Source organism: Vanessa cardui, chromosome 23, assembly GCF_905220365.1.
Source record: "Vanessa cardui chromosome 23, ilVanCard2.1, whole genome shotgun sequence".
NCBI lineage: Eukaryota > Metazoa > Arthropoda > Insecta > Lepidoptera > Nymphalidae > Vanessa > Vanessa cardui.
In genome coordinates this window covers 6902794-7036015 of record NC_061145.1, presented here as the reverse complement: position 1 = coordinate 7036015, position 133222 = coordinate 6902794, and the positions used below count along the sequence as shown (strand labels likewise).

The following is a 133222-nucleotide window of genomic DNA, read 5'->3' as shown; positions in this document are numbered from 1 at the left end:
TTATTATTTTTAGATTTAAACTTAATTTAATTTGTTTACTATAGTAATAGCTGTCAGCACTCGGCAGTCTGACAGTTGCCAGACGGCTCTAAAGATTGTATTATTGTCTATTTTATAATTGTCTCGATTGAAATTTACATTTTATAATATGGTCTTAATTAATGTATTTTTGATATATTAGATATTGACCTAACGTAAATTTTATTCTGAAAGGCTTAAAAAATAGTGTTAGAAGTTAGTTCCATCTAGCGTCGAATAGCATGTATTACAGATATATATGTATATGGTAGACGGTAGATGGCAATCTAGGCTAATGTTAAGGTATTACAAATTGTTTACATCAAAAGTAAAAAATAATTTTAAACCCAAAAAATATAAATTGCAAATTAACGCTGTTAATTTGTTTGTTGTATAATGAAAATCTGGGTATTTAAAAACTATTCTTTGGTATCTAAGATATTACATATAAATAATAAATTTGTAAAATATTTTAGTAATTTTTATTTTTTATATTTTAATTTTTTATTTTATTATTTTTAGTTTTAGTAATTTAGTTTTGCTTCCAGTCGTAACTAAATGGTTCGTTAGGAAGTTCAATTACATTGTTCTATTTAAATTTTACAATAAAACCGAAAAAAAATGATCATTTATTTCGAACATAACGGTAAGGATTAAGTAATCTGATCCATACAAAATTATGCTTTATTTTTAGTATTCCGATATTTTATATATTAATTGGAGCTAATCCGTATTTCTTGTTTGCTACAAGAAATACGGATTTATATAACGGGAGGCTGTTATTTATAATAGTAATTTATTACTAGGGCTTGCAAGTTAGCCTTCAGATTAGTTCCTTCCATGCATGACAACAACTAAGGCCTCCTCTCCCTTTGAGGAGAAGGAACATATTCCACCTCGCTGTTCCAATGCGGGTTGGTGGAATACACGTGTTGCAGAATTTCTATGAAATTAGACACATGCAGGTTTCCTCACGATGTTTTCCTTCACCAAGCACGAGATGAATTATAAACACAAATTAAGCACATATATATATATATAGTGGTGCTCGCTTGGTTTTGAACCCGCAATCATCGGTTATGATGAACGCGTTCTAACCACTGGGCCATCTCAGCTTGTAGATATGTAAATAGGAAGGGGTTTATTTATTTATTTATTTATTTGTTTGTTTATTTATTTATTTATTTATTTATGAGTCCCCAACAAAGGATACACACTAATTACACATTCAAAATAAAACGGTATAAAGGTTACACAAGTTATGTGCTCCTTCAATTATAGGAGACCACAGCATGCACAGGAAAAAAATATTTTAAACATAAAGAAAATAAAAGTGAAAAAGTAATAAATGGAATTTATTTGTCTTAACTTAATTTTATATGTTAGGTTATTATTGTAATTAAGAACTTAAATAGTTTAGTAAATAAAATCGTGGTTTGTTTCGAGTTGAATTCAACCATCTAATATATCATAACGACCTAGAGTTATGTTTTATTTTCATTGAATAATAAAATAACGTGCACTTTGCCACTAATGTTTATTAGCTTTCCCAAACATTATAAATCACGAATAGGCCATAAAACATTTCATAAACGCCTACTAATGTTACAAATTCTATTAATATTTATCGAGACTTTCTAGAATCGTGTTTGTATATAATTTTAATAGTCTGTTTTATTGGAGCACTGATAAAGCAACGCATTAAAATAATTAATATAAATTTGCAGTGTTACAGTGTCGAGGTAAGTATCGTTACATCTTAATTCGTACGGTAATTTTTGAATCGTGTTTCGAAAGCTGCATTTGTGGGGCCTTTTAATAAATTACTTTCGGGACCTCACATAGAGACCTCTAAATACGTGGGCAACTCCGCGTAGAGCCCCGCCCGAGTACGAGAGGGATGACAGACCATCTCTCTCATACGTAAGACCAGTACAAAATAGTAACAGTATTTAACAATGTATATGGATTGCAAGCTTACAGCTTTGTATGTAAATGTTTGTTTGGTCGAGAGTGGTTTTTGTTGTTATTTTAAACAAATAATCATTTTATGTATTTAATGTTGTCGGTAAATATAAGACGTGTTATTGTTAGTTTAAGACTTTTTTAACTGTAGGTATTTAAATAAATTGTAAATATGATATACAAGTACGTTATATCCTCTAGCATATTTCGTAATTCAAAAAAAAAAAATTTTTTAACTAGCAACATTTTTAAGCAACTCCTAATCTTTATCCTTAAATATAACATTGTATATTTTGATTTAAAATTATTTTAGATATCTAATAAGATATCATATGGGTAAATACTTTTTGATGACGAGTTAAAAAAATGTGACCAGCACCTGCTACTTAACAAACAGCCGTTTGAAATAAAATGAAATCCTTATCAACGCCACTCAACGGACAAACTAACAATAGTATGTTACAAGATCGAACACTTTACTATGTAGATACCTATCTATACTTTAGCAGAATGTTTTTTTCTTCATAGCAGCTTTTGAATTTTAGAGCACTGATGTAATAATTCTGGAAAAAACAAAAAAAAAATTTAAAAAAAAGTAAACCTACATTGTAAAAGGTATGTCTTAAGTCTAATGGTAGTAGTTAGTGTTTAGGTAAGGTACCTATTATATTATTTTACTTAGGTAACTGTCTATTAACAAACACACATTGTATAAGGTATCTGTGATTACAGATAGCGGACTTGCTTAAATTATTATTATATGTATAATGTTAATTTTATACAGGTAACGTAAAAATGGATGCACCTTAACCACTTCTAAGCTAAATCATGATTCATTCGAAGATAATGTTATGATCTGACTCCATAACGCTACTAAAGTGTAACTTGCTGGATGCACGTGTGGCAGATTTTATTCAGTAGAAATCTGTATGTCACTAACGTACAGATTTCTTCAGGCCTTATACGCTGAATTATAATAAAAATATAAACATTATAATAAGTATTATAATAAGTACGTGAAGATACTTTAATGGATTTGAATTTGCAATTACCGACTAAGATTCACTTATCAGGCTTCACAAACTAGGCTGCTCCATTATTAAGTAATCGTTGCATTATACATGTTTCAAAATGACAGTGTATGTAATATAGGGATACTAGCAATCCCTGCGACTACGTGCGTGTTTGATCTTAACAAAAAAAAATTGTTGTAGCTTATGTTACTCCTTATTACAAAGGGACTTTCCTTCAAAATCGGTCCAGTCGTTCCAAAGATTATCCGGAGCAAACAGACAGACAAACAAAAAACGTGTAAAAATACGTTATTATGGTATATGTACCGTGTGTACGTACATATGCTTTTGGTTTATATTCTTGTTGTAAGATATGACACGGGAGTATTTATCATATCTTACTCTTTTCTCTTTGTCTCTTTTGTTTGAAAAATATGTTATTATTAAGTATATATCACTTTTTTATTTTCACTGGGAATACTTATAAGTCTGATCATTTACCCTGTCCATTTCCATCGTCCACTTTTTACTGACCAGACCAGCATAAAATAATATTAAATAAAATCAACATATACTACTCGACTATTTTTGCTATAATTGCAATGATTAACTAGTTTTGGACTTAATTAGTGCCATTTCAGTTATGTCAGACTTTAATACGAGCTGTCATTAGTGAGAGCGTATTACAAAACGTCGTGTCTGATGGCATTTAAAGAGCACCTTGTCAGAAGTCAACCCTGATTACAGTAGCAATGTTAAGCCAAGTTACCGCGTAGAACGGGTAACAACAGTTAAATGTGTAAAGTAAAGTAACAGCCTGTACATTTCCCACTGCTGAGATAAGGCCTCCTCTTGTATTAGAGGGTTCTGCGATCAGTATTAAAAACCACTACCTAATTTTTAATGAATGTTCGTACTCTATGTACATAATATACAGTTGCACACAAATAAACCCTACGATACGAATAAAACACACAATTTATTTTTACTATTAACTTACAAATCCAAAAAAATAGTACTTAAATATTTTACAGATTTCTTTTTGTTTACTTTTTCGTGACTTTATCTTAATAATAACTATTTGTAGCCCTAAGGTTTCACTTCCGTTTTAGGGGGTTGGTTGTCAGGCAATAAAAGTGGCGTATATCCTTTCTAAGGATAGGCTCTTTTATAAGAACCGAGATGGCCCAGTGGTAAGAACGCGTGCATCTTAACCGATTATTGCGGGATCAAACCATTCCACCGACCCGCATTGGAACAGGGTGGTGGAATATGTTCCAAACCCTCTCCTTAATGGAAGAGGAGGCCTTATCTCAGCAGTGGGAAATGTACAGGCTGTTACTTTACTTTACTTTACTTTCATATCCTTTCTTTCTTGAGTTCAAGTATTTTTCACACCAAATCATATTCGATTTGGTTGTGAAAGAGCGACAGACAGACAAAGTTACTTTAACATTTATAATATAGTATATAGTATAGAAATATAGATATGGATTATTCACAACAAGAACTCATAATTATATTCATGTAAGTAATTTATATTCGTTAAAAGAAAATAAATACGAGTACACTTTTAGCAGGTCGCTACTCGTCAATAAGTGGATAGATTGTTATCTATAATGTAAGAAGAAATTAAAAGTTGAGATTTCTCAGGACTAGACAGACTCAAGTTTACTTTTGTCGACGTCGACGTCGAAATTGTGATATTAGTCAAAATACAAGTGATCCGATTTTTCTTTAATTAGACTGCTTTTTTGGATTAGCCAATCAAAACTAATAATAGCCAAATGATAGATGTTGGGTAATAAGAAATATTTACAATTTCTTACATCACCAGTGGGCCAATCTTGTGAACCAAAGTGTTATGTGTTGTTTGACGGTTGAATATGTGTCGGCCCTCTTATTACTGAGTCTTTGCGTAAACGCAAACTGAAACTGATACTAAAATAAAATGTCTTTTAAAACGAACATAATTTACTAACAATTATCATAAATATAAAATCAGATAGGTAAATAAGTTAATTTAATACTTTAGTTCATATTTCAAATAGCACTAACATTATTTCAAAGATGTAAAATTGAAGTGTCTAGAAAATTCCATCCGTATTACAAAGTCACTCATCTCCGTATTAACCCCAGTAACTCAGGGCTAAAGTATGACTGATCTCAGCGAACCTTTTTCCCATTTTCCCATTGTACGGAACAACAGTACTCTGTCCACGAACACCATAAAATCTTATTGATACACGTCGGAATGATTGATTGTACGTCTTCGCATCACAAAACTGCCATTACACGCCGTGCCCTCAATGACGGGTGACGGGGAAAACGTGCGAACGTGTCCCAATATGTCCCGACTTGACGTGACGGCTAATGGCCAAAGGTCAACGCATAATTATATAATAGGATGATTTTTTATTTAATAACATGTTGCGCTGCGACCAAGTTTCGGCAACTATTTAGCATTATCCTTATCTTATTTTAGATGACTGTTATTCTTTATTAAAAAGGTTTCATGTGGTTCGTTCTATTTTATTTAAAAGTTCAGTGTAAAATTAAATTTTTCAATGACTTTAAAATGTTATTAAATATAAATCTATAATAATGTATTTTACTTTTAAAACCAAGCCCAATAATGTAGTATTTCAAAAAAATATGTAAAATAACTATTATTAGTAAAAATGTGTTTTATAATTATATCTATACGTATTTTATTTTTATTATACAATATGCAAGTATTATTTATAAAAAAAATTACAAAAGATCAGATAAACCAATAAATTAAAAAAAATGTTATGTATCGAATTTCATTTCATATGTAAATGGTAAATAAAAAAACATTAAATTTTCAACCATGCATCATTTTACGCGCCTGAAAATTTACGATGAATAAAATCGATTCAAGTTTCATCGAGTGATTAATCGTCCACGCATCGATATCGGATAAGATCGAATTAATGCAATTTTGATACTGTCTCATCGATTATAAGCAGTACAGTGAAGAGCAAAATATTCTTATTAGTATTAGCACATATGTCTTTATAATAAGGTTTTTTATTGAGTTAAATTGTAAATAACTTTCGTGGTCAACTGTATTGAGGATTGAGTTTATTCATGCAATAATGATATCTATAACTTATGTTATTGTGGTCACAATGCCATAAACTTAATTACGTTTCGTCGTAAGACAATTTATTATGAACAGACTTGAGGTAATCGTGTAAAAAATGGATACTCATATTCGGTTCCCTGTTAGCTCTCGTTATGGACCACCAAGAGTGCGAGTGGGATAGCAAGACTCTTGGGTGGCCGTAATAATAACGGCAAACAATGATCTATTACGCTTGCGCAAGATGGTAATTCGCTATCTATATCGCGGATAAACGCTAATTGTGATTCGATTTTGATTTTTTTTGTTGGTATCCCTATATCATTACAGTTGCAACATTATTATTTAATTTTTTTAAGAACAATTTATTTAATCGATTTCAAAATGATGATAAAATACGTCCTATTAGACTTGACTTATAAGAAATCATATAAAGGTATATATCTATTTGAGTTATGTAACTAATGGGTTTAAAAATTGAAAATTTAAATTTATTATTTTATAACAAATGTAAATTTATTTCTTATTTAGATGATGATATTTAGAATGCACATAAAAATTAACTTTTAGAAAGAATACTATGTAAGCATAAGCTACCTAGTAAGTTAAGGAAGAAAGCAAACTTTATATAAGCTGCACCACCCTATCTTTAATATTGGCACTAATTTTTTTATACAATGCTATGTTATTCTGTATTCCAGTTTGAGAATTATAAATTACAAGGGACTAAAAATCTTAAATTTGTTACTTGGCACCTTTTGCCTATTTGTCCTCTACATCGTATGTTTATACTTATTTATAAATATAAGTAAAACCTATTTCATGATATTGTAAGTGTTATTTTAGAATATTATTAAAAAAAATCTAACATTTTTTTCAAATTGAGTAAAAAGTTATTATACTCAATTTACATTTGCTTTATTTAAATTAATTTATTACCATATTGAAATAAAAGTCGGTATTATACAATAACTAAAGTACTTAATAAAAAAACAGTGATACCGTTTAAGGTTATATATTAAGTAGGTACTTATAAGTACATATTCAATTAAAAATCGGAAATTAATAATTTTAATGATAGACATCGATTAGGTTTTTATTCCGTTTAAAATAAAAATATGTTTATTTTAAGATAAATCCATTATATATGCAAATGTATTAATATTTGACAATTCATTTCAAAGCTTGGCGCCTTGTACGCTTGTACGTGATGATGGTATTACCTACTGGGCCGATTTCCGTCAATACGGCTTCTCAACACATCTCTATATCAACGATTACTCAAGTACGTAGTTTTTTAGTGCTAAAGTGTGTTTACACGAATGCACTCTCGTATACGATGGGATGATAATTCGATGTAGATATTAAATACAGTCGAATTAAAGAGCTTTCTTCATATTTTGCTTGCTTTATATTTTAAATTTAAAAACAGCCGACATCCTATTCTGATATTACTGAAATATTTTCGAAAAATATTCTCGCTTTATTGGCTTAACGCATAGTTTAAAGGTATGACATCGGTATTTGCTTCCTTATACACTAATTCTAGATATTTAATACCGGTTACCTATATACTCAGGAGCAGTATTTTTTTAATCGTTATCTTCATTACTGAAGAACGATTGAAACTGTAAATCCTGCGTGAAATTGTTAAATTCTCTAGGACAGGACATAATTACATACATACAGAGTATAAAACAATGTCCCTAACCGCTGTCTGTCCCCATGTATGCTTAGATCTTTAAAATTACGCACCGGATTTTGATGCGATTTTTTTCAAAAGGTAGAGGGATTCGAAAAGAAGGTTTTTGTATATATAATACATAGACAATACAGTAAAGAATAACTGATAATTTTAGAAGTCTAATGTGATTTCGTAATTAAACAAATTCGGTAGTAGGTAGGTGCGAAGCCGGGTCGGGTGATAAGTATTTAATAAGACATACTTACATTTATTCTTCCCAGACAGCAAATATAGCAATAACTTGTTTTTATCCATCTACCAAACGTTACGTATAAAAAAACCAGTAGGTATTACCATTATTACGTTACAGTCAATTAAACGCCGCCACCTAAGAAGAACTACATATTAATTCCGTTTCATGCAAAGGAGGCTAAAATTAACTTGTCAGCTAAGTTTAAAAGAATCTTTTACTGATGTACGTGCGTACGTCTGTTAATAATTCCATCTGCGTAATCGGCAAGTTAAGATAAAACGTTTAATAATCGGTCTTGTCCCTTGTCCACGATATAAATGTATAAAATACTCTTTGGTAATAGTCGCTTAATATTTTTTTTATGTTTAACTTTCTTATTTTTTTCTTTTTTACAGATATCACTATTCTTTTTTTAATTTGCTGTTAATATGTGAGAGCCTACTTTGTTTTCACTTGTGTATCCTTTATTGTCATAATTATTATTCTAGTCAATGTCGCATATTGTTTTTGATTTTGTATGACGATAATGTATGCTTTCGAGTTTGTTTAAATGAATTGTTAAATGAAATGTAGTAGGTACTTACAAATTTTAAACTCGAAATTCGCTCAAAATAAAAAAAAAAACTATTTAATATATTTTTAATTGTAACATAAATTAATAGTAATAACTATAACATATAAAAAAAGTCTAGTAGCATATGGTAGGTAGGTATACGCATATTTATTGTCGCTGCACTAAGCGTCTAAGCTGCTGAATCGATATTTATTAATTTTTTGGCCCACATTTTAGTGGGTTAGTGGATATCTTAGGTAGTTAGGAACCGCTAGATGGCGTTGTGATTGTGTATAAGTTTTTTTTAACAAAAGTGCTACAGTATTCTTATTAGATTCACGTACGCTACATATAATTAAAAGAGCCTGTAAATTCCCACTGCTGGGCTAAAGGCCTCATCTCCCTTTGAGGAGAGGGTTTGGAACACATTCCACCACGCTGTTCCAATGCGGGTTGGTGGAATACACATGTGGTAGAATTTCTATGAAATTTGTCACATGCAGGTTTCCTCGCAATGTTTTTCTTCACCGCTAAGCACGAGATGAATTATAAAGACAAATTAAGAATTGAATCAGCGGTGCTTGCCTGGGTCTGAACCCGCAATCATCGGTTAAGATGCACCACGTTCTAACCACTGGGCATCTCGACTTATATACCTAGTACAATATTTTATATTGATACTTGGAAAAGATTTCGGTTCGATTATAATCTTTGAACTAACTATTATATTATTTTCAGGTCATTAGGTACTAATAATACTAGAACACTTTGATATCACTACACTATTACTCAAAATTTAAAAACAAAATTTTACTGTGAGTTATTTTATCTATCATACTTATTTCGAGTATTTTAACAGAAATAGGAAACAAGCTCTGTACAAGCTCAAGAAGTAAAGATAAACATACAAGATTACAACTTCGTAAAATCATTGGTTTAGTTAAGTTAACGTTGCACAGAAACTTTAGTTTTGTCAATCTATACATAATCAAAATAATCGCTTATCTGTCTGTTTGTACCGGCTAATCTCACATGCTTACAGCTAGTTATTAAATAAAAATGTAACAAAACGTTAATAAATGCATTTTCCTCGTTACAAAATACAAATGTGATAAAAAACAGTGTATTTAATAATCGCTAATTTCAATGCAGGATATATAGATATAATTATATATAATTAATCAACATTCACAGCCAGTGGCAGTTTTACATTTAATAAATGCTTGCATTAAATAAGCTTTTAAAATGACACCTTAAATGTGCTCGTAAAAGTATATTTGAATATACTGTTATTATTTTATAATATGCAGAATGAAATTAGTAATCAGTATAATAACATAAAAACTAAATTATGAAATATAATAATAATAATAATAAATTTTAGCAGAAAACTATAATCATTTACTTCTTAGGTATAAGTATAATACATTAAGATAGCGTAACTAGGTATAGTAATATGCCATATATAGGTCTTATTTTTTTTATTATTCTATGATAATTAATGAATTTATTATCTGTACTCTAAAATATTTTCAATTTAAAAATATCTTTAGGTTTTTCCATCAAATTTGAGCACAATCGTCTGTGAAATTCAAGACTTATTTCAAAGACGCGTGGGGTAAAAACCTTAAATGGCCCGTAATCAGCGCTGTGTGAGGTATCGTAATATTCTTAGTAAATCGATGGTTTTGTGTAAAGGTTTTTAAAAGTAAAATAAACACGTGGAACGTAATACGCCATATTTACGATGATGGGACACGCGATTCGGTTTAATGAGCAGTTTGTTTTATTAAAACAAATAATGTTCTGTGATGTTTGAAGGGGGCCGTGTAGGATTAATTGTTTTCGAAGAATACTTTCAATTGAATATGATAATTTATAAGGTACATATTGCAACTCTTTACAAATATTGTAAAGAGTTGCATATAACATACATAGTTGTAGAGTGTGATATTTTTTGTGTCTCATGCACATTATAAATACATAGGATTGGTGTTCATACCTTACCTACTATATTAATTTCCTGAATAATTATAGTTGTTTTATGGAGTGGTTAGTTAGATCTCTACTGTCTTACTCGTAACATCTACATAGTTAATATTTTATAGATTTTACAGTAATTTAATATTAATGTCTATAAAGATTTAATAGAGCTCATTCTATTTCGAAATAAGACGTATTTGGAGGAAAAATATATGTATATTATATTTACGAAATAACGAACGATTACACTTGAGAATATTCTTACCTTAATATTTCACTAATAACATAATATACTTTTTAAAGGTGTAAGAAAATGACATTCTGTTTAGAGATTATGCAGGGCCGACTTTAACATATTGGAGGCCTTGGGCGTATTAGGGTAATGGGACCCCTTTGACATTGACAGTACACTACACACTTGTGAGAATAGACAAAGAAACTTCATTGGTCTTCAATTTGCGAATAAATAATGATTTGTTGTGGTACCTAATAGTATAAATGTGAAAGTAGCTATGACTGTTGTTCTTTCAAGGAAGGTCATAGGCTACTTTTTTTGCCGAATGACTAACAACTAAGACCCCAAAAGCGAGCGAAGCTGCGGGCAACTAGTAGGGTACTAATAATTTTATTAAAAATTACCTTCGTAAAAATGGGAATCTTTGTTTTGAAAACATGCAGATTTTTTAATTGATCCGGATAGGGCCTATCGAATGCGAGGCCATAGTGCCCACTGGGAAAGGGGTCTGAGATTATAATTGCAATTACAATATAGTATTATAAGGTTTCCAATCAAGAACACTACAACAGAAACTCCCGAATGACCTAATTCCTAACTCCCCGTGCGGTCTCATTTAGGGACCTAATAAAACCTCTTTTGACACATCCGTGGCAAAATGCCTAACCGATATGACTCTTTACTCTGCTAAGGTGTTAAGGAAACCGTTCGTATTTATACGAAAACGAACTTTAATAGTGTAGCTTAAGTTATAGTTTAGTATGCAGTGGTTAGTTCATTTATTAGTTCACAAAGGCGCCGATCGCCTCGGCGGTCCCTTTGAACCGACCGACTGTAATTACGTAAGAGTGTGTTCAGAATGCTCCGGTGTATCAACTAAAGGATTTCTGGAGTTTAACTTCGATACGTACCTACTTCATATTGCTTTAAATTATGATTGGTAATACTTTTGTTTTAAATGTAATATTGATATTTGATTGGCTGCTTTGATATTTATTGTGAATGATAATTGGTTAAAAATAGTCAATATACTATGTATATATAGATAATGAATTAAATTTTTAATAAATCATGATAATATCAACGATAATTTGCTATTTGTAAATACTAAGGTATTTTCTAGAAAAAAAAAAAAATTATTCCATTTTAATTACAATTGTATCACCAATGTTAAATTCGACATAAATAATAATGTTGTTTATATTCAGATATTTTTATTGCAACCGTGTAAATTCAATTAAAAAAAAATAACCAAATATGCGTTCGAAAGAAGTGAGAATAGACACAAGTGTAACTGTATTATTTGATTTAAAAAAAATACATTCAATGAAATATTAAATAACTAATCTTATCCATACAATACAAGCAATATTTAGCGAAAATGCAATAACATATTTCCCACGGCATCACCTTAAACAACACTAACGGTCCGTTAATTACTTCATTAAGTATTATATTAAAGCGCGAAATTATATCTAATCAAAAACGTAGCTGGAACCTCATTGGTAAGCATCTTTACCGTGTCACTTCCACAGATAATATTTTCTCTGTACGTTTCCGTTTGTAATTAAAGCATTGTCATTACTGTGTGACGAATTAACTATAGGGCGGCGGGCGGGCGCGGAGCGAGGCGTGGCTTACACTTCAAAGAAACCGCCGTCACATCACACAGGGACCACTTATTGACGTGCGAAAGGAATGCCATATATGGATTTTGGTGCGTGCGAGAGAGATGGAAATGTGTGTTTCTGTAGTAGTGAAGTACTAACGGGTTGATTCAAGATCGCCGGAATGGCGGATAGTGGTGCCTGTGATTTGCGTTGTCGATAAAATTAATTGTTACAGGGATTGTGGAATATTCGTAGAAAGTTTATCGTAGCGGATTTATTTTGTTTTATAGCTTTACTTAATTCCGAAATGAAATAATGAAATTTATTACAGGCATACCTCTACATAAGAGTTAGATTAGACCGTAAAGAAAAAAAAATAAAACTTACACGTACATGGGATTTCATTTGATGTTTTGGATTACGTCGTGTGAGATGAACTATTAATTGGAAATCTTCTTTTTTTACTTTAGGGTAAACTTTTATACAGAATTTCAGTATTTGCAAAAACATAGGGAAAAAAGATAAAAGGAGATGAAAAAATTACCTTAACAGGTAAGATAAAGATAGGAACAAACTTAAATTTATGTAATGTATGTAAATATTATATATTGTAGGTACACACATTAAACCTGTCACAGCATACGTAATATAATAATAATAAGAAATATGTCTATTTAGCATAGAATTTTTGATATTTTAATCTAAGTATCAAATATTTTCCTTTGAACTTGTTAATTATATATAATATGAAGCTAATACTGAGCATCGATAAGTCGATATCGGCAACTCTAAAGCATGCGCAAGCGCATCTCTAGCGATAAATCTGTGCCTCTAAAGAAGCTTACGTCATTGACGTATTGTTTATAAATCAAGTGCTGGGTTAAGATATTAAGCACATTATACTCTAACCATTCGAACTAAGTATTTTCGTTATAGGTATTTAAATTAATTGTTTTCGTATTTAATTTAGATTAATACTAAATTAAACATATCAAATTACAGTCTCTTTCTACAAATTACCGATAAATTTTAAAGAGAATAGTTAATCTGAGTGAAATTGCTTTAATGGTTGGCATATTTCATTAAAAACTCCTATCTATAGATAGGTACCTATAATTAAAAGTGCTACAAACATAACTATATATATATTATGTGTTCCACAAATGATATAATTTATCAAAATATCGTAAAAACTTTAAAATACTTTTAACGATGATATTAACAAATGATGCTTTTAAAATAATAGTCAAACGACGTCCTTAATTCGATAATTACAGGGATGCAAGCATTAAATCGAATTATCTATGACACGTTCACTCAGAGAAAAGCTAACTACTCATTAGGTAATACGACCAAGGGAATTGGATCTGTGAAAACAGGAGCCAGCTCAAACGTTACTACTGAAACGGAGAGACATAAAAGCTCATATAATAATGGATGCAGGTTAATAGAAAGATTGCTGACTCATTCAAGTAGACATCTCGATGTTATGAAGTGCTACGGGTCAAATTAATGTTCCCACGATCGCCAATACGATAAAGAAATGATTTTTCAAAGATAAGCAATTCTCATAAGCTTATAATGTATACTTAGGCCGAATTAAATGCAAGATTAGTTTGCAGAATTCAACTCGAATGATTAATTATCGCATACAATTACGAAATTAATATTCCATTTTTGTAGTTTAGGGCGTGACATGAGCAGTCATCATCTGAACCACACCTAACATTATTATATTAAATAAACAATGTAACATTACATTATTCACACGTTTATTTTATAAAACGTTTCGCTGGAATTATATAAGCCATTATTGAAATATTCCCACCATAATCATGTTTATTAAATGGGTAATAAAATTTGCTAAGAGGGTAATTAGAATATGATTAAGAAGTCTAGAGATTTTTTAGCTGTTTCAGATTTGGGTTTCCTCTTTTTGTTACATGCTGCATATAGTTTATGAAAACGCAAAAACGGTTGTTTAGAAATAAGTTTTGTTAGTAACTTGATTATGTATTAAATTACTCCAACTTACAACAAAATTAGTTTTATTATTAATTTTTCTCCTTATTATTAGTCAAATGATATAGGTAAGTACCTACATATAAATATAATAACAACGTTTATTTATTGGTACGTATTTATTTGACAGATGCAGGTTTCTTCTTAGTGTAGGAATTTTACCACCGAGTGTGATATTGTATTCATGAATAAATCTAGTCAAACTCGAAATTGCAATTCATGGATTTGGCTATTCCTTGACTATAAATGTTGCTTTGGCAATATTGAATAGTAGTCAATGTTATAATAACAGTTTTTTGGATATGTACTTATTAAATCCATATGGCCAAGCTATGTATATCAAACTAAAACTATATCTTCCTTAAATAGTTTATAAATGAATCTATCAAATAACTCGTTTATCTGATGATGATAATTTTTATTTTTAGACCAATTTCGGCCACAGCACGTATAACGTACAAGTTACACGTTCTCTATTCTCTTATTCTTATAATTCAATGAAATTACTCTAAAGAAATTCTCATTAGTAGCCTGAGTTTGGGAAGTTTAAACTAACTTCCCTGGAAAAGCGTGCAGTCTTGAACAAAGTGCCCCGCAGTTACAAATAATCATCCAAATTATATATTTTTATTGTTATACTTGTAGCTTGACACATACCTACTTGTATTTTTTTTATTTTAGTATGCCTGAATGTTTATACCAGACTGCATATAAGGATATTGAAACATTTTCCCAAAAGAACTTACCCACTTATGTATACTATACATATATGCAGAGCGATTACATAATAGTTAATTAGTAACTTTTGCAAATGACCGAAAATTTATCACTATTTTTGAATTATCACAAACAATTTTTAGTACAGTATAATAATCTAGAAATTTCCATCTGGTGGGCTGTTTTGATATGAAAGTTTGGAGGTTGTTCCACTAGACTGTTACAATGTAGTGGATATTCATGTGTCAGAAGTTCAGCCGATAGATAAAGGTTTACTCATGATGAAGGAAATTCACCACCAAGTGTGATATATGATGAATGTGTGTATTTTTGTTATCCATTTAATTAACTTATCAAAAAAAACATTATGAGATATGGATGAATGAGTTTTGTTAATAAATTACAGTTGAATAGGAAATAGTCCGTAATATTATATCGAGACGATTGATAATATCCGTGCAATTGTAATGTAACTAGAGAAAATATAATTTCACGGCCTTTACTGGCGACTTATATAATATCGTTAGCTTTATCAAAAAGCGTTGTTTTGACGAAATAGAAGCAATATTGCCTTCATTTATTTTATTCGTTATATTCATCTGATACCTACATGCAGCATAAGGGTGCCATTGGATTGAAATTATAAAAGTGTGTTTCTTAATAGAGTAAAGTTTCAGTTTAAGTAATCAAATTGCCAACAGTTGCAATATAGAACCCATTAGATACAACGTATCGGACCACGCCCGCTGGCAGCCGTTGGGCAATTAACGATCATTTATCTTTACGCCTCTGTCAAAACTGTGTCGCTCTGTCCGAAAACATTCTAAAATACGCCATAATTAGGGACCACTTGATTAATTTGACCAGTCGAAAACTTTTGTATGTCAAAATTGGGTTCTTTAAGGTGTGAATTAGACGATTTTTCTCGTTGATAAAGGTTGACGCGGGAACTGTGGCTTTGTTGCTAATTATGCACGGTTATCTGTTAAATTTATTTAATTATATGATTAGCCGATGTCAGTGTCAGATGTTTCGAACGTTTCGTGTGTGATTGATGAGACGGATGCCTTTTTATCATTCGATATAATGTCTGTATCATTCGCACTTCTGATTCCTCGACCTTGCGGAATCCGTCTTCTTAATCACCTTGACCGTCACTTATTAGTGTTTCATCGTTGAGGTCAAAAAACTCAGTCCTTATATTTATCTCGATAATATCCTAAAATTCTTATTAGTATAGAACAGTAATGTCAGAAAGTAACATGCTAACAAATTAATGGTTGACAGCTGGTCCATTGCCTGTAAAAACTTAGTGTATCTATCTATCACTAAGTTTTTATATGTGAATTTAAATCATTTTATATAGTTAATATTTTATAATACAAAAGTACCTACACATTTTAAAATACAACAGGAACAGTCAAAAATTTAACAATGCGTATTGACCGGATGCCTCTGAAAATTATTTCTAATCAAACAATAAAATCTAAATTTCCAGTCATTAAGAACAGTACCTGAAATTAACCGAACTTAAGTATTCACACACAAAGGTAAAGGGGTTGTCCAAATTATCCCAACAATGCCCTTGTGGTACTAACCTGTAATTTACTTTTTCTGCTTACACAATCGGCTAAGCCTATTGTTATTGAGATGCACATTGGAAATGCCATAAGTGGTAATGCTCAAAACTTTTGTTATTAACAGGAAACAATCGAATTACTCCTTCTTTTGTAGTTGTGAGCGTATAATTTGTAATCAAAGTGCATAAAAATACCATGTGTAGTTTGCTTAATTAAAAAAAGTGCTGCAAATGCCGTTAAAATATCAGCTTCGAAGGAGGTTTTATTAGTCAGTTAATAAATATTCCATACTTATATAAACTGAGTAAATAATATTGCGAATATAATGAAATAAATAAGAAAATCTTTTAGTTAAAATTATAGGATTGCAATCAGTATGACTTGCGCTCAAATATATATTTAATTTATAATAGCCATTGGGTAAAATGATGATAATGAATTCCCCTGTCTGATTTTAGTCACGAAATCCATTGTCAAGAGAGATTAACTAACTGCATAGTCAATATTAATCGCACACAAGCGTTTGCGCAATACAGGTGCACTCTCATAATCCGATAAGATTGCAATCTTACACGTCCGGAGGGCAATACCAAATTCGACAGATTCCCAGATTTGATTTGGTGTAATGACAGTCACCAATAAAGTTACTAAAGCTAAATCATAGCGGCTATAATCATAAGTTCAGTTTAGTTCGGTCAAGACATGCAGATTATCTTACGATGTTTGCTGATACGGAATACGAAATGAATTATAAAATATTATTAGAAAGAAACTTATCGCCCAAATTAAAACCTGCATGATCTATCCAATGGTTCTTAAATATTCCATTACAAAATATATTATTAAAAGTTATTAGTTATAGGTGTGGTCATTTTATTAATAATTCTGTTTCCTGTAAATTAAAAATATACCCTTTTATTAATATTGTCTAATTGAAATCTTACTATAGCCGACCCTCGTTGTATCACTAAGCTCATTCGACCAAAATGACACTTGAATCATGTTCAAGCAAGTAATCGCTATTAAACCGCCTTGTCAATTTATATTGTCTCTTAAGTAATTTCACATTCCCGACTCGATTGTGAGGCGTTATAATGACAGGAGGATGACGTATGGATTTGTCGCTTACGGCATTTGGAGGCGCGCGCCGCCGGCCACATCAAAGAGGTGGGCTCCTTTGATGTTGCCGCGGTACCGCGGTCAGTGTTGCGAGTGTATGGGAGTTAATTTTATCGATGAATAGCCCAATTAAATCGAGATACTAATATCATATTAAATTAGTAGGTAGAAAAGATAGACTATCTAACTTTAAAAAACATAATTAATCTGGGTCAAAAAATTATTTCAAGTATAGTTATGTATATACATTCACAATATTTACTTACATTAGAAATATTCTTATAAAGTAAATTAAATGAAAAAAATGATGGAAATCTCTTTATTTAAATAATCTGTAAAGGAAAAAAGACAGTTAATATTTTTATAAGAAATTTACATTATTCTCAATAGTAAAAAAAAAACAATTATATAATTTACCATATCATATGCAAAAAGATCATTTGTTTAGTGAAGAATTAATTTCAATTAAATTCATCGATATCGACAATCGCTTAATCTCACTTTACCCATCACCGCGCGGCAATAAAACGAATGGAGCACGTATTTTGACGTGGAGCGGCGCTTCTGGTCTTGCGTCTCGCTCACGCAAATCGCTTCGTCCCTGTCGCACCACCGAAGGTGTCTGGAAGGCTATTATAACGTTATAGCTCGCTCGGGCTTTGCTATAAATTATGGTGCATTGGTACCTATTCTTTTTGAACCTTGGTTAGGTTAAAGCGAATCGAACGGACAGATTCATTTTCTTAAGTTCTAGCTCGATTGTACATGATGCTTTATCAGTTGTAATGAAATTTCAGCTGAGATTGAATATTACGTACTGAATTGATAGCGCTCCAGCGCTAAAGCGGTTTCCAAAGTTATATCGTAATGATAAAGTTGAGTGGTCTTGAGACTTCAAAATACTTATTGGTTTTGTGATGGTTAAATTAAATTTTACTGCTATTTCTGGCTTGGCTTGGCTATGCTGATACAGGTACTTGCTTGGTAGATATTTTTTTATTATATTAAAGCAGTAGTGTTTTAATTTTAAACATGTGTAATTTTCATAATATATAATTAAAAAAGAATAGGAATGTTTTTAATCAATGTATTAATATCAATTGGTTGAAAGACAATAATGAATACAAATTGAAAACACATAACAGGTCCTTTTGTAGGTTATATAAATTACAAAGTAGGAAAAGCTCTTTAAAATTTAGCTATCCCGTCATTTTAAGCCGAAGATTGTGAATTTGGATGCTTAATATAAGTTAATAAGAATTAATCTGAGCCTTGTCTCTGAAGGAAACCATCTTGTACCAAAAAAAGTCTTCGGTTAGAGATTTTAATTAAGTATCTAATCTAACTGGTAAATGTTCTACCTGAAGGTAAATGGTCGTCAGACTTATGCTTAAAATTACATGTTCTATCGCTAAAGCGCTACTAACCTGGCTAATTCCTTAATACTATAATATAAAGTATTGTTGTTCGAGCGAATAAATGATCATTGGATGGTACCTTCGTACTCAGATTGGCTTGCAACAAGTCCTACTATCAAGATAAAACGAGGTTTTTGGTCAATAGTAGAGTAATTATATACAAGCTTTTACTTTACTTGTATACCTAGTATATAAAAATATTATAGATTTGACCAACGTTTGATCCAGGTCGTCGTACATGAAAAAACTTTATGCAGTGACATAAAAATGGGCAAACATTACAAACAGTCGAAGGCTCAAATTGACCTATCGAAATATCCGATTCGACTTGTTTACTCAAAAACTTAGGAAAAAAGGGGTCAATAAAAACAACGGAAGGCTCTTTGTCGGCGCTCTGGGGTCATAAAAATGGCCATTAGGTGTCCTATTAACGCCTATTTCGACATAATTAGGAGCAATTCACTACTATGCCGGCTCAGTTATATTATTGTTTATGTTCTGCCTGTGGGTAACGTCTGCTGCAGATTGGGATGATCCTATAGGATTAATTGTTTATAGATTTTTAATTTTTAAAACTTTAATTAACTGTAGGCCCTACAAAAGCATCAACTAAAATTCGATTAGTAACAATGTTTTAATTTTGTGCACTAACACCTTGAAACACTCTGTTATAACACTAGACTATACTACACTATCCACACATAATAAGAAAATAATATATTTAATTAGGTAATGTAGAACACTCGTTAGGACAATAAATGAAGCAAAGCGTTCGCTACTCAGCTTGATAAGCGTTAAATTCTAGTATGTACCTACTTACTATACGTGAAGCATTACTCAATAAATAATCTGACTTTTAATTAAAATATAAAAAATCATATCTTTCTAAAGTATTACTTTAAATATGTTATTATATGTAACTATAATTAATATGTTTATCTAATTAAAGTGTCTACATTTTTTTCTTGTTGCGTTTATTAAGAGAAATCTGCTGAATTATAAAAATTTTAACAAAAAGAAAAACCGACTTCAAACAAAACACTACTTTAGAACAAATGAATATGCACTAAAAAGTGTTAAAAATAATTGCGTATTCAATATATTTTTTAGAGTCCTCCTAAGTAAAATGAAATGAAAAATATTAGACTACTTAAAAGTCGATTTACGGTTATATAACGTAGTTATAGTTATTGGTATATTTGTAGCCGGTGTCAGCCACGGTGCCCTTGCCCCAACAATTAAAAGAAAGAAGCGATACGAGCCCCTTGATTGATCCAGTATATTATTGTATAAAAAGTAATTTGTAAAAAACATATTTGTTAAAGTATTCTCGTATTGTTTTTTGATAGATATACTATAGGGTTTTCTTGGCTGACACCGACTCCAAATATAGCAATAATTATAACTACATTGTATAACCGTAAATCGACTTTTAAGTAGTCTAATATTTTTCATTTCATTTTACTTAGGAGGACTCTAAAAAATATATTGAATACGCAATTATTTTTAACACTTTTTAGTGCATATTCATTTGTTCTAAAGTAGTGTTTTGTTTGAAGTCGATTTTTCTTTTTGTTAAAATTTTTATTTATTTTTTGATTTTAAGTGAAGCTTGTGAATTTGACTATTTTTTCTTAATATGGATAGATTAAGCGTTCCGTTTATATGAGTCATAAACTACTTCGAGGACAATTTAAGGGAAACTTGCGAATAAAGCAGAAATAGACTTTCGAAAATGCGACTTTAATACGTCATGCGGCATAAACTACAAGGATCCCTCGAAAGAGCTGTAATCGACCTCAGCAAAAAAACTTTGAAAAAGAGCTAATATATGTCGTACATCATATTACATTACATCACATACACAAAATTTGATTAAAGATAGTAAGAAATTCTGCCCCATATCGCACCCTAACTGTGAGCCGTTTAGGAGTTCCATCACTACATAGTATAAAACAAAGTCGGTTTCTCTGTCCCTATATCTTTAAATCTACGCAACGGATTTTGATGCGGTTTTTTTTAATAGATAGGGTGATTCCAGAGGAAGGTTAGTATATATAATACATGACCAATATAGTAAAGAAACACTGATAATTTTAGAAGTTTGCGATGTGATGTCGTAAATAAACAAATTCTGTAGTATATTTAGTATCAGTATTGCACCCGTGCGAAGCCGGGCTGGGTAGCTAGTTGATTATAATATTCGACTATGATAATTACATTAACATTACCGCATTACGGAAGGTGACTCAAATATCCAAATAACATAAAAATAAAAGATTCGACCGAGTATCGCTAACGTGCTCCTCAGAATTGTTCCGTTCCCTTCCGTTCCGTTACTTTGCCATGTATCCTGTGCTCAAAACCTTACCAAACTTTCACCAAATTATCCTTGAAGTATATATTTTATAATAAAAAAAGAATTATCAAAATTGGTTAACGTGATTTTCAGTTATTCACCTATTTGTCGCGCATATACATAATGCAAATTTAAGACTTATGTCGTTTTCATACGGATACCATAATCGGAAAAAAATTTAAAAAAAATGGGACCCCACGGGAAGCACTACCTTTCAAACAAAAAAAAAAAATTATCATAATCGGTCCACCCAGTGAAAAGTTATGAGGTAACAAAAAAAAAAAAAAAAAAAAATACAGACGAATTGATAACCTCCTCCTTTTTGAAGTCGGTTGAAAATAAGTGGTTACCTATTCGAATTCAGCCATTCGTAGCCATTCGGATTATATTTTAATTGTAAATAAAAAAATATATAAAAAGTGTTATATTAAAAAAAGTATGTCGCTAGTTAATGATGTTTTATTCGGCATAATCTACACTACATTTAAATAATCCTGTTCCGGTTAAAGAATCTTACATAAACTATAAAGCTTACAGTGAGAAATACATATAACTTATATACAAAGTTTGTCTTAGTGGTAGAGTCTGTGACAGCTCATATCCGCATTAACCCAAAAAAAGATAAATTATACTGTTTATTCCTTATTCTTCAAGCATCTTGAGTAAAGTTAATAATTATGTTTGGGAATGAATTCCATATTTCCGTCAATTGAGTAGTTAAGAGCTACCTACCTATATTTATAATCAAACAATAGACAAAAGTTAAAGAGATATCTATTGAACTAAAACCTATTTAAAAAAAAAAAGTAGTGTCACTGTCTCTAATTAACAGTTATTGACAAATGATTCTGTATATATGTATAAGTAGATGAAGGTACTATTGTATATAAAATGATAAAAAGCAAATGATAAGACAACTCCGGCGCCACCATGAAACTGATCTGTAATTTATTATGTAGCGCCATCAACGAGATTGCCAATGCTGTAAGTGAAATTATTAAAAAAACTCGCTCCTTGTTTCCAAGAAAAAGTTTGCTTTATGTAGTGAGTAATAACGTCATTTCTTTTAACGGAAAGATGTAAAAGTAATTAATCGTTTTATTAATACTCATGTTAAATTGCTAATACTAATAGGCTATTTGACAATACGAAAAATAAATTGTGAATTATAGTAATCAGTGTATATTATGAGTTTAAAAATGGTTATTTATCAAAGAAAGTTGAAAAACATACTTAATTTATTCAAAAAAAAAACCATAAAAAAGCACTTTTTCAAACGTTTGTCACGTGACACAAAACGATCCTGATTGGCCGGACTTATGATGAAGTCATTTTCTTGTAAACTTTGCGTTTCTACTATATGTACGACAGATTAAAATACAGGAAAGTGACGTCATCGATCCATTGCAGCGCCATATTGTCCAAGTAGCGTTTTTGCGCGCTATTTAAATATAGAATTATTATTAATATGATATTTTTCGGCAAATCTGTACTAGAAATAAAAAAATCAACTTTTACTGGGTTCCTTAACTTCTACTAAATAATATAAAATGGATTTTAGAAACCAGTCAAATAGCCTATTGTTAATAATCTATATCGCCAATAGAACAAATTAATCTACTAATTGGTTAGTTTACAGTCACACACTCAAAATAATGTCTTTTCTTTGACAGTCAAATAATCCTCTGTCAATGTAAATAAAAGTTATTTCAAAGAGTGCCCTCAATATAGGTTATTTAGATTCCTATATACATAAAGAGATTTGAAATTCACTATTCATAGTTTCAAACTCGGTTAAGTACCTAATGATTCGTTGGTCAAAATTGAAATCAAAATTCAAAATATTATGTATTCAAGTAGGCTCATAAAAGCACTTTCGAATCGTTTTGGTCATGATTGGTAATGCTTTGCAAAATGGATTTGTTGTTTGGCCGTGTTATTAAGTAGATACATTAAAAGAGCTACTTTAAACTTTGCCAAATATTTTGAGAAGAACATTATACAATCTAAAAACAAATTTAGTTAACTAATATTAAGTTACTAGCTGTATAATATCCGCATTTATGATTCAATAATCAATGTGAGTGACAGATTGCAACACTGCTGCAAGTTTTTATTCACGCTCTGTAACAATGTGATGTTTAAATAAAGACTTCCATAAGCAATTCGTACGCTTGTGATATTTGTTAATGTTTCAGTTCTAAGTTACCGAATGCTTGACATAGAATCTATTAGTAACAGCCCGTAAATTTCCCGCTACTGGGCTAAGGCCTCCTCTTCCATTAAGAAGAGGGTATGGAACATATTCCACCACGCTGTTCCAATGCGGGTTGGTGGAATGCACATGTGGTAGAATTTCTATAAAATTAGACACATACAAGTTTCCTCACCATGTTTTCCTTCACCGCCGAGCACGAGATGAATTATAAACACAAATTTTAATAGCATATATATTAATAGCGATAAGCTATTTTGTCCCAGTGGTTATAGGACAAAAGCTGCAATTAAAAAACGGTTATGGTCTCATTGAAGTGCTCCACGCGTAGATGTGCAGAAAATTTAAATGTATTTTTGATAATCAATTATTACAATATGACAAAGACTTAATTTTAAAGAGTGAGGAAAAGAGTTCCTTAAAATTATTTTGAAAAAACGCGAAGTTTCACGGGAGATCCTTTTAGTATCTTAATAAGGTCTTGTTGTTTTTATATTTTTTATTTTATTATATGAGTTTTGACACCTGTCAACACGTAGGTTTGATACCTAACGAACCTGCGGCCGTGAGCTTAGATATCGTTAATAATACTTGTTTATTTTTAATATGACATCGTCATTCGACAACAATTAGACGATGACTGAGAATTTTATATTACTCGAAGTTATTTAATATCCAGCTGTAACTTGAGGATACCACGTTTAACATTTTTTACTAATTCTTGACTTGGAACAGTTTGACAGAATTTGCTACATCTTATTTTATACAGGAGAGAAGGCCTTTAACGGGCTAAGGAACATTTACAGTATATGTTTCTACTTATCTAATATCCATCATAATCCTCTTGCCTTTATCCCAATTCTACTTGGGATCAGCGCAGCATGTCTTCTCCTTCCATACTTCTCTGTCAGACGTCATCTCTCAAGTAACATTCTTTCTAACCATATCGTCTTTCACACAATCCATCCATCGTTTCTTTGGACGTCCTCTGCCTCTATATCCATCCACATCTATGCTCAAAACCCTCCTTACAACATTGTCCTCATTCCTTTCCATAATATGTCCATACCATGACAGGAGGTTTCCACATAGCTTCTCGATTACCGGTGTCACTTTCAAACTTCGACTTATCTAATATACATATGTAATTATTATTCATCATACTCATATACGAGAAAATTTTCCACACGTATCTTCCAACGAGCATTGGAGTAACGTGGTAGAGCTCAGGGTCGGTGAGACATTAACAAGATCTTAATTATATCTGACATAATTGTAACCGATGCGCAGATTACGGAAGAATAGAGAGCTAAGACACCTAACTACTGTCTGTCTATACTTGTAAATCATTAGTCCTGACAGTTTAACAATATACAGCCAAAACTACTGAGCTCATAAGGTTGAAAATCGTGTACAGATTTGTTTAATTATGTAAAAGTTTCTTTGGGGATCCTAAAAACAGATTTTGGGAAATTCGGTTTTACATCGATAAGATGGATTGCATAATAAATATAAAACCTTTATAATGCTAGAAAAGTACCATTGATAGTGGCCGGCTAGCCAGGAAATTATTATACGATAAAATAATTATTTATCTTTGAAATAATAAACTGAGGTACCAGGAGACTATAAACGCGTAGTGATTTATCAAAGGCGAGAGGCCGTCGGTCGTATCTGTTTATCTGTAATTAATTTCAAACGAAATATCATAATCGTAATTTTATGTCCCACCTTTGATGTGAACGCTTGTTTGCTAGTCAAATATTATAGTGTCGGTAAGAAACTACGATCGTAGGCTAAGAGTTTGTAGATTTATCCTCTTTGTCTTATACTAAGGAAGCTAAATTCGTATTTATCAATTAATTTTTAAAACGTTATTATCTCGTCAATATTCGAAGTTTAGGTAATTCGCACCTAGATGTCCGAAAATCCACATCTTGACTTTTAAGACATTTTCGCGCACAAACACTCTATGGAACCAGATTTCGCCGGTGGTTTTTCCGAATCGAAACGACTTCGAGGAAAGAGCGTACTCTTTCCTTAAGGGCCGGCAATATACGTGCAAGCCCCCCGGTGTTGCAGATGTCCATGGGCGGTGGTAATCATTTTTCATCAGACGAGCCTCTGAAATCTAGAATTAGTTACAACAGAAAAAACAGTTCTGTCTTTTCTATATTACAAATGTTTTTTTCTTTAATGTCTGGCTAAAGCTTATCTGATCATTAAAATTAATTACAATGATACCATAAAATCGACAAATAAGCGAAACGGGTAAGATAATATTAAATATTACCTTTACAATATTTAGTGTACATCGTTAATAATAATTAAACAAAACATTCAAAAATAAAATTTTATTTTATTCGAGGCAGTAAAAGAGTATTATTTTCAGCATTAAAAAAAAATTGAATAACTGTCAAAAATTTAAATCAAAAACAAAGGTTTAATACGATGCTGGTCTATATATGCTGCTCCTGGACTATAATATACTTGATTACTTCAGTAGATGTGAAATAATGCAGATTTACTTGTATCTAGAACGTTTGAGCTTTAATCTCTTTGAAATGCATTCATCACTAAACATCCTCTCTAGACATATAAGTACCTACATAAAGTGTATCTCAGATACCAGTCAGTGGCGGATTACAAATTGGCTAGTAGGCTATTCAATTTTCGCCACCCAACTGCCTTCTAAAATTCAATACTTTAGTTTAGTTTACAATGGTATTCATTGTATTTATTCTAAAATTGCAACTTTATGATTTGTGTTCTCTCGTCCTCATTACATCGGACGTAATGTAAATATAATAATGTTTATTTCTGTAAGATTAATAAAAATTGGGCTAATTTTGCCGCCCCTCTGAATCGGCCGGCCTAGGCTCCAGCCTACTTAGCCTATTGGTAAATCCGCCACTGATATCAGTAACTATGTTAAAACTAGGCTAGCTATATGTCTAATACTATAACAGTATTAATATACGTATCGTTTTAATATCACATGCGATAATGATACTCAAAAACAAATGATATTATTTATGAAATTGGAAAAATAGTGCGATATGACGTTACCTAATTGTCAATTGTTTAAATTTTAAATTCCCACATTAACTACACTAAAACTAATATATTATGAAATTAAAAATCTATAATACTAAACACATTGACATCTCCGAAAAATATACAAGATATAAATGAATCTAGATATACATTCATGTGTGTGTGAACATGTGTGTGTAGGTTCGCTTATTTTAGGACAAAACATGTTAAAGTTTTTATATTAGCCAAAGTGGCCCTTCTTGCAGAACTGCAACTTTAATTCAAAACACTTAACGGTTGTAAGTTCAAACGTCGCGTCGGCACTGAAATTTTTGAACTCGATTTGTGTTTATAGATCTACTTGAATAGGAGTGACAGGTGGGAAGGTACTGATGTACTTGGATTTTATGTGATGCACGATCTGGATCGAACGAAAGATCAGATGAGAAAGAGCTTTAAGAAAGTATTGTCTAATATACAGTTAGGCTTTTATATTACTCAGAGGTATAATTTCATTTGTTTTTATTTTCTCTTAACCAATATTAGATACATCCACAGACATTTTTAACATTGCCTTTTCATAAATTTAAATAATTTGTAAAAAATACATTGGTAAAGAAGGCATATGATTCAGTGCAAAATTACGCAGACGATAAAAAATTGTGGAATTAATACTTGTAGACTTCTTAGGTAGAATAAATTACATGCATATAATTGTAATTAACTAACATGACTATATGTATTTTAAAATGTTGAAAATGTTGAACTACTGATTTTATTACCGGTTCTTCTCGGTAGAATCTACTTTCCGAACCTTCAGCTTCACTTAAAATAGTTGTTAAACGACGATACAAAAGAGCTTGTAAAAGCCTATTTGAAATAAGTGTATTTTGATTTGATTTGAATTTGTTTTTGACTCTTTTACAAGTATGTTCGAAAATATAAGTGCACTCACAATTACCTTAATCATATAAGAATAAAGGAAAGCAAATACAGGACAAAAAGTTTAGGATCAACGTCTTAGCGAGTGTTTACTACGCCAACTCCCTGACATCAGAATCCTATTAAGAAGTTCTTGAAAAAATAAAAAGTAACTGACCGATACTGTCATGCATAAATATTTTACGTCATCAGCGAAAGACAAGATCTTATCTTTACTCCGATAGTCGTTTGTTCAATAGATTTGGATAGTAGTCGAAAGTCGAAATTAAAAACCTTTAATATTAATAACTAAATAAGCCTAGGCTAACGAATCATCTGAGATCTGGAAAGAACTGGGCAAAGAAACTCAGTGGGACTTTTCGGATTTTACACCTCTTTTTTTACAAAGTATATTATTATTTTCCTAAGGCTTGGAGGTATTCTATTCCCCAGCCACGTTATCATCAAATAAATCATTAGTTTTAAAATATAATTTAACAGAGAATCGTTCTTTAATCAAATAAAGGTGGTTAACGACATATTTTTAGCATGTGACTGTAAATATTCAACTCCTCCGATCGACTTAGCGCTATTACTACGACAGGTAATCATGAGACTAGTTATTAGAATGTAGTCAACGAACTTACCAGTTGGAAATAATTTACAGAAAACTTCATTGGTTATTGCACAATAAATTGCTCTATCAGAAAACGAGACGAAGTTTGGGAAACATGATTATAAGTATTGAATACATTTTGATTTTACAATTTTTATGTTTAAAATATATATAATAACGTTGGGAAAAACGCCTGAGAAATGAAAATGAACCGTGAAAGCCAAATTTTGGGTATTATGTGGAGGGGCTAGAAAAGCCTAACTTTCGTTCATTCGGTTCATTGGCATTTGTGAAAAGACTGGACTACACAGGTCTGACAAGAAATTACAATAACTCTAACTTAATATTTTGAATGTTTTTTCAGCTAAAAAACAAAACTTGCTGGAAAATGTAATAAACTAGTAATTGTAATTTATTAGTACTAAATAGGTATTTCGAGTCTTATAAAGAGGCTCCCGTTTAGTCACTTACATTTGGTCTTTGAGTTTTTTGTCTAAGCTAAAATACCTTTTAAACATTTATTTGACGCACTTATTTCTTTCAGAATTTAAATATTTTACTTTAGGGTAAAATTAATAGGCTGTAAATATATCTTTAAAGAGTACATCGTCTCCATACCCTGTCCTCCTTGCACAAAGTGCTTTGACATTAACATACTTCTATATGAAAAAATTTAAGATTACAATATACGTATTTTATGTAAGTAATACATAACACAATTTAGTATATCATGGTATAGGACAATAACGAATTTTTAAATCTACCCTATATTTCACAAATAATAAGAGTTAAACATAATTATAATTACATGCGAAACCGTAAAATTACAAAAAAAATAAATAACTTCAAAAAATACGTTTGGAGTTGTTTAAAATTATACTTTTTTGATATTAGCTATAAAATAATTTTCATATTCAAAAACACAATTAGTCACTTTTTCTACGTTTTTTATAACATTGTTTTTCTCAATTAGAATACTCGTATCGGAACACGTGTGTATTTAATTTGTTTTCAAATAATATCGTGCCGACTAAGCCTCTACTTAAGGTCCACTTGTCTAATATCAATTTCACGTCATGATATGAATAGACGCCATCACAGCCGCTAAGCTAACGAGAACCTCACACTAATCAAAGAAGCCGATGCATTGTTGACCCATCTAGTTTGCCACGATCCTTGACAACTATTTAATCTTTTAGTATCCTACAACCCTGTCGTATTAAATATACGTCGGTGTATCAATTGATTTTTACGAGAAATTAATGAGACACTGTTCCTTTTGATTCGAGTGTAATCGCTTGTCAAGCGACAGATTTGCTTTGATATATACGTTCAAACGAAAATGTGTTTTGTTGTTTTGATAATAAGGTGGTATTTTTTATTGATTGAATATCAACGGGAATTAGTACGGAGTAAGCTGATAATAAAATTATTCGTATCTGTTTAACACTAAGCCCTGTCAAGTGAGCGTCAACCGCATACCTAAACTTATTATTTTTCATTAAATACAAATTCACAAACTCAATGGAACTTTAATCTATGGCTTCTTGTAACTGTATAATTTATGGGAATCTTATATTATATACAAATGTTTTGATTTTCATGCTTTTATAAATAAATAAATATGGGATAACATCACATACATTACTCTGATTCCAATGTAAGTAGCTAAAGCACTTGTGTTATGGAAAATCAGAAGTAACGACGGCACCACAAACACTCAGACCCAAGACAACATAGAAAACTAATGATAATCTACATTGACTCGGCCGCGAATTGAACCCGGGACCTCGAAGCGGCGTACCCATGAAAGCCGGTGTACACACCACTCGACCACGGAGTTCGTCATTTTGTTATGCCATTAAATTAAAAGTCTAAAGTGACTTCAACTCCACGATCCCGCTTATGTATATGTAACCCACATATCACAAAGCGATTAGGATGATTTTGGATTTACCTTGATTGCATCTACGTCGGGGATGCTCGCGACCTCACAAGTCGATTCGTGCGTAGGGTAAGCTTAAGGGTCAATACTAACAGTATCCTAACCATGATCGATACATGTTGTGCAAAGAGTAATTCAGAAGACAATACTGGCTTGATTTTAGAATATTAGATATTTACGAAGATATAATATGTATATGTAAATATATATACGTCTAGTGTTTCTTTATTTAACCAAACGCCAATTAGACAATTCTACCATGTGTAAGGAATTAAACTAATCAACAAACACAAACAATGTTCGTACTAAAAATATATGTTTAATTGTTATAACTAATAGGAGGAGGATTTAATGTTAATAATTCTATAAGAATCCTTAGATTTACAAATAGGAATTTAAAATGGTAACTGTATAAATCATGACCGCGTGGAATGGTGACAAGAATGCTTGCAGCATTTCCCCGTTAAATCGCAATTCCGATCTCCTGGGCAAAAAACTCACCAGCCCTCCTCTTACCAGTGAAGGCAATAAGGTGAGATGTTCTACTTTTAATGAAACTTGTATGTGATACTAATATGTGCTGTATTAATTTAATACTGTAAATTTGAAAACAACCAGTATGTTTGCTTTAACTTTTATATCCTAGTAATACTTACGGTATTCAGCTTACATTTCATTTTCACAAGGTTATGTTTTTTACAATTACATCAGAGTGAAGGTTAAATATAGCGACAAAATGTTTAAATCTTTTCCGTTATCGTCACACAAACGATTTATCTGAAATATTTTAAAAGTTTTGTATTTCTAAACAATGTAATAAAATCAGGATGTCGGAAAAATGGGCTGAGATCAATGTTTTTCCCGTCAGCGCCAACATCAAATCAAATCAAAATACTCTTTATTGTACACCAGTAAATAAATCACATATACACGGTTAGATGAAAGATGTACAAGAGGCGGCCTTATCGCTAACACAGCGATCTCTTCCAGGCAACCTTAAGGTAGAGGAAAACAGTTATAGAAAAAGGGAAGGGGTGTACAGAGCAGATATAAACATAATAAATAAATACATAACATCTATGAGCGGTGACCCATAGATGTTGACGTTGTGAGAAAATATCAACTATTTCTTATGTGACTTACATAGGTAAGTTATTACATAGTATGTTACGTGATATAGATCACCAAGGCGCTAACAAACCTTGGGAGCTAATGTCCCTTGTCTGTCGTTACACTGGCCTACTCACCCGTCAAACCGGAATACAACAATACTTAGTATTGCTGTTTAGCGGTAGATATGTATAAACTATAACAGCTGCCTGTTTCGATTTCGTGCGTGTAATATTCATATGAAATTATCCTCTTTAAATTTGAGATTTTTAATAGTGATTCCTTAGTGGAAGCTTGTGTTAAAAAATATCAGCTTTCCAGACAGTCAGAATAAAAGATTTTTTAAATAAAGGATAAAAATTCTTGTAAAAGGTAAAGGTATTACATCATACAGTCTCGACGTCATATACAACACAACAACAACAGCCTGTAAATTCCCACTGCTGGGCTAAAGGCCTCCTCTCCCTTTGAGGAGAAGGTTTGGAACATATTCCACCACGCTTTTACAATGCGGGTTGTGGGAATACACATGTGGCAGAATTTGTATGAAATTTGTCACATGCAGGTTTCCTCACGATGTTTTCCTTCACCGCTGAGCACGAGATGAATTATAAATACAAATTAAGCACATATATATATAAACATATAGTGGTGCTTGCCTGGATTTGAACCCGCAATCATCGGTTAAGATGCACGCGTTCTAACCACTGGGCCATCTCAGCTCATAATAATCTACTGATCTGTTTCTTAATATCACCTGTAGAGTATCCATAGCTGAGATGAGGTCGTTACTGGATATCAGTTCTTACTATTGGTGAGGTTATATTTCAAACGTGGGCATAATATTACCTTCCATTGTATCTGGTGTATCAAATGAAATAATATAAAATGTGTTCCAGTAAATGTATAGCATATATTTACTAACTAATTTTTTTGTGTAGGTTGGCGGCCGAGCACATGTGCCACCTGATGGTAAGTGGTCACCATCACCCATAGACAATGACGCTCTAAGAAATATTAACTATTCCTTACATCGTCAATGCGCCACCAACCTTGGGAACTAAGATGCTATGTCCGGTGCCTGTAGTTACACTGGCTCTCTCACCCTTCAAACCGAAACACAACAATACTGCGTACTGTTGTTTAGCGGTAGAATATCTGATGATTGGGTGGTACCTATCTAGGCGGGCTTGCACAAAGCCCTACCACCAAGAGATTTCCGATTTTAAATTCCACAAGTAAGTTTCATAGTACATTTTTAATCGCGATTCTAATTTTTTTTAACTATTACGTGTATACTCTATTGTATTCATAAATGGCGCTTTGCGGTTGCCGCACGCATGAATACATCTTCAAGTACCTGAGTTAAATGTAATAATATTGTACAATATCGTGTCTTTACGCATTATAGTTACATCACGCGCAATATCTATGTAATTTATGAGGACGTTTTGATGTTCCTTTCACAAATTTTATTACGGCATCATTATCTATATAAGCACTTAATTGTGATCGAAAGTGCGACGAAAAAGTTAATATGGCATTTTTAAAAATAGAATGTGTTCGATTGGACGATTGGAAAAAACTTAATTGTCTAATGGAAAAACATGCACGTACAACTCATTTATTAAAATTACTTATTGAGTTATTCATATACTTGAACCTTAGTGGGAAGAAATCATAATATGAGTTTTTTTTTTCCAATTTACTATAATGTTAATGCGTACATCTAAATTAAGGAATCAGCCATGCCAATTACAGAGTGTCTGGTGTTGGCCTTTTTTATTCATAATATATAAGAACTCTATCACTAAAAGGCTGTAATTAGTATTGTTCTGTATTTGAATGCGGATTGACCCCGCAAGTATAGGGACATAACATTTTTGTCCCCAAGATTGCATTGACCATGTAATATTTACTTAATATTGTTTAACATTGCCAATATTTATGCTTATTGCTGATAATTATGTCTTACTATCAAGTATTAGAAGTACATTTTTGTGATGACACTGAGATTTAAACAAACATTTATTAAACGATGTCCAAAATATTTTTATTATATTTCAATTAGTGTGTCATACGTTGTGCAATATTTGTTTGGTCAATGCCGCGTTAGCCATAGTTAGAACAAATTATAAAATATACAAATCACCATAAAACAATAATTATCAGGCATTGTGTGGGCGATTGTACATTTCGAAAGGCCAGTTTCAAAACATGCGATACGTCCACGCTAATCGCTCAATAAACGCCCATTTATATCATAATTGTACTTTAATATACCCACACGAGAATAGCGAGTGACAAAACCACTTCATTATGAACTATTGTTGTATTCACTTCCAAAGGCTTTTGTGGAACCCGGGTGTGCTTTACTTTATATAGAAGATACCCGGGTGCTGCGTGCCTGTTTATTTTTTGCACTTCTGTCAGCTAAGGGCGACTGTAATCGGAGCGTTTTAAAAACGATTTAAACTTGCAATATTTATTGCTAATATGTTTTTTTTTGCAAGCGAAGGTGATTATTAATGTCATGAACACATATCCTTTTATAGAAGCTATTATATCGATCTTTGTTTATTTTTTTTGTTTTAAAATAAGTCTAGTATCAAATAGACATATGTATATACTATATAGCTAAAACGTCAATATAAAATTATCGTAAATTAAATGAAAGTGGATTTTGCGAAGGTTTTCATGTATCCTTAACATATTTATTGAATGACAGTTAATAACTATGAAATTGCTGTCTGTAAAAAAAAGCCTAAAAATAAGGTCAAACAAAACAATAGACAATCGACAACATGTCTGTGATTTGTTCATGTATGAATAGAAACATAATCATTAATATTTTTTGTGAAAATATCATTAAACGAATAACTAAGCGTGGCAAGGAATCGATATTTTATTTAATAATTTTATTTGAAAGAAATTTATTGTGTTTAAAGCTTTTCTCAGCGTTGTGTTCGATCTGCCTTATTTCAGTTCAGGATGTCAGTTTCACCGCTATAGGGAAGCGAATCTTTGGAACTATTCATCATATTGCCGACTTTTCTCGTTAATTCGTCACACGGGGGCTTGTAGTCCATTCCTCGGTCCCGGGGGATGGGAAAAAACTTAATGTTCATTGGATTTCGATAGCTATTAAATAACCGTTGCGATATGCTTAATAGCGAATTTCAATTTTTTTTATTAAGTGTAGATTTATAATAGTGTTTGATATTATAAAGTACTGAAGTGCTTTTCGATTAGATATCACTTCGCTTCTCATTTGAGAAATGTCAAACTCAAACTCAAATTATTTTATTCAACATAGAAGCATTACTCTCTCTCTTATTGAAGGTCAAATTAAACACTACCTCCGTTTCGGAAAAAGGAACACCCTGACCTGAGAATAATCGGCGAAAGAAACTCAGCGGGTCTTTTTTTTTGTCATATTTTATCGACAACTAATACAGTCATATTAGTCAAAATTAGGTAGTTATCTCGGAATTCGAGATAACCTGATATTAACTATTTAATATGTCAAAAAAAATTCGGTGTTCGCCATTTTGATACATGTTATGCATATAAGTCAATACATATATTCTAAAAAAATTATAATAATCATTGCCAATGTTGCACATAGCATTTTGATATTTCACGCTCCTGTTCTGTGACGAGTTTCGAGTTTTTCCTAATTCATCTACTGTGTAGAAAAGAATACGTTAGTGTGCAAAGTTCCAATCACTTATTTCAGTACTTTTCTTAATCAAAGAATATAAAATCACCTGTTCAATTAATTAATTAGTAACTATTGAAGTAGCATATGATTCAACAGTTGATTTTATATCTAAGTAATTAAGTTGTCTAATTGATGGCAAGTGATAACTAACTTAACACATATATTTAATGTTGTGTCCAAGAGACTTCTACAATATTTTTATAGTCCTTTATAACAAGGACTTCAAAATATTCATAACTCTAGTTCTTCCCAAACTGGAATACAATAGTATTATATGGAATCCACACTATTGTGTCCGCATTAATGAATTAGAAATTATCTAAAACGGTGGTGCCATTTCTTTTTCATCGATCCACAGGCTAAAATATCACAATTTATAACCACAGATTTAAATACTATCTACTATATAAGACCTCTTTTGTAAATCGTAATATTTTCGATCTATTTAAGCACAAAGTACGAGTAATACATAGAGTGATAGATTGTAGTCATTTGTTACAAAAGCTTCGAGTTAATGCTCCTTCTCGCATGCTCTGTAGGAATATGTTAGATTTATTTATGGTGACTTAATACATTAGAATTTTTAAAGTAGAATATCTATTTCTTTATAATATTATATTATTGATATTCATCGTTACAGTTTGTTCATATTCAGAGTGCTTTACTAAACGTTCTAACCCACAATTTTAAAGATTGTGGAAAAAAATTTAGGTTTTTAAATTTAAGTTACATTGTTGACTGTTATGTGTATCATTATTTTACGTTTTCCTATCTCTTATAATTGAGGAAACATCTTGTACACCTTATATTAATTAATATTAGGAATAATAAGAATATTCGTGATATTTCGGCAACGCAATTATTTTTTAAATTTAATGTAGAACATTTGGTACAAAATTCATTACTGTAAGAAATTATCAATGCTAGAATCTATAACAGTATTATCTTAAAAAATTAAATACAAATAAACTCATACAAAAGCAGCAGCTATTAGTTATTTGTCACATTAGAGTACTAGATAGGTACAAAATAATTGCTAATTTAAAGAAAAGTTCTGTCTTTATACTTTACTCGTATCTATATATTTAAATATTTTTCTATAGCGGGACCATGTGGTGAAATGATAGAAAAAATTAGCACAAAAAAAGATGGCTGCCCGGATAGGCAACTGGTATGCTCGCGGCGACGCGTGCCGTCTAATTAATCATAATTGCAGTTTAATTATAAATTATAATTAAGTTTTCATTCTATGTTCATTTTGTCGCCATGCTTTGTGTGATTTTTTTAATGCATACATAGGATTAATTTGACAGTACTTAAAACTTAAAAGTACTATCACACCTACTATTAGTAGTAAATACCATTTTGTAACTTTTTTTATAAACCAGTTTTTTTTGTATTTATGAAATTATTTTAAACACTGTTATAATAATTTATTATGCATTAACGACACATTATTCATAACAATTAGCAAAATTCTATTGAATATATTAATAGAAAGATAACTTAATAATTATTAAGCCTTGCAACACTTTTTCACAAACCACCATTCATTATGGTTTTAAAAACAAATGGAACGTAATAACATCCTATGATTGTACTTCGTAATTATTTTGAATTTCGAATTGCTACATTCGAAATCAACAACTGTTTTATAATACCACTGTATTAAGGCCCACTGTCTTTCTCTGTCTTGCTAAAAGATGAGTCTAGAGTCAGTACACTTATCTACAAAGTTATATTCGAATTTTTGAAAGTGTTACAGAAAATTAAACTCAATGTCTGATTATTAGAGGCTAAAATATTGTAATAAGTTTCTCATGTGAATCGTCATTTTTGCTTATTGACGTACATCGCCGCGGGGCGTAGTTAAATTGGTCACATTTTACAAAGCAACGTTACACCCTACCATCACGCGTGCCGACCTCAAAATTATAGTATTAAATTTCGAACAAAAACACCGAAAGCTGTACTTTTGAATTTTAAATTTCGAAAATTGAACCTGCGAAATCAATATAGCCAGCACTAATTACTCTATAGAACATAAATTAACAGCTCATGTCCGTGTTTTATTTGTTTTCTTTGAGTAATACATAGTTATACGATTCACTTAATTTCTTTGCGGTTTTCTTTGCTTACAAACGTAATTATAGTGCTGCAATGTTTGTATAGAGGCATTTCTTTCAAAACCTCTTATGGGCCTCACAAGGGAGTTTTCAACGTAACATATAAAACGTTACTGGTCGTGTTTAATTGGTCGTTTAAATCGTAATTTTTTAAATATATGTATAGTTTAGTACATGTGATTTCTGTATTAAAATCTAAAAACAATTAAAATTTACAAGGAAATGGATTGTTCATAAATAAATATCTCTTGAATATCACGTACCTAAAGATCGATCGAATAGTCTTTCATAACCTCGTCTGAATCAAGAATTCGAAGCATACATTTATTTATAGCAATCATTTTGAATATATTTTGTAAATAAATACGATGACATAGGTACATATATGTTACAATTATTATAGTTAGCAGGATACATTACATACATAATTATATATGTATGTAATGTATCCTGCTAATTAATTAACATGATTGTATTTTTTAAATGTTGAAAAAGAGTAACTACTGTGTTTCTTACCGGTTCTTCTCGGTAGAATCTACTTTCCGAAACGGTGATAGCTTCACGTAATTCTATATGAAGATTCAAAAGTGCTTGTAAGTTTGTTATTTTGATTTTGATCAAGTGTGAGAGAAATAATTTTCTTAGTCAAATTATAATAACAGATTAAATATTTTAAAGATAAAGTTATTCTTTCCGTTTAATATTAAGGGTTAAAGGGTTAAAGGGTTCTGTAATGACACTGTCATTACAGAAGGTATGGTTAATATTTCTTAATAATCTTCTAAATACACACAAGCAGAAGAATTTACCCGTCAGCCTCCTCATATTTTTCAAATCAATGTAATTTATTTTTCTCTATATTTTTGCTTTTTATACGTATGGAATTACTATACATTCATTTTGACAAAATTATTTTAGTATGATTTCATTATATTTTTATTTGTTTAGTGAAAGTAGTTTCTCACTAAAGAAATTAATTTCACGTACTTGTAATCTTGTACGGCAAACGAACTAGCAATACCCCACTAGTTTCACTTTTACCTCGGAAATGAAGTTAAACCAGTGATTTTAGAAACAATTTATAACGTTATTGATAAATACAAAATTGACGACCTCCGTGGTCGAGTGGTGTGTACACAGGTGTTCATGGGTACGCCACTCCGAGGTCCCGGGTTCGATTCGAGGCTGAGTCGATGTAGATTATCATTAGTTTTCTATGTTGTCTTGGGTCTGGGTATTTGTGGTACCGTCGTTACTTCTGATTTTTCATATCACAAGTGCTTAAGCTACTTAGTAACATTGGGATCAGAGTAATGTATGTGATGTTGTCTCATATTTATTTATATGTAAAATTATCCAAAACATTAATAAAATAAATCAGGCTTATCTTCTTACTGAATATTGAAGTGTCGTCAGTCGTCAAAAAAAACTAGTTATTTCACCAGACAGCTATTCAAACAAAAAGCTTTTCGTCGAATTTATATGTTTCTCCGATACTAAGACCGTCCCGATTTTTCAGCTGAAAATGAGTAATTACAGCTACTATTGTAAAATCGTTTTATGATTTGAAAACTGAGAATTCGAAATTTTTATTCAATTCTTTTTTTTATGTTATAGGTTGGCGGGCGAGCATTTTTCGAACCCAGCTTAATTTATTAAACACTTTTTGTTCTATTTATTTCTTGTTTCGATTAATATCATATCCCAAATAGTTTCTATCATGTATCTACTTCTAATTGCCTATTCGAATAAACTCTAGTTTGATTTCTAAATAATTTTATACAAATCCGTGCTATAATTGGACGCAAAACAATGGAAAGCATTTGTTTTCAGTCGTTACCAGTAATTATTTATTGTTCACGGTTCATCGCGTCCGTGTAAAGATACTGACCATAGTTAACGAATTAACAACTTCCAATAAATATTTAAATGTGACCAAAGAGTATTCGTGTCTTGTTCGTAACCAATGGAATCTGACCTCTACCTATTATAATATTATTTGTAATTAAGTTTCAATGTATAACGGTTTTTAACGCTATCTGGTGACCAATTAACGAATAACAAACTTTGGCCGTAACAAATTCTCGTACAGTTTTAACAATTTAGATTTTTAATGTTCATGTAATTTGTATATCGAAATGTTAGGATGTAACTACACTTTATATAATACTAAATGTACGTCATTTTGGTTGCAATAGTTCTGATATTTTGTGTCAGCTAAAACAAATAGGTAGCTTTTTTTCCTCAACATTTCATAAAAACGAAAATGATAATTATCTGTAGATATGTAAATATAATATTTTGTTTCATCACTCAATTTTCGTAATGTACACGGTTAGGTATCACATACTGGAAATCATTTTATTGAGATGACTTTTTTTTTAAGATGTTGAGGCGTAAACTTCTGTTGTTAGTCTTTAAGCAAGCAAAACGAAATGTGAAATTTTTACTGTTAATAATTCTGCCAATACTACTAATTATTTATTTCATTTTAGACAATTTAAGCAAGTATGTACAGTAATATACACGTTGTTAGGTGAGTTTTTTTTTCTGAAAATGAATTAAACGAAAATAAGTAGGACATACGAGCTAAAACTTTACGGAAAACATTTCAGTTGGTTTAATATTCTTTTATGCCATCAACCCATTTTATATCAATCAACCAGGCTAGTGTGCCACACCCCTAACACCGCGATGCTCACAGGCACGCGACGCGAACATCAAACACTGCTAAACCAAACATATTTGGCTTCGTGTGTCGAATGGATTTCATACAATAATATGAAAATACCGCTATTCGCTTCATAGCTCCATAATTTCAAATGGAATATTTTTTTATTGAATAATTTTGCTAGTATTTATTTAAATATCTTAAGGAGTCATTGTCATTTATAGATAAGTTATCGGTATTTCTAGACGCTATTGATCTTTTTTTTTTGTGGCTTTTATTTGTGCCAAAAAGGCTCAGATTATTTCGCCAATGTCATGTGCGATGGAGAAGACACGATGGAGATTGGCTATTGATCTTAACCTTTTAGTAAAATTTTATGCCAAAACCACCTAGCAATTTTCAGCGCTGGCAATACTGGCTTGAGTTTTGAATTAATTTGTTGTAAGGAAAAACACTTAACATTGCATGCACCTTATAACTAAAAAAAGTTTTTTTTTGAAATTTATAAATGGAAAATGTAGTAAAAATAAAAATGATTTAAAAAACAATCAGTTCGATTCTGAGTAATAATAATTAAGACAGATACCTGGAACTATAAATTATAAGTATTCATTTTATTTACACATCTTCTAAATAAAGCAGTATCGATTTTAGTTTGTTCTGATAAGAACTAAATATATTACAAATTATTCGCAAGAGATCCGAACGTCTATAATGTCAAGTTATTACTCGTTTTTTTAGGTTTTATTATAACAGTAGTTGCATCACATTTATACAATAAAAATATAGGAGTATATCTGTCAATATCTTCATGTTATCGAACTCAGATTAGCAATTGGAGTTGAATGATTAAGATACGCAAATTTACTAGGGACTCCATTTGGTCCGATTTAAGGGCCAAATGGAGTTCCCTAGTCCGATTTTTTTCGAATTTATTTTAAAATTATTATATTATATATTGATTAAGATAAGTAAATAGCTAAGTATTTTAAATAAATCGAGTCTTACACTAAAATAATAAAAAGGATTTTATGTTATGTTTTATCAAATGCCTAACCAAATGCCTAACCAAATATATAAATAAAAACAAATACTATAACGCTTTCAGCATACATTTTCAAATGCATTATTATGTTCATTGTTGTTTCATGAAATTATTGCTTAAATAATTATAAAATTGAATTGCTAAGATTGTACAACAATACAACAAAAACGCTATTTTTAATCGTCTTCAAAAGTGAGAACATAAGGATCAAACTAATCGATGATTTCTCAGAACTCGTATTACTTGCTATTTAATTATTTATTGATGATGGTTTATTGTATTTAATGCCATATATAAGTACATATAATATATGTAATTGAAATTGTCATTAGCGTAGATTATTCGATAAAACTATTCAATTTACTCAAATCAGTTGATCATTATTCTGTTTTCCTGACTAGATGATGGTTGTTAATATAATAAATATGACCATTTGAATGATTGTTTAGTTTCTAATGTATTTAATTTCTAATGTGATATGAAAGTGAATATTACACTCGTCTCCGTAAATATAATAAACGCAAATTGTATTCGTCAACAAGAAGCTAGGCCTGAGATGTTCCCAGATGTAAAACACTAAAGATGTTTGATGATGATGGATCATACCTATCATCGTTCATCACCTACTACTTACGCTTTTGTACAAGATCCAAGATAGTCCAGAAGGTACCATGTGGTAGGGCTTTGTGCAAGCCCGTCTAGGTAGGTACAACCCACTCATCAGTAATTCTACCGCCAAATAACAGTACTCAGTATTGTTGTGTTCCGGTCTGAAGGGTGAGTGAGCCAGTGTAACTACGGGCACAAGGGACATAACATCTTAGTTCCCAAGGTTGTTGGCACATTGACGATGTAAGGAATAGTTAATATTTCTTACTGCGTCATTGTCTATGGGTGATGGTGACCACTTACCATCAGGTGGCCCATATGCTCGTCCGCCAAACTATAACATAAAAAAAGTAAACCACAGGCAAGCAACACTGAGTTCTAATGTGCTCAATTTGTCTTTACAATTCACCTCGTGCTTGGCTGTGAAGCATAACATCGCGAGGAGAAACGGCGTCTGTCTAATTTCAATAAAATTCTGATACATGTGTATCCAACCCACATTGGAGCAATTTAGTGGAATATGCTTCAAAACCATCTCCTCAAAGGGAGAGGAGGTCTTTTAGTCTAGTTTTAGGACATATGTATAGGCTTCTTATATTTCTGTGCCAATGCAGTGATAACAGTGGTGTATATCATTGGTGGCAGTGTCTATGACAAAGGTGGCTGTTGCCATGAGGAAGCTGATTGGCTTGGGTTAAAGGATAAGAAGGCAACTTATATTGTGATTACAGTTTTTAAGGGAGTCTTCTTTCGTACGAACTAATGAACATTTTTCTTATGTACTTAGATGTTAATATCGCCTACATCTAATTTGAATCAGATCTTAATTTAAGTATGTATGAACATATCCTAAAAATGTATGCTACTTGAAGCGTTACGTTTAAATTAGTGATGTATGATATTGATAATGACATGTACCTAGTTGCGCAAAATAGGATCATATTTTTCAACTTAATTGTGATGACAATATATACAGACAACCAATAAGCAAATGTAACGCTTCTTTAGTGAATTACATTTTTTAAATTGACTTGACTTGATGGTTCGATAAAAGTAGTTGCATCTTAATTCTTAATATATTTAGAATGTAGTTCTTTTGCGCGGCTTACATTTGAGTGAAATGTGAGAAATCGTCACGTAAGGAAGATGCGTTAACACCTTCATGCGATCTCTCTCTCTCTCTCTTTCTCTTTGTATTATATATGATTTATATTTTAATTCATTGGCATTTGATTATTCTCAAACATTGTTTTACATCATTGTCTCTGTTACTTCATAATAATCTATGTATGTATATAGTAAAAGCAATCGTTCGTAAGGAGTGTGACAATTATTTTTTTAATTGATATGCCATACTAAGGGGTAAAAACAAACCAGTATTTTAGAACACATAAGTTTATTATATATTTACATAAAGTAATATTCACATTGCAAAAGCACACATAAGGTGCTGCTATTGTAGGTTACTTTAAATTAAGTAACTATAATAGGAACAAGATAATAATAGGCCATTTTACCATTTGAAATTATTATAAACACCTTTATCTTTTTTTTAAATAGTAAAATAGTCCACAGATAATAAATATTTACATGTTAGCCTGTGATTAAAAGTAAGTTAATAAAAATATTAAATAATCTTGTTGTTATTCATGGTAATCAGTAAACATTTAAGTAACATTACATTAATCAGTTTTATACACAATTTTAATCTACCACCCTTTACTGACATTTTTTTACGTTAGTTAAGATATAGAACATGTATTCATTTGTTTAGTAAACACAACGTTGAATGAAATGTTTTGATTCTTCATAGATAAATATAGCTTGAAATATTTCATAGTTTTATGTAACTAGTTGAACCTGTTTACCCCCTCGAAGGGTGAATTAAAAAAAGGAGCTTTTATAGACGCAGAATTCGTCTATTCTATACTTCGCCTAAAGTCAGTCCAACGATTTAATCGGGAAGGTGTAACAGACAGAGTTACTTTCGCATTTATAGGTTAATATATGTTACGTGATATAAAAAGATATATTTTTGAAGTTTTTATGACAACTTGGAGCAGATAAACATGACTGTTTTTATTTTAAATGCCTTAGAACTTCTCAAATATTTTATTTTGCTAACATTGTTATAGTTATAAATGATTTATTTTAATTACAGTTAGTAATCATACATACATTTCATTTTTGTATTGACATTGCATGTCATATAAGATAAACATAAAATTAATTTAACGTAACAATTAAACTGAACGCATCTGATTAGAAATTATATTGATTACATCTCATGTGATCCTTTCTATGGTTTTCTTTTTCTTTTGTTTTAATATAACAATACATTATCGCGTGTTGATGTATGGACGATTATTTAAATTTTGATAATAAAAATAACAATTCTGCGGTATGTCGTGACTGGTTATTTTGTTATTTGTTTAGCTTTTGCGTGACTGAATTAATCATTATGTAATGTGTATTAAAAGTGTACTTTAATTTTAACACGTGGTTATGGGAATAGATAAATATTAATTGGATATTATTTTACTAACTAATACTTTTGACGTAGTAATCCGAGTAAAGTGAACTGGAAAAATGTGAGTTCAATTACGGGTAAGCAATTTTTTTTGGTTAATGTTTGTTTAAATAAATTAATGAATGTAGTGAAAAGCAATATCGCGAGGAAATCTGTAGGTTTTGACGGAAAATATTGAACATGGATGAAATCATGTCAAATCAAGTCTCTGTCTTTTCATCTTTTTATTTTTCATCCATGGTATAAAATAGGAGAGTGATATTGTTGTCATTCTTTTAAGCGTCAAACTAAAACGCAAGCGTTTAATGTCAAGTTAAATTTTACTTACAAATTTGTAATACACTGCTTATAAATTTGTATTATAACGGTTATTTAAACTATTTGAATAACAGCTGTACCAATTATTACCAATACTTTTTATACTAGTGACATGTGAATCAGGATATCTTGAAAGATAAAACCGCAGATTATAATTGAACAATTATGAATATACTTAAGAAAGCCATATTTAAATTAATTAATAATATTGCCATAAAATTGGTGGTAGATTTTGTGTACCCAATGCGATGTGATTTGATATACCAGCTCATTAATTAAAATTATACTATCAGCTATACGCTTCAATAACTCTGTTTACACGTTTACTAATAACTACGTAATACAATTACTATTTTTTTAATAACTATACATCGAGAATAATATTTACACCAAGGTATTATCACTGGCAATTGAAAAAGTTAACAATCTATTTCTGTATATTGCACATTATCATATATTTTTTCATAATATTTACTGAATAAAAAAAAACCTTCATATATTATATTTACTAACAGACATTGCGATTCACTAAATGCCAGTCGATACAACCTACAATAAATAATTTAGGAATATAATATCTATAAAACATTAAGTACTTAAATATAAACTATCACATTTATTCGAACGAAGCATATCATTTTGTACAATCACATTGATTTATTTACATTATTAAATAGTGAAGTACATTTAACTAGATTAGTGAAGATAAAATCTAACGTCACTATGTCCTTTAAGAAACACATATACGAATATCGATTATATAGTCCGTATCGATTCAGTAATCGAGTACTCGTCGATCGTAGGCGTCCGGCGCGATAGCACGCGCCACCTCGTTTCATTTGGACGCATTCACTACGAGGTTCGTAGCAGCCTCCTCGCTGGCGCCTATGCTCATCGCTTTCTTCTTAAGAATCCCCAAGTCCGTGACGTTTTCTAGGAAACTTTTGTGGGCGGAAAGTACCTTTGCACTTTCGACGTCTTTCTTCAGCTCCTCCATGTCGCGTTTTAGCTTCGCTCGTCTGTTTTGGAACCAGGTGATGACTTGGGCGTTGGACAGGCCTAGGGAGCTGGCTATTTCGTCCCTATCCGCCGGCGATAGATACTTCTGATAGAGGAATCGCTTTTCCAGCTCAAATATCTGGTGATTTGTAAATGCTGTTCGTGATTTTCGCTTCTTCTTCGGCTGTGGCCTTGAGTTGAAGAGGTTCAAGTGATTTGACTGACCATCTGGAACAAGAAAAGATATATTAAATATTTCGTTCAATACAGACAAACTGATACAGGTGGTTTATTACTAAGATAATTTAAAAAAAAAATCACATTGTTGTTGAGATAGATTAATTAAAAGGATAATAAAATGTAGGTAGTGTCGAAGTAGGTTTTATGTCTATATCACACCGTATGAAAGTGGGTATGTGTCATATAGAAGAAACCAACGTTTCAACTCGTTATCAGGTACTAAAACATTATTCGAGTCTATGGCACTGCAATAAAGTGCCCGCAGCGCTAAAATGTAACTCTTCCGTCGTAAAATGTATAATAAAAAAACACCAGGACTTGCATTTTAACGAGCACAGAATAATATACGGGCTCTTCGTAAAATCTTTTTAAAAATGAAAGCAATCAGTTACATTGTTGAATAATGCCATTCGGATAATTGTACCGGTATTAGCAAAATCTCATTTTAGAAAAACAACGTTTTAACGAAACGGAAATGAAAAATATAAAAACAATAGCGTTATCTTAGCATCCTTTTACGTTGTGTTATTTGTAACGTTATCTACATAATTTCGTTATGTTCTGAAACCGTGTTTTAGGTATAATTGTTTTTTTTTGTAATTAACTTGTTAATGATAATGTTTATGGTGTAATTTCAGACTGTTTCTTTATCTGTTATTTGAAATAGTAGAATAAAATACAAAAAATAAAATTAGTCTTAGTAAAGAATATAATTTTTATTATTCATTTCATAATATTGATAAACTAAATATTTTATTAGAGATAATTTTCATTGTAAAATGAAAATGGGTACATATCGCGACCTCCAAGGAGTTCTTATATTGTGAGATCACTCATCTGTTAAGGCGCGGTGAACCACGGATATTAATAAAATAATAAAATAACTCTTACAATGCAAGATGGTCGCCGTTAACACTAATTGCCTATGCACAGTCAGACAATCGGAATTCACTCTCAAAGTTAAGTACCACATAGTTAAAATATGTCTCATTCTGTTGATATGATTTTTAAAATAATAAAAATATATATTTATTTTGAGATTATGAAAACAAATTATTGTTAAATGGCAACACAGGCTATATATTATCACGCCGGCCTCGAATCAGACCTAATCGTTAATTACAAGCAATTCCATTCATCGGACGTCACATCCAATTCTACAAATGTCGAAATAAAAGGAACAATTTATTTATAATCTAACTCAGCAGTCGGCAGAGCCAAATCGCGTTTATTAATCACGACCTGATCGCATCCTTAGCGAATCTGAACCTCAATTAGGACTGAATAAAACACCCAAAGTACTAAAAAAGCGCTAAGTCAAAAGGCATCGTTAGGATTGTCCTCCAGACACGAGCGTTACGGCGTGTAGAGTTAAAAAAACAAGTCATTTTTATTTCAGAACTAGCAGTTTTTAAACGGCAATTTTTTCTAACTTTATATGTATTTTCAATTCTATTTTCTTATAGGCAATAATCAATTCTAAATTTTGTGCTGGATATATTACTAGTATTTAAGTTTTTTCGTTTATATGTATCATAAATATCCGTTAAGAACATTTATAAATAAATTCGTGAAAGCTTTAAGAGTAAAAACAAGATTATTTTATTATTTGTCATTGAAGGATTTAGTGGACGGTTGACTTACCGGCCGGACGCAAAAAAATAGCCAATCAGTCATGGCACATTGCTAACATTTGATCGCACCTGATGCGATTTTTGTATTTGAAATAATCTAATGCTGTATTAATTGAAGGAAATAACGTTTTTTTATATAAAATTTAATAGCAAGCCAAGAAAAACAATTATTTGCAAAGGTCATAATAAATTAATGTCTAATGTTAAAGTATTTTTTTATAATACAACCTCTTTGCTTATTATCGTAATAAAAAACAATCGAACAGTTATTTAAGTACTGTTTTAAGGATAATAATGTTGTTAACTATAGAACTACATAAAATATAAAAGGTCCCTGTTACTGTAGCCGACATCTTAAATACCACGCATTCTCAATTTCGCTCGGCCGTCATGATTACGTTATTGATTTCCCTTCAGCATCTTTTTTTTAACTTGTCACGATCGTCGTACTTAATTAATTCCACAATAACATCACGTAGCACTGTGTTTGTGCGGGGCAGTCTCCTGACCCTACTACACGTGCACAAATGTATAAACAAGGATGCAATTTTAACTCTTAATAGCATTAGACTAATGTGCATTGTCGCTCAAATTGTCTAGAATTTGATTTGTGTGTGGGAAATTGTAAATCCCGATCGTCTCCGTAATTTAATATACATTGACAAGTTAAATTGAATGTGATGCAGGCGATATAGGAAAGTAGAAGCAATCGATACTGATTTGTAATCTCGTTACTGGGTAATGTTTTGTCGATGACTCAATGGCCTTGCTGGGTTCGATCGATACGCACGGCTTGTAGGCATTTGTGAAGGTACATTTTGTTTTGAGATGCCTGTATGTGAATGAATGTGATGGCATTTTTTAATGACAGGCGACCTCACGATAAGTGGTACAACAATTGATTGGCGTTTTTAACGTTCAAAGTGAAATGTACAAGTGATACTTTTGTTATAGTAACGACTTTATTGTACTAATTGTATTAATTAATGAGCGGTTATATTAAATAATACAGGCAATCATTAAAGTTAATCATTGCTCATTAGATTAGCTCTTAGAAAGGCGGTTTGCTGTTTATATATGTAGTAGTTTATACTAGTATACAGTAATAGTGAATGCAGACATAAACGTACATTTAATATGAAGAAATTTTGATTCGAAATTATAATGAATGTTAATATAATCTATTGCCGTGTACATGATTGATGAGGTTGCAAAATAATTAAATAAAACCTCTTTCGTTAACATATTATTAAAAAAAAAAAAAGTTTCGATTAATAATTGCAAACACGTTGGACTTACATTACCGGTAACATCTATATCGAATTCAAAAGGTTTTTAATTAACATCGCTAAATGGCTACTGATTAAATTCATCGATAAAAAGTTTATTTAAAATTCGACATTCGACCACAGCGTCTTAATCACGCGTGTTAGTTACGATTGATAACGAACAATAACATTTAAAACCTTTACGAGACCAAATTGAATATCCCGCTATCGTGAATAAAAAGCCATTTTGAGGGATTTTAAGATACGTTCTGAGTATAGCGAAAAAAGCGTGGCGAAACGGACCTTACGTGTGAATCATTGGGTTTTTTTTTATTATGAGTAAAAAGGACGCGGGCGTCGATTTAAGGCAGTAACGCTTTTTATAGATTTCGGATTAGGTTAAAACGTAAATTCACTTATAAGATAATTAAATTAAATAGTAATTTGATAAACGAACCGAGATGGCCTAGCGGTTAGAACGAGTGCATCTTAATCCATGATTGCGGGTTCAAACCCAGGCAAACGCCAATGAATATTCAAGTGCTTAATTTGTGTTTATAATTCATCTCGTGCTCGGCGGTGAAGGAAAACATCGTGAGGAAACCTGCATGTATCTAATTTCATAGAAATTCTGCCACACGTATATTCTACTAATCCTCATTGGAACAGCGTAGTGGAATATGTTCCAAACCCTATCCTCGAAAGGAGCCTTAGTCCAGTAGTGGGAAATTAACAGGCTGCCGTTGTTGTTGTTATTTAAAAACATCTTCGTATAATTGTGGCTATTCAATAGACTCTTCTAAATGTCAATATTATTTGTGTGATTGTGAATGTGATTAAAATTAGAGGCCTCGTTTCTCTATTAATTATAATACAGACGATTTCGATTTCTACATTGTTTCAGTAACTTAAGAAGGATTTCGTCTACTATTAATGTTCATTACGGGAAGGTTACGAAATTTAATACGAAAATAACTTCTACAAGTAATTCGATATTAAAAGTTTTGCTTAAATATTCCACATATCTACATTGGTAAAGTGAAATTATTAATCTTTATTATTTTAAAAGTTGATTATATTATATAAAAGTAATTTGCAAAGGACAGTTTCGTTCAAATTCCTTGCAACAATAAAGTCAACTTATCAATAAATTGGAACGATTGTGATACATCAATCATTTCAATATAATCTTTGTATTAAGTCATACGTGTAAATTACTATTACATTTAGAATAAGATCAGATCGGTTCTACAAATATAGGACTTAAAAAGTAACAAATAGCGAAACTTACATGTTACATGTGAAATATATTATTATCTTTAAGTTGTAGTTAATAAACCAAACAACAATATAACATGTATAATTGTTTATAAAGACAGTGTAATACACACTACAAAGTAAAGTAAATAATTATTAATAAATACACCAGGAATTTATAATAGAATCTTTATCTTACGTGTTGTTAATCATGCAAACTGACCAACAAAATGCTAGTTTTAAAAACAAAAACAATATTTGATGGATCATGTATAATTACGAGTGTAAAATATCAGTTGTGTAATCGTAATATTGTAAGTAGTCATAATAACAGAGTTGAGATCGGTATAAAAAGCTCACAACTGCATATGAATGACTGCGGTGATATTAATGACTGTAATTCTTTACTTGTTATTCATAACTGGGTTTTTTTTTTCTTTTTTTTTTTTAATTTGGCATCGCGTTGTTCGGAAGCCATGACGTTTGAACTTCTTCTAATAATATGTTAAGGATAATCTGTAGGTATAAATATATTTAGATAATTTGATGTGTGTTTAATATTATTCATAATCAATTTGAATTTAAAATAAATTGAAGTCATCGTTGTTACATAATAAAGAAAATGTTTCATGTTAAAACTTTTATGTATCTGAAGAGGTTTTTTTTAAATTTTGAGACAAATCTAAATTTCCATACAAAGTTACCTAATTGTTTTATTGATTGATATATATATACTTCCCATAAGTGGCTGGAGTCAGGTATATTTTTTATATTAAATTCAATAAATTGTAATGCCAGAAAAACAATTCTTACATAATATTCAAATGAATAGGAAAATAAGTGTACCTATGAATAATATAACCTCAAATGGTACAGTTTAATCCAGATTAACTGTACAATTATTGCATCAATCATTTTATTAATGATTTGCTGAAAAACTTGGTCTACACTTGGTGGACAGAAACAAAACGATATTCCTAGGAATATCTCATACAATTTTGTAACCATAAATATCGATATAATTTGTCAATCGTTGTTCAGTGAAAGTATCACAAGTGAATCAATTTCCCGCCATCACTATCTGTCAAAGTTCATGTTGCCAGATTAAAAAACTAGAGTTTCATGTTTATTATACGTAGTGAAGGATTCTTCATCAATATATAATAATAATTCATATAATGTCTCATATTTAATATTAGTTATTATATTCTAATTGAGTCTTAGAATCTTCTTCTCAGTACTGAGTAGGTTCTAAGCATATGAGAAAACACGGTTTTTTATAGCATATGTACCGCTAAATATCAAAATTTTAATGACATCTTAACTACTGTAGCCGCCACAAGCGTAACAAGCCCGGGGCATACATTTAGCTTCTTTTACGTTTCACATTATACTTTCCAGTGACAAAAGTTTATCGAGCGGCATTATCAAAACATTCACAAACGGCGTCGCAGATGAACGGCTGGTTTAGCGCCACGGCCGATTTCGTCCGTCTCGACTCCCGACAGACAACCGAACGTGCTGTAATGGCCCGTGACTATGTTTCTGTTTTTGCTTCTTAATTAGGGATAAGTATCCGGTTAAATAGGTTTTTTTTAAAGTAATTTGGTGATCATATTTAGATCGCACTGGTAGTCGCCCGCGGTTTCTGTATGTCTATGTGTCAGGCAAAAAAGTAGCCAATGTCCTTTGTTGGAGTTCAAATTTGCTTCATACTTAATTTGATCAAATTCGGTTCAGCGGTTAGGTCTTGAAAGAGCGACTGACAGACATACAGACAGAGTTACTTTCACATTTATAATATTAATATTATTATAGATTGTAATTATTATAGATTGTATAGCATCATAACTGTAAACTATGTCTAGAAATATATACCTACCTACATATTTGTGGAATATATAATATTCAAAATTTAAGTAAATTTCTCTCGTCTACATAATGAATAATTAAAGACATATACGGATTTATAATGATAATAAAGTTTACAGTAGAAAGTCCAATTAGCACGTTAAGTATTTCTCATTAATTACGATCGTTTTCGTTGGTTTACTCAGATTATTTACATAAATTACAATCAGATAAAGTCGCAATAAAATCATATAATTTATTTATGTTTAAATAAAATTTCCGCAAACTAAGCGTTCTTGTCTTTACTAGTATTAAAAAAAAAGTACAATTTGCTCATTGCAAGTATTAATTCTAATTGCTTATGTCAAATACCGTAAAATAAGTTCTAGGCTTCAATAACCTCCGTGGTCGAGTGGTGTGTACACCGGTTTTCATGGGTACGCCACTCCGAGGTCCTGGGTTCGATTCCCGGCCGAGTCAATGTAGATTATCATTAGTTTTCTATGTTGTCTTGGGTCTGGGTGTTTGTCGTACCGTCGTTGCTTCTGATTTTCCATAACACAAGTGCTATAGCTACTTACATTAGGATCAGTTTTTTTTTAAATGTATAATCACCGTCCGCGTCCATTGAATAAAGATACTACTGCGCTTAACATAAGTAATCAATAGCGCAAGCACAACAGGACAAAAGTCAAATAAACAACATTAGACGCGATATGATTGGCCGAGATCTTGAATTATTAGTCTGTCACATTATGGATATGTAAAAAAAAAATCGATTTTTAAAAGCGTTTTTGATATCGATGAAGATATTATCGGAAAATTAGAAGTGAAATGAAACTTGATGTAAGTTGAATAGTATTGGAATTAATGATTGATTAATCAAGAAGTGTTATTGGTACAAGTTGAAACATAGTTAGCAATAAAGAAGGAATACGTCAATGTAAGGTTTGTTTTGATTCCTTCTTCGATTGGAATAGACTATACTTTGGAACATTATGGCAGCCCAAACTGCCGAAATAATAGATCAAAATCACAGGTAACCGCATTCTCACGGGAGTATAATTCACACGGGTGTTTCTAGCTCCCAAGTGACTTCTGGTTTTACGCCCCGTTGACCACCGCCCAAGATTGTTTTTATAACGTTATCGATTCGTGAATTACTTCAGTGCGGTTTATTTTTTTAATTCCGGTAACCGCTACAAACGTTTGAGAATTCGATTTACCGGCCAGTTACACTTTGAATGTTTTTCCTTTTTTTTAGTTTGCAACTAATTTTCAAATTGGAAAAAATTTGGTATTATTGAGTCACACTCTATTTCTATTATTATAAAAAACCTAATTAATTTTAGATCCGCAAAGACCTTTTAATATTATTAGAATAATTGCTTATAGAATTATGACGGTGCGATAATTAAATTTATGTAAGTAGATTATAATGTTTTTATCAGTTATACTATATTATAATCTATGAAAGTGGGCGCCAAAATTCTGGAGCGAATATTATCATAAATTAAAGGCGCTTGCTAATGGAACATAACGCATTCCAGAATCCACTCGAAATTCGAAACTGAACGAACCATTCGCGGCATATTTTAAATAAAGAACACCGTTTGTACAAAAAGGTTGCACGCGTGAAGTACCGCGGCAGTTAGTGCAAAGGCCGTGACAGTATAACTATCGATGTTTATCGTTAGTGAAGCTCGCATTTAGTGATGTCGACTCGACTGTCTAGTTCTAGTCATGCTAATGAATAGTTCTCATCCAACCGTTTATGCTTGTTTTAGATGTAAATTGTAATGATGGGTTGCGTGCCGATACTTTGCTTGTAAGGCAAATTATTTACTCTTATATTATTAAAGAAAACTATCTTCTATGATTAGTGAACTAACTTGTCTTCTTCGTGTAACATATATAACCAGTACATATATATAACGATGATAGTTTATTAAAAATATCGGTAACTAATTGAGATTTATCTAAATTATAATATTATAAATGTGCAAGGAAATCTGTATGTCTGTCTATCGCCCTTTCAGGATAAAACCGCTGAACCGAATTTGATCAAATTTGGTATGAAGCAAACTTGAACTCCAAGAATGGACATAGGCTACTTTTTCTGCCTAACACATGACAACCTAAAACGCAAGCAAAGTCGGGGGCGACTACTAGTTTACATACATAGTCAGCATATATTTATAAAATAGATTAATATAAGTAAAAGTATGACTTTATACTTGAAGCATTCTTTAGTCAATCGAGTGTTCACGTTCGGGTACTTTGAAGTTTCATTGCAAGAGATAATTTTTTTACCACCTCTTCAGACCTAAGTAGTCAAAACAAACCATTTGAGCCCCTTTTAAGTCCCCACTTGAGTTGTCTTTTATTTTTATGCTTTATTTATTGTTTAACGTCTCATACGTCTAAACGAGGGCAAACAAGACACGTGAAGTGTTTTCTTTTATATTATTTTTTATAATATTATAAATATTTAATGTTACAAATTAAAGTTACCTTTTTATCCCTTTTAATATTTTTTAATTTGTATGTAACTATGTACAAATTACAAAATAGTTTTTAAAGTTCAATTGTATTTGTTGTGCTAGTGTGTGAGTATTAATAATTCTTATTTCGAACCGGTGATATTCCAAATTTGAAATTTTTGTTTTTTTTTCACGGATGTTAATAATAATACCATGTGTAAAAGTACAAATTATTTGAAACTACAAATATTTGTATAAAATGAGCTTACATATTGGTCAAGCTTATATTAGAAGCCGTTTAAAAGACGCAATTCCTAGCTTATGTACATTTACTTTAAAGATGAAAATGTGAAATAAAAATCATTAAGTACAAGAACGGATTTCATATAAAAATCGCGTACAAAATCGTATTATCTAGTAATGCAATAAGATTGGTAGCGGTCCTAAATCACTAAGGGGCAATAATGTGGGCTGTCTCCCAGGGGAGTCTACGAGAAATGTGCCGAAAACACTTCCTTTTGTCGGTTTGTCACATAATAGCTTAAATTGTTATTAGTCGGAATAAAGACATATGAGGCGGAGGGTGAATGCTGGTCGGATATTTATAGGAGGAATGAGATATGTGTTTTAAATGGTGTCGTTTTGGTGCTGTGAAGTAATTAAGGGCTATCTATGTTTGGAAAAAGATTCATTGTGTCTTTCATTGCGTTGGGTAATATTAATGCAGTTTTGTAAGTGATGATAGTTCGTCAAAATTGAGTTTATAATGTGACCTTTTTGGTACTTCGATATAAGATTTTTTTTTATAATAAGAAGAAAAAATTAGAAAAATAATAAATGTCAGAAAACTATACTGCCTATTACGGCCCTATTTTGTTTAAATACCGAATGCTCTCTTTCTCATCACTGATTGGACATTCGAAAGTAGAAGTTATAGTACTGCTTCACTAATGAAACCTTAAACAATACTCATAGGTAAAGCTGTAAATTATCATAGTTCAGAGAAGAAATTATACAGCTCAGTTCCATAATAATAAAACATTAAAACAGTTCAGAAAATTATGTCTAAAAAAATGAATTATGTATAAAATGCAGTAAGCATTATTTAATCACTAGAATATACTTCAGATTAATTTGAATTTCTAAATTTAAACTAAAAAAATACTTAGAACCGTTATATCCCTTAATACGTTTACGAGGCAATTACGTAAACGTTTAAAACTATAACAAATACATCGTCGCCTAATAACAATGTCGGGTTTGTGTGGTCCCGTCTTAATGCCACGTGTTGTCAAAACCGAAAAACAAAACGCCTCCATGACAGATATATTAGCAACACCGCTTTCAAATGAAATAAAAAAAAAAACAAATTGTACATTAAAATAAATGTGTGGAATATTCACCTCTATATCATTGAGATACAGTCTAAGAATATTTCTTCATGAGAATATTTTAAATTGGTATCATGACGACAGCTCAGTCGATACCAAATTGACAATTGTCAGAAATATACTTAATTGTAGATCAGAGCAACTGATAAAAACATTTTTTTTCACATAATATCGATTGAAGGCTCTGTTTATTTTTTTTTATTTGTTACATTTATTATGTTTTCTAACTCTTCAACGACAAACATATGTATTTTTCTTTAAGATATTTATCTTTCTCATAGCCTTTTTTTTCAAGTTTCATTTTATTTTCATAATAATATAAATTGTAAATTTGTGGTGTGACCATTGTTAAAAATGTTTTTTTTTTTTTTTATGATGTTATTATCTTGTAGCAATATATTAAAATACTTTTACTATAATTTCTTGAAGTATTCGCATATGTTCCATTCGATTGACATATTGGGAGAATTTAGAGAAATGTGTTGTATCCCGTAGAGATAAATTACAACATCTTTGGACGTAATGCGTGTGGTCTTGGTTTGTTTAGAGATTTAGGCTTATTGACTTTTTAAAAAAAATTTTATAAAATATTTTACTAATTCATATTAATTGATATGTTGTGGTTTCGTTCAATTTTTATAAAGATACAATTAAATGAAGTGATGATAATTATAGTAATTAAAATAAAGAAATATTTTTTAAACCAATGTTACTTAAAAGTATTGTGTAAGTGTTATAATAACAGTATATAGGTATAGTATAAGTTATTGTTTACATAAATTGTCATTTGCATATTGAATTCATTTATATTATTTAAAAAATGTAATGATTTGGGTAAAGTCTACTTTATTACATAAGCATATCTATTTTAATTTTGCTCATAACTCTCTTTTATATTGAACGACCTAATTAATTCATGTATGTATCTCGCAAAACAAATGGCGCAAATTTTCCGCCACAAAGCGTCGTTTTAGGAAAACAGCGGGAAACAATCGGTGCGGTGCAGCCGACAATCAAAACGTCAGCGCCGATTCAGATTTATTCCCGTGACGCGATTTATTACGTCTTCGACTATAGTGTGGGGACACGCTGAGATCACAGATTATCCCGCTATCCCGGAGCGGCGATTTGTCAGCATTCACACAAATCGGTTGTAAATCACTCGATAAATAATTAAATTGAAATATCACGAATAAAATACAGGGTTACCAGCCTTAAAAAAGATTAAATAATGTCAATGTTGCAATTAGTGATTTTAAACTCTCTTATTCAATTTATATTAGGTACGTAATGACAAGATATTAATATATTTCCTTTAAGAAAAGCTATGTATTGCGGTATTCTTATAGTTCTAATGCTCCTGTTTATAATATAGCCATTTGTATATATCTTCTTAGTAGAGGCAGAGAGACTCGGATTAAGGTGACAACTATAAGAAGCGACAGCATTCGATTTGTTAACATCGATTCGTTACAAATAACTAAGCGATTTGAGTTTCAGACCGTGAATTGTTAATTAAGTTCAAAAATACTTTATATTTAGTAAATTTATAAATGAAAGTTCAATTTTATGATTGTTCACGATACGACGCAAATACGAAAATTTTTTATATCCTTTTATAGCAAGTTCGGTGTCATCGTTTGAAATAGCGTTTCATAATTGTTTTAACATTGATATTTCTTTAATTTTCATAATATTTATTTAAATGGTAATCAATAAAGCCCACATTGAAACAGAATTGGTTTCTTCATCAGTGGCTCATTTAAGAAGAGCATTCTGACTTTATAAAGTCTCAGTGCTTTTGTAAAATTAGAATGCATAAATATTAAGTAAAGTATTGTTCAGGTATTAACTAACTTATTTTTTATACTATTTAACCTAAATTCAATGAACAATTTCAAAAAAAAAATAATCTTAACTTAATTTGTGCACTGTGTTTAATTCCTTACTTGAAGAATCCTATTACCCGTAAATCGCTTCGGCCATTTAAACATATCATAGAATTCAAGTCTAAACTTGAACAATTTTCGTTAGCAATCGAGGGGGTTCGGGAGAAGGGGGTTGTCACCAGTGGGGCGTTTTCCATTTCACGCTCCGTTCGCCACTGATGACACCGCATTCCTGCGAACAAATGGCTCGACAAATGAAGAGGGCGCTAGGCACGCCCAGTGTCATAACTGTCACGTAGGGGCACTAGTTTGAGAGACGCTGAATTGATTCGATTTAGCACTTGCATCTGCTTCATGCTCGCCTGGTACTTTTATTGTTGATTTTTTATTTAAAATATTTTTTTATTAATTTATAACTTACGACATTTATTTTTTTATAACTCTATCTCAGTAGGAATTAATATTGAAAAAAAATATACTTAATTTAAAATATTTAGGTGAGATTTTTTTTGTATTAACTCTGAAAATAAGGTGCATATCTTATAATAAAGTTAATTTTTATAATTTTTGACGTTACACGTTATAGTAATTTGCTTGTTGTCGTTCTCTGTAATCGTAAACAATGAATGCCATGTTACATTGTCGCTTGCCTGTTAGTTGTTACCAACACAGTTATTAGTCCAAGCAGACAATGTCACAATTTGTTTAATTGTGATCACACGCTACAACTTAACATTGTAACTTCAAACTGTTTCTAAAACAGCAAATAATGCTGCTGTCAATTAACCAAACATATCACATGTTTTCCTGCTATAAAACAAACATATTTCCCCTTTATAAAATAATCTTTTGCGTTACTAAAGAATCTTAAGCATGCAAATCGTCCAGACATACAGATATCCCATCTGTATCAAAATGTCTGTCAGTCTTTACAATTGTTACGCCTTTTTTTATTTTCCAACTGTCCACCTTGCGATGCGACAGATAAAAAATGTACTTATTGTCCACCTGAGCTATTAACTGCGCGTGCTTCTGTTTATACTGTTCCGAGAACTCGTTTATCGGTAAGTACATATCGATTCAGTTTTTGTCGCTCATAGTTATATTGTTACGATATTACTGTGCCTTTTGTAACAAGCTCTGAGTTTTGTTTTTGAAATGAGTTTCTGTTTTTTGCATCTGTTAATAATTGTGACGTTAATGCGACAACGACGTATAAATTGTAAAATATTATATTGGTATAGAAGCTTTTAATTCTCATGTTATATATTCCAGATTAATTCTACAATTATCAGACATATAAAGTTAAACATAAAGATGTATAAATGATATAGAATTTAATCGAACAATTTTCTTCGCTTTGTCATAGAAATCCATTCCAAAGTTTTTTTACATGTACATGTTAATGTATTGTAGAGTTGCTAGAATCCGATTATAATACCGATGCAGTTTAATCGATTTAAATCCCGGCAGGGCGCATATCGTAAAGCTGAAGCTAGCTGGCATTTGAAGGTGGAACGCAACTTGACAATTTGATATTTTTTATCGATTTTGTGACGCTATCCTTTTCCTAATTCCTTATGCTATGGCTTACCATTATACAATAAATGGAAGTAATATCCTTATTTAGAAAGATGCTCATGACAAATAATTATAATTAAACAAAGTTAACAAAGCTCTTTACATTAATATTTTAAAATTTATATAAAATAAAACTGTTTATTAAAAGATGAAAGAAATTTAGTCGAATAAAGTAATTATGTCTCAAAACGATGTAGAGCTAAGAGCTTGAAAAATATATCTTTTCCCGCTCTCATTTGTCAACGCGCTGACGCGAGTGACAGCTAGTTAATTGTCAAAGATTATAAACGCGGCGCTGTCATTTTGAAAGCTAGAATCCCGCCAACACTGTGAATGTATTACGAAGAGTGATACTCAATTTGAAAAAAGAACAAAATAAAAGTGTAATTTCTGACATTTGTAATAGTGACATTCATTATTTTTTCATTGCGAATGGTCTTACCATCAATTTACTTACAGTGCTTATTTTTTTTTTTAAAAACACGTTCTCTCTTTTTACGAAAAGCAACGTGTAGATAATTCTCATAATATAAGATTCATTTTAATATTAAAGTAATAAATAAAAACTTGGGTCTCGGTAAATATTAAATCATAGCACCAAAGACCATGTAATGGTATGATAAAAGACGGTACTGGTGAAAAAGGAGGAAAAAGAACATAATATGTTTATCTTATCTCTAAGGTAAACCACGCTTCGATGAATACACGCTAATCAGTAGAAAATCTTAGTATTTTATTATTCTGAGTATGCAAATTTTATTTGTGGTAATCTTCACCGAGTAATGTAGCACAAAATAATAAAGCATAATTATTCATAAAATTTCGAAATATTAAATATTCGTCTAATTACAGGAATTTTAATTAAGTTAAAATATACAGCGCTAAATGTTTCGATACATAACTACTTACATATAAATCTTTGTACACGAAAGGACTTTGTACATAAAATAAGCAATTAATTTAAGATGGTTCTTTGGCGATGCGCCAAAAATGCAGCGTTGAGGTTAAATGTAGTCTCGAGATGGCCGGCGAGATTGGGTCCTAATGCATTCAATTTAGACTAAATGGAAATTGAAGTTAACGTTAGTACGCTGGGAGAAAATAATTTATTTCATCTCTACAATTACAGTGAAATATGTCATTTACATTTTACGATGATAAAATGCCCAGTATGTAGTTTAATTACCGACTCTAGGGACATTGTACCTACTTAAGTTGCGTGCTTACCGGAACATTGACGATGTGCGGTCGGCTTTTGTTTTATTAAGAGTTAAAAGTATTTTTACATTAATTATAGTTTTTAAAAGAAGCTTATAAATATGATCCAGTTTTCATTTGTCTGTTTGTTCCTTATCTTAAAAATTTAAGTTAAAAACTGAAGATTTCTATTTTAGTCTCGAAATAGAGTTTTCTTGAGTAGCGCGTTTGGAAGGTACTTTTATAATAAGAAATAAAAATGCATTTCAAAGAAAATAATAAAAAGGTAGGTATATAAAAGCTATTAAGTATAGTTTAAGTTAAATGTAAAGCTACTTACGTTTTGGAATGATAGATCTTACCAAGAAGAACCGATAAGAAACTTTATTAAATATGTAATACAATTACATATATGTATTTAATTAATAGACAGATCTGAAAATTATATGTATGTGGGATTTTATAATTAAGCCTTGTCGAAAGAAGGACGTATTGATTTGGCGAAAACGGAAACTTGGTTTAATCTTAACTTATCATACTTAAACACAATATTAAGAATTTCTAGTACGCTAATGACTTTTTAGATTCCAGATTATTTATTTTAAAAACACCAATACCGTAGGACTTCATATTAATACTGTGAAAATAAACAAATCATATACACTATTCGAGGATTGTCACAGTCGGATCATTGTTTAACATTTCCAATGATAAATAAGAATTCCAATGAAAATTCCAGGCATGAAATATTTCAATATTTTAGTAGTAATATAAAACATTTTTAATATATACTGTACATTAGATGAACAAAAGACTAAAGTGTAATGAATAAAGTTAATTTCTTTTAAATATAATTTTTACATCTTTCGATCTAATGGGTACAACATTATTAACCAAACCATAGCATCACATCACATATAATATGTTAATATACAAAACATACTCATTGATATAATTGTTTCCTAGCTTCGTTCATGCACATATTTCATGCAGCGTTGTTCAAATCTACACGTGTCTGAAACGAACTTGATCACACGACTCAATGGATAGCACAAGCGGATGAAATAGAAAAATATAAATGTTCACGTTAATTTATAGCGTTAAGTCAAACATTTTCTGTTTATAGTCTTTTTGCCACCTGCTTGCCTATTTACATTATAGTTGTGTCTATTAAATTTAATTGTAGCTTGGCGGGTTATTTATTGAACTATTTGATTCATTAGGTTCTGAACTAAAATTCATTAATTATTAGCGTTCTACATATATCAAAATCAAGGCTTTTACAAGCACTTTTGTCAGTCGTCATTTTACAAACTATATTAAGTGAATCTACCACCGTCAAGAAATTTAGTAGTTTTCCTTGTTCTAAAACGATCTAAATACATAAAGTAAATTCAATAAATATATGTAGGTAAAAATGTTTCGTACCTAGATAGTGCGAAAAATAAAACCTTAAATTTTGTGAATCTGTAAATTCAATTGCGCTATTCTTTAAATGTGAGTAAATAAAACTGTCCATAAACTTACACCCGGTATTTATTGAGTTGAGGTTAAAATACACTTGCACCCCTTGCACAGGCGAACGCGCGCGAACAATCGTATTTTTTGCGGTGGCATCACTGTTATTCTGTCATTTTCCGCGCCACTACTCGGATATATTGCGCCTTTTATTGCCGTTTACCAATTTACTTTTTTTTTTTCTTCACAATAGCGTACGGTTTCGCTGTTCTTTTGTCAGTTTTAGTGTTAATCTTTTATTGATATAAAAAGAAATAATAAAAAAGGCGTTTGCAAGTAATATATTGCATATGAAATTCGAAACGATAAATTAAAGCATGCGTTTGACATGACAAAATGTCAAGAAAAAATTAAAAAAAAAGTGTGTAATCCTCATTTAAACATTTAATCTAATAAAGAAAATAAATTAACGTTACATATATTAAAGTAACCATTAAGAACAAAACTCGTTTAAACAAGTTCCTGTGTCAAATCGAATTTTACGAAATGTGCAATCTGTTCGAAGCGTGACAAATCGCCCTCCGTTGAACTATAAAACATTAGCAGCAGATTAGGCGGGTTTGTTTGAAGCCCGACGAATTATTCCAACTGTGAAAACTCACTAAGCATACATTACTGCTCTTTGTAATTCCAAACTATAAAACAAACTTGCAGTTACGAATCACAAGCTCGTGAATATTCGCTTTGAAAAACTACAGTTACTTATGTTGATAATCAGTTTACTTTAGGTACCTACTATTTTTATATAATAGGCAGGCGAACTCACATGGTCCACTGATGGTAAGTGGTCACCATCGCCCAATACCATTGGCTCTGCAAGAAGCTTTGAGAGCTAAGATATTATATCTCTAGTGCCTGCAGTTGCACAGGCTCACTCACCCTTAAAGTCGGAACAAAATAGATTCTTTTTTTTAATTTTTTTTCTTTTATTTATTGGATAAGTATTGATATTTAGCGTTAGAGTATCCAATGAGATTCCAACCCAGACTGGTTTGGAGTACTCCGACGGGTTAGTCTTACCATCGAGTAAGCTAACGGCACAGCAAATAGCATATTGGATATTATTGCACAACATAAGCATAGACAATATAGAGTTTGTACACTATTGTAGAGTTTAATGTAAATAATTATCAAAAGCATACCCGCTCAATAATTGTGTCATAGTCAAAGTATAAATGCTTCGACGCTGACTTTCAGCGGTCCCCGGTTGTTATGAATGAGGACTTAGGATATTTATTAACTTCTTAAATTGGTACGTGCTTCACTTCTTTAAATATTTATTATTTGTATGCTTGTGAATAAAGTTATTATTAACAGTATAAAATTAGTGTTCTTTGTAATTAAAGGAAGTAATATGTTTTATTACTACTTATACAGATAAAATATAAAAATCGAAATCATAGACAAATAAAAATGAATACTGCTTATTTCACACTGAACCTGTACAAAAGCGGACACCAAAGTTATGACAGTTTGACATACTTCTATTATAAGTATTTCGGGTGGTTTCAACTTTTACAAACAAATATTTATAAGTGAAAATCTTAATAAAATGATGAAAATTCTTTATATTTAAATCTTGAAATAATAATACTTACTAACATTCACGGTTACACGGTTCTGTTAAAAATTTTTCACCAATTAAAAACACGATTAACAACTGCAATGAATTGTGAAACTCACAATCTCGCCTGAGAAAACAGCTTTGAATTCTAGCATTTCTATTAACCGTTCCCCTTGCTATCCCTTACACGATGATAAACAAAAGCACCAATGTATTACGTAGTAATGTTAAAGCTCTGAATGTTTGCTTGCTAAATTCGATTATCCGATTCATTATTATTCACCGTCCGTATAATTGAATCGGTCCTCTGATACAATACGCACAAGTGTCTTTTGTCAGTGTTAATTAAATAAAAACTTCGTTCCATTACATACAACGATGCATTTAAATATATTATGTATTTGTGTCAGATTGTTCGCCATTTGCAATTTATTTGCATGATCACTCTGAATGTGCATACGTTTTACGCTCTGTTATGTCAAAGACATAAGACGTGTAGGGATATTTAAAAAAATAAACTTGTCTATGACATTTAGGGGTACGAAATTTTTTAAAAATATTTTCTAACAGATTAGGCAATTATACAATTTGCTTTATGTTTTTCTTCTTAATTTAAATATGTTAGTTATTTTTGTTTGTAGTTTAATATTCTGTAACTACTTGCAGTGCTTAATAACGTAAGTATACGAATATAAATGGAAATAATAAAAAATATAAATCATAATATACTAAATTCGAAGGTTATTTAATGTAAAACAGCACATAGTTTTGATATGTTCATTTTTGTAGAAAAATTAAAGAATATTTGAATATTTTTGGACACTATAAATGTCGCCGCTGCTGATATGTAATTACCTTATACAATATTATTCCCATTCATATTCCAAGCCAGTTGACATTACTTGTAACAATTTATCTTTAACACGCAACTATAGTTAGTAAGTCTTATAAATAAGGACCATATTTGCATTTATATATTAGGGTTAAGGGCGGGTTAGGCTTGCGTGCACGAATATCAAAGTAAAAACGAGTAACTACACGAAACTACGACAAATCACTAGAATTACGAACTAGGACTCATTAGTGACGATCGTTCAAAAGAAAATAGAAATGATCAAATCCAAGGAATTCCATAAACTTTCGTTTCTGACTGACTGGCTGGTTTTATAGGCTAATCTAGACGTCAAAACATTCTTAGGTAATAAATTTCCATTCCTTGAAAAGTCAGCCTACTCTTACAAGTTAGCTACCTAACTTTTAAGGTCGATATTATTACAGTATTTGCCTTTAGGATATACGGTAATTAAGACACGGTAGTAATAAACGAAATAACGGACACTTGTGCACCTCCTACTGCACACAAATCGACTTTTTTCGTTGCGCCCTACTTAAATATTAGGCTGGACACACACAGACAGACGAAAAAACTGAAGATAACGAGTCGCCCGCTACCGGTCAAAGCAGCCGCCCGTGCCGCAAAAGAAATAGGGGCGTGGCGCGTCACGCACAAAACAAACTCAAGCGACAAGCGCGCGACAGAGATGCGAATACAAAACGCCCCCGCACCGTGCGAGACGGCGATAGACCGGTGCTCGCAAACACGACTAATTTAAAACTGGATAATAATTGATGGCGAGTTCAAAACAAACAGATATGGCTGACAAAAAAGGACGGCAGCATACGAAATCTTCATTAGCGAGAGAGTAGCAAGCAGGCGCCAGCGGACGTTCTTAATTTAAAAATTGAAAGCAATCGCGACGGTGAGTCGACTGTTATACGAAATGGGGACGTTTGTTTTAGATACCTCAAAATGGAGGTGATTAGTTAAAAAATTCATTTCCAATTTATTCATGGAGATGATTTTTAATAAAACAAAACAAAGGAGAATGACAGAGCGAAATTAGGTAGCCGTAATGAATGAGTGTCGGTTATTAGCAAATTGTGTCCGTTAAATTTAAATTAGCTCGCGGTAGCGTCTGTTTGTACGTAATTAATGGTGTAATAAATCTTTGCAATCAAGTGAAGAATTAAACCTCTGTAGTCATTCATAATTGAAACACATGTTTCAATGATTTAAAACATGCAAAAGTAAGCTAGAGTACCTAATTATTATAATAATATATCTAATAATTATGCACATCAATAAATTATGAGGAAAACTAGTACCTGATATCCTATGCAGTAACTTGTTATAATATTGAAGGAATAAAAGAAAAAAAAAACCGTCATGTTTGACCTTTTTGCTGAAAAATCTACCGTAATACAAAAAACACAACAATTTATTTTAACAGCGTTTTTTTACCGCTCAGTATCTCATGGCGCCATGTTTCGATCGCACAGGCAATATTTAACAGACGAAATATTTTGACATTTCTGAGAGATATAAATCATTTTCATAAGTTTTGATTTGTCGTGCCAGGAGGAGTTATGGTTTTCATACTAGATTCTTTTTTAAATATATTGACCTATTTAAAGCGTACCTATATACACGATCAAACTCTATATACCTAGTATAATGTAAATAGTGTTATTGTAGACTTGAATCGAATGTAGTTGTTATTGTTATCTGAAATCTTTAGTAATAATATGTATTATTAATAATATTATTGCAAATTTATTGATACATTAATGTATCGATAAATTTGCATAGACAAATGACCTGCCATTTTCGTGTGTTCCATTAATATTCATATTGTGGTCGTGCGTAAGACGAGTATAGACAAGAGATAAATTAGTAATCTTTGGCCGTTATCATATGCAGTGCATCGACAATTTTATTTTTAATTAATCTAATATTTAATTTATTTTTAGGTTCATTTTTATTATTTAAATTAATTAGGCATTACGAATAACATAATAAGATTTTTTTTCGTCTTGGCTGTATGAATAAAGACAATAGCTTCTAATTTCTTATCCCAAATAATAAAGAAAAAAATATATTTGACATGTTTGAAACTAAACAGATGTTATGTTATCCAAACATTTGACACGTTTGTTAGCAACAATTTATTGCGTAAATTTGTTTGTTTTGTAAAACAAAAAAGTGACCCGACCACACAGATTGGACAAAAGTCCAACACTTTTCATTTAAAAAAAAAGATTGCTTATACGTTCAACGTTTGCCTGTTCCCTGGATAAAATTGACGCATTAAATATTTTGCGACAAAAATTTTAAACAGTTTTCTTTCATTTACATATCAATGTAGTATGAAACTTTTCAACGTGTGTAATTTATAAAAAATAGGTACAATATAAGACTTATAAAATACAGATACTGCATCTTTAATTTAAATTATTTTGGAGTTTTTATAAGGTATTGTAATCTCATTGTTTTAATATATAATAATAGAAATAAGTATAAAGAGGTTTTAGTCAAACATTGGGATATAGAGATACAGACTGTTACTATAAGTAAGTATTAACTGGGATTGTCACAAATATCAAATATATCCAAATTTCATTGCAACGTGTGAAGAAGTGGTTCATTATAGACTATAATGATAAATGAATACAATACACAAATTTGATACAAGAATAAATAAAGTTAAATAAAATATTGTAAAAATCGTCTTCGTTATTAAATTAAGTAACAAAGCAAATAAATTGTTCTTAAAATATAAATTTTGTATTAAACCTAAGACGTGTGTACTTCGGTTAATGGTTTACGGATCGCATCTCGTTACAAATTGGTAACATGAGCGTGCGTGTAGCCGCGGAAGGAAAATAGCAAAATAAATTATCGTTATTATTTTACAAACAAGTCGGAATTGTGTTTGAAATTTACGTTTAATTTTAAAGTTATTGCAATGATTCCAAATTTGAAATTCTTAACTGAATAACGCACATACGTAAGAGAAACATAATAAAACTTCTTGTAAATAATTATAAGCACGTAGTTAGCTTAAGTTATCATTATTTATGTTTCAGCAACTATAACTAAAGGTAATAATTTCGGGATATTTACCATGTTTACGAATTTGTCTACGAATGTCAAATGAAAAACGACCAGTGTGCACATTAATATTGGGGCACCTATACCTATATAATATATATATTATGTATACAAACATATTATATATTTTATTAAATTATATCCTACAATAACATCTTACCATACCATACCATTGAACATAACTTTAAAAAAAACAACAATCTTATACTTTAATTTAACTTTTACAGTTCTCATAGCAATTTCGCTGAAATTCAAAACGTAATTATTACTGTAAACATCGAAATCGCTAATCTTCAGATTAATTTACAATTTATTAATTTATCTCCACTCCTATTGTTAGAATAGGTTAAATTGTTTATAATTGTGTAGTCGTTTCATAAATTAACGGTCACGTAATTAACATTTTTCAAATCAGTGTCAATAAAATGTATTTAACACGCGCGTGTCTTGTTCAGTAATTAACTGTTTGTCAAGAGCATTTAACGCTTAACACTTTTGATTCGTTAATTTAATATCTCTTATCTCTGTATTTTACGATACTATTATTTGATACAGCGAATATAATTAACACAAATCAAAACAAAAATAGTTTAATCACTAAATTATCTATAGAGGAACTGATTTAGTGAAAATATAGTATAAAAAAAAGTCGCATACCGCTGTGGGTATGTCCCTATGTATGCTTAGATCTTTAAAATTCCGCAACGGATTTTGATGCGGTTTTTTTAATAGATATAGTGATTCAAGAATTAGTTGTACATAATAGAAAGACAGTATAATAAAGAAGCACTGATAATTTTAGAAGTTTCTAATGTGATGCCGTGACAAAACATGTAGTAGTTTTTATCTGTAGTATGTTTAGTATAAGTATTGCACCCGTGCGAAGCCAGGACGCGTCGCTTGTTTTACGATAAAATTGATAATATCACAGCAAATATAATCAACACAGATCATAACAAAAATTGATTAATCACAGATCATTTATCTGTATGGAGGAACTGATTTTAGTAATAGATGATTACGACTTAGGAGTAGGTTAAAATAATTTCATAGTTCATCAATTTGTAAGAAAATTGAACAATTAGTACGAGCCACGTGTATTGATGTTAACAACTTCTCGATGTAATGAGATATAATATGATCCTTTCATAACGTTCCCGTCGTGTGGTCTATGTTATAAAATATGTCCAAATTGGACATCGTTAGATATTCCCTATCTGATAGTTATCGGTGACTATCTATATTGATATTATAAATGTGAAAGTCCACTTCAAGAAAGGGCATAGGTAACTTTTCTTGATTATAACATGACAACCAACACCCTAAAATGCGAGCAAAGCCTTGGGCGACTACTAGTCATTAATATTATTAATAATTCAGAGATCGCAATAGTTTATTTATTTTACTGCATAATATTATACCCAATCAAATAACTTGGTTAACGTTTATTTGATAAAACGAAATAATTAAACCTTTTTAGTCTTATTTCTATTTTTGAAAAGGGTACATCTGCGAAAGATCGAAATTTAAACAAATTTTATAGAGTAGCTAGTTGATAATAAAATCGCTATTTGTCTTTGACTTGTGGCTTACGTCACCCGTAATAGTATGTTACTCGAGGTTACACGTCAAACGGTAAGGGTTGCCGCACATTGTTGCAAACGTATTTGTCTTGTTCTTCTAATTAGTTTTGTTATCTGTTTCGATGTTACAAGGTTGCTGCGATTATTGTTAATGTCGATGGAAGATATGAAGTTACTTGTATAATTATAAGTTATATGTTTTAATTCACATGAATTATCAGAATGAATTGTTTTAAAATATACTATAAATTGTCTTTATGATGTTATTCTTTTGCCACTGTTTTAGGTTCTGTTTCACGATAAAAAAAAAGAAATGTCAAAAGTTTATTTTGGGATGTGTTAAGTTAATACTCAGTTTTCATTGTAATCAAAAGCTCACGTCTCAATTATTAACGATTGCAGTGTATTAAAATTATGATCGTTTTAATTCAACTGACTAAAATATAACGTGTATATACACGTACCTGCCACTTAAATTTGACATTTGCAATACTTGGATATCTCATTAATGCCATTTAAGTTTTTTTTTTCAGCCATCAGTACGATAACAGCGGCACTTAAGGAAAAAATAAAAAACTAAATTCTCGTTATGGAATAAAGGAGCTAGTTAATTTTAATGGGTAGGTACCTATAATAATTATACACTCTTATATTAAATAAAATTGTTAATTTATTATCCATATATTAAATTATAGCATATAGCGTCAATTTAGTCATTTATTTTTGGTTTAACTTAATGAATATCGGCAAGAAAATAATCAAGGTATTATGGAGTAAAAAAAGGTTGATTAAGAAACTCTAAGTTATAGTACTATCTAAACAATTTAAGTCTATGAGTAGTATTTTTCGTTTAGCATTTATACTTCTTGTAATATACCTTTATAAAGCACAGAAGATAGAAAAATATTCTTTGTCAGATTCTATGTTCAAATGTTTTTTTATTATCATATTATTAATATATTACTATCGTTTTTTAGTAAAAACCATCATTGAAAATTAAGGGAACACAAATACATATGATGATTCCAATGTTTATTTTCGCTACTCTTACTTTTACTATTTACTACTATTTTGTCTAAGTAAATTTTTATATACCTACCCACTGCACTTTATTTTAATATAATTTTATGCTTGGATTCAGTAAAACAAAGAACTACTTATTTCCATTTTTTTTATTCAAGAAACAACCTTAGTCTTAGGTCATTGTTTATTCAGAAATTCGAACTAGATTATACAAAAAGGTCATAACTTATTTTATGATTTAGTTAACATTATTTAATTTATCATTTTAAAATATGCATTAATCTTTTTTTAACTTATATTAAATAACAAGTCTGTTTTATAGTGACATTGATAGCACTATTAGGTGTTAACTATTTGACTTTTAATTAAATTTAAAGGCAACAGACACGACATTATGTTCTATATTAAAATTAATTAAAAGAGCCGTGCCGGATGTATCATAAATAAAATATAATTAGCTAAGTTTTTACGATAATTTCGTTAAGGAAATACGCATTTACATGCAATACGAAAATTATAAGTTATTAACTGTTGTAATTAATTGTTCAGCGACTCTACTCTTTTTCACGTATATCATATTTTTCCTTAATTTATATGTTTGTATTGATTCTCTTTCTTTTTAAGATTGGATTTCACTATGGATTAGGATAAAGGCTAAACAGCAACAATTACATTTTGATTCCTACAAAAGTCGATGTATTACATCTTATTCAAATTAATTTCTTTATGATCGGTTCTACAATTTAGTTATAATTATATAACAGCCATACAGACAGAGATACTTTCCCGTTCATAATACTAATCAGTATCCTGTCTACGTCTTTGTTTTGGTGAAACACGCTACTGAACTCGTCATATCTATGTGTCAAATTTCACAGCCATTTGTCAAAGGTTTAACGTGAAAGCAGCAGAAATAATCTGACTTTCACCTTTATAATGTTATGGGGGATCTGTATAGATCGTAACAAATAGTCCATGAATATAATAGTTTATACTCTATTCCAACTATAATTGGTAAAGAGTCAAATAAACAAATAAGTCAAATTTGACAAGTAATTGACACGATATAATTGGTCGAGAGCTAGTTTAATCTGTCATATTTACTATGGATTTGCGAAAAATGTGTATGTATTACGTTTTGAACGTCGACGTAACTGTTATCGGGATTTTGGAAGTAAATTTAATGTGAAAATAAGTAGTTAAGTGTCATAGTGTTGTATCATAAATAAAGATGTATTTATCATAAACTCATAGTCGTACACAATACAACTGAGTCATTAACAAATCGTATGAAATATGTACATAAATCTAAGGTACCTAATTCCATCACTAGTCAACTTTTTGGATGTATCTACACGTTGATATAACATTTGTAAATATGTATGGGCGAATACAGAACTAAATAAATAACCTATATCGTCTCTTGTCAAACAAAATTACTGTTATTAACTTTGGTACTATTAGGAAAATTGTGGTATAAAAATACAAATTCATATATGTATATGTATTTTCATTTTCGAATTTAAACTACAGAGCGCTTTTACAAGAAAGAAAACGTCAATCATAAAGGTTCGATTGATTTGTAACACAGTTGTTAATATTCCTTATAAGCCTTAAACTGTACTTTAAAACCTTTTATTTTCAACCATATATTGTGAATTAATAAATAATAATGCTCAAAACTCATAAATCGTTCTTTAAATCACCTTAAAATTGAACAATTTACATATAAACGATTAAGAGACAGCAACTTTCAAAATTGCTCATTTTATTTTTATCGCTACAACCTGAAGCAATCAAGAATCGTAAGTGTTTTTTTATAATTGATATTATGTTTATTTGATGTTATTATGTATAAAAATCGATAATTACATTTATTGATATTCAAAGTGTTTACGTATTTGTTCAATTCAGTTGAATTGTTCTATAATTGGTTGTAGAACATGTTGTAGTAGTATAGGGCACTTTCTTTTGACCAAAGTCAGATTTATAGGATTTATTTCCCTATTGATTTGGGCGTATCCTTACTGGTAGATATAAGTACCGGATCATTCCTAATCCAACCTCCAAGTTATAGCCTGACGGCTCAAAATCAAAATAAACTTTATTCAAGTAGGCATTTAACAATTAAGTGAAGCTACCACCGGTTCGGAAAGTGGATTCTACTGAGAAGAACCGAAAACTCAGTAGTTACTCTATTTCAATATTTAAAAAATACCATCTGCCAATATATAAGAAGAGGTCACTGACACATTACCTTTAGCGTGCAATTGGTAGCGTGCGCGTCTTAACATACAATTGTTTAAAACAGATTAAAGAGGCTTAACAATATATAACAATGAATGAGGTATTAGTTCAAAGATTAAATTGATGGCCAGTAACAATAAAAAAGTGTTACTTTGTTTCAATCTCAATCTAGTAATCGTCGTGTACGCGTGTTACGTTCTCTTGTCATTAAATACTAATTACTGTTTATGTGTCTCATAACAATCCTGTTTTGGCTTACATTGTATATAAACAAGCGTCTCAGAATGTTTTATAACGTTTTTTTTTACTGTTGTGAATATTAGTAATTGTAATCTGTATAATGACACTAAAAGATTAATGAATGAAGATCACGTCATTGTATATAATGTTTTTTTTTTATTTCTGACACAAAGCAACGAGAATTTAAAATGTTACCATAAGTAATTAATAAAAATATTATTTCAATAACATCTCAACACGTTATTAGGATCATTATTGTGATGATAATCTATAACGGCTTTATGTATTTTACAATGAAGCTGAAATATTAGCTATCATTAAAATCACTTAAACAATAAATCAATCCATTTTCTTATGCAAATTGTATGCATACTGTGAGAAAATATCCTTCAATTTATTCATGAGAGCATTAAACGTAAGTGTTATTTTAATAAATTTAAACATTCATTATGTTTAAATTTTGAGGCGTGTATACACTGGAAGTAAACAGCTTACTTTGAATGGAATATATTTCCATTTTGAAGTTATTATTGTTTGTAAGTTAGATGTTTTCATTTTAAGAACTAAAATTTGTTATTTTCTTTGGTTACAATATTACTCTCTAAAGTACGAAAATTGTACGAATTTCTTGAATATAAGTAGGCACTTAAAACCGTTTCTTTATGAGAACGCCTTTTCATTGTTGCTTTTACAAATCTATTAAAAGAATGACTTTAAAATATTAAGTAAATATATTGTTTTATTTCATATTAAAAACGTTATATGGAACCGTCGTTACGTCTTATTATGTAACACATATGAAAGGAAAGATTATATTCTAGTAACATCATCTAGTTTTCGAATAAAGTATAGGATATGAAGTCAAGTGATCAAAAAGCGGTCTCCGATCGATCGTAACAAGTCCGCAAGTAGCTTTATTCCGTAGAACAAGATCAAGATCGCCCGAGGCTACCTCATTACAGCCAACTAACGATGTAATTGGTGCAACTCGGCTGCGGATAATGTATAGAATTGAATAATTAACAACTTGTCCGGTTGCTCAACTATTGGACTCACGTTAAATGTATAATCTCGCAAATTTTACAAATAACTAGGTATCCTAAAGTCGTTTTTCCTTCAAAATCCAATGAAAGCTTTGTGGTAATTTGACACATTTAACTATAAATATATACTGGCAATTTATCAAATATATCTGCTTTAATCATAATAATTGGTTTTATTATGTTTTTCCCAACAACCATATAATCACTACTTCGCCGAAATTCTATAACAATTTCGGAGAAGTAGTATTAGGTATATGTTATTTTGTTACTAGACAGTATTATGTGAGTCTGAGTTGTTTATCTGTATAATATTTTCCTATAATACATGAAACTGTAAAATAAGTCATAACATAGTTATTATACAGTACAAACAACATCACGTTAAAGCAGAATTTCTTCTCAAGTAACTAAAACCAGTTACGCGTCTCAAACATGTTACAAACGTAACTCGTAAAATTAGGCTTATAAGTATTCGAACCTGTGATTTTTCTTAAAGATCCACTGATCCATTACAATATATCTTCTATGTAGGTATACGCATAAGCATAGAATAGCAATTTATCATAGTAGCTGCCAATAATAGAATAGAATTCATAATATTTATTTTTATTATAATTTAGCTCTCTACGTTTATAAATACAGTTCAAGTATTGTATCTACACACATCCGATTGTTTATGCTGGCTATATTTATAGTTCTATCGATTGAATCATTTATCAATCGCGTCGTTCCGTTTGATTGATGAATTATTTTTCATATGTAATATAATAGATCTGCATCAGATTTTTTAATAAACGATACGACGCTCATGTCTATTTTGTTATGCTTGGCTTTGAATCGCTTCTCGATTCATAACGGCAATTATTTTAATTCAATATGTCGATTTTGCAAATTAAATGGTATTTTTTTCTAATAGTTATTAATGGAAGTTTTTGCGGTGATTCTCAGCTTCTTCTAATGAGATAAACAATTTTGCAATACCTTACATTTTATTGCTAACTCTTATCGTAAGGTAAAGTTCGATCTTCAATTTATTCAAAGATTTTGATTTGTTTGTAATCAGTTTTAATTAAAGTTTTTATAATGATTTAAATAAACGTTGTTATTGTTCAAAAATATTTCAAATTCTTAATATGTGTTTTGAGCAATGATATGGTCGATTAGCTATTTTACCGAATATTCAATTCAGCGGTGACAATAATGACAATAAGTCTATTATAAACGTTGTCACTTAGAACAATAGCCTACGACTTAGCCTTACACTTAATGATAGTTACACCATATTGTATCAACGACTTCTAAACATAAGTTATAGCACGTCTATTATCCTAAATATGACGTCAAAATTAAATCGTGAATTGTACGAAATATTTTGAGAATATCAACATAGATTTAAATAAATAGGAATTTAATTTTTTTCGGATCAAGGTGTGAATTTTTCAAGCCCAATTCTCTTAGATTGATTTATCTTGTTTTGGTTGTGTTTTTTTAATGTGATTGAGTTAATAACAGCCCGTTAATGTATCTCAGTTAGGCTATGACCTGCTCTCCCTTTGAGGTGGTGCAATAGGAATAATAAGGAGAGTCTGTTGTACCTTGCTATACAAAGTAAGTACTTACTGCCTGTTTAGATATACTTATATTTTATTTTAAAGATACCCGTCCCGGCTTCACACGGGTAGGTATAATAATGTATACATATGCAAGTTTCAGGTTGGCGAATAAACATAAAAAGAAACACTCCCGTAGTTTCAGGGTATGAAATTTGAATTATTTTCAATTAAGTATATTATTATTTTCTATAAATATAGGTAAAGATAATTATTTTTAATATACATTTTTATAAACAAGTATCTTAAGTATGAATGTCGTAGGGTCGCAGCTATTATACTTAGATAAAATGAATGAATATTAAAAAATATTAATTCGATTTGTCTCAATCAAATTAATTGTTGGTTCAATGGCACGCCTCGCGGTACCTTTGATCGTTCATTGTCTTATGAGTTAATTTATATACCATGTAAAAATAACTTACTTAATTATTATAAATTCAATAATTAATTTTGGTTTTTGCGCTTAATTATATTAAATAAAAACTTAGGAGGAGTATTAGGCATAGGTACGGCTAAAAGGTCACGATAACTATTCTATAAAATCCGACTTTGTACGAATCTTAAATTTTCACAGTTTTATAGTCTTCAACCCTTGTCTAAGATATAGAACATAATGATCTCTTGTTTTCTAAAACCTGTTCTAAAACAACGCATCTTTCTACTCTCCGCGCTAATAAAAACATCAATCTCTAACGGAGAAGTCGATTAGAACGTATTTCGAAAACCAATAGCTCAAGGCATACGAATACTTCTCTGGATATAATCTTAAGGATGTAACGGAAATTTCATTTTAAAGAAAGGGCAAGAAATAAATTTACTTATCGTAGGTTAGACAACTGATTAATTTTATAATTACTAAATATTTCCTTAATGTTTTTTGAATCGTGTTAAATATTACTGACATTTTTTTCCATTTATGTAACTAAGGTTAAATTTTACAGCTCTGAAGGAAATCGCTGACTGGTGCAGAACTTTATTGAAAAAGGTTTTATATTTTTCAATATTAATTAAAAAGTGAAGAAATAATATATTACATGCTTTGTTTTTTTTTTTAATTTTTAATTGACAAGGCATAATATTAATCCTATCAGTATTGTAATTTGTCGAAGAAAAGAAAATATACAGATTGTAAATTGCTTTAATTGAACGAATGAAATGAATTGAATGCAATTGAAATACAGATAATTAAAATTATAATACCCATTATATTGTTACCCAACAAAATTGACACGTATTTTATCTTAAATATTTTTGTAGTGGCTGATTGAAAAACAATTATCGTCACAGGAAATCTAAGATTAAGCTAATTAACACGCGGTACCGTTTGATTCGTTTCATAAATAATCGTCAATCACATAACTTAGGCTTATGACAATAAATATTAATTTATTATATGTCGTTTTATCGAAGTTCTAATTTGCAAAATCCTATTTCGTCGCATAAAATTAAAATTGACAGCTAGTTAAATATTGCATTATGGATTTCTATTGGTTAGGGTTCCGTAGAATTACATTTTAAAGCGTATAATAAAATTGTTTTTATTTTGTCACGATGTTAATTTTTAGTACGCAGACAATTCAAAGCATTTAGTTTTATATTACTTGTTTCGTTGCATTTTTTAGTTCATAGTGTTGTAATGTAATTATATCTCCACTTACCAACTTATCTTTTATCACCTAGCTACAGAATTTCCAAGAGAAAGTCAATATAGAATAAAGAGCTTCGCACAGTTACTACTATAGATATATATGTATACTACGATAGTAGGATCGCTACTATCCTTAAGCTAGGCTTTTACTACTGAGACATTCCACATGATTCTCGATTTACGAGCCATTTTACATTACTCTAATTGTATAAAATGATGATGTAGATTTAATAACTAATATTAGCTATAAAAGATCATATCTCAATAGCATTTACGTCCTAAAAATGATAACACAATTTCTTCCTCAGCAACAGGTATTTGAGAGTCCCTTTTTCTTAACAAAATATATATTTAATAGTTCCTAAATGACAAGTCATACTAATTGTCTTAGTTATAATAAAAGTTACATTATTATTAAAATCATATGTTTAGAAGTTATAAAATCGGAGAAAGATATTATTTATCGGTAAATATCGATTTTCTCTCGATCATTCGACACTATAAATCAAGATGTTAATATAAATGAGAAATTTAAGCAACTTTATGATTTCGAAAGTATTTCTTTAATCATATTTTTAATCTGTTATTAGCTAATAAGTTTAAGTAACATAACTATTAAGTAGATAACTAATGATTTTGTTTTGAAAGGATATGGTTTGATGTGCGTTAGGTAATGTAGTGTATTTAATTTTTTACCCTTAGGTATACATTTCAAAATGTTTAATTTTTATAGTAAGCACAAATAAAGTTATTGAAAAATATACCACTTGGTTAAATTGGAAACAGAAGACATAATAATATCAAATATTGCTGTAATGACTGGAATATATTATGGTACCTACCTAAATGGGCTGTTATAAAGACCTACCACCGAGTTACATAATTGTCATAAATAATAGTTATATTGTTAACACAAATTAAGGCTTAGTACAATTTAGGTACGAGGAATTAAACTCGCGATATTCGTTTAGAAACCCTATTTCTATTAAAAAGGCTCTACATTTAACACCAAATAAAAAAAACTCATAAAAATAATCCACAACGAGTCTTCATCATAAAATGTCTGCAAAAGCTTAGCCGTTAATTCCATTAAATTAGCTAAGCCGATTTGAGAAGCGAGATTACAGCCATAATTTAGTTTGAAGATGTATTTATAAAAGCTAAAAGATTCTATGATTAGCCATTTATCCAAGTTACATCGCGATTGTGAAATATAAGAATATTCATCCCTGTAGTTGCTTTGGTTCTAGAGATCGAAACTCTTACAAATCATTTTTAAACAAACTTAATATTTGGATTTAGTGGTAAACTGTTTTTAACATAAATGAATGTAACAATATGAATGTATTAAGAATGTTTTTTAAGTCTTTATCAGTAGTTAAGGTAGGTAGACTTTACCTATAATAAGGCTTTAATATGTGGAAATTTGAATTGGAAAATCTACGCGATACAGTATAAACTTATATAATAATACTTCGTATATATTTTCATGTATGATAATACTAATATGTCAATGTGTGTGTAACATACATTGATACATTTGTATTTGCAAACATTATTTTCAGATAAAAAAAACACATTATTCATAAATGAAACAATAAAAAAAATTTAAGATATTAAATGTGGGCCTTTTGCTTATGATAGTGATCTAGTTAGTTCATAAACCGTATCATACATTATCGTAAACATAAATTACTACCGTGAGATATTTTTTAATAGCTATCACGTAAACATTCATCGATTCGCAATAGTTAACCCGTCTCTATCGAAACGGGTTCATCCGAGCGAGACGGGAGTTGTCGAAACTATTTGATTCTTATATTTAAGAATAGGCAGTTCAATTTTAGATAGTTGTAAAATCGAAAGTGGGAGCCGCTCCGTCTCGGGGGCCAGCTTAATCGCACTTTAATAGCCGCGGCGTTTTACAAAGAGCCTGCGTTATTCCAATGGTTTGTAACGTGTCGGAGTTCGGAAGCATTCGTACTCATCGGCAACAATGTATTTTATTTAATATATTTATTTTAATTTTCGAATCATTGCACCTTCGATTCATTTACGAGTCAGAAGTCTGTTAGATTACAGTTGACATCATCAAAGTCAAAGCTTTAAGTGAAAGAGTGCGTTTTATTAAAATAATGATTTTTGTTAAGACAATTAATGATACAATCTACAGTACATTGTGTCGATAACAGTGAAAACCACGTATAAATGATCGTGAATGGCAGCATTACAGATGAAGCAGGCAGCTCGTGCTCTAATCACGATGCTTTTATTTTCATTTAAATAGATGTATTACGAGATATACCTTACTACGTATTTATGCGATACTATAATAATTTTCATTAAATGATCTCGAGAGCACAGTTATTTCTTCAAATACTCAAATCGAGTAACATTCTAAGCATTTTTTTATGAAATATCGAGTTAAAATCCTATTCAATTCATTTTTCAAATCTCATCTAGCATAATTTTTAATTTCCTTGGTAAGGCGACTAACACCCGCTGGTCGTCATAACCAGCCAGTACGTGACCGCGGCGACTCTTTGATGTAAAACCTTTTTTCTCTTACCATTTATGAGTTTTTTTTTCTTTAATTCATTTTTGTTATTGGTTACAATATCATCAGGCGGCTACCGGGCGATGCAAAGGGTTAATTTTGTTTTATTTATGCAAAATAAGTGATATCCTCGTAAAGATTTATTGTGAGGACGGGGTGGCCGTTTCAATTCTGCCTGAATGCATTATTATTAGGATTTACGGTTGCTATTTGTTATTTTAGCCTTATTGGTGATCATTTTTATCTGTGCCACAATATTGATATATGAATAAACGTAGAGCGTAGACAACATAAATTATATTTTATTTTGCATATAAAAACTTTTTGTCGCACGTTTTTAAAATAAATATTTTTGTTTCACGATTGACGTGAAGCAAGGTTAATAACTATACGTTATAAATGTTGTTTATATATTATTCAAGCTTGTTTGATAATTTTTCATACAATTTCAAGGGAACTAAGATTGACCGTAAGGTCCGGGCGTACACAGCTAAGTTTTCATGTGCTTAATTCGTGCTAATATAATTTATCTCGTACTCAATAAAGACAAAAATTGTGAGTCAACCTGGATTGTGAGTCAACCTGGTTTGTGTTGGATTTATATTTGTCACACGTGTGTCCATCAACCTCAATGGAGAAAGATGATGGTATATAAGGCTTTTTCCGACCTGTAGATATAACAGGCAATTTTTTTGTTAATTATTACAAAACAATAAGTGGTTTAGTTGTTTTTAGCCTTTAGGTTCTCATTTCATGCTGCATTTGCGCAATACCTGATGACGTTTCATTCGTAAAATCGGATATTTCCATTTCCATTTTACTGTTAAGGTGAGAGATGCAATATGCAAGTCAAATTTAAATATTTTGCTAATAACTCGATATTGACATAATAATTAAAAATGACTTTTTAAATATACCTAGATATAAGTACACCTACGTCCTACATGTATATGACGTTTAAAACCCTACTAATAGTCGGAACCATTCTATCCATTCAAAGACAGTGAATACGTCAACATTCTAGATGTTTTCTCTGGCACGTCTTAAATATAATAAGTAATTTTCTCCTAACATTAAACATTTAAATAGACCATGATTCGGCCAATTACTCTTTCATCACATTAAAAAATTCTTACATCGATAAAGATCTTTACGTGTGTGAACTTACACTACACTAACACTACATACGTTACATTACGACACGTTTAAAGCCTACCGCGATGGCACCCATGGGGGCTTAGAGCGAGAGGGCCGTGCGAGCGAGACGGACGACATCTTAAAGGCGGCGGACGCCAAAGGCGGCGGCGAACGCTAATTGGAGAGTGCAGCGACTTCAAAGCGCGCCGACTACAACGTTTATATTAGGCAGGTACGGTCGACCACAGGTATATATAAATACATTTAATGCATTTCAACCTTTAAATTTGAGGTTATAAGAGCGACGGTCCATTGTACTGATTTCAACGTTCACTCCTGCGCAGATTGATTAATTTCACCGATCCGCGCTAGGCAATTAGTATGCCTTTGTTGAGGTCACCGTAGACGATTTGTGTGGTATGGCTTTTGGTATATCTTATAAGATACTTATATGATTGCTTTATAACAATGTTAACTAGGTTTTATCAAGGAACTGTGTGATACCAAAAGTAACAAAACCCAAACCCCAAACCTGCCTTACTTAGTCGATAATTATGATATAATGTATCAAAACTCTATAATTTCCCTATATTGTTACTTACTTGGTACATATTTTTTGTTAACCGTTGTAACTTTTACAATTACATCTAAAGACGAACGTCAAAGAGCGTGTAACTCCGCTCTAAACAACAAAGAGGTGACCGCATTGTGTGTCTACCCTCATTTACAGCCATCACCCGTGAAGTGTTGACACTAAGTCCCGATTTCCTACGCATTCGTCTCGCCATCTCTTAGCCTATACACCAACTTACATTTACACTCTAAATAGCCTTTAAGACAAGGGTATACAGTTCAAATTAACAAATCCCAACTCTATTTTTTCGTTGTTTTGTTTTTGACAAATCCTATTTACTAATTACATATTCCTTATTCTTATCAAGTTAAAGTTAATTTTTCTATAATTTTGTACAAATTTGTTGGATTTATGAAAAAGCACTACACGGTTTTTGCGATTAAGATAGTCTTTATGCTGTTGTAATAGAGTTGACAGTAGTACGTTTTATTTAACAATGAAGTAATAGTGTCGTATTTCGATCTTTGATAGGATTAGGAGGTTTGGTATTAAAGACTCTGGTAATTGGATTACGGCAATAAGATACAAATCTTTAGTGTTAAAGCGCGTGGGCGGTTGAGTCACATAAGTTATTATAATATTTAAAACTTATAAAGCATTTCCATGACCATTGTGATTGACTTAAATGTTATTAAAATATATAAAAACTTTTTCGTAATTTTACGTATTTTTTTTAAAGAAAGTTTAATAAACATGCAAGTTAAAATCTTCGCTGAATATTAAAATGTAGTGGAGCTGAAGTATTATTTTCTCTAATTTAACTTCACTGGCAGCTTATTAACAAAATTAAAAAATAAAATGGTATTCAAATTTCGAACTATCTCGCATTCTTGAAGGCTTAACCCGACAAAGCGCTTCTAATTCATAATGAACGGTTGCCCGAAACACGGAGCGGGTATCAAAATAAGTGAACAATAAGAAAGATGCAATAGATAGCATCGGACCCCGGGCTGCGATGAAATGGCTCAATCTCTGGAGTAGGGTACCCATAGTAGCACGAATAAAAAGAATTTGGAACTTATCGGGAGATAACAAAAAGAAAATAGATTTTAATAACGATAATCTTTTAAGGTTAATTATTCCATAATGTATACCGACATTGAATTTTGCGAATTAATCTGTCACTAAAATAAACATGTCTTCCGTATGGGATATTTTTTTATCTGTGACGGTTATGTAAAACGAATCCTTTGTGATCTGTCATTTAAAAATAAATGCAATTGCAATTAATTGCATTACAAAGAAAATAAATGCTTATTATTTTTTCCACACCTTGATTTATAACATCATTGCAATTTGACACGTTTTTGACAGCTCGCATTGAACCACCATCTTGTTTTAGGTTCTTTTTTTGAATTCACACTATTTTATTCCTGTGCAAAAGACTTCGTTTTATATTGTAACCGGTTTTCGACCACATGTTACTCCGTCGGTGGTCGCTTCAAACTAATTGTAAGGCATTAACCTGATTATTGCTGGCATGTATAATGAATAAGTACATTTTTTATAACACTAGGTGATTTTAAGCTGTTACGAGGTGTCGGGTTAGATATTATCCGTGAATAAAATTGTTTTGCATCGCTATCGGAAACTTTGATAGAGATTTATTTTTTGATACTGTAATTTATGCGATGCATTACTTTGTTTATAAGAAGAACTGAAAATAACAGTGAAGTTTATACACTTTTTTTTTTATCGCGAAGAATTATTTTGTGGATCTTTAATATAAGTACTAAGTAAATAACGTATTGGTTATAATTATAGATCTTCATTTCTTTATTAATATTATAAATGTGAAAGTAACTTTGTCTGTCTGTCTGTTGCTCTTTCACGACCAAACCGCTGAACCGATTTTGATGAAATTTGGTATGAAGCAAACTTAAACTCCAAGAAAGGACAAGGCTATTATTTGGCCTTACACATGACAACTAAGATCCAAAAAACGCGAGGGAAGCCGCGGGCGACTTCTTGTTAAACATAAACGCTGTTAATACATAACGTTTTAGTACGAGTCTCAGTTCTCGTTACGTATTTTAGCTACAAACGAATAAGCATACGTAGGGTTGTATCAAAGCAGACTAAATACGGCACATTCAATCACAACCAGCCACCGGCCTGTTTAATTACAGCCACCATTACTGCTCGCCACTGATTACCCCTGATGTAAGAGACCTTACACACGGGAAGCGTTTCATATCAAATAAGATGAACGAATAATGTGCTTCCATAGGAAATATATAACCGGTGCAAAGTTTGATGATTATTATATTTTGAATCCGTATACATCCGTTTATATTCATAGATTTTATGCGCTCTATCTTAAAGGTTTAGCCATTAATGTGGAGGCTCTATATACAAGTAAGATCATATATCTGTCCAACAGGTAGGTAGTTCTGATTTCATATATTTAGAGTGCTATATGTTCATAAATTTCGATTTCAAGTAATTTCAATAAATTTGCAAAAACTTGATAACTAATTAAAAATTAAATCAAATAATATATTAAAGACGATATATTGATTTATTTTTATTTCAAAAATATATTTTCTTAATTTTATTCTTAGCTCTTATTTATTAATTAGTACAATAACATGAATGGACAAAATTACCTAATTTCAAACAGGCATCTTTTATCTAGATTCGATTATCTTCGATTCGAATCCATCGAAAATTAATTTTCTTTCTATTTAATTTCGCTGAAAGAAAAAAACGATTTTGCGAAAAGCGCTTTAAGCGTTAAAACGCGTTCAATGTGAAGTAGCCAAACGTTGGTCGATTAGTCAACTCGGGATTAGAACAACAATGGGGTGTATTTATAGCAAGTAGCCTTTATTGTATCGAGCAAATCGACGCTTTATTGTGCCTTCGTATTGACGTTTGATATTAATAGTTCGACGAAATGAACTTCGGTGAATTTTAGGATCGTTTGATTAAGGATTTTATGTTTGAAAATACACGTACGGAGCTCTATTAACGATTACTCTGACAGTTGACAGTTGAACTGTCAATAGGAACAAAATAATTACACAGATAATACACATATACTCGAATAGAAGATAGAACAATACACTGATTAAAAAATAATGCCATAAGGTTCATTATTGCTTGTATATTTAAAATTAAAAAAATGTGTTCTAAAGTCATATATTTATAATGATCTAATAATTATTGTCCAATATTGAGGTATACATAAAGAAGTTATAAGTTAGCTTATTCCGGGATAACCAGTGTTGCTATCAGCAATTTAGAAAATCGTTACCTTTCGATCGGCGCATTTCGGTAGCGTGTACTAAAATTGAGCTATCAAGTCTCCAAATTAGGCTATAAGCCTGTCAAATATTTAAATTATACACGCGGCTTCCTCGTCTCAAATTGAATGCGGTTTGCATTATGAGAGACAACGCAATACTCATCCAAGGCGGCTGTTGTGGGTTTTCCAACAACAACCACAGGCGGCACTGTGTCGACAAACGCCCCCGTATTTTACTTATTTGTGCAACGTTTTAAACCCTGTGCAATCTGTGTCACCGTTATAAATGTCCCACCCGTTCTATGGTTCAGTATTCGAGTAGTTTTGTAATGAAAAGATTAAACGTTTTGCTTATGGACTTTGTAATATTAAATGATTTATTACATTTTAGAAATTATTGTTGTAATATACTTATCTTTTATAGTTTAAGTAATATTTTATTTTACCAAGACACTATATTCAGTTTATTATGTTCAACATATTGCGTTTGTATATTCTAAAAAGTAATAGGCCGTTTTTTGGCGGATCTCAGGCTAACATCTAAATAGCGGGCATTAAAAAAAATGATAAATATTATCAACTTAAAATAGCGCTGTGCACTTCACGCCAAAACGTGACATAGCTATGTGTTGGTACAATAATATATACTTTGGTCATCTACAGAAGCCTGCCTGATATACAAACAGTAAAATGGAACAATAAAACCTACGGTAACCTCTACGCGCATTGTTCTATATTTAAACAACACGCTATTGCCCATTTAAATTAACCAATCAGCAACTCGCTCACTCCCGCCATAATACCGTAGTTTTGTAAACATAATTCAATTAAGTGATAGGGCTCTTATCATGTGAGACGAATGCTAGCTTTTTGATATCAGCTATTAACAATGGATTAGCTTTTCATGTAACATTAAGGTAGGTAGTTTGGACTCAATTCTATTTAAGGCTAATTTCACATAGGCAATAAAAGCTTTGAAAACTCTAGTTTATATTAAAAGTAAAGTACATACTAAAAATAAGCTAGATTTAATTCTTAAAATAATATAAACATAACATAACAGTTCCATATTTAATTAATGCCCCACTCTATACTAAAACTGTCAAAAATGTAATCCAATATATTGTTGGCCATTGTTTTCTTTATATAGCATGTGCCTGCGTTATATAATTTATTATCCGTCGATTATATGACACACCATTTAAGTTATTCTCTTTAAAACTGTCGAATTGACAGGTAGCTGTCAAATATATTTTTTTACGCGCAAATGATTGAATAGAATGGTTGCGCCGAATTCAATTGAAGCAACTTTTGTCTGATTCAAAACGCACTCCTTTTATTAAAAGCCATTTTCTCAAACAATCGCGCCAATAAGAAAATAATTCGACGCTCAATCTTTGGTGCACTGAACTCAGCATTATGCCATCTGCTTTAATTCACACAAGCGAATATACCCTTTACATTCTTTTATTTAGAGCGTAGATTTGAATGTGCTAATTATGAATATAATGAAACATCGTGACCTACATCGGAATTTATATTGAATGAAAAATGGTTTGCGTGTTTTAATAATGGAAGAATAAGTCGTGACGGTGTTGAAAGAGATTCGTAATTTTTGGAAAGTGAACTTCTATAGTCCTTTGATACGTCGAGTTGACTGAAGCAATGAAACCTTTTTTTAATTAAACTCATTTTTCCATGTGTTCATCAGTATTTATATAAAATTATTTATTTTCACATGCAGCAGACGTTTTTTGTTCATTTTATCGTTATATCAGCCAGCTATTAAACATTATTAAAACTTTTTGAATAAATAATAATTATTTTATATTTCTTTCATCGATAAAACGTAATTATTTTTCAACAGGTGTTCTCAATATTTTGTTTTATTGTTGTACTTACATCTTTTATAATTCCATAAATTATAACATTGTCTATGGTTTTTATATCCGATATTATTTATGAATAATTTTCTCGATATATATTTATCCAGCACAATATACTCTTGTGAATATGTAAAAATAGTCATAGTATTCTGAAGATTGAGAAGAGTTCATATCAAATTAATTTTTATGTATGCAACGCCCCAAATGCCATAAAAACTTCACAAATGTTAACTAAAAACTAACACACCTTGTACGTAAAACTCACAAAACCGACTCTAAACGCCACTAAACGCACGTAATTACAGAAAGAGGTCGAAATTCGAAAAAATAAATCGATGGAGCATCGATTATTATCTAAATCAATATCTCCTGAATTATTAGAAAGGTGTGAAACTTAATGGTTGCTTTTTTTTTATTCTTTGGTCATTGATCTTAATGGTTCTGCCACGAGACTTACAGTCACAGATTAAAATTCAATTAAGGAATTAAAAAATCGCTTATATTGATTTTACAGATAGAAGAAGTATTTATATTTATTTAAAAAAATATGTAATTCGTTGATTGGTTTAAATAAGATTCATGTCGTATTATATTGTACTTAGTGTACTTACCTATTTATTGTCTGTAAAATACTAAGCTTATATTATTTATCTCAAATTTAATTATGAATGTTCATTGTAAAACACTGGAACCGTCGAATGTATCATATAAGATTAATGACACAGTGCTAAATATTCATCTATAAAATTGATTGTAGGTACATGATATTATAATCAAGAATATTCGTATATTTAAAAATGTTACATAGATTTATTTACGTTAATTTGACATGAACGCTTTACAGTCGACAATGTGTATTTATGTTTGTATGGTGCGTTTGGGATAACATCAGGTTTCCCACAAAGCCGCCGGTTTATTTACAAACGGCCCTATAATTCGCCCGGGTGTCCAAATGTAGGGTTATTAGTAATGAACCAACGCCGACGGTAATATCAAGTGCTACGGTCGCTGCTACACGGTGCGAACAATTTTATTTATATTCTTTGTTCTTGTTAACTATAAAACGTAAACTAAGTATTTTATTTTTAATAAGAACGATATATTTTGTCTCAATTAAAATTAAAATGTTATTTGTCGCAATAGTTTCTTCGTTTGCGTAATAACTACCTACATCAAATTAAAAAAAAAATCTTGACGTCTCTGGCTTTGCTTTAAATTTTACTTTTATTGTATTAATTGTAATATTTTTAGTACTAAATGTATTCTAATAAACGCAGATACGAAACAAATTTGAATGTATATTAATTGTTCTTGTAATACCCAAGACGTTAAATAGGTGTTTTTAATTTGTTACGTACTTGTAATATCGATGTTTTATTGCTTTGTTTGTTAATTAAGAGTGAGACTAACACTAATTACAGACTGGAGCGACATAATATCATAAAAATGTAATTTGCAATGTATCGATAATGTCAGGGACTTTACCTCGAGATTTCAAAAGCAAATAAATAAAAAAAATTAGTAAGTATCTAAGTATACTAAATTAATTAGGGTAATCAACTGTATCTCATTTCGTTGCGTAATTATTATTACTCTGATATATATTTTACAATATTTTCTTATTGCTAATATTTAAAAGGTTGTAAGGAACCCGTCATTTTCATATTGGCAGGATATTATTATATTGCGGGAAATTGAAAGATAAAAAGCGTTATTTCTTTTAAAAGTGCGCACCGTTATTTATTGAACGAGCTATGTCATCACGTTACCACAGATGTACAAAAGATATCAACTGATGAAGGTGTATCCGAATAATATAATTAAATTAATCGAAATGCACCTGCCTCGCTCTAATCTTATAGGAGGAAGGGAGGTAGATGTAAACACCTTGCATGCCTTTGGGCTTCGAGGATTTGTACAAATTATGGTGAACAATAGAACATTTTGTTTCGTTTTTTTAATATTTTGTTTTATTTAGCATAAATTAATATTATCTTATGCGCATGCGCCGACACCATTGTAATAATATTTCATAATAAAAGTTCATTGATTTTTTTCAACCTTACAACGCGAAATAAGTCAGGTACTAGAAATACAGTTACTGTACCTATAAAAACTCCTTTAGATTTTTCATTCAGTTACAGCTATATAAAACCTTATTTTTTACAATGTAAAATGATTATAATACATTTATTTTATTATAAATAATTATTTCCTGAACACCCTATCGTTTTTCAATTAAATAAAACTATTCACAATCAATTAGTCAGCGAATTCTAAACGTATTATTGGCTAAAAGCACCCTGTACGCTTTATAATGGCGGGAGCGGCTTTTTGCTGCCTTTTTTTATTTTTTTTCATAATAGGGGTAATACAAACGTGCCGGTTCTGACACCTTTGGACCCCACAGGAGGTTGTATAGCACAATTTGTGGGGGTAATAAAATATAATAATCCCAAGTGGGCCCGCGCTTGACGACCATAGACAAAATGAGTTATAATGTGTTTTCTGGGCGCTTCAATGCTGTGGGGGAAATTACGAAGAGTTATTACCAACCAATGATTCTATGTAAAGAGAATCATTTTATATTTTATTAAAAATATATATATTTTTTTCTAACATTGAAAATATCTATAAGTACAAGTTATAACTCTACATACTACGTATTTGTAATATATAACTGTCTCTTTCCAACTATCAGCTGTCTCATTTATAATGTCTACCATAACTGAAGATGGTGAGAACTCGAATCCGAAGACCAGACAAGTAGTATACAATGTTTGTCGTATTGTATTAAACTTAGAAAAATGCAAAATGACACTTGCATTAATTTGCTTGTCTAACGAACTACGACAGTTAGGAACCTCTATTAACGTAAGGAGATTTGATTATCTCCACTATGAATCATTCGATACACCCAAATGTCCTTACGATGTTTCTTCGTTGTCAAACTTACGACTAATTATTATTAAAACAAATAAATAATAAACAGCGCTCTTAGTGCAAGAGCAAAAGGGATTAACTCTTGTTACTATATTAAAAATATATTATAGAATATTTTAATGCGAATGAATAATTTGCTACATATACATACATAAATACTAGGTTTGTATAACACGTTTCCGTTTATGTATATTTTAATTGGTTATTTTCCTATATCGTTTTTAAAACTAGCTTAAGTAACATTAGAAAAATAGTTAGATTCTAAGCAAATAGCTGAATTATTACGAGTCATCACAGTGATTGCATCGTAACTATGCCTAATGTTTATCTGGATGGTGACATAAATGCGCATACCGTCCTTGGTTTAAATGAGAGTGACATACAATTGTGTAACGCAACTTTATACCAGTGATTTTACTATTTTGTATATGTTATGCGCTATGCTTTTCGTATTCGAAATTCAAAAGTGCTTTTATTGGTTGTAGTTTATACCTATAAGTGACATTTTTTTTATTTGTAGAATGTTTTGTTCCGTTCTTTTTTTTTTAATTTAAATACTCTTGAGAAATTTTTGCCCAATATTTCTAAATAGGTATTTATTGTTTTTGTTATTCAATAAAAATTAATTAAAGAATTAAAATTACGGTACTTAACCTACCTATGTAATAACAAAGTATTCATATTAGTTATAATTAGGTATTTATACTGTATATTTTCTAATAGTTTTAATAAGTACCTATGAAGGCACTAAACGTATATCTACTTAAAAAAATGTAACATATCACGATCATTTCATATAAAAATATAGTATAGATAGATACATATAATAATGTATGCATAATGATATAGATATCAACAATAATATCTAATGCCGCCAGAGGGATGTTAAAAAAATATTATTTCCGTTGAACGAGATGACTTCCTCAATCAAGCCGCCAATGACAAATTACTCAGTCAGTTCGCCGTTTAATATGTTAATCTTGTAACATATGGAGCATAGACAATTCCCGCCTTTCCTTTTGACGTCTGTTCGAATTTAGAACGATTGTTAATGGTGATGTCTTCTTTTGTGCCAGTAACAATGGATTTTTTGCAACGTCCGTGTAAATTACGCTTATAATATAGTCGCTTTTTTTGTATAATATTGAATGCAACTTTTGGGCTCTTTAAAAGCTCATTGATTTGCTCTGTTGAATGATTAAGTGGTTTTGTAATGTTATTAATTAATATACTGCGATATTAAAAATAATATTAAAGAAAATTGTAAGCTGTACGAATCATTGTTTTGTTTTAATATAGGTATCTACTTTTAGTGTTTAATTCAAATATAAAAAATTGAACACAACTGTTTACAATATTTATTATATTACAAAAATGTAAATAAAATATTTATGAAATTTGATAAATCAGATAGAATTAATTCATGAAATTCTAAAACAAATTCGCATTCTCGACAACATAATAAACAGAATGACTGCCAAAATCATCGTTGACAATTAAAAAAAAAAAAACACGCACAGATAATAACAGAGCGCCTCGGCAGATGCATTCAGCCATGTTTCAATTACAAACGCCGCTCTGTAATCATGATATAATCGTCTATACCGAAGTTAATATTACCAATGTTAACATACCTCGATAACCAATAAGTATTATCGTGGTACCTAATCATCCATTGATTCTTTACAATAGCAACACTGTCATTGAAAGGTTTTTATGTGCTGTTCTTATTTCGAAATTCTATTGTTTTAATTTAACATTTGCATTTTATAGTTTGGGGGTTTGCGTTACATAGGTACCTATATAATAGGTGTTGAATGCGTTTGTGATTTGCAAATTTATATTTGAAAATAAGTTTATGTAAAGAGAAATAACTTCTTGGGTATATGAAGTAAGATATCTTTATATAAAGGAAGTACTTAAATGAAATATAAAATATCCCATTTATTTCTAAATAAAAAAAAACAACAGTTTAACAAAACTGCTGTTTTTTTACTTACTTAGCAACAGCTACGCTTATATACCGTAAGACTTCACAGAAATAATACATGCTTCAATTTCCACGTATACAAATCCTTTATATGTATTCTATTAATATATCCTATTTAAAATTACAATTTTTCTACTCAGTTCTAACTTTTTCAAAAGATTTACTCATGACTCAACGACTTCGGATATTCACATGACAATATATACAAATTTCAGAGGTTAAATAAAATAATTTTTCTGTGACATAGCTCCGTAAAGCTAAATCAATAAAACACTTCTGCAGAATGGTATAATATATTATTAAAACCACCACATTAGGCTGTGCATAGTCTGAAAGTAAATAAGGGACGTGAAAGCTTTAAATTTAATTCAACCGTGTAACGTGACAATTTCAAAAGGGCTTTTAGAACTTATTTAAATAAATAATATTAAATTCATTTTCAATCAGATATTTAACAAAATAGTATTACATGGATATTTAAAACTGTAGACAAAAACGAACCGCGCCACAAATCAGCAAAATTTTATTGGTTTTATTAAAAAAGAGTTAGTTATTTAATTTAAATAGTATATAAAAGAGCAATGTACCATTTATCGGAAATAACGATTTCATATGCTAAATTAGTTAATTATAGTAAATAAAACCTATACTACATACATAAAAACTATGAATTAGAGCTAGAGAGATCAATAGATGATACCTATTTAAATAAAAATAGTAAGAACAATAGGTAAATTGTAAATGTTAAAAGTATTTGTCTATTAGTACACCGCGTATAATTACAATAGTAAATATATGAATAACCGTAGTTATAGGTATTACTTATTTTTAGAAACAGTGACAAATTCAGTAAATACTTCAACCAAGAAAAATTTAGCTGGAACAATATAATTTTCGGATTTCGCAGTTTTTAAGTGAATTCCATTTATACTTAGTCAATACTTAATAAATATATACTAAAACATACGTCAAAAATAACAAACTGGCAAATAAGTCTTGCGGCTATATTTTTATTCCGATTATATGAATATTTCCCACATACAACATTTTGGAATTAGTTTTTATTGATTTTAATTTGAGATATAACTTAAATTGAATAAAGTTAATAAATAATTGATCTGTAATTTTAAATGGCGAAAAATATATCCTGAAGTTCCGATTCTTCTTGGAACATTTCAGGTTTATAATTAATTTAATCTCATATAATAAACTAAATGTGGTTCAGAGTACTTGCATAAAATTGATTGTGATTTCCTTTACTTGCAAAATTAATTAATTATGATATTATCTGCAAAAATATTCGGTTAACGGTACACAATGTTAGATTCATTAATAGAAATATTATTATAATTCTTGTTCAATTAAACACAATTATTGAAAAGTAATCAATAATTCAATTGCATAATATTTATACAATAACAAACGTATACAACAATAAATTAAATTAGTGGAATGATTGTATGACATTCAAATGTTTGCCCTTCAAACATAATATAATATTTCTTTTATAATTTACAGTTATAATATATAAATGACAAAAAAGATAGATATCACAATCACACTTACGTTGATTGACGAATATTATACGAAGCTTTCGATAAGTAATCAAATTCATATTACTGTTGTGAGTAAACAATAAATTGGGCTCACTTACTGGTAACGATTTTCTAAACATAAATTGGGTACATTAATGGCCGAAAATAGTATTGAGCTCAATTACTGATTTTCCCATCTCTATATTAAATATGCTTGAAACAAGCATGCCTTTGCATTTAATATCCAAATAAAGTTTTAAAAATGTGTAATATTTAGTAGTATATCATGTAACTGAAATGTTAATTGTGTCTGCAAATATACATTGGTTGGATAGACTTAGCTTAAAATTGAGTTTGTAATATTTAATTAGTGATAATGTTTATAAGAATTATAAGCTCACTTTTATCGATTTTCCCGTCACAATGAGAATGCAAAGCTATTTACAAGCAATGTTACAGTCGTTGGATGTCTAATTTTTCTTTTTATGCTTAAGTTTAGATTGTAATTATTATGTCAAAAATAATAAGGTACATGTAAACAAAAATTATTATGCTATATTTAAATTACTGTAATTTTTGGGTAGGTGCATAATAATAGACAATTTAACATATTACTCTAGTATTGTATAATATTTATTATTATATATACATTTATATTTGATTTGTGAATGGTAATAATTGTTAATTATTAGTTATGTTAATACGAAATAGTTTAAATTATAAATTTGTTTTCAGCAAAGTAAGAATTTTGATACTGAATTTAGTAAATTAGTATCAAGCATTTTAGACTCTATGGCTCTAATTAGATACACATAATATATAAACAGATAACATATCTCGAACGATATTTTTTGGTAATGTGCAAGTAAGGAGAGAGATTTTATTTATACCAATGTATATTTCAAATCAGAAAATAGAATGAAGGAACTAAAAAAATATATTAAGAAGCTTCTAACTTTTCTTACATTATGTATATTTCATATTTGATATATTTTGTAGAGTATTGAATATTAAAAATAATTTTGTTTTTTATAGATACATGATATAGACCAGATAAGAAATTTAATGGAACCGAGAAATTAGATAAACTTTTGCGTAAAAACTAAGTGTCTAAACTAGTATTTTCTATCTTATATTTAGTTTTCTTAATTAGGTTTCTGTAAAAGAGATTGTTGAGAAGCGATTTGTGTTAAAGTTAAAGGTGCTCGATTACACTTTTTTAATTGTTTATCCCTTACAATGACGACTTGCCTGTGTGCAACTGTGTTTACCATAAAATAGACATAGAATAATATTATACCTAATCCATAGTCTGTCTTTTGTCTCCCTTCCTCGCCCAAGCTACTGAACCGATTTAAATGAAATTAGGAACACAAATAGTCTGGAACCTGAGACTAGATATATTAAAAAGAAGTCTATTTCTTTTTAATTGGAAAAAAAGTGTTTAAACAAAGAGGTCTTATACATCAATGCAATATTTAAATTTAATTTTTAAATATATTCATATTTTCTATGCGAGCAAAACCGCGGGTAACAGCTAGTAGTCTACATAGTCTGGTTTAACCGAATGTAGTTTCATATTTGTGACAGCAATAGAAAGGCATTACGTCGGTCATGTCCGATTTCCTCACGATGTTTTCCTTCACGTCGAGCACGAGATGAATTATAATTACAAATTAAGCACGAGAAAACTCTGTAATACGATTTTACTATTCCTTTTTCATTTTACAATGGTTAATCTATTGGGTTACCTTATGCTTTATTCAAAACCGTCTAATGATAAAGGGTCTTACAATGGACACTAATATTAACCTTAATGTGACTTTTATAGATTTACGAATAAGTTATGTACCATGTGGTACCATATAGAGCGTTTGTATAGAAAGAAAGCAAATTTGAATATTTTGAAAAACATAAAATAGGTACATACTAACTGTGTCCAAATATACTTTGAAAAAATTTTCAACGATGAAATTATTTTATGCATGTAAAGGTACCTTACTTAATCTATTTATTTTTATACACACTAAATATTAATTTTATACACAGATACACATTTTTTTTATTTAATCCAAAAAACCTTCCAAGGCATAAATGATAGAGATTTTTCTGATAACGAAAAATGACAGATGAAGAATATGTCAAGCTATTCTAATAAGAAAATTCATCCCTCATCTAAGTCATAGCTAAAATAATATTTATATAATTATTTTATAGATTCAAATGTAAATTAGTTAAAGGTAAGTTTTAGAATGCTTGACGGGAATTACGATTTAATACTATATACTTTTCCGCTATTAATTCTTATGATTTAATTTGTCAGTCAATGACAGTGTTTTATATGTGTGTGTTAATATTTTCGATATCTATCGATATATCATTTATTACGTGCGTTATAATTATATTATATAAATATATTCATACTTAGCGTATGAAACTAATATGATCATCATATAAAAAAAAATCTGTCTATGATATAACATTCGAAATATTATATTTCTGAGGTTTCGACGTGAGTCGTTTAAAAATATTTTGGATAGAATTAGAAACAAGATGACACAAGTACTTACCTCCATTGTCAGGATTATTCGCTTCAAAAGTTTTGCTGGTCATATGAAACAGGGCGTCCAGAGGCGTGTGAGGAGCGTTGGAGCCGGCTTGCGACGCGCGTCTCGGCTCCGAACAGCAATCGGAAGCTGACGACGATCTCTCTGACGCTGAGTCACAGCACTCCGCCGGCGCCATTTCCCTCGGCCTCAGCAGCCCGAGAGCTGCTAGTCTCCAACGTTCGCCATCCAGCAGTGCCGCACCGGCTAAGCGCTGTAACCGCTGCAATCGCTCAAACCCTGAAGCATCCCATGGACGCACTATACGCGGCGGCGTTCGCGGACTATGCGACAAAATGTCCAGTATAGAGAAACTCTTCACGCCTTCCCCGCGACGCTCCTCGACCGGCTCCGAAGCCATCTTCAATCGTTTTAGCGGCCTGAAGTAATCTTGTGGCGACGGCGACCGCGACGGCGCCGGTGACGGCCGCCCAACACTGATATCGTCCTCGGAACAGCTGTGCCCGGACATAGACTCCTCCTCCATAGTTCAATTCACATCCATCACACGATCACAGTAAGTATCGGAGGCTGTTTATCTCACAACAACACGAGATACGGCTGACGGTTCGACGCGCATCGGTCAACTGACGTGGCGTGTGACAGCCCTGGCCCGGGCGGCGGTGGCGGGCGTGGCGTGATTGGTATCGACCAATGGCGGGCCGTCGTTCCGTTGCTGCCGATCAGCAATTGGTCGGAGGATGTGGTTTAAGCGAGCGGGGCTTTCACACTCGGCTCTCCAATAAAACTTTTTAATCGGGCCCCGGATTGGGGGGCGAGATTCATAGTGTGATTAATTTAGCTCGGCGCGGGGACAGGGGGAGGTGGGGGTGAGCGGTCTCCGTTTAATTATCGGGATGAAGACGCGACTCTAACTACGGCTCTACATTATTTAGCGTCGATGGGACTGACGTTTGTCACTTAGAAATTGCTACTTTACTTCATTTATAGTTCATCGGTTAATTGCCTTAATTTAACACAGTAGCTTTTAAGCGTCTGTCGGACGGCTATTAAAGATATTTACTACTGTCCGTGAAGTGGACATTGTGGATAGACTATCGGAAGCAATTAATTATTTTAATTACGTTGATGTTTATGAAGTTTAAATTTTTATGAATATAAAAAATAGATAAAATATTCTTTATTAAGTTAATAATAAAATGCATTTTAATTGGACGATTCGTTTATCACATTTAACAATGTGCGATGTTAATATTTATTTTTTTCATACATACATATATAAGTACTTAGGTATAGACTTAGCAACACTAATAAATAAGTCTTGTTACTGAAACAAATCGTATTCAACTTTTATACCAATGGTTACTTATTTTCACAAGTCGTTTGAATTCTATATAGGTACTTACGTAGTTCGCAAAAGACTATCATACACAGTTCCTTCATGAAAATTACAGCGATCTTGGCACTACAGGTGCTAATGAGGATCAAATTTTATTTATATTTTCTTAAAATATTTTAACGTCAAATGTAAACATAATAATAAGTCTAAAAATTTAAGCAGTTATTGGCAAGTCACTGGCCCCTAAGATACGGGGTACAGAGCCTATTTAATGTTTGTATCATGTATCATAATACAACAATAACTGCCTGTAAATTTCTCACATCTGTGCTAAAGCCTCTCTTCCCATTTTTGGGAGAAGGTTTGGAACATATTCCACCACGCTGTTCCAATGCGGCTTGGTGGAATATACATGTGGCAGAATTTCTATGAAATTAGACACATGCAGGTTTCCTCACGATGTTTTCCTTCAACTAATAGCATGAGATGAATTATAAACAATTAAGTTATGTATCATAATATAAAATTTGATTCATATATCATAATAAAATATTTATATTTGTTGTATTATTTACGATCTTTAAAATAAATCGCCTTAGATTTAAAAATATAGGTAAGTATATATCTATTCAAAACAAATCAGTAGGTAGTGAAGATTTTTCCTTTGTTCATCAAGCTTTTTTTTAATAGCTATTAACATGTTTTTTTGTAAAGAAAATTGGAAATAAATTAAGAATAATTTAATATTTGAAATTACATATATCCTTCAAAAACATTATCTACTTTAATATAAATTTTGGATAAAATCGTTTACCATTGATAATATTTAGTTATAATTAAGGTACAGTACAGTCAGAGTAAGAAAACCTTCGTCAGTTTTCTAATTCACTTCTTTATCAAGTCTTAAACTCTTAGTACCTTTTGAATCTAAACATCAAATCATTGCAACGCAATTTGTCATTCTCGATAAAGCAGATTATCTATCATACTGAGCACAGGAGAAGAGATTTTAAGGTAACGACGTTTTCTTACCCTGACTTTACATAGGTATGTACGTACTTAGAAGATAAAAGAACTTTGTATACAATACGGTAATGTTCAAAGTAAACATTTAATGACAATTTGTTTTGACGTTTGAAGTGACGTTCGGCGCGGCCATCTTGTATTCCGTTATTTACTTTCGGTCCAACTTCACGGTTAGTGGTTTTTAGGGTGAGTGAGCGTGGAAATGTAATCTAATTTGACATTCAGTTGTTTTGGGCCGTTCCTTATTATATGTTTGTAAAGAACCAGTGAACGATCATTTGTTTTTTATCTGTTATGTTTGTTGGCGTTCATTTTTTTGCTGAATTATTCATGTAGTAAAATAAGTTATGTTGGTTCAGGGAATATGTTTTTAAATCCTCTTATTGTTATTATATTAAAAGTAGGTACCTAGTTAGGCATCCTATCTGTATACGTATACTAAGTAATTGTAACGGTGATTTGTTATTTCACTCTATTTTCAAATATAGAATATGAATCTTAAGTTTAAAATAAACAATACTTTATTATTTATTTTAAAGTTTATCCTCAGCCTGGTTCGATTAGTTTAAACCTACTTTGTGTCTTCATAAAAAATAAACATTTCAGTTATAGGTATTGTAATATTTCAAAATATGTCTACTTGGTTTTTCAGAGGGTAGTTAGAACGACGTCTTCTATGAACGATATTCAAATTAGATGTCACCAAGATAGAGCAATCAACTAAACTTAGTTTAGATGTACGTATAATCTATTCCAATCGCAGAAGGAATAAAGATAAACAGGCCATAGATTTACGTAGGTATCTTATGGGATTTTCTCAGCTACATTATTCATTACTAACGTACCATTTCTTGAATAATGCCTTTATAATTCAAGACTATTTCATTTAACTATATACTTACTTACCTACACTTCATTCTCACTTCCAAAACTTATATAACTTTCAACTTTGAAAACAACAATTTATTGATAATCCGCAATGAATATTATAGATTTAAGCTCTCATTAAGTACATCAATTCAATATTTAAGATGGAATAGAGTATACAGCAAATTTTTCCTTTCATTTTTTTTACATTTAAACTAAAAAAATTGATACCATTTCCCAGTATAAACAATAAAATTATTTAAAAAAATAAATAAAGACATCGTATCTCTATTGTTTAAATAGAATAAATTACCAATATCTATGGAAACCATCCGATCGGAACATCTATTACGTTAAAAAATCAATTGCTCTTGGTTATTAGCGAGTTGATAGTCCGTGTTACTGGGGTATTTTTTTGTTCTATTACCGGAACAGACGCCATATTGTACGATTTACAAACCCATCATTGGCCAATCATGTCTATTTCCGGTTCAGTCGTGCATTAATATAATTGTTACTTATGGAAAAATTGTTTCTATCTTTGACACTGAGAAATTAGAGCTATTATAAATGAATTATTATTATCTTTATTATCCAGGAAGTGTTTCATATTTTTTATGGCAAAGAAGTGATAGAAAACTTAATATGCTATTTTACATAGCATCTACTACCTATATAATTATTATTTGTGGAAATATCTATGTTAATGTTTTAACACTTATTTATTACATTGTTGTTTTTTATTTATTAAATGTCCGAATGCCATATGCCATGCTAGATCCTACATCTACGACTTTATTGCATTTTTATTGTTTCAAGGTACGTATGTATTAGGTATTGAGGTAGGGGCCTACAATCTTGGACTACTATATTAGTAACAAAAACGTCGGAGCTAACATATATTAGAGAAATAAAATCAATTAAACTTTAAAAAAAAAATATATTTCCCCTTTTTGTCAATGCCTGTTAGGTATGATCATTACTGCTATGTATTTATTAAAAAAAAAGTGATTTACGATCCAGTAATATCTATGTAGCTATGGCAATTTGACATTGGTATCTTCCCCTTTTCTTGGTGGTAGGGTTTTGTGCAAGCCCGCCTGGGTAGGTACCACCCACTCATCAGATATTCCACCGCTAAACAACAATACGCAGTATTGTTGTGTTACAGTTTGAAGGTTGAGTGAGCCAGTGTAACTACAGGCACAAGAGACATAGCATCTTTGTTCCCAAGGTTGGTGGCGCATTGACAATGTAAGGAATAGTTAATATTTCTTTCAGCGTCATTGTCTATGGATGATGGTGACCACTTACCATCAGGTGGCCCATATGCTCGTCCGCCAACCTATTCCATAAAAAAAACCGAAGAACGTATAGTAAGTATAATCAACGTAAACCATGAAATCATTATATTATTTTTTATCGACAACATACAAACGTAACTTTTGTCAACTGATTTTATAATTATTTGTATTTGCGTATGTCGTCAAAATATATATAAGTACATGTTAAATTGATAAGACGGTTTTGCATATGCCATAAATGTAACGCTGGCTTTTAGTGGGTATTTTAATCTGGCGCTCGGCCAGAAGTACCACTTACGGGCTCACAATGGAAGGAATATACAGATGTATTTGCCAGCGAGAAAAAAATCATTAATGCTGGTCCGCGTGGGTAGTGTAGGTACTATCATATCATCATTTGTTCTGCGATTAAACTTCAATAGGTACTTTGAATTGATGTGTATCGAAGCTTATATAATTACAAGCACAAAGGAAATAAGATCTTCGATATATGGGCTAATGTTTTCGAAAGAACATTCTGCTATTAGTAATAGTAGTCTCTAGTCATTTTTCCCTATTGGGTGGCCCATACGTAGTAAACAGTTTGAGGTATGTATATAGCTATGTAACTAAAATAATTTTAATAATGACGTAAACCATTTTATGCTCATTAATTTACTAGTTATATTTAAAAAATATAACTCGCATTTCTTGTCGAAATGCTTAGCTTACCCTAACCTACCTACAGTTTCGTTTGCTCTACACCGCCTCTACTCTATACCAACTTATGCTGTACTATAATAATCTGTTGCTATTTTGTATCATGCTAAACGAATAAATAAATAAATAACTAAAACAGGAAATAACCAATTAAACAACTTTTGACGGCAAATCGAAGCGATATTAATCAGGTTGATTAATCAATATAAATTTTAGAAAAAATGACGTTTTTACAGCGTTTACTTGGTGGTAGGGCTTTGTGCCAGCCCGTCTGGATAGGTACCACTCACTCATCAGATATTCTACCGCTAAACAACAGTACGCAGTATTGTTATGTTTCGGTTTGAAGAGTAAGTGAGCCAGTGTTACTACAGGCACAAGGGACATAACATCTTAGTTCCCAAGGTTGGTGGCGCGTTGACGATGTAAGTAATAGTTAATATTTTTTACATCGTCATTGCCTATGGGTGATGGTGACCATTTACAATCATGTGGCCCATATGCTCGTCTGCCAACCTATTCCATAAAAAAAGGCAACGAAACTGTAATCGGAATTTTGGAAGTAAATGAATGATAACTAGCTGTTAAGTGTAATGGTGCAATATTATAAATAAAGATATATTCATCATAAATTCTTTGTAGTGAACATTATATACTGAGTTAGTAGCAAATCTTATGAAATCCATTGCAATAGGCTATACATACGTTTTGCTCATAACTGTACAGATAGTTTCAATTAAACCTTTCTCTGTTTAATAACATTTTAGTAACGTAATGAAAACTTATAAAAGTCATAGTCTGTTTTTAAATATTGATACATACGTTTCTATGTAGCTGTTTTGTCTTATTTAAATCACTTTTTGTTGACCACTCGATTTTGTTGCAGCTGTTTTAGTATGTTTTAAACACCTTAAATTAACCAATTATTTAATATTAAATATTTCAATTAATAAATATTTAATTTACAATATTAATAATGAATTAAACCAAAGTCTTGAACTACGCAAATCTGGCGTACCTAGCTTTGAACTTAACGTTACATTGAGGGACCCTGAGTGCCTCCCAATGTAACTTTGTAAGACTCGACAATCAAAGCGAGATGCAATGAAAGTAGCTGCAAATCTTCAATTTTAACGACCAATTGACATACATATAATGTTATTTATTTGTTTAACTTATTTAAGAATAATTATATAGTCGTGATAAATTTTATTTAACCTTAAAATAACAGTTATTTTATAACGCTAATTTCTAATTAGCGCTAATTTCAGTAGACTAGTTATATATTAAACAATCAAACGTTGTATTAAGTTATTTATATAAATAGATACAGTTAGTATAATTTAGTTATACATTTATATTTGCATACATTTTTAGTAGTCTCTCCTTCAATACTCGTCAATAGAAACCAATAATCCCAAACTCGACCTAGGTAATAGCATCGTGTAAAGTACATTTGCAATTTGTATAAGATTATATTTCTAAATCACGTTATACATATTTATATATTTGTAAATTTTCATTTATTATAAATAAATAAATAAATATGAGACAACATCACATACATTATCTGATCCCAATGTAAGTAGCTGGAGCACTTGTGTTATGGAAAACAGAAGTAACGACGGTACCACAAACACCCAGACCCAAAACAACATAAAAAACTAATGGTAATCTACATCGACTCGGCCGGGAATCGAACCCGGGACCTCAAAGTGGTGTACCCATGAAAACCGGTGTACGCACCACTCGACCATGGAAGTCGTCATTTATTAATTTAGTTATTACGATTTATATTTTATTTAAGGGAAGATCTTCAATATAAAAATATGTAATTTTATGAACAGTCTTTTTAAATTCCTTAGGATTTCATTTCACCGCTCACACACACTCATATGACCCAAAAATAAAGCTTCCGGTAGACCACCACGATAGAACATAAAAAAACGCTAAAATTCTAACGCTTTGCTAATATTTTACAATAAAAAAATATATAATTTCCACAAATGACATCTATATTTCCGAATAACATTCAACATGCACCCCGTGTTTAGTGGTGAAGTGTTATTTGGTATATTTTAGACGGAAGCGAAGTCGGGTTAGGGAGAAGTCATTTGTGTCTAGTGCCCGGGTGCACGGAAGGGTGCTGTCCAGTTACGGACAGGGAGTTAGATACTTAATTTTTATACATTTTATTGTATTGTGTTTTAATATTGTGACCTAGCTTACTATAGTTTGTTGTTGGATCGAAAGATTTTCGAAAGTATATTATTCATCATTTTCTTGAGAAAAAAGTTGTTAGGAACTTAAATTTAGAGATAAATAACCACGTTCTCTCCTATTTTATAGGCATTTTCAAGACCTATAGGGTTAAAGAATTGTGTTAAGTATTTATATATAAGTTTAGTATATCTATTATAGAAACGTCAGCGTTCGGACAGCATTAAGCTTTGTGACTGATATTATTGAATAAATATTTTGACAAATATGTATATAGATATGTGAGCATCTTGTTCTATTTATCATTGGTTGAATTCGAATAACAAAGATAAAGAAATCAATTCATAAATCACCAGTAAGCAAAATACAATAATATGATAAATCTTATATATATTTATTTATAAAATATTAAAAACACATAAATAAAACAAACAACAAATCCAATGGTTCACAACGCCGTCCGTTACGGGAACGCACCCGACCGCACTAATAATCCTGGGCCCAGTCATTATAACACATCTCAATTTGGTTTTAACACATAAATAGTAATAAGCAGATGCGGGCGGGCGGCGTGGGACGCGGTCGAAAGGCATTACTCATAATAATGAGATTACGGAGGTAACTATTCTAATTCCGAATTTTAGGCTTTTTTACGTTAAGCAACGCTCATGCGTCACAATGTCGTTCGTATCATTGTGAACTTATCATCATCATCATCATCAGCCCGTTTTTGTCCACTGCTGGACATAGGCCTCTCCAAGCGCACGCCACTGTGGTCTTTCTCCGGCTACTCGCATCCAGCTCCTGCCTGCCGCCTCGCGTATATCGTCACTCCACCGTGCCTGAGGACGTCCTACACTACGTTTGCCGAGACGCGGTCTCCACTCTAGAACGCGTTTTCCCCAACGGTTGTCGGTTCTACCACAAATATGACCAGCCCACTGCCACTTCACCTTACTAATCCGGTGGGCTATGTCGATGACTTTGGAACTTTGGGACTAGTGAACTTATAGGTAGACGTATTTTATTTCTCTTTATTTAAGATCGTCTAATAAATAAATATAGAAACTTATTAGTGCTGTGAGTGTTACAAATCTTTATGGAGCTTGTGGTAGCTCCACTTAATATAGTTGTTAAATGACGATTCAAAACTGCTTGTAAATGTGTAATGCTTGCCAAGCCTACTTTAATAAAATATGTTTAGATTTTTATTTTGAAAAAAAAGGTAATAATAATAAATAAATATTAGACAGCATCACATACATTACTCTGATTTCAATGTAAATAGCTAAAACATTTTTATTATGGAAAATCAGTAACGACGTTACCACAAACACCCAAACCCAAGACTACATTGAAAAGTAATGAATATTTACTAAATTGACTCGGCGAGGAATCGAACCCCGGGTTCGATTCTCCAGCCTTGGAGTGGCGTACCCATGAAAACCGGTGTACACACCACTCGACAACCGAGGTCGCCAAATGGTTAAAAGTTAAACGTAAACGAAAAATACGTTTTCTTCAGGGTACTAATGGATACTCAGAAAACCAACCTGATTTAGCTCGAGGGTTTTACTAGAAACCAATCAAGATCTCTTCTGTCGATGTTTTGACTCCATCTTCTCGAGATATAAGATCGATTAGGAATTTTCTAAATTATTATATTGGCAACCGAATTACACACTGCGAAGTTTTGATAACCAAAGCCTTCGACTGAAAATTATATAATAATATTATTAACTGCATTCATTAGTCCACGTGAAATTAAGTTTGGTGCAATTCAAAAATTAAAATTATACAGCGACAAATGAGTGAACATACTTATTTACTTAGTAGAAGGTACATAGCTCATTCAGACGAGAATTTTTTCGATTTTATATTATATCGCAAGTAATTTCACCGTTAATATATTTTATTAAATATAATTAAATATAAAGTTATATTATAAATGCGAAAGTATTTTGGTAACGCTTTCACGGTTTTTATATAACCGTTGTTAGCGGTACAAAAAAGGACGTATTATGTACCTAGGTATAATCTATTTCAACCAGCAATGATAGCATAGAAAAAAATCATGATATGATATATATAATATTCATTATGAATTTACGAAAAATTGCGTTTTAAAGGTTGACGAAACTGTCAGAAATTAGGAAGTAAAGTAAAATAAAAAAAGTACCTATATTAGTCAAGAACTGTTAGTAGCGCACAATAGTAACAACTTGTAAATTTTTCACTGCTGGGATAAGGCCTCATCTTCCATTAAGGAGAGGGTTTGGAACATATTCCACCACGCTATTCCAATGCGGGTTGGTGGAATGCACATGTGGCAGAATTTCGATGAAATTAGACACATGCAGATTTCCTCACGATGTTTTCATTCACTACCGAGCATGAGATGAATTATAAACACAAATTAAGCACATACACATATGTAGTGGTGCTTGCCTGGATTTGAACCCGTAATCAATGGTTAAGATGCACGCGTTCTAACCACTGGGCCATCTCAGCTCTTTTTTGTGCACAATGTATTTGAGCTATTATTAAATTAGGGGCCATTTATCATCAAAGGTTTGTTTATTTTTATGAGTTCTTCGATTAGAATAAACTATAGATAACTAATATCTCTGGCAGGCAAACAAAAACGCAAGTACTAAATATAGTACTCTAATAACTTAGCATCTTGCTTTATAACTCTTCAGAACAATAAATTTTAAGGCTGTGAATTTGTAAACAGCGTGCTTATTAACAGTGGAAAGCAAAACATGAATCATTATAATTACTGAGTTTGTAATTATTGTTACGCGTATGTGCTTTTCAATTTAGAAAGCACTTACACGAATTTAATGTATAAAACGATTTCATAGAAGTAGATTCTTTGCGTCTTAACGGTTTTTCTTACTTTAGATATTTGAATTTGGAATTTAATTTTTTTTATAACAGAAAGAGGAATGAGTAAATAAGCCTAAAGGTTCTATTTAATCAATCTTGCAATCATTGACAGTTCTGAAATTAAAAATAAAGCTACGCGAATTTTGATTTGTTGATAAATGTTGTGTGATGTGTAATTACGTTATGTGTTTACTTTGTATGTATTGTTATGTTTTATTTTATTTTTATTTTCACTAGGTAACCAACGGTGGATACAATATCACACACAATATCAAATAAATTACATTTCATAATAATCAAGACAGAACTTCTACTACTTTCAGAATTCAGATAGTCTTACCATGCAAGTATGATGAGAGTACCTCTTATTTCTCTTTGACTCATACTGGGAAACTACCTTACCAAGTAAAAGGAAAAGTTTGACTGTGGAATAACTGACTATGTACCTATATACCTATTATATTCTGGAGCTAGGCCAATAGTTTGGACACAAGTAATATTGATAACGTTGTAAATTTTTTTTCGTTATGAATGTATTTTTTATCACACACTGTCTACTTTAGGTTTTTAGAAAAATAAAAAAATACTGTGTAAAATATATTTTTGTTGTAGATTTTCAAATTATAAACAACTAGTGATCTGCTCCCTCTTCGCACGGTTGTATCAGTGATACCAAATACATCACTGAATTTGTTTGTGTACGACATCACATTAGACACATCTAAAATGATCAGTGTTCCTTTACTATATTGTCCACGTATTATTTAAAAAAACCTTCCTCTCGAATCACTCTATCTATTAAAGAATACCGCATCAAAATCCGTTGCGTTATTTTAAAGATCTACGAGTATTTAGAGACAGGCATCGGTAAGGAACTTTGTTTTATTCTGTGTAATGATTTGTGACGCGGTTTGCGATATTTTTGTTTCATTAGAATGCGATCTTTATATTATATGTGAGAATTATTAATGACGAAATTTTCTTTCTTTGGTGTTATAATAAAAAGTGTATTTAAGACTTACCTAAAATTGTTAGCAGACTATGTTATAACAAAGTGTGGCTTAAACTATGTACTTAAGTACGCATGTAGTTAAGTATTTTGAAACATATTTGCACATTGAAATAAGCTCTTTCGCTTTTAAAACTAAAAAAGGACTCACTCGAGTTAAATTGAGATGTTCACATAAATGAAAGCGGAAATCATGCGAGCAGGAGGCGTGTTCCTCGTCATTTGTGCAGACTTAACCGTGCTAGAACTATTAATAACTAACGCCTATTATGATATATTTTTTAATTTGTTATTTATATCTAATTTTATAAACACTTTCTTTTGAGAGTTTCAAGATTTATCTGAGAACTGTGTGTGACAACAACAAACATTTAAAGCAGTGACGTTTTTATTTTTACAGATAATAAATGATTAAGAAAAGGCGATAAAGTCCAGTCTTTATATGTCATAAAGTTTCAATATTAATAGTAAATCTAGAATGCAAAGCCGAAAAAACAACACTGAATTATCACGTGCTTCAAGGAAAATATCGTAAGAAAATTTTAAATTTGATGTTGGTATATTTTTAATTGCTATTTCAAAGAAAACGGTTGAGGCTAATGATCTAGAAGTAAGAATGCTCTGTTAATATTATATGGGTGTTGTAAACGAGGCATAGTATTAATACATAAGCTCTTTGCTAAGCTATTTCATGACTTATATTTGTTATGTTAGAGGACCAATTTTGAGCAATCGATGTCTCTCATAGATCTTGTTATTCACTTGTAATATTTCTATTCTAAAAATATCACTATTCATGCTGTTATTTATTTAATCGACCAAAGAAACAATGGATGGATTGTGTGAAAGATTATATGGGTGGAGTGTACTTGTGAGATGACGTCACATATAAAAGTAAGGAAGAAGAAATGCTCCGATCCCAAATAAAATTAGGATAAGGGGAGCATAATGTTGAAGCAAATAAATCTATTGAATACAAAAAAAATCAAATACATAAGACTTACACTCACACAACAGAATCACCTTTTAATTGCATTGTCGAATGTAAGTAGGTATATCTTAAACAAATGAACCTGACTTTTTATTTGCTAATATCTTAATACCAGCACTTACGTACAATATTAAAATAGGTCGAGTTGTATACCCTTACCGAGATTCCAGTCGATATTTTTCCCCAATCATTTACATTCATCATGTCATCACACGCTGTTCGTCGGGACATCGTCGATGTTACCGGCGATGTCACCAACCGACAATGAAGTCATCCGACATGGCTAATCACTTGTATTGTAACGCTGCAGATGTTTTACAGACTACGGTGACCACAGATTAACGATATATTGGAAAAAATATTCATCCTATTTTTAGTATGTTGATTGATACCTTTGTAAAAATAATCCTGTTTAAGATAAATATAATAAGATTAAATAGCAAATAAAGGATTAAATATAGTAATTTAATATCAAAACCGAATATATTTTCATCTTAATTTGTTTTAGCATTCAAATCGAAAATCAATTTAATTTATATAACTATCTAATAGTAATCTCTATCAATTTTGTTCATAACGCCTGTTATCAACACTCCTCTTGCCAACTACTGATAACTTATTATTGTGTTTGAGCAAATATAATATCTATGCGAAAACCCAGTCTCTAAAGAAATGCGGCTTATCCATCCATTACTATATAATATAACGCACCCGTAAATGTCAAACATGGAAGGTGTCATTGTAATTTTTATGGATTTAATATCGAAATAACTCAATTATACGAATTTTGCGGATATCAGTGTCGACCAAAATAAAATTATTGAAAGATTTATACTTGAGGATAGATTCGATCGGAATTTGGCAGGTGCAGAAAGTGTTATAAACAATAACATAACCCTTAAGATACATTAAATTAAAAAAAAAAAACAAGTTTTTATTGTAACATTAATTATAATCTGAACACTCTTGGCACAACTGGAATTTAATTTAAATAAATAAATCTTGGTCACTCTATCGAACAATATGAGCCCATTTAATTATCTGTGACCGATGTACTTGAGTTTATTTAGTGTCACCATTCATGCCTCGGTGATGGATAGATGATAATCGGACCCTCAATCAGAGCAAATGAATGCCTAATGATTTTTGATGACTGACTTTTTCGCTAATAAGAATTACGCTACATATTATAATTTTTATGCGTGAGAATAGAGAAAATAAAAATTCCTTTAATATAAATAATAATAATAATAAATGCAAAATAGTTTATATTTACGCAAACTATTAAAGCTTAAACCGCTGAATCGATTAAGATGGTATTTGAATCGATTAAAAATGTTGTAAAGCCGCAGGTACAAATACCAAAACACTGAACAAAAATCAGGAGACGTTTAATTTTATACTACTATATACGTTTAATTTTATACTAATACTAAGTCAATATACATATAACTTATACCAGAATATACAGCACATATTGGGGAATGTTTTAGGATATAAGTTTCAGCGTTTTGCAGTTCCACGAGCTTTAAAATATAGAAGATACGTGATACAAATTGTGTGCAAATTTTATATTCTGTACGTGTTGGTTTGTTTAGGTGTATCTGTGGCTTATGGGAAATGTTTGAGGTTATTTTTTTTTCAAAAAATGTTGAAACTTTTTTTTTACACATTTCATAAATGGCTAGTTTAGACGATTCCACTCCTTAACCATGTTGCCATTTCTTTATTGTTTACAATGCAGGTAGATTTTGAATTGGGTAAGTATAACAAACGCTAATTTTGACACGGCAACTTGAAAACAAAGTTTAAATATCGAACGAAACGTCTTTATCCGAAAGTCAACACGTCATTCCAAATAAATATATTAAATGAAACTACCTTTTAGCGCCTCCGTATTTGGACTCAATTCCGAACCCTTTATATTTTTAAAACAAACATTTGCCATTGCTACTTTGAGATTTAATATTTGAGTGTTAAGGTTCATATTACGGTAAAAACTTGACAATTATAAATTGGTCTCTCAGTCATCTGTCATCAACGGGTGTCACATTAAAGGTCTTTTAAAGTACACAAAGAATTCCGGTACCTTTTTAATCAAGGGAGCTATTCTATTTAAGCGAAGATGAAAATAAAATGCTTTCCAACGCTAGTTGGATATGAAGGTTCTTTGGCTGCGTACTAAGAAAACAAACAATGTACAATGTTTTATTAATTTTAATATTACTTTCGGTGTTGTTTGGATGAAATTTTCGAAATATTCGATCAATAATGTTGTGGACATCTTAAATGTATCTATGAGGTGTAAATTGACAACCAAATAGAATGTAATCGATGAATGTCTATGTCGTGTTGATGACATCTTTATACCTGTAAAGGTATTTGTTATCTATTATAACATAAAACCATTCGAATGTCGGAGTAAATCCTTAGAATAAAAATATTCATCAAATAGTGGCAGGTTACTTTACAACCTTGGATGATGATTTTCTCTCTCCTGGCTTGCAGTTTGAGTGAGCAAATATTGCTAGTAGTTACAACTTCATATGCAAGGGACTTTTCAGGATTCAATTGAAATAGGCTTTAAGCCGCTTTTTTTTCCGTTTGCACGGAATATGTACGTTAAATTCTATCAAATACATGAAATCATAGCCATTCTTTGCGATTCATCTTTACCCAAATGTGTAATCAAATTTATAGTGACAACACAACAAAGGAACAGACAGTTACTTTGGTGTACCTACCTGTGTAATCATTACGTTAGTACAGACTAAATCTAGATTAAGTAATCTAAGCTCATTTATAGTGAAGAGTTTCAAACATTTCCTGTTTCTCACTTAAGAATTAGATTAGACTAAATTGTCACTCTTATCAAAAGTAGAATTACAGATTAGAAATGACAATTTTCCTTATATTGATAAGGATTAAAAAACAAACAGTTTTAACGTAATTGTTTTCGGTTTTTTCTGAGACATTTTTAAGAAGATGACGTTATAACAAGCGTTAATAATACGTTCACCGTCTCAAAAATAATTACCCAATGCAAGGTCAATGAATGAACTTTTTATTTCTGCGTTCAATTTATACGCTTTTGTGAATTAACTATTGAAATATTTAATTGTATGCCTTGATTATTTCATCTGCAATTTATTTCATTAGGAATGTTTTTTTTTAAATTTCATTTTAGGAAGATAGATGGGTATCTATATAGCGTCTGCACTTAACAATCACTCCAAAAACACTAATTATTTTCTGCAGATGGATGGCGCTATAAGAATTATAAACCAAACCATACATGACTAATTCCTAACCAGCCATGGGATCTAAGCTGTTAAAGCCGGATATTACACAGGCTCACTCATAATTTAAACTCGAAAACCTCAACATAAACATGTTTGTCCATAGAGTAACGAACGAGCGGGTATTAACCATTCAAGAGATACTGCCCAAAGCTCTGCAACCAGTGTAAAAATATAATAATAACTCAGTTCTTCGATGAGAAAATATGTACGTTTTTTAAAGCAATATGAAAAGCTGTGATTATTTAGGCAATGCCCTATCTTTTTCTAATAAATGTCAAAATCAATGAAGATCGAAAGAGAGAAATATCTGTATTTAAATATAGTTAAGCTGTGCATTATACTATTATTTTCACTTATTAATCATAATAGCTTCCGACTATAATATATTAAGAGAAAAAGTAGCGTTAATTATGAAACCGTCGAGGCTACAAATTAAATTAAACCAATATCCGAATGTATTCATTTTCATTTGCGTTCTCTTATAACAAAGCGCTGTTTTAGGAGTCGAATCGGCCGATTAGCGGTGGCTGTGTCGCTTCTCTCATTACTGCGCCCTAATTGCGCTGCAATACGCATCTCAAACGCGCCGACCGCTTTCATCTCGCCGACCTGTGGAAGTTGTTATAGTATACGAGCGAAAGCGGGTAACGAGATTTTATAAATTTTTACGACCTCCGTGGTTGAGTAGTGTGTACACCAATTTCATGGGCACGCCACTTCGAGGACCCGGGTTCGATTCCCGGCTGAGTCGATATAGAAAAGGTTCATTAATTTTCTATGTTGGCTTTGTGTGTGTGTTTGTGGTACCGTCGTTACTTCTGTGCTTAAGCTACTTACATTGGGATCAGAGTAATGTATGTGATGTTGTCCAACATTTATTTATTTATTAATAAATATATAGGTAATTGTCGCTCGCGGTTTCGCTCGCTTTTTAGGTTTATGGTTGATTGTTATGTGTTAGACAAAAAAGTAGCATATACCCTTCCTTAGAGTTCATGTTCGCTGCACACCAAACTTCATCGAATTCGGTTCATTGGTTCAGTGGTACGAGATGATTGTTTAAAATTAGTACGTCTATTAATTGAATTTAAAATGAATAATAACTTACAAAATAAAACGAATACATTTCATGAAATTTAGTAATTACACATAATTGTAACGAATATGTTTATGATTTATTAAGTCATGTAAAAATATGTTTTAATGCTATATTTATAACAAGTAATCCGCCAGCAGATATTATTGTGATACTGTACCGTCCGCCAAACTGTGTACCGTACTAGAAACTCCGTAACGCTAACCCTTAAACTTATACTTACTCATTTTTATTAGTTAGGTATTTCAATTACATATACACACAATTTTAAGAGATATAATTTAAAATAAACAACAAAAAAAATATGTAACATGATTTGATAAGAGAATATAAATTCGAATCGATTCAAACGTGCTCATAATAAGTTCACAAAGTCAAAACAAACTCGCTATTCTTGCATCACATAAATCTGATTCTTAAATCAAATTACTAAGTTATTGAAAAACATAATCCCTTTTTAAAATGCTACTCTCTTACCTTGCAATAAGAGCGATTATCGCTCAACAATAATCAAGACAAGGTAAAAACAACCGAACGTGTAACTTTGTCAAAGTTTCGAGTAATTGTTTTTATTCATTTATTGGTCCCCATATAGATTGAAAGGTGATTTTAATGGGCTCTCTATTAGCAGAGCGAGCCTTATCATCGAGTTATAGGATCGAACTAATTTTATTGCTATAATACAGTTCTTAGCTTTATTAGTTAGATAGTTGAGTTGAAAATAAATTAATTTGGCCACGATATCCTGGTTTTATGGAGATCAATTCATCTCCTGTATGTTGCAGCTATTTTATATAACAATGTTAATGATTGTTCGTTTATTGCTTCGGTTTAAATGACGTGTCTCTTTCCTTGTTTCAAATTATTCCGGTCAATGGCGGATTTTCTATTGTTTGTATGACTAAGTATTGTACCTACTCAATTTCATTGGATATTTACGGCTCTCTTTTATTTTGATCTTCATACAATTTTAGTTGTTTTTTTTTCGTGTGGTTAGAACGCGTGCATGTTAACAAATGATTGCGGGTTCAAACCCAGGCAAGCACCAATATATATGTATATGTGCTTAATTTGTGTTTATAATTCATCTCGTGCTCGGCGGTGAAGGAAAACATCGTGAGGAAACCTGCATGTGTCTAATTTCATTGAAATTCTGCCACATATGCATTCCACCAACCCGCATTGGAACAGCGTGGTGGAATATGTTCCAAACCCTTTCCTTAATGGAAGAGGAGGCCTTATCCCAGCAGTGGGAAATTTACAGTTACTTTACTTTACTACTTTACATTTTTCGTTTTCTTATTATGTTAAATACTTATTCCATAAGTTACTATTCAGAGGTGTTGGGTACATTATAAATGTGCCATTGATCAGAGTGATGGATCTCAATTAAAGGTAAGATAGATTGACTTCCTTTCACGTATATATTGGAATAAATTGTAGTCATAGTATTACAGTATCGTTAAAGTATATGTATATGGCTCGAGAGGGTAATTACTTAAGTTAAGACTTATCTCATTATATACGTACATATAGCACGACACAACTTAGATGTAACATCGGCAAAATTCGTAAAAACGATCACAGTTGAATTAAGTACGCTATCCCAAATTATCAATATTATCTTTACACAAACGTTGATTTATATGCACTTGTTATCTTAGGTTAAACTGCCCGAGAATCTATAGCGACGAATAGCGTCGAATGGCGTGAAAGGGAGCTATTTCTATTGGTTTTACAAATCGGTAGAAATCGGTTATTTTATATTTTGTATTTGCCGATGCTTCATCTAAATTGTGTCGTACTATACTTGAATTTTGAGACTAAAAAATAATCGGTACTTTATTTATGATCGATATCCTCATTTGTGAAGGATATAATGTATCAACTCTTGTGCTCAAAATATCTATATGGTACCTAATAAAATTTTAGTTATTACTCTCAACTCCAAATAAATAACTGCTTCGAATTCAATTAAATATTTTAAGTTAAAAAATTAGAATAGTAATATTATGCAAAGCAGAACTCTTAAATACAGAGTAATTAAAAATTTAGGACACACGTAAGCTAAGCTAGAATCATCGTGAAATTAATACGGGAATGTAAGTACTATCTAAATAATTTGTAAATACATATATTATTTTGATAGAGCTAAGGGCATATACAATAGCATAAATGTATTTATAAGTATATAGTTAGAGATTATACGATTAAATAATTCGATAAAATTAAAGGTTTGGCTATAATTTCAATTTGTAGGTTATGTTCATTGTTCCAAGAATTATTTTGGAAAATTTAACGGATTTTATAGCTTCACTTATACATAATAATTTAATATGTATATAAAATTAAACAGACATAAGTACAATGTAACAATTGTCAGTGAGACACTTACAAATTCATCAACTACATTTTGTATTATCTTATAAACAGTTTACTAACTGTTGATTTTCCTTTCATAATTTCAGTGCTCAGTTTCCATGAAATTCCTCTATTTCAGAAACGGTTCACAAGACCACCGCGAAGTTATTGTGATCGTGATGAGATACAAACATTAAGAGATGCTGTGCCCACGGTACAGTCGGCGACAATTTACTCATTCAAAATACCGAAAACAAATTATTTATATTTGATTTATACATTTGTTTAAAGTCACAATTTTTTTATCGTACATATAGGCCTTTTTGAGATTAATATACTTCAATGACTGATAAAAATATACGGATTGATTATACAGTTTGCATTGTTGTAACTCGCTACTAGATGGCGCTGTACGACATAACCTTCTATAGGCAACATTTAACCAAACACTATATTTGGTGTACATATCTAAGACGGAACATGGTCTGCCGTCTGTTTCTAGTATAAGATAATGTAGTCAGTCCTCATGAACTGGTATACATGTTAAATAAGGTCATTTCATATACCTACTTGGAGGCGTAGGACTAATTACAACGTTTCTGTACGATAAACCACTAAAAAAAATTTTCATACTTTAAGTTACAATTTCATGCAAATAAAAGCAATCATTTACGAATTATTTTGTGTAATAAAGGATGTATATTAGGATAAGGATTTGTTAATATACAACTAAGTTATATAAAGGTAATGGAGATGCTCAAAATATAAATACTATAGCTTAAAATTGAATTAAACTTAATTGAAATATTTATATTTCTATATTTTTAATATATGGTTAACAGTTGTATTAAAAGTAAAATGTATAATGAAAGTAGGTTTAGATTGGTATTTAATATTTCGACATTTCATGTATCGCCGAAATAGCTCAGTTGGGAGAGCGTTAGACTGAAGATCTAAAGGTCCCTGGTTCGATCCCGGGTTTCGGCATTGCTTTTTGACAAAACTAATATTTTTGTTTTACTTTATTTTTTATTGATATGGCTTAATGTGTATTTACTTATTATTATACAACATTGATAAACCTGCTTAACGAATCACGAACTAAATAATTTAAATGTGGTTTTATCTATTTATAAAGACAAAATTGCGTTTAAAAACAATGTAATATACATTTTTATCTTTTAAAAACCTATTGCAATTAATAACGACATTTTAATCGGTATTGTTGTGAATTTTAGTATAAGATACCTTTTTGCAAATAGTTAAACAGCTCACCATATTATTATACCAATATTATAAATGCGAAAGTTTGTTACATACTGAACGGATTCGGATGAAATTCAACAGTAATGTAGGTTGTACATCAGAATAAGACGTAAGTTACAGTTTATACAGATTTTATGTAATTTGGTCATAATATAACGACAAGTTCGCAACCACGGGTCGCTGGAATAATAAAAAAATTTTAAAATTACTTACTTATGTAACGCAACTTTGTGGTCGATTTTACACCGTTAAAGGAAACTCAAATTATTAAAGTCTCTAACTCTTGAGGTAGGCATAAGCTGGCATAACAGAAGTCAGTCGTCTCAACACGACCTGCTTATATACTAAACATTTAATATGGACATGATGTTATAATGCAATTTATATTTTATAAATGTATAATCTTTAAAAAGGTAAATTTATAAAAAGCAATGCCGAAACCCGGGATCGAACCAGGGACCTTTAGATCTTCAGTCTAACGCTCTCCCAACTGAGCTATTTCGGCGATACGAAGATGAATGAAAAGAGAACTTTTATAAGGCTTTCAATAATTCCCTTTCCAAAACTTTTTGAAATCAGACATGTTAAGCATAGCATCTATCATAGCATTTATCATTATTAACTAGCAACGCGCCCCGGCTTCGCATGGGAGCAATGCTGATACTAAATATACTATAGAATTTGTTTATTTGCGACATCACATTAGAAACTTCTAAAATTATCTTTATTATGTTGTCTATGTATGCTCTTCCCCTCGAATCTCTCTATCTACTTAAAAAAAACCGCATCAAAATCTGTTGCGTAATTTTAAAGATCTAAGCATTCATAGATATAAAACAAAGTCTGTCCTTATATGACTGAGTCTCTAGCATAAAATAAGATAACGCGGAGTTAAGAATCGTTCCTCCTATTGTACATCATCATCCGTAGCCGACTGTACAAAATATGACTACTAGGTATTCATTAGAACTGAAAGCGGGTTCAGTGTGAGAAAACTGTGGGTGGTATTTCTGATATCGTAACATCACGTGCTGTTATGCTAGGTGCTTGAGTGCACTCGGCCTATGTAAAAGTTGCATCTCTTCCATATAATATATAGCCAGAAATTTTGGACACATGACAGACGTGATTTTTAGTGTAATACAGTGTTTAATAGCAGAAAGATAGGCAAATGAGCTATGAGTAACTAGTTATTAAACCGTATGTACCTACTGTGTGAAATATGAAAAACCATTGTATTTTTTAAGAACTTTGTCACAGTAAGTTATGTACATTGTAACTTTGTGCTTGTATATTGACACACTGGCTCTTTCCAAAAATATCAGATGATACTGAGTATCTAATGAGTTATCACTGAGATGGGGGCTTACACGCGACTCTATCATCAACAGATTGTATATGTGTTATGTTCCAATAACTATTATTAATCAATTACTTATTCATTTAGGACAACCAATGTATTATACACTAAAAAAGCTATACATAAAATAAATAACACTACATAACGCTTCTCATTGTAGTGTCCTTTCTTTAAAGAAAAGACAAACACATAAAATTGGAAGATATAAATGTGAATTATGCGGCTTCCTATCTCAATGTTACAACATGAAAAAATTTAAAGTAAAATATAGGTAATGAAGTATTAAAAATCAAAATACCATCGAACTCTAGTAAATATGCTCTATTTCCCCCTTGAATCTTGTTTTCGAATTATAATTTAAAAAATGGGGAACCAAAATTACATCCAATGTGAACAAATATATTGTTTTTAGAAACATAGTCCATATACAACTTTAATACATCTTATTATGAAATGCCAAAGCTTTTGACATTCGTAACTAGTTTAGCAACCCAAGGTACGATTACTTTATTGCATTTAATTATAACCCTTATTTTAATTACATAAAGTACGTTTTAGAATGTCAACTTCAAGATACACGAGGGTGGATTATGAGAGTGTTAATAAAACATCCATCATATGCATTGTGACGGACTGTGTGGTCCATTCATACAATTAGTATGCCGGTATTCTATCAAAGAGTTTACAATCATGGAATGTTTGAGAGAAAATATTATAAAGTGTCTATATTACTAAAAAAAAAAAAATACATCGTCTAAATAGATGGACTAAAAGGATCCAGGGATTGAGCATTACGCATTAGTACCTCTGCGTTATATATTGTACAAATATTTAAAAAAATGTATAATTTTTTTTTGTATAAGTATAAGTGCTTCAGAGCTTAGGTTTATGATGACGTGATTTTACCTTATAATTTTTTTATTAGGTATTTAAATTAATGGCGTTCTCACCCTCATAAAAAGTAGATTAGATATAATACACTTGATTCACAATGTTAACTTCTCTTAAATAAACTAACAGATACATAAATTAAAAATAAACAAAAAACATCGTACTCTATAGTTAATAATAGTCTATCCAACCTAGACAGCTTTCAGTTTGAACAATTAGTACTATTTTATATAATCAACAAACATACTAAATAAAATAAAAAATAAATTTAAAAATGTAACGTAAATGAACTCATTTGAAATATATCTACAAATTTATTTGAAAGCTATAAATCCATACTGACTGCGGTATTAATAACTAAATAGACACAGATAATCGTTTCACCTTTTAATGGGTAATAACTAAATTAGAACAAAGCTACATTAGCGTTACCAATCCAAATTGATATTTCAAAACGGCTAATAGATACATAATAGCGAAACCAGCGTACTACTAAATAACCTTACATTTTCCACCAGTTTAGTAGACCTCTGAAATTATATCGAAACCTACCCTTTATGTCTTTATACAAATTTTAGCTAAACTATTTCATTGGAATATGAACTTTATTTGTGTACGGATAAAGTTTATGTTACAGCAAAATGAAATTAGTGGATATGTATACACAAAAGGCACGGCGGGTCATGAGATACTGGCAACAATCATCAAATAATTTCCATTAACGTTTATTTTCCACTGTACCAAAACGGTACGTCAAAAACGATATCATATCGTCCGACATTTATTTCTACAAAGTAATTGCATGTCCCCTCGTCTTCGCTTGATTTTAAATTACTAGACTAGTTGCGCCCGCGACCTTGTACGCGTTTGAATGTAACAAAAAATAAGTTACTCCTTATATTATACTTACTATTATATCAGTTATCTGCCAGTGAAAGTCCCCTCAAAATCGATCCAGCCGTTCTAGAGATTAGCCGGAACAAACAGACAGATAGACAGACAGACAGACCGACAAAAATTGTAAAAAATGTTATTTTGGTATATGTACCGTGAGTAACAAAAGGGCTATTTTAATCTAACAAACAAACACTCCGACTTTGTTATATGTACAGATAATGATAAAGTTCTCATTCTTCCTTTTCCTGTTTTATATAATAGATGCAATAATAGAAGTACAACAACTATTTCAAAGTCACCTGATATTGCTTAGCAATAAAAATTACAGTTTTGATTTCTGGTAGATTTATTATTTAATATTTATTTGCTCAAGGTGACTAATGTATTTATCTGAATAATATATTAATAATGAAATTAATAAAATAGTTTTGCAAATAACCTATTATTTTTTACTAATTCTGATTGATTGACTTAACTTTGCTTTTTTGTTTAAGGTCTAAGCTTGTTGATTTAATAAAGCACGGCGGCGTCGAAGTTAACTCCCATAGTTAATGGAAACACGCAACAAGTCAGCCTATTACTGCAATGATATTACCCACAATTTCGTATCATATCAGTGCATGTGCGCTACACTATCATTATTGGTACCACCACCACTAGATACCATTATAGATAAAAAACTATATGATATTAATTACATTATACTCGGTACTAAGTTTTTGTGATTACGTTTGTTTATTAACTTTTTTGCTTGGATTTCGACTAAGTATCGTTGAAGGAATATTTCAGATTCATGTCGTAACTTGTAACGAGGGTTTGAACAGGTTTACCATATACTCGTTGGTTAACGATGCTTGTTAATCTATGTTATAAATTTTATTTTATAACTTTATTACGTTATCGAAGAATTATTACATAAAAATGTAATTAAGACATTTGAAATTGTGAACGCAAATTTATTCTATTCTATTTCTGTTAGGTTATTTATTGTAATTTAATTACAACTTGCCCGTTTTATTAAAAACATCGATATTGTTTACAATCTGGCTTAAATTATTATAAACTAACGGTCCCTAAAATTCTACAGTAATGTAAACACCTTAGGTAAAGCCAGGCTCTTAAAACAAAGGCTTATGTCTATACTATAAATTGTACTTATTTTTTATTTCATTTTTATATTAATTTTATGTATTTTAAAGGATATCATTATATTACTTCCACCTAGACCTAACATCATCAATGTAAGATTGACTATCGGAAAAGCAATGCGATGAATAATTCGTATAATTACTGTTTAGCAGTGGAATAACTTACACCCTACCGCCAAACACAATACTTTGTATTGTTGTGTTCCGGTTTGTCAAGTGACCCAGTGTAACTATAGGCACAAGGTACATAGAATCTATATTCGTAAAGTTGATGGCAAATTAATGTGACGTAAGCAATTTTCTTCGTCCCTGCACCTATTACGTAAATAAATAACCCTATTTTAAACATCTACTCTATTTTAACAATAAATATCAGATATTTATTGTTAAAATAAGTAAGCGTCTTATGAATATTAATATAGTTCTATTTGTAAAACAAAATGTTCAAATAAGACATTAATATAGTTTCTAACAATAAATACTAAGGGTTCGAGTTTGTAACGCGTCGATGTATTTTTAATGGTGGGTAGTCGTAAATCAGCGCATGCGCACGTCGCGCATTGCTGACGACTGATGGACGCGTTGCTAAACTGTGCACTGCACTTCGATTACGTACAAAGACTAAATAGTGATAATAGTTACGGTCAACAGATTAATGTCATTATTTATCATTATTTTGATATATTTTTAACGAATAATTGAAATATTTCTATATCATTTACTCTATATATCCATTAATACATATTTGCTTGACTTACTTAATTTTTGGGAAACTTGAGGGCAATGAATTATTTCCAAGCAAGCTTTAGTACAACTATTCTATTTCGAGTTTTATAATTAATTTTGTAATTGTTCGATAAATATACTTATTCTTAATTTACACGATTAATAACAAAATATATATGAATGAATGATGTGAAAATATATATGACAACAACATCGATCTAGGCTTAGAATATGAAGACTAGGTATTACCTAAACAATTTAAAATTCATTTTTGGTACTAATAAATGCTAGTTTATTATAAGTATTTAGTATGTACACGTTCATACAATTTTATTTCATCTAGTATTATAAAAATAGTGAAACAATTTAAAAAGAAAGTTATCTTAACTTTTACAGTAAGTATAATTTGTTGTAGCTTCAAAATTCTTAATAAAGGCTTACCTTTAAAAATTAAGATTTAAATTACAAAAGATATTGTAAGTAGAAGGGCGCCAAAATATCATTGCCAAATTTAATTTATTAAAAAAAATAGGATATGTCCGATCTATAAATCTGCCCTATAAAATGTTGTTATGAAAATTAAGGAAAATGGCTGCATGTATAATAAAATAATGTTCTGTATTATTTGTTAATTTTCAATGAGGAATACTAATAGGAATTTATTATTATGCACGATAATATTTGACTTAAATTCTAATTAACGTCAGTCCTGTAGAAAAAAAGACATGAAAGATAAAAGTTATATTAGATTGTCGGCAACACGATCTGCACAGCTGTGTTTTTATTAATAATCTAAATTAAAATTATAAACTAAACTATGTGTTAGGTATCTTACAAAACGTTCAGATTTCAAAATTATTTTGATTTTTTTTTGTAAAAACAGATAGTACTTTTCTTCTATGTCTATTAATAATATTAAAAACTTAAATTTAAAAAAGTGAAGCAGCAGTTTCCTATTCATTAATCTAATTAATTAGATAGCGAAATGCGTCTTCTTATTATAGTTTAATATATTAAAGGCAATTTAAACAAATATAAAGCTCATCTTATTTCTAGCTCTACTCGAGTTGGCAGCAGATGATCAGACGACCATACCTCATCGCTATCTTGATCTCCCAGTTAGAGTCAGCGGTAATTACTCTACAGAACATATTTCGCATACATTAGTAATGCGAATTAGTATGAAAGGATTCTTAGATAGTATCGATTCTAATATCTATTTTTAACAAATTGTAACGACGCCAATATAAATATATCTATCTATATAAAAACGAAATACCAATCAAATCAAAATAAACTTTAATCAAGAAGGTTTCGGAGCCCAGAGGGCCCAGTGGTTAGAACACGTGCATCTTAACTAATGATTTCGGGTTCAAACCCAGGCAAGCACCACTATATATATGTGCTTGCTTGCATCGAGAGGAAACCTGCATGTGTATAATTTCATTGAAATTCTGCCACATGTGCATTCCACCAACCCGCATTGGAACAGCGTGGTGGAATATGTTCAAAACCCTCTCCTTAATAAGAGAGGAGGCCATTAGCCCAACAGTGGGAAATTTACATGCTGTTACTTTATGTAGGTTTTTACAAGCACTTTTGAATCGTCTTTTATCAATTAAGTGAAGCTACCGCCGCACAGTGGCGCGAAAGCTTGTTTTGCGTCTCAAAAATCTGTAACTTTGTTATCGATTTATATAAATGGCTGAAATTTGGTATGTAGTTTCCTTAATATATATTCTTTCAAATGAAGAAACATTTGTTCTAAATTTTTTATTAAAAATACATTTAAAAAATAATACAAAAATAAAGACTACACTTTTTCATACATAAACAAAGTTTACTAATTTTTTTTTTACATATAAATATAGTCTTATGATATTAAACTACTTTATCGTATTCTTCATATATTACTACAATCGATAATAAATTATAGTAAGTAACAAGGGTCTAATAAATTTACTACATAAAATAGAAAAAAAACATGTCTATAGTGTATTTAAATTTAAATATCTAAAAGGTTCTTAGCTTCGTCTAACAGTTCCTTGGATATATTGATTGTTAATTTTATTTACTTAGTAAAAAGACAATATTATTCATGAATAAAATGTCAGGCTTTTCAAAAATATCGCGGTATAAATCTTCAATTAAATGAATTATTTCTTTTGTGTTTTCCCTTTCTAAGGCATTTTTGATCTTATTCCAAGGGGTGGCAGATTCCGTCAAATATTTTTTTGCCTTGGCTTTCATATGAACTCCTCTATATGCGAGTATAAAAATTACAACATCGGTGTCCATCGCTAACTTTCAAAAGTCTATTCAAAGTTTCTGATAACAATAAAATATAGGAAACTGTAAAAATGGCTGTGCACCTCGTCAGTTACTACATAATGGTTTATTTCTAAATTTTTTAAATTATATATTAAATAATCTTTCTAACGATATGCGACACTAATAGATTTGTATTAAAAACAATGAATATATGGCCATGTAAACTTCCGAAATTTTGTAGTACGTTATCGTCATTTTCCCTTCCTTAGGCATTTTTGACTTTATTTCAAGGGGGGCAAATTAGGGCAAAAATTTTTTTTTGCCTTGGTTTCTATATGAACTCCTTTATGTGTGAGTATAAAAATTACGACATCGGTAGCCATCGCTAACTTTCAAAAGTCTATACAAAGTTTCTCATAGCGATAAAATATAGGATACTATAAAAATGACTGTGTACCTCTTCAGGTAATACATAATGATCTAATTTTCTACATTTTTTAATTATGTACTAAATAAACTTTCTAACCATATGTAACACTTGTGTACATTTGCATTAAAAATAATGAAAATATTGTCATGTAAACTTTCGAAATTTTATAATACATTTTCGTCATTTCTTGAACATCAACTTGTAAGTCAAATTTCAATAAAGAAATATGAGAAATAAAATATTTTAAGTGCAATATAATGTGAATTGGACATTCCATTAGATATGTACATTAACAAAATATTGAATATCGAAGATTCATTAAACCTATTTATGAGACGCAAAACAAGCTTTCGCGCCCTGTGCGCCGGTTCAAGAAATTCAGTTAAATCAATTACTCTTTTTTAACATTTAAAAAAATACCAACATTCATGTTACATCAACGATTGACCACGAAATCTCAGAAACTATCACACTTACAAACTTAAAATTTAGCAAACAGGTTGATTTTACGAAGCTACCTCTACTGTATTTTATTGGACCCTAGATCTACTAAAACGCAACTGATATGGAGATCACAAAATATTCTACATTCCATTAAAAAAGTAGCAATTGGAATACTGTAATTATGAAAGAAGGCGGAGAACCTTATCACCCTGTGGTTTCGAAACCAATACGCCTTTTCAAGTGAGCCTTAAGAGTAGTGTAACGGTAAGGTTTGGTAAGGAGTTAACTATTTTTCATCTCCACAGAAAGTTACCAACAGTTAATTTCCTATTTAAAATTGCAGCTGTTCCATTTGTCATAAGAAAACATTGTCCTCATCGCTGTAATTAATTCTAATTCTAATGTACCTAACATAAGAATTAGGTAGGTAAATATAGGTATTCAAATTTGGGAATGCCTCTTATGATCCCGTTTTAGTATTCATTTGTCTGATATAAGAACAAAGACTTTTTTTTGTCTTTTAATTGGCAAATGTTGTATAACTTTAGTTTTATTAATAAAAAATGGAATAAGAATGGACAGTGTGTTTATGTAAATAATATTTAATAAGAGTTATGAGCTTACGCTTATATTAAAATCGAAGAATGAGGTAGAAAGAAAAAGATATTAATTCATTTTTAACATTATTTTATTTGACACTAATATTTATTCTGATAAAATGAATATTCATATTAAGCATTGATAACGAATCGTTTAAATTTTACTTTAACTGTGTAGGTAGGTACTTAAGAAATAGCTACAACTTAAATGGTGTAAAATATACATAGAAACACAAACAGACTTAATTGGATAAAATAATTACCGAGCAAAATAAAAACGATAGATATGCGCAATGTTGGTATGCCTGTCACAGATTATAAATATTAATTAATCCAATATTACGAGGTTTTCAAGCTTTGATTATGGCCGCTCGTTCCATGAAGCACAAATTGGGGAGGCATTTATTTTAGTTCTACTAATTACTAATTAGTTGGCGGGGATCAGTCGAGCGTGCGGATTAACTAATGCAAATGTTGTGGAGCTGATTTATAATCTGTGTTGAACGAACTAAGTGATGTTGACAGAAAAAGGATGAGAAAAATTTTTGAATGGTTATTAAATATACGAGACGTATTTCTAATGATAAAAAAAGGTTACGTAATTACTTTGCGTATTGATTTCGGCAATTTGTGAATATGTCAAGAGGTATTTTTAAAATTCAATGGATTATTCAAAAATTAATTTGAACCTGAACATATCTAATAAATTGAAAATAATCCATATTACTATTATTAATAAATTAATGTGAAAGTAACTCTGTCTGTCCGTCTGTCTGTCACTCTTTCACGACCAATCCGCTAAACCGAATTTGACAAAATTAGTATGAAGCATACTTAAACTCCAAAAAAAGACATTGGCTACTTTTTTTGCCTAACACATTGCCAACCAACCCTAAAACGCGAGCGAATCCGCGGGTAACCACTAGTTTGATAATAAATATTTTGGATCTACTTTGCTATCTTACTTACATTTCACTTATACACCTCTCATCACACTCAACGCTCGCACAATAAGCGCCTCAAGTTATATCTATAGTTAATAAAACAAATAGTTTAGCATACGCTAATGCTCGTAAAAATATTCTGTTTGTCTTTATAATTTTTTTTTTATAAGTATTTTAGAGGCAAAGTATTCTCTAAAGTGCCTAATTAATGACACATCCAGTTGTTTGAAGATTCGGTTAGTTCGTCAACATGGCGTGACGAAAAACTTCAAATGTTCGTCGTTCGCCGCGGTCGTCTAATTTAGACAAATAGACGCACATGTCTCTGTCTTACCTAATTGATTTAGTGCTAGGGGAATTTTTGTAATACGGATTTACGTGGTATTAACGACTAACTTCAGTACGCTCCACTGGAAGATCACTGACACACGAATGACAAAGAATCAAATAGCGGTCCCCTTAGGAAACAAAGTTTTGACTTATTGAGACACACTTGCATTTTTTTAATAGAAAATAAAATCAATCTTCATAATTTATAAATTTTGATGCTGTTATGTTATCAAAGTAAACAACATATTTTCTTTTTACTTGTGATTACAAATATACTGAAAAACTTATGTGCAGATTGACTCATAAATTCCAACGAACGAACTCATTCAGGCAAAGCTTGTCAGAATCCATTTGAAGATATAAGAAAACTACTTATATTTTGTTTTGAAGGTTCTAATTATTAGATATAATGTATAGCATTCGTCGTTTTTGCCAGGACCATTGTGTCCAATAATAGAGGTAGGAATTTCCACACATGGTCAATATTATTTACTTTTTATGAATATTCTTCTCGGTAGCGTGATAATTCCTAATGTGTGAGTCGAAATAATATCAGGTAGTACATATATCGGAGCAGGATGGGATAAATAAAGACTTAAATTTAATGTAGAAGCCATTCTAAGACTAGGAACATTTTAACATCAATTTGTAAGCCAAAATGTATACCATATATAAGATACTAATAGCTTGGATAGCAAGTCTGCGGATATGCAACAATATTATTTCAAAAAGAATCTTTGAATGGAGGATATCATTGGTCGAGGATCTTGAATAATTTATAATGATCGTTATGGTGTTATAAAAATAGTGTTTTCAAGGTCAGTAAAGTTGCTATCGGAACTTTATAAGTTACATTAAAGTGAATATTAGATGTGAAATGAAATAGTATTGTGTTACATATATCCAAAGATACATTAATCATGAAATTGCTTGTAGTGCATAATATAGCAGAACTGTGGGCAAATCCCATGGAAGATATAAATCAAAGGATTTTTTATCTAAGCTTTTCTTCTTCGTTAGACATTTTGATTATAAAATACGTAAAATGTATGCCAATATGCTTATAATGGGGCTCCACTCGAAGAGCTGGTCTGTCAAATTATCTGGCTATTCATTTTTGTTTTTTTTTTCTGATATAAAATTCTTATATTAAATATGCAAATATACTACATTTTATAGTGCTTTATGACGTTTGAAACTAATAAAAACATCTGTAGGAATTACAACCCAGATAGCTAATAGTTTTTAAGTTTTAATTTTTGGTAAACTGGCGTCATTTCCCAATACTATTACAAACATATCATTAAAATATTGTATGAAATATTTCAAGTAATAAACAGTTAGTGTAAATTTTGTTTTTATTTCTTCTTTATTTAATAATTATTAACTTTTTTATTATTATTACAATTTTATGGATGAAGACGAATTTAAAACTTGGAAGTAAGACATGTGAATTCGGGCTGTGTCACAATACGAAGCGTCGTCTATATTTGAATAGCGGAACTAACATTGCATTTTGTAGCGTCATCTAGAGCTTAATAGCAGAACTTTTATCTAACTTGAGTTTGACATCATAAAGAAGTCATAGATAGTCGGTGAGTATTATGTGATAAGATTGAATTGGTATGCATTTGTCGTTTCCGTTTATAATAATTTTGACAAATGTAGTAACTTTTTGAAGTGGCCGGTTAGCGTTTAACCGATTGACATTTCGACATTTCAAAAATAGTCATAACTTGCTACTGCTAGTGCCGCTGTCATAGCGGGAATGTAGAAATCAAGTTTGTTGATTCCAAGTGATTGTACCTGAGTGCTACGCGGCCTTATAAATTAATTTCACCAGCCACAATGCCGCCGAGTAGCCTTCGAGTAGTGTACGCGTTCGCTAGAGAAATGCATCCAAAAACAACCGACGTTTTCATACAATACGGCACTGCCGGATTCCGTACCAAGTGAGTAATAGCCGTCATTATATATTAATATATAGTCAATAAAGGGTTTTTCCTCTATATGAAACAAATTAAAGCTGAAATAGGAATATTACAGCAGTATTGTGCTCTTACTTTCACAAGTATTTAAAGTGTCACGTAGGCAGATTTTGCGAAGGATGCGAATATCCTTTTACACTTTACTATTCTATATTGGATGCTTCGTGAGTCACTTATTGTGTAATTTATAACGGGAAGTAACCGATATTATGGTCAGTGACTCCTTGTACTACCAAAACAAATACACAGATTCATTCATGTCTCAATGTCTAAAAGTTCATATGTGATACAAAGTGCAAATGATTAAAAAAGACCTTGTTTGCATAATTACGTCTATGTACGGTATAATGCAAGTCTGACGTTAGAATTAATTAAGGAATGTTTACACAATATCTAATTAGTCATTAACATGAATATCCAATTGATATATTGTGCTGATCATTTACAAACATTTAAATAATAATAAAATATATATAGTAAATATATCTTACTATGAGGTCATGTACAGACAAAGACTTTAGTGACAATTAAATTTTTAAGGCTATTTTAGTACAGGACATGCACTTAATATTCTTATTAATAAATTAAAAAAAAAAACACTAGTGACATTATCAAAATAACCACAGAGTATTGTAATTAAACAGGTATTCATTCAAATATATTTGCACTTAGCACTATGAAGGTGTGTCTGAAGTATATTGGCATTCAGCCAAACACTTAAATTCTTTGAATTCATATATCCTTATCAATACTCTTTTATTTATATTCAGTTCTATTTATAGTTAAATTTAGTAATAGTAGTCTAATTTAATGGAACACTTTTATTTTCTTGTTACATAAAATATGGTCTAAATTTTATTGCAAATACTGTTATATTATATGTGAAAGTGTCTATCTGTTGTTACCTTATTTGAAGTGATAATAATGAAATTCAATACTAACAATAGCTTGGAATCTAAATAAGGTTATAATAATATAAACATAAATATATTTACTAAAACTTATAATATGCAACAGTCAATGTCGTAAGACACAGTTAGTTCATAATTTCTCTTTTATTGGTTCATTAGTTAATAAGCTTAAATCAACATTTATTAATTAATTAAGGCAAACAAATATTAATATATATAACTATGCATGAATATAACCTCGGTATAATTAGAACTATTGCTTTAATAAAGAGTTTAAAAAGTATTTATGTAACAGTTCCTATAAACACACTTTAAAAACAATTGCGGATATATAAACCATTTGTAACATACCTAAAAAATGTATACAATTATCATTACGCAAAGAGTAATGACTGTTCTTGTTAATGTAATCAGTGGTTTTGTAATCATTTAATCTATATCTATATTGGTTTTATCAGAATTAAAATTATAACCTGATTCTATGGTAATCTATATTAGTTTTGATAATTTAATACATCTTAGGCTGTCGAAGCAGAAAATAAAATGAGCGAAATATATAGGTTACTAGTGCACACTGGTATAGTAGTTTGGAGAGTGTCAAGCGTAACAAGATAATTAAATTGGCCCACTTGTTTGAGTTCTTTTGTAGTGTACTCTTTGTAGTACTATCTAGATATATAAATAATCTTAGTACATTAGTAATACCAAGTACAAGAATTCTGTTATCAATATAGAACAAATTTAAATAGAATCTGTCTGAAAATATTTTTATCAGTTATTTTATTGTATTAACTGCGTACATTATAGATTTGTTGTTTTGTTAATATTATATTTTTTTTTTATTTTGTTTACTGATTATAATGAAACAGTTATTTAGTCAAATTGTATTTAATTATCTAAAACTCCTCAATATATTGTTAATAATAGAATCTACATTCCGTACTTTGAACTTTATTTGATCATGTAAAATGTCATAAGTTTTATATATTACTTGAAAAAAGTATAATATTATAGAACATGAACAAAGCTTTGATTTGATGTTTTTATTTTTCTTTTTGTTTTTCCTGTTTGTTTGGTGGTATTTAGTGTTGGTTGGTCTATTTTAATTAATCAGATTTATTGAATCATTTGTAACTTAAAAAATATTATTAGAATCAACTAAACAATTATAATATATACCATATACAGTTTACATTTCACAGGAATCTTCTAACAGAATGGTTATCAATCGTACTAATGCCAATAATAAATCACAATTTGATAATGCAATTACTACTGATAATAATATAGATGTGAGGTTATATATACTCTATCTTCTGTCAACGTTTGAGGGGATGAGGCGGGGGAAGGGGGTATTTCAGATGTTAAATATAAAAGTACCCTATTAGCTATTTCAGGCTATAATCTATAAATATACTAGCGACTCGCCCCGGCCAAGCAAGGAAGCAATGCAGATACCTTAAAAAATTATCAGTATTTCTTCCTTATATTGTCCATGTATTATATTCTCTATGTGCTAAAAAATAACCGCATCGAAATCCGTTGTGTAATATCAGAGATCTAACCATACATAGGGACAGACAGCGGTAAGGGACTTTGTTTCATACCTATTACCTACTATGTAATGATGATATACAAATTTAATTTAAATCTCCCGATTAGCCGTTCTTTCGTATTTATAATTTAAGTAAGATATGCATAATATTTAGAATGCTCCTCGCATCGATTTTTCTTGCTTGCAGTCACTAGGTCACTAGTGACATGACCTTCGGGGTCTTTTCCCAGACGATGGTACGCCATTTACACTTATCGTTGACTACGTGAGTCGTAGATTGGGCGTAGTCAACACATCCGCCTACGATACGTAGCGCTGTGATGTGTAATACTTCCTTCACATACCTTTATTTCGTTTGCATACGAAACTCAACTTGTATATGTATTTGTGTATATAAATAAATATTCAAACAAGTTTACACGAACATCAGCTAAGATTAAAACTGAGTCAAAGTAATGATATTCATTATTTTTTTTCAAGTCAAAAGTATAGTATAAATGGTAATATTTATTATAAATACGATTTTATGCGATTGTCTAAGGATTATTCAATATAAGTTTAAATCAATCTTTTTTATTTGTGTAGCCTTTTGTTGGTTTAGTTTTTGTAGTAATTGTAATTTTGATACATTTTTCAGTATAATTCTCCACGTAATTCATTCGAGAAGGTTAGTCCATAATTTTTATGCCTGATCAAATTAAAAAAGGTTGGTCAAGGTGCGGACTTGCTGTCCATTATTTTCGTCCATAATCTTCTGTAATCTTTGATTTTAAAAGTACTACAGAATAATCTGCGACGTAAATATAAGTGACAGTAATTATTAGGATTTATACTAGCGGCAAGATACGATGGCCGTTTTGACACATTAAAAAAGTAATGTGAAATGTAAATTTATTATCGATATAATATATTCAAATCTTTGTTTTTTTGCAAGTAATTTAATTCAAGTTTTTGTTGCAAGTATCTTATTAAAAAGGTTTAATAAAAATATTTTCAAGTTTTTCTAAAATATTATCTATTTTCACATTTATTTCTAAAAAACAGTTATCTTCGGGGTACCCTAATATTTTTATTTTTTAATTTAGAAATCACATTCGATAAATTTTATGACTAACTGTACGTCACTATTGACAATAAAGAACATCAATTTGCTCCTTTGATGTAATTATTTATTAAATACGAAACTTCATGAGCGGGCAAACGTCAAAACAGCCATCATAGCGTGCCGCTTCTATAGTTTAAAACCCTGTTATGCTTCCGATTCTTCTCTTTCTGTCACTATTGTTCTGAGAAAACACAGCAATGTTTGATCATCGATAAATAATATACACATATAAGATTTATTACGCCACAATGTTATTTTAATTTATTAGTACATGTGACTTTATATTTCTTATTATAAACAAAAATATCTTTGTAAATAATATATCGATCGTTTTTACACTAAATAATTATTTAAATAAAATCATGCTGAAAATAACTAAAAGCGTGATATAGGATAGATAGAGCTTAGAAGTGTACAATGTAGAGCTTAAAGATTCTTATATGTTTGTACATACTTCTGATAGTTTCACCTGCAGCCTTATAAATAGTGACTAAATCGACACGCAAATAAAAAGACAACCTTAGTATTGTGCAGATACGACAATGAATAATTAGAACTGACATGACAAATTTCGTTTCGATTCGATGACCCGTTCTGGCGTGATTGAGTACAAAATTATACTACTTATTATGAAAAACTGAATAGTGATATGTAAAAATTGAAAATAGAATGTTTTAATTTTTTTTTCTTGTCAACAGAGCCAGTCTCCTCGAACATGTAGTATATCGTATGGGACTCCTTGCAGTTCTTCGATCTCGAGTCAAAAATGGTAGGAATTTTGATATATATCGTAAATTAAGTTATGTAAAACCTTTGTGGTGGGTGTATCGTTATTTAAAAAAAAGGCACGTCAAAAACACATTAGTGTTCGATCGAACCAACGACCTCGCAATTGCAGTTGGCTCTACACTGAAGTCATTAGTCTGTACAAATAAGCGAGTATTTGGTGGTAAGGCTTTGTGCTTGCCCGCCTCGCCATATACCGACCACTCATATGTTCTACCGACACACAGTAATACTTAGTATTGTTGTGTTCCGGTTTGAAATATGAGTAAGCCAGTGGAGACATAACATCTCGGTTCCCAATTTGTATATAAGAAATGGTTGAAATTTCAAACGATAATGTCGGTGGTCGACCATTTGACCCATTTTAACGCCCGCCTGCCGATGTCATACCATATAATATAAAAAATATATTATCATTTCTAAGATTAGGATAGATTTTTAATAAGTAAGACTAAGGGGCTCCGATGGCTTTGTTTTAACGGGCAAATAACTCATTACTTATGCGAGTAAGTTCTATTAAGATATTTATATTCATATCTTAGCCGATGAGGAAAATCAACGAAATTGCATATGATGGATGATATTCTGCCGCATCCTCTAATTCTCACTCAGATGGAATAATTACCAATCCTTAATAAGAGAAGAAGACGTTAATGTCATAAAAATAAATAAAAATGCCACTTCTTTACGTTTGGTCTAAATTTTAATTCAAAATATTCGTATGCAAATGTTTTTTATCCCATTTGCAACTTTTTTATCCCTGTCAACTTGAGCGATTTATTTAAAAGTAGCCATAATCATTTCCTCCTAATTTGAAGGTCGCACAATTGGCATCATGATAACCGCGTCGCACAACCTTGAACCAGACAACGGTGTGAAACTCGTCGATCCAGACGGTGAAATGTTGGAACAGAGCTGGGAGGAAATTGCAACAAGGCTTGCTAATGTCAGGTAATATCACAACAACAACAACAATCTGTAAATTTCCCACTGATGGACTAAGGCCTCACCCGCTTTGAGAAGGTTTTGGAACATATTCCACCACATTGTTCCAATGCGGGTTGGTAGAATACACATGTGGCAGTATTTCTATGAAATTAGACTCGTGCAAGTTTCCTCACCGCCGATCACGAGATGAATTATAAAGACAAATTAAGCACATGAATCAGCAGTGCTTTCCTGGGTTTGAACCCACAGTCATCGGTTAAGATGCACGCGTTCTAACCACTGGGCCATCTCGG

General features: G+C 30.8%; 2 protein-coding genes and 2 non-coding genes across 4 annotated transcripts in view; 2 read left to right on the top strand and 2 right to left on the bottom strand.

Moving 5' to 3' along the window:
• Positions 1–44595: 44595 nt before the first annotated feature.
• Positions 44596–95834, bottom strand: LOC124539804 (homeobox protein BarH-like 1b). The gene is made up of 2 exons (XM_047117158.1): positions 95228–95834; positions 44596–45731 (listed from the first exon to the last, which is right to left on the bottom strand). Exons 1-2 carry the CDS (start codon positions 95748–95750, stop codon positions 45340–45342), a joined length of 915 nt encoding a protein of 304 aa, XP_046973114.1. The 5' UTR covers positions 95751–95834; the 3' UTR covers positions 44596–45339.
• A 19410-nt stretch (positions 95835–115244) lies between these two features.
• Positions 115245–115317, top strand: Trnaf-gaa. Its single transcript has one exon. It is a non-coding gene; the product is annotated as a tRNA-Phe (tRNA).
• Positions 115318–116028: 711 nt separating this feature from the next.
• Trnaf-gaa lies at positions 116029–116101 on the bottom strand. Its single transcript has one exon. It is a non-coding gene; the product is annotated as a tRNA-Phe (tRNA).
• An 11251-nt stretch (positions 116102–127352) lies between these two features.
• Positions 127353–133222, top strand: part of LOC124539656 (phosphoacetylglucosamine mutase) — a 16541-nt gene continuing 10671 nt past the window's right edge. The window contains exons 1-3 of the mRNA XM_047116958.1: positions 127353–127588; positions 131894–131964; positions 132800–132932. Coding sequence (XP_046972914.1) covers positions 127485–127588; positions 131894–131964; positions 132800–132932 — 308 coding nt within the window. The 5' untranslated portion in view covers positions 127353–127484. The remainder of the gene's footprint in view (positions 127589–131893; positions 131965–132799; positions 132933–133222) is intronic.

Bases quoted from the DNA above. Each gene is read 5' to 3' on its own strand.
- LOC124539804 (XM_047117158.1), bottom strand. From the start codon at position 95,750: ATGGAGGAGGAGTCTATGTCCGGGCACAGCTGTTCCGAGGACGATATC. The intron at 45,732-95,227 runs GTAAGTACTTGT...TTCTTGTTCCAG, and splicing joins GAATAATCCTGACAATGGAG to ATGGTCAGTCAAATCACTTG.